The sequence below is a fragment of the Ostrea edulis genome, chromosome 2 (assembly GCF_947568905.1).
Source record: "Ostrea edulis chromosome 2, xbOstEdul1.1, whole genome shotgun sequence".
NCBI classification, from domain to species: Eukaryota; Metazoa; Mollusca; class Bivalvia; order Ostreida; family Ostreidae; genus Ostrea; species Ostrea edulis.
Window position 1 is genome coordinate 13,672,580 of NC_079165.1, and position 144,179 is coordinate 13,816,758.

The 144,179-nt window shown below is 34.3% G+C and overlaps 1 protein-coding gene, 2 long non-coding RNA genes and 2 pseudogenes across 3 annotated transcripts; 1 reads left to right on the top strand and 4 right to left on the bottom strand.

Annotated features, from left to right (window-relative positions):
• Window positions 1–38,284: 38,284 nt before the first annotated feature.
• On the bottom strand, window positions 38,285–43,716 carry LOC125678821 (low-density lipoprotein receptor-related protein 4-like; annotated as a pseudogene).
• A 344-nt stretch (window positions 43,717–44,060) lies between these two features.
• LOC130052106 (uncharacterized) lies at window positions 44,061–57,999 on the bottom strand. Its single transcript, XR_008800468.1, has 3 exons — window positions 57,933–57,999; window positions 49,951–50,061; window positions 44,061–44,378 (listed from the first exon to the last, which is right to left on the bottom strand). It is a non-coding gene; the product is annotated as an uncharacterized LOC130052106 (long non-coding RNA).
• Window positions 58,000–60,705: 2,706 nt separating this feature from the next.
• Window positions 60,706–89,334, bottom strand: LOC130052392 (low-density lipoprotein receptor-related protein 6-like). The gene is made up of 3 exons (XM_056157236.1): window positions 89,237–89,334; window positions 60,982–61,237; window positions 60,706–60,771 (listed from the first exon to the last, which is right to left on the bottom strand). Exons 1-3 carry the CDS (start codon window positions 89,332–89,334, stop codon window positions 60,706–60,708), a joined length of 420 nt encoding a protein of 139 aa, XP_056013211.1.
• LOC130052097 (uncharacterized) lies at window positions 84,738–85,778 on the top strand (annotated as a pseudogene).
• A 40,681-nt stretch (window positions 89,335–130,015) lies between the features above and the next one.
• Window positions 130,016–131,298, bottom strand: LOC130052104 (uncharacterized). The gene is made up of 2 exons (XR_008800466.1): window positions 130,851–131,298; window positions 130,016–130,660 (listed from the first exon to the last, which is right to left on the bottom strand). It is a non-coding gene; the product is annotated as an uncharacterized LOC130052104 (long non-coding RNA).
• Window positions 131,299–144,179: the final 12,881 nt, after the last annotated feature.

Here is a 144,179-nt window from a genome sequence, read left to right on the forward strand (position 1 = left end):
CTTTGGAGAAGTCTGGTATATTTTAAAATGTTTACCAGTGGCAGATCTAAGCTTTGTCAAAAGGGTACCCAATAGGCTAGAGATTCTAGAGTTTTGAAACATTTTGTTAATTTCATGGGTTATTCTTGTTGGAGGCTGTCAAAATACGTCATCAATACTCTTAAGGTGCAAATTAAAACTTGTATATATATACCTTTTCTCAATACATTTTAATGAGATTTATTTCATCTCTAGTGGACTCTCTTTAGGACTGGCTCATTTTGCTGGGAATATGGACATCTAAATCCTGGTGCCATGCTCTTTTTAATGAATATTGTAATTGCTGGGTTATGTCAAAGCCACTTGTTCTCTTTGATGTAAAATTATGTTTGACTGAAATTACAGTGAAAGTTATTTAACAAGAAATCTAGTAGACACATTCAAGCAATACCTGTTCCCCACCACTACTAACTATATATTTATTCAAATTCAATGGAACATGTACCACTGCACTTCATATACTATTTTGTCAAAATGCACAGTATTAATGAAGAGGGTGAACATTACAACTTAGATTTACCAGATAAGACGTATCATCAATATTCTACCTGTGAATATCTGCTCTAGAACCTGATTTTCATGCACCCTTGTTATATGATCGACTGTATTATGATATTTAACAAGCTCTTTCATCTGTCTGTTAGCTTTTTCAAAAATTCAAAATCTTAGTTTATTAATCCTTATATACCCACTCAGGTGATCTAATCAGTAATTAAACAAGAGGCCCATGGGCCACATCGCTCACCTGAGAAAAGAGTGTTTATGTTTCAAACCCAACATGGCAGGTGTGACCAGAAAATCAATAGGGGGTCATACACGCTGTAAATATGTGCATTAAGTGTGTAATTATAACAATTGAATGCCCTTCACTCAAAGATTTTTGGTGCCAAGATTAATGATATTCACCAAGTTGTTCAAAAGGAATCGACGGCGAGTTTTTTTTTTTCTTCTTAATTTATAAATGAAGACAAAAATGAAATTATATCACTAGATTTATTTGGATGCAAAATTAAGAAGAGCAGAAAAATTTGAAAATTTATCTACATTTACAAACATGTAGGTCAAAATTGTTTTTGTAAAGTGATCTGATGTAACAGCTGAGCCTTTGAGTTTACAAGTGTATATAAATAGTGGTGATCAGTCCACAGGCTTACAACTGAAAAAAATATTTGTTTTTTAATTTTTTGGAAGTTTACCCAGTATATTTGAATGAAAAATGGAGATCAACAAAATTCAGTACATAGATGCTTTGAATAGAAATGATAATCATAAACAAGAAATTGTTTTGAAAATAAAAAAAATGAGCATAAATGGATTTAAGTGTATTATCCTTAAGTTTGTATCTTAACATAGAGGGTACCTTGGACATTAATATTTTTAATCAAGTGGTTGTGCATGAGCTTACAAGTATTCCAGTAAAAATTACGTGGGTGGGGTATATTGCTGGGTTTTTTTTTTCTGTGGGTGGGGTTTTGTTTATATTTTTGTTGTAGAGGGTGGGGTTAGATGATTTAATGTTTTACTGTTAGTGGAAGGTTCCAGTGTGAAGCCCAAATGAAATTATAATGAAGTTTAATAAAATATGTATCTTCATGAAATAAAGAGTCTGATTTTTAATACTTTGTTGTTTTTCTTCAAAAAACATTAGGAGTTGATGTTATCATGGAAGTGAGAGAGTTATCTTCCAAGAAGCTGTTTAAGTGAGATATGGTATGATAGGTGAAAAAAGAAGTTTGTTAATGTTGTGGACTTTAAAGAAACTTCGGATCCTTATAAGATTTCTTGTTTGTATTGTTGATAAATAGTTCAAATAAATATGATGGCTATCATTATTGCTTCTTATTTTTATTGGAACCAGAGGGAATTTGAGCAGAACGAGTGGTTTAATGTATCAATAATGTTAAACCAGACATATAACAATGTGTCTTGTCTCTGGTATAATTATATAATTAATATTCATGAAATAACATCCCCATCAACCAATGGAATTTGTGTTGCCCACAAACATTGACCCAGACAAATTAAATTGAGTTCACAGTATATGACTTCTTACGCGGAGATAGCATTCCCTTGAACAAATATGAATCTACACTATGTTATGAAACTTTCACATAAGTTTCAGCTTATCTGGCCCACTGGTTCTTGAGAAGAAGATTTTTAAAAGATGCCAACAAATTTTCACTAATTCTTGATTATCCCCCCTTGGAAAAGAGTGTGGCCCTTCATTTGAACAAACTTGAATCCCCTACACCTAAGGATGCTTTTTGGCGAGTTTGGTTGAAATTGGCCCAGTGGTTCATGAGAAGAAGATGAAAATGTGAAAAGTTTACAGACAGACGGACAGACAGACAGACAGACAGACGGACGCCGGACAAAATGTGAGCAGAAAAGCTCACTTGAGCCTTCGGCTCAGGTGAGCTAAAAAAGATTTTAACTATATATTTGTATGTAAAACTTTGATCCCCCTTGTGGCCCCATCCTACCCCCGGGGACCATGATTTGAACAAACTTGAATCTGCACTATGTCAGAAAGTTTTCATGTAAAAATCAGCTTTTCTGGTTCAGTGGTTCTTGAGAAGAAGATTTTTCCTATATATTTGTATGTAAAACTTTGATCCCCTATTGTGGCCCCATCCAACCCCCGGGGCCCATGATTTGAACAAACTTGAATATACACTATGTCAGAAAGTTTTCATGTAAAAATCAGCTTTTCTGGCTCAGTGGTTCTTGAGAAGAAGATTTTTAAAGATTTTTCCGATATATTTGTATGTAAAACTTTGATCCTCTATTGTGGCCCCATCCAACCCCCGGGGCCCATGATTTGAACAAACTTGAATCTGCATTATGTCTGGAAGCTTTCATGTAAATATCAGCTTTTCTGGCTTAGTGGTTCTTGAGAAGAAGATTTTTAAAGTTTTCCCCTATATATTTGTATGTAAAACTTTGATCCCCCCTTGTGGCCCCATCCTACCACCGGGGGTCATGATTTGAACAAACTTAAATCTGCAATATGTCAGGAAGCTTTCAGGTAAATTTCAGCTCTTCTGGCCCAGTGGTTCTTGAGAAAGAAAATTTTTAAATGAACCCACCCTATTTTTGCATTTTTGTGATTATCTCCCCTTTGAAAGGGACATGGCCCTTCATTTGAACAAACTTGAAAGCCCTTCACCCAAGGATGCTTTTGGCCATGTTTGGTTGAAATTGGCCCAGTGGTTCATGAGAAGAAGATGAAAATGTGAAAAGTTTACAGACAGACGGACAGACAGACAGACGGACGCTGGACAAAATGTGACCAGAAAAGCTCACTTGAACCTTCGGTTCAGGTGAGCTAAAAACTGATTAATCTTTTTGAACATCATATCTAGCAAAGATACTTACATACATATGTAGCCTTAAAATAATACTTATGCCCTGTTCAAACAGCGGTTTTAATGCACATTTTGAATTTAAATTTTCAAACTTTAATGCGCATCAAATATACTTCGTAGAATAGATATAGGTCCCTGCATAATGACAAATTTGGGTCACATGCATCATACCCCTGGTTAGCTATAGATTTATATTTATGTTATTTTTGATTGAAAAACTAATTTTAAAAAAGTTCATTGATCGCTAAAAAAAGCGAACATTAAGTCATTAGAAAATGCCAGATGTAGATCTGTGCTCTGCAGAGACATACTGGGTCATATGCATACAGAAGAAAAAAAACTATAAAACAATTTTCTTTGAAAATATCTCATCCCTGGGTCAGAAGAATGTGAACATCATTAAATGATAATGAAGTATTGTACACAATGGCCTTCATTTTTGCAGTTACTGCCCTTACACTGGAAGTAGGGGGCATGCTTACCGATGGGGTCCTAAGATTCAGATAAAATAGTGGTAACAAATAGCGTATTGTAAAGCTTATTGTATCAAAATCTTTATTATGGGTTGAGTTTTAACAGGTTGTATCATATCTCTTATACTGTATAGGGGAATAATTTCACGGGTTGTAATTTTCGCGTTTTTTTTTTTCATTTTAGACACATTTGCGGATTCATAAATTCGCAGATTCGAATCACTATAAGCCCCCTCCCCTTTTTCTAAACACATTGTGTATTAAAGAATAATACAAATAAAAATATTAACAGTTTCTTAAATTCGCGGATTTGTCTTGACCACGAATATAACGAAAATTTTCACCGTGATTTATTTCCCCCTATACAGTAATAACAAAGCTTATGGTTTATCCAATTCTACGAAGAACACTTTAGAATATATTCATTTCGTTAAATTGAAGGGAAGGGGGGGGGGGGAGAGAGAAGGAGTATATACAAGACCTATATCCAGTAGGTGTATTTAGTGCCTAATTCTGTCCAAGTATGAATACAATTAATACCAAAACTTTCATCAGTAATCTGTAATAAAAAGATAATAGACCCCTGGGAACAAAAGCACCATGAAACAATAATGACATATGATGATATACATTTAATCGTCGGGTATGTAACATTATTTTCAAAAGGGGGAAGGCAAGGTGAAGCTGACTTTGCAATTATTGTCTGAAAATTCTTGAAAAGCAAAAACAAACAAACAAAAATAACAAAACCCAAAGCTCCAAATCCTAAATCGTGAAGGGGGTGGGGGGAGGTAAAGGTTAGTCCTGAAATTCAATTAATTAGTTCCTTAAATTTTATAGTTCCACTATAATTTTATACTATACTATATATTAGAAAACATATTTCAACAAAAAAATTGCATTAGAGATACGGATTCGATATACTTTAACATGTTCCGTTTATTGACACTAGCTGGTGTACATATTTTTGTCCACAGTGTGAAAGGATTACAAGTTAATGATTTCATGTGTTGGTTGCACATGTACTTTCTTGCATATTCATTGTGGATTTTTTTTGGTCATCAATAATATTGATAAAAAGTATTAATGAAAGAATTGCTCATCCTTATCCTGATCTTAGCTGAGATATCGTGGAATGTGAAAAATTCTGAAATTCAATGAATTAGTTCCTTAAATTTTATAGTTCCACTATAATTCTATACTATACTATATATTAAAAAACAGATTTCAACATAAAATTTGCATTAGAGATACGGATTTTTTTTTGGTCATCAATAATATTGATAAAAAGTATTAATCAAAGAATTGTTCATCCTTATTCTGATCTTAGCTGAGATATCGTGGAATGTGAAAAATCCCATACATGACGTATAAATATAATAAATGACTAAAAATTTTGTACAGTCATATCAAACGTCAGTAATTACAATTAATTTCTACAAAAATTCCTTAACTGGCATTTAATTACAATCAGAAATAGTAAATTCTTTATCTATTCCTTATAATGATAAAATCACTTGAGGAGTATACCCCACTGTGTTGTGCGCCCCCTGTATTCAGGGGGAAATAACTTGTGCTGCACTGTGAACAATTGTATCCCATTCCCTGGCTATTCGATAAACCATATACGAGGAGAAGTGTTTACAAGTTATATAACATCCTCCATCCCTCTTCTGAATCAATATATGCACATCTGCAAATGGCAATGAAGCATTGTACAAAGTTTCAAGTCTCTCCAATAAGCCATACGGGAGGAGAAGCGGTCACAAGATCTTGTGACGGACAGATGGACAGACTGACAATATAAACTTCAGTACAAGTTTCAATCAGAAAAGCTCAGCTAAGCTAAAAACAAATTATTTATAATTTGTTGGTGGTCATTTTAAGTTGAAAAAATATGCAAATGATAAGAAAAAAATCAATTAAAATATGTAAATTCATTTTTGGGTTGAATGTTACACAAATTTACTACTTATATGTATCTATTACGGAAGCGTATTAGTGCCACGTTTTTACTTTTTATATTTTATATTTTACACTTTAATCTGTAAAATAGACACTTTAATCTGTAAATTTTACACTTTAATCTGTAAAATTTACACTTTAATCTGTAAAATTTGCACTATAATCTGTACAATTTACACTTTAATCTGTAAAATTTACACTTTAATCTGTAAATTTTGCACTTTAATCTGTAAAATTTACACTTTAATCTGTAAAATTTACACTTTAATCTGTAAAATTTACACTTTAATCTGTAAATTTTACACTTTAATCTGTAAAATTCACACTTTGATCTGTAAAATTTACACTTTAATCTGTAAAATTTACGTTTTTCTATATAACATCATTTGGTTGTCCCGTTCGGAGAAAAATATCCAGTGTGGTCTCTCTCTCTCTCTCTCTCTCTCTCTCTTGGCTCATCTAACTTGTTCAGATTAGTACAAAAGCGATTTTTAATATTAATTCTTGTGCGTGAGGGCTATATACTATAAAACTGTTGATATGGCGAGGAAAGCAAGGTATATCGGTTCCATTTAAAAAAAAAAAAAAGCCAAGAATATCAGTAAAACTAATGGATGCTCCCCGAATTACATCTCACCAATGAAATACTTAATATGGCGCATGACTTGCACAATGATCAACAGCTGTTAGAATGAAGGGTTTTAATATATATAAGTATGTGCTGAGTGACCTTAACCTTAAAAATGACCCCGATGAATGACCTTCGTCTGACAGGCCATTTGCCTATCACTTGTTTGTGTGAGATATGATCAATAGTTATTCAAAAACTGTTAAAATAAGGAACTTTTATTCCTTATATAGGATGTATGCCCTGTTTAAAATACTCCCGAATTAAATTATCCTGGTCCATTACCTAACAGTACACAAGGAATGGCCATGATGTAAAATACGGTATGATTATCGTATAAGTTTTAAAGATGTAAAATTTACAGATTAAAGTATAAAATTTACAGATTAAAGTATAAAATTTATAGATTAAAGTGTAAATTTTACAGATTAAAGTGTATATTTTACAGATTAAAGTGTAAAATTTACAGATTAAAGTATAAAATTTACAGATTAAAGTGTATATTTTACAGATTAAAGTGTATAATATAAAATATAAAAAGTAATAACGTGGCACTAATACGCTTCCGTAATCTATAGTTTACAAATCATTACATTTGGCTAAATGATATAATTATTCTACATATATCAGGCTTAAAATAAAAATTGATTTGTTTGATGTACTCCGACCGACCCGTGAAATTTGCCGCGACCCGATTATTTTTTCCGCACTTGGAATTTTTTTTTTTATTTGCTCTCTGGAAAATAGACAGTCTTCAAATTAGTATTAAACTTGATGCCATTTTTTTTTTTTATCATTTAGACTAGTTGTTATACAGAATTCTTGATATCAAAATGTCGTTATGGCGTCTTTCGGTTCTGCTTTTACGTTAATCCGGGAACTTTTCAAACACTTTTCTATGTGAACGATCAAATATAACGCATCACAGCTCCAAATTACCACATTATCTACCAACAAGATAGAACAAGGAGCTACGAACTACCCCGTTGAGGCCTGGTCGTATTTGTGTACAAAAGTTTGAAAGACATGTTATTTAGATAAAAAAAATCACGTGGGGTAGCGCACCAAAATTATGACGGACCACGAGTCGGCGCTTAAGTTGATGGTCTATATTTCTGAAAAGGCACGCATATTATTTTGATATGGGATTATCTAAATGTTATGACGATTTAATAGGTGAACGGCACTTTTACTTTGCTCTTAAACTGAGACACACGAATTGAACACGATCGTCACAACAATTTGAACGATGCGGGAAAGTCGGCATTAAAATTATATTGGGTAATATTAAAACTTCTTGTTAAGTGATTGCTATTATGAATGTCGGAATCGACCGGTGATCACAAAAAGGGGTGTTAATTTATTTATTAACAACTGTAGAGGTCCTCATCCGTGACGAATGCAAAACGTCCTCAGTAAATTTCAGGAGACATTGGAAGATTTACGTGTATTATATACAATGTGTACAAAATGAATGTTCTAAACTCTATTCTGTCTGGCAGCATTATGTGTTTAATGAAAACATAAGAAACTTTACAAATCTGATTTTCAAAAAAAAAAAATTAAAAAAATACCAACCTACCTACCCGACTTGAAAAATGTGGGTCGGAGTACATCAAACAAAAACAATTTTAATGATGGCCTCATCTAAGACTTTAATTATACAAAATGATATCATATAAAATCTGTAAATAAATTATGAATCAACAAAATTGCTAAATACTGAGATCTGCTTTCATATTTACTGTACTTATAAGGTCACATAGAATTTGATATTTAGATTATCATCCACGCCCACCCCTCTCAAAATTACCCACCCCATTGTTTTTTATTCTACCTGGGTTTTTTTAAAGTTGAGAACAAATATTTGGCTTGTATATCAAACATTTAGAGCATTTCAATGACTGACCCTAACATTTTGGCATGTTGTGTGGTATATTTGACATGCTTCTATTATAAGGGTACTCTAAGATGAGGTAGTTGTGAAGGACTGTTGCAGTATAATATGCATTTGGTCAAGTGACTGCACATGTAGGCCTTGTTAAAATTGATTAATGGAGATGCTATTGAATGTGAAAGTATGGGATACCATGCCATTTCCCAATCCTGTCTTTGGAACTTTATTGAATGTGCATGTCTTAGACTAGAAGATGATGGCAAACTGAATTGAACAATATTAAGCAAAAGAACTACAGTAAAGTGACTGTTGCTTTGTGGTACAATGATGGTAATTATGACTCATTAATTAGCAGATACGGCAATGGTATATCCTGCATATTCAAACAAGAGGCCCATGGGCCACATCGCTTACCTGATTCACCTTGGCCCATATTTAAAGATTTTTTCTACATATTCGCTTCTAAAACTTTGATCCCTATTCAAGTATTGTGGTCCAAACCTACTCATGGGGGCCATGTCTCTCTTACCTAAAATCTAACTCCAAAAGAAAACACAAACATAGCTTGTAAAGGGGATAGGAGGACGTGCCTGGTGTTTAATAATTGTGTACAGGCATTAGAAAAATGTGTACATGCAAAAACATACTTTAAATTGTATACAAAAATGATACCCATATCCAGTCCTATTATAACATTGGAAGGAAACTTTGATCTGGCCACAACTGCTACACGAAATTTTAAGTTATGAAAAATTAAAAATTTACATGTAAATACCTAGGCTGTGTCAAGCTGAATGAGCAAGTTTGTCCAGAACAAACAAAAATTACACCAAACACAGCGACACCTTTTGGAAATTTTATTTTTACAAACTTGAATCTGCACTATAGAGCTGTATGTCAGGAAGCTTTCATGTAAATGTAAACTGCCCTGGCCTAATGGTTCTTGAAAAGAAGATTTTTAAGGATTTTCTCTATACTTATTTGAATGTAAAACTTTGATCCCCTATTGTGGCCTCGGCCACCCTTCCTTGGGAGGCATGCTTATGACAAACTTGAATCTGCACTATTTCAGGAAGCCTTTACGTAAATTTGTACTTTACTGGCCTTGTTATTTTCCTACTTTCCTAGTTCTTATGAAGAAGATTTTCCCTATATATTTGTACATGCAAAACTTTGATCACCTAGTGTGGCCCTATTCTACCCCAGGGGGTCATGATTTTAACAAACTTGAATCTGCACTATGTCAGGAAGTTTTTGTATAAATTTGTACTTTCCTAGCCCAGTGGTTCTTGAGAAGATGATTTTTAAAGATTTTCCCTTTATATTTGTATGTAAATCTAAATATTTGATCCCCTATTGTGGCCCCATCCTACCCACAGAGGTCATGATTTGAACAAACTTCAATCTACACTATATCCGGAAGCTTTCATGTAAATTTCAGTTTATCTTGCCCAGTGGTTCTTTAAAAGAAGATTTTTAAATGACCCCACCCTATTTTTGCAATTTTGTAATTATATCTTCCCTTTGAAAGGGGGTGTGGCCCTTTATTTGAAGAAACTTGAAACCCCTTCACCAAGGATGCTTTCTGTCAAGTTTGGTTGAAATTGGCCCAGTGGTTCTTGAGAAGAAGTCAGAAATGTGAAAGTTTACAGACAGACGGACAACAGGGGATAGGAAAAGCTCACTTGAGCTTTCAGCTCAGGTGAGCTAAAAATCACTATTATCTAGAAAAGTGCAAAAGAATGTTCAACTTCAGTTTTACATGAAAATGTACTTCAAAATCACTCAACAACAATTATAATATTGCTGTATGGAAATTTTCTGTCCGAAGAAAACAATGTAAAAAAAATGAAGTAATCTACACTCTACAGCAACATGCGAGTATAATGAACGTGAAATATACATTCTGAAAAATAAAAAGATAAAGTTAAATCCACCCACCTGCCCATTTTTTTTCCAAACAAGGATGAAAATCTAAAAAATAATTTTATGACTAGGCCAAAATAAAAAATATGTTTGTTGCAGGTCGCCCTTTTTAAATATTCAAAATAATAAAATAAAAAACCTACCTACCGACCTTTTTTTAAAAAAAAATCAGAGGCGACCTAAAAGAAACATATTTTTTTTTTGGCCCTATGTGGCCTTAAATATTTTGTATACTTACTAATTTCAAAACTCGAAAGGAAATGTTATCCATGTGAAGCCATTGTGCTCTGTTCATCCTCTGGGGAAGACAATTAATTCTTTGATTTGCAGTTTTTGTCATGACTACTTGGGGTGAATCAATATATCGATATATCGAAATGTACCGGTATACTCCTGTCCAGCGATATACGATACGGTGTTTCGACGATACGATACGATATAATGTCGGGTTTAAAAACAGCCCTTTTAATAGTCGGGATCGAAGTTCATAATTTAAAAATGGCTTCTAACAGGAACACGATTCCTCAGACTTTAATACCCGCTTTTACATTGTGACATCAGAGATTCCTCAGACTTTAATACCCGCTTTAACATTGTGACACATCAGAGATTCCTCAGACTTTAATACCCGCTTTAACATTGTGACACATCGGAGATTTCTCAGACTTTAATCCCCGCTTTTACATTGTGACATTGGAGTTTCCTCAGACTTTAATTGTCATTGTTTGTTTTGTTATGAAATAAAAGATATTAAAAACCACTACATTTTTTAAAATTTTGCTATTTTACTTCAGAAAATGCTTAACTACATTGTATATCCAATATATCGGATATAGCATCAGAAAATCGTATCGGAAAATATTGAGCAATACACACCCCTAATGACTACACCATGATATCTTCTAATCTCGTCATACTATCAGAAGGTAATTTTGGCAGTTGGCAAGTGGTGTAACTTCCTCATGATCAGATCTTCTATACTGTGTCATATTCAGCACAAAGTAACAATTAAGGGCTATCATCTAGTTCCGAGGTACTGAGGAAGGGCTGTTTTTCTCAACACATAGCCTTTCTTCTGGTATTCTTAGGGATACTTTATTCATCTTTAAATTACATTTCCTTCTTGGAGATTAAAAGTTGAAGACCACTGAAAGACAAAGAAGTGATTTAATATGTTCCATGTAGTTTATCGAATGTGCTGACCAGAATATTATCTAACTGTAGCCCCACCCCCCGATCAAGCATGCAATGTCATACATGTATCTGAAATCAATACTTATAAAAATTAATTAAAATTAAAATGTTCAAATCTACAATCTTGTTACACATCTCCTATATTTTTCACTTACGATAACTTTGAATTTTTAATAAGTGCGTCCTTTTGTCCACAAACTTTTAACACCCCTCATAAACAATTTACAAATATGATATCAGAAATAATAATCTAAAAATATTATCCTGTTGTTCATAGATGCCATCAACACTAAGAGTATAACAAATAACAAAAGCTCTCCTGACATTGTCCCATTCTGAAAGAAATGAGGTGCTTATACCCCCAAAGGCAGGGGGGTTACCCAGAATTGTGTCTAGAGAGAGGAATAATATTTATGGATTTAACCAAAAAAATTAGTTATAGATTTTATAAATTTTTAGCTATGAATTCATGTTAAAAAATAGGCCATTGTAGCTCAGTGGTAACAGGATCAAGAAATCATGGTTTCGAGCCATGCTTGTACTTTATTTAGGGTGAAGATGTAGGTAGTGATGTGAATGCTCCATCGTCATATTTAGTATTCAAAAGAGAAAGCTGCTGGTCTTTCAGATGAGACCTTTAAACACCACATGCATGCGTCTAAATGTGTGGCACTTCATATTACTGAAATATTCTCTACAGGTATTATACTAAAATCAAACATACACATACATGTATAATCATATACATGTTAAAACTCTTAATTATCATTTTAGAATTTTTTTCTTCTGACAAAATGATGCACAAGCACATAAATGGAAGCTATGCCACTATATGTCATGACACTGCACAGCTTGATCAGTTGATACATCACATAAACAGTCACAGATGTAAACAATCGAGAAAAACTCAGTACACAACATCATCCCTTAATTTTGAATTGTAGCTGAAAATCATTCTTCCAAGATCGAAATGCAGCTTGGCAATGATTAGCGAGGGTTGTATTATTCTCAAAAAGTAGATTGAAAGCAAAAGTTAACTGCCAAAGTTACCAGGAGACAATAATCCATACATCGTTCGAATTTCATCCACTGCCACCTAAAGTGCACGTATAAACCACGCGTGTGACACCACAGCCCGACAGGCCACATACATTGTCAACAAGTAAAATGCATTCAGAGTAATAGTTGTACATATCATATTCTGTTTGGTTTATAGTCTTAGTAGTTACATACCTATGCGGTACACCTGTACCATGTACGTACTGCAAGCAGTTCGGCGTAATGTACACATACAGCCTCGGCGATTTCAACCCGGCCCGGACAAAGTGAAACATTCCAATCCGAATACATATACATCTTTCGTTTTTATTTTTGCATTTTATTTATTTATCTATTTATGTCATGGCGTTGGAAAAAACTTCAAAGTAGGGAGACAGATGAAAATGGGGATACGGTCCAATCATAAAAAAAAGTGTCGTGTGGAGGGGTGGGGTGGGGTTGACTCCTAAGGACCTGGCGCATATCTATTTGTTTTTAAATGTGAAATTCTATCCAAAATCAATATGAATTCAATAAAAGATGATGGAAACCTAAAACTCCAAATCACCCAAAGTCAATAAAAGCGTGCAATTGAGGGTTTCAAAATCATGGTTTATCGACCATTCAAAATATATATGGTAACATGCCTTTATTAATGGTAAATATCTGTTGAACAGTCACCTCAAATTGTTTCAAGTTAAGTATGACAAATTTTTTTTTTTACAGTAGGTCAAAGTATGGTATATTTTTCGAGATTTTTCTCACATGTAACCATCGTTACCGAGTCCTTGACATGATAATATGTAAGATAAACATTAATTTTCCATGTATTATTCCATAACTTGTATTGGAATTGATTGAGCATATATTTTTCTAATTTGCGAAAGACAATAAATACAGGTTTTCAAAGAAAATATTTAATCAACACAACAAGAAATTATCTGCTGTAAAAGTCAGCAATAAGATTTTAAGAGCGCAAAATAAACGACTAGATATCACTTTCAATATCTTTGAAATGGCAGAAAATAAAATTGATTAACAAATATTCTCGAACAGTTCAATATGTATGAAACATGAAAACAAAAGACTAGCAATAGATATAGAACGATAGCTTTTATGTATGTAAATGAAGTAGCGCTATAATTATGTAACGTATGTTTCAACACTTACACAACAGTACATCCATGAATATATTATGCCAAAACGATGTCATCATCAGTTATTCTTTACGATTGATGTTGCAAAATCATAACGACATCACTTAATTCAATGGAAATATCAATTTTAATAGAAATATAACGTAGACAAGCAAAACAAAATTACCAAATGTGTCTTTTCTTCTGAATTTGTTAATTTGCAATAAATATGCTATTAAAACAAAAGTAAAAGATTGATGTTTCGCTATTCAAATGCTCATGATTCTTATAGAAATAACAGACACATGTTTTGAAACCTGGATTGCTCTTTGTTATAATAAACAATGAAAGTAACGTATTTTCTTATTTTTCCTTTCATTACTGTAAACACATCATTTCCAATCAAAAATTTTACCCATTTCTAACAATCTGTTTACAATAATAATATAAAGAAAATGTTTAATTTCCCAACATTTTGATTAAATGTATACCGAATCTTATGTTTTTGTTGGTTATTTTGGAATACCTTTCCATAGAAACTGTCAGTATAATCCACCACGCGGTGTTATGAATGAATATTTAACGTGAACCTTAAGACATAGCTGTCCCCTATTGATTTTGAGGTCAAAAGGACAACGGTTAAACTACTCTGGACATACGCTATTGTCCGTTGAGAAGTCTTTCCTTGATAGACATCAAACTTGAAACACTGGTGTCCCCTTATGAATAGATGACCCCCATTGGATTTCAAGTCACAAGGTCAAAGGTCATATAAGATTACTCAAATGACCAGTTGCTTATAAGTATTTTGAGAGACAAAACTTACATGTATCATTATGGTAGCCTTTGACCGGTAGTTAAACCTTTATTTTCACAGTCTATACAGACATTCTACCTTTTCAGTATTGCCACAAGGGGAGCATATAATATTATTTCTAAAACATTTTTTCATGGTTGTTCTTATGTTTTAATGCATTTTTTTTTCATGGTAGTTATTCTGTATTTCTGCTCTCACAAGCGCCATTTCTGAAAAAATAAATCAAAAATTAAGAACAAGTAGAATACTATTACGTAACGGAATTCCTGGTAACATACGTTACACTCAGATAAAATATTTTTTAATGATTTCTCTATAAGATTGCATAGAACAATCATCAGAGATTAATCCCTTCATTTCTAAGGTATATTATGAAGAGATGCTGAATTCTAGCAAATTGATAAATGTAGAGTTGCATAGTTACGTGTATCATAAATAGGACAGTAGCAGAGAAAAACATGGTCTGTATTTCTTGCAGAGGATATCTGTATATGCTGGTGAATACGGGAACAATAGCACATTTGTTTCTTCATAATATAGTTGATATTCAACAAACATATCGTTAATGATGATATTTTGTCAATATGTAGTTCAATATTTGATGTCTAATCAAGCATTTCATTAAGTAGCATACGTTACTTTGAAAAACGTATGTTACCAGCGTTCTACTCAATGTAATTCTTACACCAGAGGAATTTCGAGATATTTGGAATACGATATACATTCTTTGATATCAGAAGAACAAATTCAGACCAAAGCATTCCATCTGCTTAATCAATATTGTATATCAAACATTGCAGTTGTTGTAACAGTACTTACCGTAAGAGAAAATTAATCCTAATTCTCAAAGTTTAACACGTATTGACTTTCAAACTCAAATGTTCATAGTAAACATTCATGTCGTATACCACATCATGCAGACAGAGAGCAAAAATACGCGGGAAATTGTGATATCATTCCTTTTGATTAATTTCTCGGTAACGAATGTTACATCACGAATGTTACATCTTGACACGTTTGTCAAATTTCAGACCAACCAATGACTTCTGCAAAAGAAATGTTTATATTTTCATTCTCTGTACACTACGAGATTTTCATAAAAGGGGTAACATTTGCTCTGCAAATACGTTTTCATAAAAAAAATTATCGTATCGTATGTTACATTTCTAAAATCAGAATGCAAAATTTTGAGAATAATGATGACTTCTTCTCAATGACACATCCAAATATCGCTTGATGAATATTTTCCCAAAGTTTTTGAATATTTTAGCGCCAAAATAGATCAAAAACATAAAGATAATACGAAATCTTTGTTCATACATTGGGTGTTTAATTGACCCTATGATCACATAATATAATCTGGCGACATGGAGTAATATATACACCACTGCTTAAAATCATACGCAAAAGGTGTTAAACTTTTATTGAATGAAAATTTAGGAAATACAAATGATATAAACGCAAAGAAAATTAAAAAACACGCCCTCAGATTTTTATATTTGCTTGTTCAATTTTAAAAATTGAGTCGGCGACAGTCACGTATGTTACAAAATTAGGGTATCTACGCTTCCTACCAAGTTTATAAGTAAAGGAGAAATAAAAAGTATACCATGCCTAGGGAGGCTATGGGTCCATGAATGTATAGCACACAAAATATATGATTTGATATAGCTTATTTTCTAATAAAGTGCCAGCGACATCGATTGCACGCTTTTATTGACTTTGAGTGAAATACATCTCAAAACAAGTCTGGAAATCTCTGACGGAAAAAGGGGTCGGTGTAATGACCTGATAAGTGTAATGACCTGACTGACCTGATGGGGTATAATTCAATCTCCGCTGAAGTATATATCAAAAAGATGATATTTTAAGATTTGTTTTGATTAAATATACACCTTTCTTTCATATAATAATGATTTTAAAAAATTATATGTGTCTTAATGCATTATAATTCATAATTTTCAAACACGATGAGTGTAATGACCTGATATTTAGTGTAATGTCCTGATGGGACATTTCTACAAAAATGATATATTTCTACGATGTTTTATGCACCCAAATTATTTATGTATATGAGTTGGTATATATCTTATGATATTCAATTATTGTTTTTAATAATACCTGGTTATTTTTTATTATTTTAGATTTCAACTAAACCTAGGGTGTAATGTCCTGATATCGGAATGACCTGATGACACGATAGAGGGTTATAGAGTAATGTCCTGATGTGCTGTTTTTATAGTAGACAAAGCTTCTTTCGGCGTTATTTGTTTTTATATTGAATATTTTCACAAACATTAATTTTTTGAAATGATATTGAAAAAAAATTCGAAGATTTATAAATTAACGATGGTTATTTGTTATTTTAAATTTGCAGAGGTGTAATGACCTGATATTGGAATGACCTGATGAAAACTGTTACGAGTATTATTGATAAATTCAAATTAAAGGATAGATTTGTTTAATGTTAATAATTATATGTTGATTGCATAATTTAGATAGTGATAGTACTGAGCGAAATGAAACATTGGACAAAACATTTGTTTCCTGAATTATATATCAAATAAATATGTACATTCATATGTTCATGTAGCTGGAAAAAACATTGACCAAAAACATGTAAGAGGTCAAAAAACTTTTTTTAAAATAATGTTTCAATTTCTGCTTGTGTATAGAATGAAATTAAACAAAAACTATTTTATTATGCATGGATTTCCAAATTGGAACCATACAGAATTGGCATTCAATGATTTTGCATACTTATAATTTGGAGAAGTTGATACAGGAAAATAAAGTATCCAATCCCGATAGTCCAAGTGACGCAAGCTAAATAATTTGGTAATTGTGAGTAACTACCATATACCCGGCTTATTTCGACTTCAAGGCTGAAATACCGCGATGTAAAAACAAATTAATTTCAATTTAGCAATTAATTTTCAGAATATCAAAGGCACATCTTTAATCGCTGAAGTTAAAGTATGAATGGTAGTAAAGAATTCGGTAACATCAAAAATAAATTAAACTATCACGTCAAATACAGATAACAAATTGCAGTTAATATTGCAGTTTTATACATATCTTGATTTATATTCGATAATCTTGTTATTTATATTTGAAAAATTGAACAAAATTGTCAAATATAAATCAAAATTTCCGCATATAAATATCAAGATTATCGAATTCAAATATCAAGATTATCGAATATGGAGCAAGATTTGTATAACATTACAACGTTTTACTTGGTAATTTTTCATTAATATTTTCAAAAGAAGAACTTGAATAATAATAAACACTGTTCATACGATAAAAACATGTATAACTCTGGTATAATTCGTAAATTATAGATATATCTTATATTGTCATGCATCGTACAGGTGTATGTCATAACATATATTGTTGTGATTGTGTATTTATCTTGATTTGTTTCTTTTTGAATTTTGTATGCCCAAAATTGGATGAATGAATAAATAATTAAAATAAACGTTAGAAATAATAAATGAAAAGTATGACCTAAAATATTGCATGCGACGCACAAACAAATAATCTCAAGATACCAATTTTTGGAATAGCAAGTATACTCCTTTCAAAATGCCGAAATTAAAATAATCTTTATGAAAACTTTAGAAATAATCAATATATAAATACTACTTCTTTCATATAACTTTCAAATCAACTTGTTAAAGTAATAAAGCTATACGACACGTCTTATCAGGTCAATCTTCATCAGGACATTACACCGCAGAAAATCTCATCAGGTCATTCTTCATCAGGACATTACACCACCGCGGAAGAAAACTCGTTATAATACTCGTTTAAACAACATTTAATAATTATGTTTTACAAAATATTAAATATAACTATTCATACAAAATAATGACTACAAAAAATAAATATATACACTTAACATTACAGCTCAGATTGGTAAAATACTTCATCAGGACATTACATCCTTCGCTTTTGCTAAATGCAATAAAAAGGGTATTAAAATAAATTCTTGTAATTTCTTCTTTTCTAATATCATAAAGAATGATAAAACAAGATATAAGAAACAAAAATTATTTCAATACAACGTTTATTTCCTTAATAATATTACTTTATACCCCATCAGGTCAATCAGGTCATTACACTTATCAGGACATTACACCCACCCCAGAAAAAGTAAGATTGGGTATCTAGGTGGCTGGTGCTTGCCTTCTTGACGACATGAGTTAATGAAGAGAATTATATAATTTCAAGAAAAGCACACTGGTGAACGCATTAACATTGAAGAAAGTTCTACTAGACCCTTTTATTGTTGTCTCAAAGACAAGTATCCTAGAGAGTTCTGGTTTTGTAGAAACATTTCATGAAACAGTTAGGAAACAAAATGCTCGTAAAGGAGTAAAGCACATCACAAATGATACATTCAACCTTTTCTTGTTTTTAGAATAGGAATTGCAGAAACTACAAGCTGAGAGAAATATTGCTATTCAAGGCAGAAATGAACATTCCTCTCACAAAAATTGATCCTATCGCCTACATGGTAAGTCATCTTCACACACAGAGAAAAAAAAATTGTTCACGGTACGTGACATACCATATTTTGCACTGCTAACCCAGAAGTGTTTTAATTGTCAAACTTGATCTGATCAAACAACCATTAACAAACCGTTTTATGACATTTAGATTAAAATAACTTAATAGTACACATCTCACATGTGGAAACAAAGACAGACTTGCCTTTGGCCGTAAGGTAGTAACAGTGTAGGGAATTACTCAAATTATCGACACCTTTATTATGAGACCTAATGGGATTTTCTCCTATAATAAAGAACTTTTTAATATTTTCGTAGTTTTGCCCTAGTGTTTTCAATCTTTTCAATATATGTGAAAGTCTTTGACATATTTGACAATATACTGAAATAAAATCGACATGTCACCCTTTAGAAACACCAAGGGTCCATCTCAAAGTTTCCTACCTGTGAAATTCCATATGATCAGGAAGACCGGTCGACAGGGGATAATTACTCCTCCTAGGCACCCGATCTTACCTCTGGTGTGTCCAGGGGTCCGTGTTTGCCCAACTATCTATTTTGTATTGCTTATAGGAGTTCACCTTTCATAAAACACTATTAGGCAAAAGTTTGAAAACAAAACCCTGCAATTTTGTTTGAAACTTCCTAAACTCATGGGAACTTACCAAATTTACCATGGGCAAAAATGAAACCATGAAGATTGATTAGGGAATGTTTCAAAGTTTTTATTTGAGAATCTATTTATAGTTGTAACTACTGCATGTATCAGCAATGATATACATATATCAATGATTATGTCAATAGTTTCTTTGATTTTATTATTTCATATCTAAAGACCTTTAATTTTGTAATGAGGAATACGGTTCCAAGGGACTATTTCAACGTTTCCTTTTTAGTCAATATTTTCTTTACTATTATTCATCAATATTAGGCCAAATTTGTCAGATGATAGTGCGTATGATGTTGGTTGCAATGTACTCAATTCATAGGAATTTACTCATGCTCTTTAAAAATACATTATTTATGGATCATGATGGAAAATGAATTTGCAGAACTCTTCTGATAGTCTGAGATAGTTGTACCTGTTATATTTTATGCGTGATTTAGATGTTTCTTTAAATCTGGGATACTTGATAATTGTATCACATTACTAACTTCCATATGATCAGAAAGATAAAATAGCTATATGCATATTTGATATAGAATAAAGAAATATCAGGAAATATTTATAAATTTCAGAAAAGTTAAAAGAATCACAAGATTATATTCTCAAAACTTTATTTTTCAAACTCATGTCTAAATAAATACACTGTACAATGCTACTTTATAAATAATACTATCAAAAGTTCAATCATATGTAACTACCAATGGCTCTATGCATACCTCATCTATGGAAAAATATACATAGCAAGGTCATAGAACATAACTAAAATCAACAGGTCGTTAAGGTTTCTATGGTTACTAGGGGGGCTGCCATTAAACATGTATGTTGGAATAAGTAGGCCCCAAGTATTTATATATCCAAATATCTGAAGTGTATTACATAGATGTGATTTGAAATATATAAATTACAGAATTTGTAATTGGAAAACGTGTGTGCTACACCCATAGTCTGGTTATATAGGAATGGGATATTTATTATAGGATCTACCAACGAAATATAGGCCTATAGTGCACAATTTATTACGTAGCAATGTTAAGGTGACCAATGAAAATTTAGTCGGGTCAATAAGTAACCAGCCTACCTTATTTTCAGTTGAGATCAAGACAGGCCACTGGCAAGTTTTTGAATAAATTCTGCTTCATAGGGATATAAAAAGATGTCAGCTAACAAAGGAGCACAATCCTATAATCTTCAAAGGACTGTTGGAAGACCAAAGACCACATAGACCATGGGCTAATAACACATTACCTCCCCACTCTAGGGATTTTTCTACACTATGATGTTTTGAAAGTGTGTATAAAGGATATAGCCATTTGAATTTATAAAAATTTTGCAAATTCAACATCCGTGTTCCATACCGCATTAAATACGACACCTTATAAACAAACAATGGGTTAGGGGCTTCCCAGAGAGAACATGGTGAGAAATACATATAACGTATAAAAATAGAAGCTAGCGTAATGTGGAATGTGGTACATATAAAATAGAAGACAGCGCAATGTGGAATGTGGTACATATAAAATAGAAGACAGCGCAATGTGGAATGTGGTACATATAAAATAGAAGACAGCGTAATGTGGAATGTGGTACATATTTTTGAATATCTGCAAAATACAATTTTCATAGATACATTTCATTGATATCTTTTGAAATTATACAGGTATTCCAAAAACAACATGTACTTATTAACATGTTCAATATAAATAAACAATATGATAAACGGTTCATTTCTAGATACTATAACCCACAGACCCGATCTGTATATAATATACACAATATTAAGTCAGTAAATATAAATTTCAACATGCAAATCGCTCTCCATATTTCCATGTCTTCTCACGATATATTTCATATTTGGAAGCCCATTAATGTATATAATCAATAAAAAGAAAGCACATGGGTTACTTTTGAATATATATGCAAAAATGGGGAAACCCTGATAAATAATGGTTCGACTTTTGAGAATCGGACATATTACAAACAATGAATTAATTTATAAATTATTTAGATGAATGAATTATATTCTACAATGGTAAAAATTGAACAACTTTTCAATTTTCAGATAACTTTTAAAGATGTCATATAGAAAGAAAAAAAACACACCTTTAAATCTTATACCTGGAAAGTTAACTCGTTTAAAGCCCCTATCAACATCAAGAATAAAGATGTATCATACATTACGAATAGAATGTATAGGATAAAAACGAAATCTTTCACGGAGCACAGTTCTCACAATATTAGATTGATTGATTGTTTTTACATCCCGTAGAGAATTTTTCACTCCTATTGAGGCATCAACAGCTGTAGGTAAATTTATACCTATACTTAGCGCCCAGGGTCGTTGGTTCTTTATCGGACCAAAGTCTGCAACGACACGGGGCCTCCGTTTTTAATATCACATCCGAAAGACCCGTGGTTCTCATTTCTAAATGCCGAGGGTTTGGCGAAGTAGCAATCACTACTTATTTTAAAGTCATAGGGTTGATGTGGCCATGGCACTAGCGGGGCTCGAACTCATGACCTCCCGGTTACAAAGCGAACCCTCTACCACTGAGCTACTGTGACCGTTCAAAAGATTAGAGGACATGCAGAGTCCCAAGAATAATAAATTGTAAATACATAGATTGTTTATCAGCTAGAAGCTTCAAATGGTGCCTTACATGACCTCTGTCACTGACGTCATCAATAATTTACCAATATTAGTTACTAGAAGTAAAACTTAGGCATTGAGGAAGTTGCCCCTAGTCTAGAGAACAATAAGAGAAGTTGCTCACTAAAGACACTTTTCCCCGCCCACAAGTGTCTGTTCTGTAATAAAGAAACTCAAGTACAGGGAAAAACATAAACTGTTAAAGTGTGACAAAACTGTAGAAGAAGCCATAAAAATTTTGCAAGGAATAAAAGTGACAATGACTAAATAAAAAGTTGGTTGCTTGATTGTATATTGTTTAACATCCTTCTCGAGAATTTTCCACTCATATGGAGACGTTACCATTGCTGGTTAAGGGCTGCAAAATCTAGGCCTATGCTCAGCGCTTACAACCTTTGTACAGGGGGGTGGGGGTGGGGGGAGGGGTGGCATCGTTATCATGTCATACCTGGTGTGACACGCGACATCGGTTTTTACGGTCTAATCTGAAGGAGCGCCCCATTTCTACCATGGATCCCCACGAGACAATAATAAGTAAAGTTCGATATATTCATTTGATCGCTGACGGGGCGATGATTTATACAACCTGTAGAAAAACCTGCACTAAGCCAATCACCGAAACAAGTCAGACACTAAAGAGGATATAACTCTTGAGCATCAGGGAAAGGAATTTGACTTTAGCCATATATATGGGGGTGAATATCGTGTAGAATTACGTGGATGAGAGAATGGTAATGCTGAGAGAGAGATACTTGTCATTTACCCTGGCTCACATAATAGTGATTACAAAGCTTGAAACCTTTGGGATAACTCCAAAAGGCGAACTTATATATTCTGCAAATGTTGATACTGAACAAGCTAATGATTCTGCATTTGCGTTAGCTCTTTCAGCCAAAGGACAAGTCAAAGAATCTGCTATGATAATCAAAAGGCAGATTTTTGACTGCCACAAGATTGCCAATAACCTACCACGGCCACCTCTCCATCATTTCTGAATACACGTGTATAGAATGGGTTTTTTTTTGCATCAGATAACCAATCTTTTTTTCAAGATCGAAAGAGGCAAAAATTGGAAAAAGTCTCCATACAAACAATCTGATTTATAGTTAATGGGTTACATACTTCCAGAATATAATTGTTTTCAAAGGTCTATGTTATCTATATAGGATTTGAAGAAGTTTTTCATATTTCAGCGATTTTTAAAGAAAATAATAATGTTTTAGCCCAAAATCAATATAGATTTTGATATGCTTAAGATATTGCGTTGCACCACTATGCTTACTAGACGTTTGAATTAATTCAAATCATTTTCATTATATTAACTCTCAAAATCTCGTCAGACTTGATATCAATGTAAATAAGGAAACTGCACAGAATGTTGCAATTCTGAATTCATCAACATGTTATAACAAGTGTTAATGGTAATACATTATGAACAAACTATATTCATACACAATGTGGGGACGAATAACGCAAGTCCAGAAGTGTCAGCACATCAACTCCGTAGGACCTACAGATATGTCATATAGGCCCCAAGATATTGCTGCATAACTTACGGACACATCGCACTGACGAACACTATGCACATTGAAAAGGCGATGAAGCTCTCAACGGGGAAGCGAAGCACTCCGACATATAACACTTTCTAATCGAATTCAAAATAAAAATATGGCTATTTACAGTTTTTAAAAAAAACAAACAGTCGGTTGTCTTACAAAGGTATCAAGGATTCGTTGTAAAACCCCACAATTTTTCTTAAAAGTTGATGGTGGGTGAGGTGACAGCTTATCTGTAACTGTATACGGTCCTTTGAAAATCATTAGGTGAATGGAAATCTAATTGTTCATTTATTATACAGGTGGAGGAATATAGAAGGTAAAAAAAAAAGCATTCATGATCACTATTTGTAACAGAGGGGAGTTGTCCCGATATCTTTTCAGACAGTTGTGCTGTTATTTAAAAGTAGGTTATAAGTGTGTGTCTATGACTCCTTCGTCGTATTGTGTGAAGTGCGAATCAGCTATACTGTTGTACATGCAAGAAGTCAGCGTCTCCTGGGATGTACTATCCACTCCAGTTAAATACCCTACGTTTATGAATGTTGAATGAGGATTTTCTACACGTGGTTCTTCGCATTCATTTCTAAGAAAGAAAGCCAACAATTTAGCAGTTCATCATGTTAATCATGGGTTCATTGTGTGAAAAACAAATAATATACTCACAATGGAAGTTTTAACTATTTACACTTCATATTGAAAATTATTATTTCAGTATTTTGAACAACTATTTCGAAAATAAAGTGTACTGTAGAACTGTCTTTCAATTTTCTTAACCAAGCAAAAATTACCCAGGTATTTTCCTTCATCTGACGATACAAACAATAGCTACAATCGTAATGGCAATAACAACCACTGAAGTTGATAACTCAATTCCAATATTTGTAAGGTTCTTCTCTTCTAAATAAAAAAATTCATAAGGAATGTATTACCCTGCTACTTAAGATTTGTTAAGGTTTCGATTAGTGATACCGAGGTTTGATATAGATATTAAATGGCTTTTGACTGCCTACATAACATAAACGTAAATAACAGGCAAAGTCGCATTTTTGTGATAAGTCCATGCTCACGAAATCAACCCAAACTTAGCATACTAAGTAACCGTAATAAGTTTAGCACATGTAAAAGTAGGTTTGATTTATTTCACCTATTCCAAAATTATGAACAGATATTTATGACCATGGAGAAGTCACGCTTAATGTAAATCTATACAAAACACTACTTGTAATTTCTTTGAAATCTAAACATAACAAAACGGGTATGAAAATATATCATCATATAACATTTAACAAATCAAAAAGGCATGCACTGAAATAAAAAAAAAATGATTTTTTAAAAAAAACCCTGAATGTTTCGATTTTCATGCAATATCGGTTATCGTTCTTGAATTTAACCTCGATGATCGCTAGGAGCGCTGCGTTGTCAACCACGCTAAGTGTGCAGGGTTAGGTTAGGGTTAGGGTGCGGAATATGGCGGATCCAAAAATGTATGCAGTGTAGGACAATATTCCGACAGAGTGTGATATACCGTCAATCCTTTTCTAAAGGCAACGAACCTTTTTACCTTCGGAGAGTGTCAGAAATACATTGATGCACCTGGCGTCACTGAAGATAGACGTAGGCATACAGACTGTGTGTGGAGCCGACAACCAAGACCGAGCAACATATCTTTGCGATGTCACCGAGTCGGCGCATTTTGGTAATTTCAAATGCACTTATTTACATATTTGATAAGCCAAAATTCGCAATATTCATAATTACTGTACAGCATGAAAATTATAACGATATTTGTAGATATATGGCATTGTATGAGACAACTACAGATGACACGCCCTCCCTTGTTTAAAAGAAGTATCATGCTTTCAACAAGTACGCTATGATGAGTTTTAATTGACTGAATCTTTCATTAAATGGTCTGCAATACTAATAGCAGACATCATGAAAGGTGAAGATAACGAACAGTGATCAATCTCATAACTCCTTTAAGAAATACAAAATAGATGGTTGGGCAAACACGGACCCCTGGACACACCAGAGGTCGGATAAGGTGCATAGGAGTAAGCATCCCCTGTCGAAAAAAAACAGCCCCCCCCCAAAAACAGAGTGCCAAACACTGGAGTCAAATTCGTCTAAGGATCAGAGCTATGCATGAGGGAGATAATCCTTAATTTTTAAATGAATTTCTAAATTTTATCACAGCAATTAAATATACATGTACATCCATATTTTCAAGTTAGTAACGAAGTACTTAGCTACGTGGCTGTAGAGATCCTCAGGGACTGACAGTCCACCAGCAGAGGCTTCAACCCAGGGGTCGTAATGCAAAATTTATACGGTACATCCGTAGTCAATATCCATGTGTCAAAATCAATGTGCCAGGAACGACTTATCAATCGGTAGGACACACGTCAGACAGCATTTTACCTAATGATAGGTTGTATCACCGAACTAAATCATTATAACGACCATGTAATTTGCCAAATGCTGACATCAATCGAGACTGTTGAAATCCCTGTACCATCAACATATCTGCCAGTAGCTGTCCTTGATTTTTTAAAACTTACCATATGCAGGACAACCTCCTACGTATCGAATCAGTTGAGAGATATAAACACCATATGCAGGTGATGATGGAATTTTCCTACATAAATATGAGAAGTTGACGATGGAGAAGCTGAAATCATCCCCTTTATAATAAAGTAGAGTTATTAGTTTGCCGTTAATGTCTACTTTCAATAAACTATCTAACTATGAAGCAAAATTGGACAATTCTGTGGTGTCTTTTATTTCGAGCTCACAGGGATATATCGAAACGACATATGAATGAAAGTTATTGTTAATCGACAAAACATCGTTGATATATGTAAAAGCCAAATTGAAGGCCATAACAAAAGTTTTTCTATTCTCACGTAGAAGTTTTTGAATAAATTCTGCTTCATATGAATATAGAAACAGGTCAGCTAACAAAGGCGCACATTTCGTGTCATAGGAATTCCAACAGACTGTTGAAAGACCTGATCACAAAAGACCACGAATACATTGTCAATGACGAACTCTAGCATTTTTGTCATTTCAACTTCAGAGTACTTGTGCGTGGAGTCAGAGTGGTGTTTAACAAAGTAATGTTTTGGATGAATGATCACTAGATATGAATATTTCCCTTTCCCATTAGTGTTGAAGAAGCAAATGTCTATGATGTCCAAAAATCTAGTCTTTAATTTATGGTGAGGAATGGTCGTGTATAGTTTTGAAAAGTCATAGGTTTTGATGTTATTAATTTGGGGAAAAGTTTTGCGATTTCAAGTTTACTAAAAGTTCTTTAGAATGTTTTAGAATGCACATTTGATTTACACCAATTCAGGTATATGTAGTCGCACAGTAAATTTCTCCTTCATAGCTGTTAATATTTTCATGAGGAGCAAAGATAGGGGCTTGGCAGAGCACTTACTGGATCCAGCAATGTATCTTTGTAAGGGTTTTTATGTAGTATAGGTACGGTAACTCATATTTATTCGACCCATTGACTGGGATATTAAATGTGTCTAAAACTGAAGCATGACTTTGAAGAATTTCATCTTTTGAAAGGGCAGTTGGAGTATAAGTACGATTACCAAAAGTGGAATTAATGCCAAGTTCATTTAAAATACAGTTGTAACAATGGGCCTTACAAACAAAGATAATGTTGTTACAAGCTTTGTCAGCTGGAACCAAAACATATTCCTCATGTAATCTATCTAATTCTTTTATTTATTTCTGGTTTACTAAACACAGAAGGATAGCAGGTACGTGCTTTTGTTTTGATATATTTAATGCAGGATTTCAATACTCTTTTTATGCTTTTAACCCATTCTGACAATGTATGACGTTCTTCTGTTACATATTTAGCCCATCGTGTGGCATAATCTTCGACAGAATTCATAATAGAGATAAAGTTCTGTCGCCAATTTAAAGACCGAGGTTCTCTTTATTTAGGACCTTTTAGGATAAGTGATTTGAGGTCATCATTTTCAACTATATCAGCATCACCAGTAATGACATGTCCAGCTGGACTATAGTTGAACTAAGATAAAGATCAAGAACACGTAGGTGGATTACATATAAGATGGTCTATATTTAAGCACTGCAAAGTTTGTTTATAATTAAAACGTTTGGATGCAATAGTAAAAGTATAGCTGTAGGAGATACAGTGTGTAGACTTGAAGTAAGTTGGAATACACGACTGAACACTTTTATGACGAAGAATGTTGGTTATGTTGACGGCATCTATCCCTTTGTTTGTAAATTTGAGCTTAAGGAACTGGCGGAGTGATTTGGAAGGAATATCATCTATGACCCGTGGTGGTGTAAATAGCCTGTGATTGATAACAGCTATAATAATAAAGTTCAGAGTAAATTTTTGTACGAATATGATGTGGACCTAATTGCCTGTTGACATAAGGTAAAAGTGGATCAAACGTAACATCATTAAATCTATACTTGGTCTTTTATATGAACGATGTCCATGATTGCGTTTCCGTCTTTGAGTATTAGGAAAGAGTCCCATCACATTCACATTATTTCGTTGTGGACTAGTCAAATTTCCCGCATCATATACATTATCATTGCATCCATATGGAAATGCATTACATACTGTGAAACTCCATAGAATAGCTCAAATGGTGGATTTCATGCAATTTTGGGCTCTTCATCCACCCCTTTCTGGATGTACAACGTACAAACATGAGTCACAACTCCTCCATTCCCACCCTTAATTTTTTTTTCTGGATCTGCCTACTTTGTAAATATGTTCCTTACAAATATATTCCTTTGCTCATTTGTTCCTTGGTCGTGTTTATGTATTGTCTGGGGTTACATTAAAAAAAGGACGAATTTGAAATAAATTTTCCAGCTTCAAAGAACTCTTTCGTGTACATTTATCAGTATACAGTTTATAGAAAGGTGAATATAACGAACAGTGATCAATCTCATAACTCCTATAAGCAATACAAAATAGATAGTTGGGCAAACACGGACCCCTGGACACACCAGAGGTGGGATCAGGTGCCTAGGAGGAGTAAGCATCCCCTGTCGACCGGTCACACCCACCTTGAGCCCTGTATCCTGATTAGGTAAACGGAGTTATCCGCAGTCAAAATCAGTGTGCCAAGAATGGCCTAACAATCGCTTTGAAACACGTCAGACAGCATTTGACCCAATGATTGGTTGTATTGACGAACTAGATCGTTATAACGACCATATAATTTGCGAAATGATGATTTCAATCGAGACTGTTGAAACCCCTGTACTTTAATTTGTTTGTCAGAAGCTTGCCTCGATTTAAAAACTGACCATACACAGAACAATTTCTTGTGTCTCGAATCAGTTGAGAGATATAAACACCATATGCAGGTGATAATGGAATATTGCTAAATAAATATGGGAAAAGATTGTGCCATAAATATAAAAAATGAGTCATCTTATATTTTCTAAACTACATAATTTAAATATTTACATTTGCAACTGTTTTCTCCTACATAACACTATTACGAGCAATACGTATTTATTTCTGGATAAATCTACTACGGGGTCAACAGAGGTCACGGCTGTGCGTATGAACATTTGTTAAAAGTAGGTAACAGGTACTACTTTTACTAAGGCAATACACATCTAGCAATCGCTCTCACTTACTACAGACATTTTTCAATAGATGAAATCAACATCACAAAATGTATTTACGGTTTTATTTGTATTCCAAGCAGTGGACTTTCATCAATAATTGATAAAAGCATTTCTGTAAATATTGTCTTTAAATAGTTACTAGCCTACTAGGCCTAATGTATGTTTAAAATTTCGTCTGCTACAACTTCACCCTGGTCATCGGTGATGCGGAATTGTACCTACTGCTAGACGATGACATTAGGCTTTAGCAAAAAGGTCATCACAGGATGTATGGCCGATAAGTCGTCAAAGTGCATTAAGACCTACACACCACACTGCTTCCGTGCCACAGCAGCCATAGTGCTTGATGTCGGTTTCCAAGTTTATGTCGGGACATCGAAGCGAGGCGTCGTTAAAAACCTATTACGAAAAATTATCGAGTCAAAAGAAGTGTTCAATGAGCTCATGTTTATCAACAATTACATATCCAAATCCAAACCGTCCCTTACCTTCGTGCAGTTCCACATTCTCTGCGATGTTCAGTTCTTTCCGGAGATTCATCTGAGCTGCGTCCTCTGTCCTGTCTATAAATGATTTGCCTACACCTGACGACTGCCACCCTGTTCTTCATGTTCCTCCACCTCAGTCTTCTGTTAACTCCGTAATATCCACAGAATATCTTTCAAAGTCGGTCTTCAACGTCTTCACTTTTCAAAAGTCAAAGCGCATCACAACTCTAAGTGTAACACTGCGCATCCTCGTTTAAATCATAATTCCCCCACCCCCTAAAATTAGACATATGGAAGAGTTTTGCATTATATACTCCCGAGTTAATGTATAAGTATATGTTGATATACTTGCTTTCTAGCGTCTTAATAATTAAAACAGTTCTTTATTTTATAGAACTTAGTTTTGTGTTGTCGTCATTTTGAACATCTATGACGCTTCGTTGTGGACGTCAACAATTAGAAATGTATGGAAACGTGTTGTTAACACAATTCAGCAATGTTACCGACCAAAAATGTAAATAGAAGTAATAAGGTATCATTTTAAAATATTTATCGGGATATAAATACGGGTTGGTACATGATCAAATTTTCCATAAAGCCCTTCGGGCTTTATGGAATTTGATCACGTGACCAACCCGTATTTATATCCCGATAAATATTTTTAAATGATACCTTATTTCTTAATTAAACCAACCCCATTTCTACATTATTTTCATTAAATTATCTAAAGTCAATATAAACTGTCCGATTTTTACAATATCAGTGACACAAATGTCTGCAGTTATTTTTATTTTTTCCCCCTGAAAAACCATAGATATTATACGACTGTAAAAACGTACAATACACTAAAGATTTTTGTTCCAATCTTACAAAGGATTTATAAGGAAATCAGGTGATAAAATTTATATCACAATTTTGGCCATATCATGTTTCTGCATTTTTTTGGCCAAAGTTTTAAAAATCGTAAATATCCAGATGCTTTGTAATACATCTTTTAATTAAAGCAAAAAGGAGTTCAAAATGATTTTTCAAATAAAAGACATTTGCAATGAAATATGTAGGGTGAAACACAAAAACTGATAAATTCTCTCTACATTGTTTTATCATAAGAATTCCCTGGTATTTACAGTTTTGTTTTTCTGAATATATACGTTTAAAAAGAGCATGGACATTCATTTTCTTTATAATTGGGACTATAATGCCAATCTCTTGTCATTCGAGCAACCTACAATGTACGTCGATGACCAGCTTCACCAGAGTTGTTGATACATGTAGGTGGATTTCAAATTGAAAAATAATTCTCAACCAAGCATTTTTTCTTTAATCTGTTAATTGCCCACCCACTCCAAACTATTCAGCCAAAATATTTGCAAGTTAAACTCGCCATTCAGTGCAAAATATCCTATAAAGCCTGGCCTATTAAGTTGTGTAAAATCACCCGAGGGAATATGAAAGAAATCGATTAATAATAAACGAACGTTCGATACCGACCCAAACTGTTGTGTATAGTTTCTCGCATTTACATCTATAGACATATCATTATGGGATTTAAAGACATAAAGAAGATAATGTTAGATATAAAGATATATGATGATTACTAGAACATGACAGGAAATTGTAGTTTTTGAATAGTTTGCAAGTAAAAGAACACTATATTATTTTCCAGCCATTTTTCACAATCTTCATCTATATTTTTCCGAGCACAATCAAAACTTTCCAAAAAATAAAATAAAAAAGAATTAAAAATTATTCAATAGCATGTCATTTATCAATCTAATTATGAAACTTTTTCTAAAGTGTTTGCTGTTTCGAGATAAATGGTATTAAATTTGAATGTTTTTTCGATTAGAAAATCCTTTCGTTAACTACAGTAACGGTTACCATGGTAACATATAACAAATACTCATTGTGACAAGAGAACTTTGTCGACAGTAGCCTTCTTCTTAATTTTATATAAGCCATTTGAAGCCATTTGAAGCCATTTGAAAATGTATGATCTTGTCAATCGTATAACAAAATCTTCAAGAATGTATAGCATTTTTATGAGACGTTTGTGGTCAAAACATGGGTGTTCTATTTTAAGTAACACGGCTCTGTGAAGGTGCGTCATATGAAAAAATGCATTACCAAATGAGTTTATATACACAATGTTACTATATATAAGTATCGGCTCAATCCCCAACGGTCTGATTTTTATGTGGAACTGTACTTAAGGAGTTTCTTACCAGAACTTTCTGCACAAATATTATCACTATTCCTGTCCCATGCTCCCGATAATGTACAGATTATCTCTGAAAAGCTTTCGGCGAATCCCTTGTGACATGTTACATCGCAGTGTTCTCCAGTACGTCCTTGACACAGAGATGATATATGTCCATTCTTTATTTTCAATGGGCATGATATTTCTGGAGTAGAATACAGAACGTATTGCTTCATATGAATTCATAAGTAGGATTCGATAACATTTATTTGATAAAACAGGATGCTATTCGGTCACAAATATATCATATATTATAATAACATGAGTTTAGTATTTCTTATTTACGTGATCATTATACATGTAATTCGGATTTTCAATTTCATTCGGCGTTTTTATCTAAAACGATAGTGACATAGTCGATTGTAAAATTATCGCTTGTTACCTAAACTACTTTCAAGTGAAAATGTTTGTAATACGACAAGGATAATAATTATCAACAAGCAAAAGTTATATTTAGATCAATAGCATGTAAAAGGTCTTCTAGATAAGTAACTAAGTGAGTAAACAGTCTCAATGACATATACAGTGTTTCGAATGGCAGTTCAATCGATTGCGGCCCAGGCCAGGCTGGGACGAACCGGGTAAAGGACTAAATTAGAACCAATAGAAATCGATCATATTTCAATAGATAATCTTAAAATTAAGTTTGATAAATTAATATGAACAACATTGTTTTGGTGTATTCCCATACTAATGTTTACATTCTCCACTAATCTCGGTTGAGATTCGGCTCGGCTAAATATTTGGACTGACACCTTCACTGAATCTCGGAGCAGTCCTTCATAATTTATGTCTGGAAATTTAGTTTCAGCTTCGGCCAGTTCTGGCAATGTAATGTGCACTTACAAGAGGATAACTGGTCCGGTTAACCCATCAGATAGGAAATTAGAAATAATAATTCATAAATGATTAAGAGAAAAAAGTGTTTTAACCATCTGAAACCTTCATCTTAAAGCTTTTAAGGTAGGGAGAAATATTTTTACATATCATACCACTTGTCCGGAATTCCCCGACTTTAAGCTTACCTTTTATTTCGCTGAACATGGCGAATTTCAGTGTTATTAACCATAACAAAACTGTATTTTAGACTCGAAAAATTCTTTCAAAATTCTCATTGTAGGAACAAATGATTAAAACAGAAATGAGTTTTGTCGGATTTACCAGAACGTACTCTATTGTGCTTTGAAGATGAATATCTTTTCCATTCTTTTTAAAATTTCTTATTCAAAAACAATATACACCGTAGGTATTTGCGATTAAGAAAAAAGCTTTAAATGGTCTAATATTTAAATGATTTACCAAAATGTATCCATATGTTTTCAAATAAATACACATGTATATAGAACATGTATTTAGATATAACGACAGCTAATTATACATGATTCCATATTTCTTCTAAAAAACAGTGAGAGACGGTGATAATTCAATACCTAATGGTACCTCATTCGATACATGTACACCTAAGTATTGAAGAACGTTGTTGAAACAAAATTGTTCGATGTTTTCGTAAAGTCCTATATCTCGATTGGGTACACGGATTAATCTGCAGTCAAAAACAGGCATATGATGTTTATATCTCTCAATTGATTCGATACACAAGAGCTTGTTCTGATTTTAAATCGAGACAGGCTACTGACAAACAAGTTGATTGTACAGGGGTATCAACAGCCTCGCTTAAAGTCAATATTTCGCAAACTCTATGGTCGTTATTATGACCTAGGTTTCCAATATAACCTACAAATATCATTGGGTTAAATACTTTTTGACATGTTCCATACCGCTTCATTGGCTGTTCTTTGCACACCGATTTTGATTACGAATGATTTACGAGGGTTGTCCGTAAAGTTCGTGGACAAGCCTAAATTTAGATAAAAGTAGCGTTATAGATATTTATTATTAACATATTTATAATTATTTTACTATATGTGAATTATAAAATGTAAAACTTTATCCAATTTTAAATGCATAATCACAAGTATGACTTCGTTAAAAGACTTGGAGTGGTGACCCGAAACACGGTGAAGTTTTAATAAAAACGTTGTTTATCATTTTATACATTTCATTTGTATTTTGTAAAATGCCGCGGATATTGAGAGGAGTTTTACATTATGACGTATCAATGTCACACCTGTAAAATTCGAACCTTCAAAGTTTCGAAATGGCAGAGAAATCAAGGTTCGAATCTATAAAGACAGGATTGTCATTGTTTAAAAAAGACGTGTTTGGAAAAGGTGGAGCAGAGAGCAGTGATAACATTTTGTGTAGACATCGGAAAAACATTCAAAGTGACCTATAAATTCCTTTAAAAACATTGTAATGTGAGCCATTCATTAGTGTTTAAGTGGCACGGAATATTTTCGGACGGAAAGAACAGTTTACTGGATGACATGTGTGAAGGAAAACCATCTTTCCGATACTGCAGTGCTGTAAAAATCAAGTTCGTTACGTGATTGATAGTGATCGGTGACTTAACAGTTCGTGAAATTGCAAGAAAATGTGGAATGTCAAAGACTATGGTACATGAAAATGGTAAATGTTATTTTACGTATGAAACCAGAACAGTTTGTGCACATTTTTTATGACTGGTGAAAGCGACATCAGAAATGTGTTGAGTTAAACGGTGACTACGTTGAGAAAAGTTAACTGTATTTAGCGTTTGACGTCGGATAACGTCAAGGATTTTCATTTTAATGTTCCGGGTAAGAGTTTGTGTCTTTTTTGTACGTGATAGAATTATAGCTATTTGTGCTTTGTTTGAGATGAAAATTTGCATATTAATAAAATGAAACATGAATTTAACGAAAATAATAGTTTCATATACTTTATCAATGTTTGTCAGTTTTTATCAGGGCTGTACACGAATTTTACGGACAACCCTCGTAGTTTACCTGATCATGACATAGGACTCAGGACGGATGTGACCAGTCGACAGGGGATGCTTAAATCTCTTGGGCACCTGATCCCACCTCTGGTATGTCCAGGGTTCCGTGTTTGCCCAAATCTTTATTTTGTATTGCCTTTAATAGTTACGAGATTGAACACTGTTCCTTATCTTCGCCTTTCATACGTTCATACTGATCATTTTAAGTTATTCGATTTATAGTACTCACGATTTTACGTTCTGGCGGATTGATGTTGAACAACGATTTGCTAAATTACAGGTAAGTACTCGCCTAATATAAGAAGTCATAGAAGTGATATATTAGAGAAACATTTTACTTTTGCATAATAAATCGATGTTTTCGCTCCAAGTACTGTCTGAGGTACAAACAATGTTTGGAGAAGTAGAGGGTCTGTGACTACCGCTACAGGTAAATGTGCAGCTGTTTCCAACTCTTCTCTGACAACTTTGTGCAAGCTCTCCGTTTGGGATTGTTGATGGACATAATAACACTGCAAAATTATACAAAATAGCATTGTCTACAAAAGCTACATTCTAAAGAGTATCTTAATTTTAATCGAAGGAAGGTGGTCATTTCCTTTTCAAGTTTTCTTGTAATCAGTGTGTCTCAAACAATAAAGCATACTCACCACATAAATCCTTTGTATCGTTACTCCAATCACCATTTGTGCCGCAAGTGATATTTGGAATAGAGGGATTGGTTTCCAGAGGACTGTTGCATTCATATCTACATGTATCGCCAGCTTTTGACTCACAATCAATAAGATACCCGTTTTGTAAGATCTTGGAACAACCCGTATCTGAATAAATAATATTGTGATATTCATTGAATTTCATATTTCCCAATATCTTGTTTATCATTCTTGGAAAATTAAATTGAATTGATTTCGTAAAAATGATTCTCTTATGTTCCCCTATATCTTGTACATTTATGAAAAAAAATGATATGCAGTTAATTTGATAAGATTTTTTCTCTCGTTCTCTCCAATATCTTGCAGATTACGCTTAAAATGACACAGCGAAGTCACGTGGGAATTAATGGAGTCTGAATGTATATATCCTGTTTAAAGAGTATACAAGGAAACCTAATACATATAATTATTTACATTTTCAGTTACGAAACACTAGTAAGTAAAAATGTCTTATCTAGAGTGCTTGATGATTTATGTGCGTACATGAATAAAACTAACGGATGTAATTTTTTGTTGAAATAATGGATTAACTGAAGCGTTTTAAGGAAATATCACTTTCTATGTAGAACTTTCATGTTCTGTTGTTTGTTTAATTTTGTTTATTTTTGATTTCTTTGTTTTGATGAAAATCATCTAAGATTTCATTCTAGCACATCATTGAATTTTATAATTGTATGTACTAATAGACGTTAAAAGCAATAAATGTTTCTCTAAAGTGAAATATATGAAAACATCCTTTAACGTTTAATTCTGTCTTACGTGTACATAGATCGCTTATATTCTGGTTCCATGTGCCGTCACCGTTACAAACCAGGTTCTGTGACGTAGTGGAGGTATGACCTTCTGTACAGGAGAACTTACAGGCTTCACCCGCCTTTCTTCCACAACTTGAGGATAACATGACGTTATCAACGTATGGAGGGCAGAATATTTCTGGAAAAGACGCAACTCTCATCCATGTATACATGTAGCACATTCCAAAGTCTTGTTTAGATTTTTTTTAAATTAGTATTGCACAGCATTCTTTCACGATTATGTATATACATTATATATTCTATGTATGCGAGTGTGTGCGCGCTCAAGGGCGTGCGCTTGTGTGTATTTGTGTTTGTATTATAAAGGAGAACATCGACGTTTAGTAAAACTTTACTAGACGTCTTCGTGTTTCTTACTGTGTCATCTCTGGTGTGTCTAGGAGTCTGTGTTTGCCCTACTCGTAAATTTGTATTCTTTATAGGAATCACGACACTGATCACTGTTGCTTATCTTCATTTTTTCTTATATTTGCTTTACCTATACACACACACTCTCTCTCTCTCTCTCTCTCTCTCTCTTTCTCTTTCTCTCTCTCTCTCTCTCTCTCTCTCTCTCTCTCTCTCTCTCTCTCTCTCAAATTATGCTAAAATTCCCCCAAATACTGCTATTTTTTATTTGCGTAAATCTTTGTTGTAAATTTTATCCGAGTTTTATTGTTTGCAATTCAAAAATACTCGCAAAGAAAGCTAAAATTGGATTATCGTGAAAAAACACACCTTTATACTGTTTGTATGTATGTATGTACGTATGTATGTTTGTATGTATCTATGTATCCATGTATCTATATATCTATGTATCTATCTAATTATCTATCATTTCCAGCTGTAGGTGTCCTAACGTTAGACGTATCTAGCAACCCATGACCATTTTTATACGCCCGTCAGAGACGGGACGTATTATGTTATGGCGCTGTCCGTGCGTCGGTCCGTTCGTCCGTCCCGGGTCATGCTTTTCGGATTTTTTTCCGTAACGGATGCATGCAAAACTTTGAAATTTTGTCATAATATCTACCTCAAGAATTGTAAGAGTGGGTTTGCATTTCAGCTTGATTGGTCCATCCTTGACCTTCTTTTTGGAAAAAAATAGGTCAGACAGTTTTCCGCACTTTTTTTCATCATGGATACATTTATTGCCTGAAATTTAGTCAGAGGTTTTCTCTTGGAGGAATACAAGTTCAGTTTGCATTTCAGCTGGATTGGTCTATCCATAACCTACTTTTAAACTATAAATAGGTCAAACAGTTTCTGGGCTTTTTTGCATTACGGATACAGATATTGCACTGATATTTAGTCATAGGCTTCCTCTTGGAGGAATACAAGTTCAGTTTGCATTTCAGCTGGATTGGTCCATCCTTGACCTACTTTTGAACTTAGGTCAGACACAGTTGTTCAGGCTTTTTTCATTACGGATACAGATATTGCCCTGATATTTAGTCAAAAGCTCACTGTCCGACGGGCGTATATTGTACCGTTTGTGGTACTCTTGTTTATAGACGTGAGTGTTGATTTATACCAAGTTGCATATACACTAACACTACGTAAATATTACCATTTCTGAACCACTGCTTCTACGAGAGTCCATTTTTTATCACCCAATCACATCTTCACTCCCTTTCAACCTTTTTGGTGTTAAAAAGCCCAAACATGAGTACTTTACCTGTGCACAAAGCAGCGGTAGGAGGTGACCACTGACCAGACGTTCCACAGGTAATGGACGTATTGACAGCAAGTTTGTATCCAGCCTTACACTCAATTTCACACGTCTGTCCAGAATACGCGAGGCAATCGAGTACATTCAGATTCTGCAGGGACGTACTGCAGGTGGTTACTGACCGAAAACAAACAAAATTGTTTTAAAATGGAAAAGAATGTAACCCAATATTAGCAGATATTTGATTTTCATGATCATTTCTAATAGAAATTGGCAAAGCGAATAATGATATAAACCTCGTTCACAAGTGGTTTTGTCGGACTTGAGATATACGTTGTCCTGACATCCACACGTTCTTCCTGATGGCGTAGGAAAGCAGAACGTGCTGCAGTTGCCGTTCAACGTGGAACAATACGTGCTCACTAAACAGGACATAAGTTAACAGTCTGGAACTTCATTTAATATTACGATATACTGCGGTAAATGAAAGTCACACATTGAAATATACTAACTCACCGTCAACTTCATCATCTGCATATATCGTTAGACTGTCTAGTTTGCCTAATTCTGGATGGTCCAACATAAAGGCAACTTTTGAACCTGTTGATTTGTCCATCTTGTTAATGCGTCTGAGCATCAATAAAAACAAAATTGAACAAATATTAATGAATTAATAATTCTAAAACTAGATACAATTATATTTCCTCTTAGTGGTAAACACATTGAGAAAACTGAACTGACTGTCGATTCCATGAGGTGTAATACATGTATTGTCCATTAATCACTATGTTCATTAAATCTGCGCCATTATCAGTCGTCCAGATCAGAGAACTCGATGCGATGTGTTAGCTTATCAGTCCAGTAAAGTATATTAGCTAGAAGGAAATAATTAAAAGAATTACAAAACTTCAAATTATCGTAATGCTTTTAGAACAAACATTTACGCTCTCAAAATTCGTGATGGAAAACGAGAATCAGTATGTTTATGATTACATGTAAAATCAATAGTGAGGCCAATTGGCCATCCAATATCAGTTGTTACAAGGTAGGTTTTCAACGTTCCGTCCATACATGTTCTACATATTTGAGGTGTAGTTCCAGACTCTGTCCAGTACAGGAAACTAAACATAAAAAAAGAAAGCAATACATGACACTAAATAGCGTTAATAAAATCCATATACTCATAATTTAACGACGCTTTTCTATTCATTATGCGATACTGAGCAATCCTTACTATGTCTATTCATGAACATACCCTTTTGACGGATACACAGCAATTTCCCCCGGACTGTCCAAATTGGACAACAAAAGTTTATGGAGTGAATGCATTCTATGTTCCACTCCAATATAACTCTGACTCAGTGTTGAACCCACTGCCGTGTAGTAAATATTTCCCGTCGAATAGTCAATCGCCATACGACTAGCATAAGTAAAACCTGTGTAATGTAAATAGCTTGCGATGTAAATAAAAAAAAATTACACGATATGCATTCCAAACGAAATTGCAAATGCCATTGTATGCAAACCTGTTGCGTATACTAAAGTTGTATTTTTTCCATGGAGTGTGGTAGACATGATGGCTTTGGTAGAAGTTTCGGAATAAAGGAGTTGCATTTTTGATTGATCGAAAATTATTCCAGCAGGGTTTGTTGTACTGATTGGCAATTTGACAATATTTCCTGTTTCAATGTCAACCTGGAGTATTCTTTTGTGTGTGGAATCCACAAAAACAATGAAATTCATGGAAAAAACACCTGTAAATTGAAACATCTTAAAATAAGATATTCCTTTTGAAAGTTTTTCAAGGTACAGTTGGACTCCTTCAAGGTATTGAACACTATACATGTACTTACTACTGCCGCACGTTGTGTTGTCTGATTGAATCTCCAGCCCGAAATCGCATTCACATCTTCGGCCGCTCTGTGTCGGTATACATATATCTTCACAGCCACCGTTCACTATGTTACAGGTACCTATGGTATATACAGGAATAAGGATTGCAATGTCAGACTGCACATACTCTCTTTGATTGATATATCTGTCAAAATTCACAGAAGAAACGTTAGCCCCCTAGGACAAGCATCCAATCTTATACAAAACGAACATCGCCTCTTCATTACAAATATAAAATATTACAAATACTAATGTTTTTACTGACAATGTATTCATATTCATATTCACAAGTACATGATACAATTAACCTCCTCTATCTTGTTGTAATGACGGATCAAAAACAGCGACTCCTTCTGCGTTTTCTAATATATCCACATCACCATCTGCAACCGAATCACTTGTTCTTGCAACGTACATTTTGTTTCCATATATCCAAACGAAGAAAGCCTAAAAAAACTGAAATAACTAACTATCCATATTTTTCATCACCATGTCTTAAGTTTAATGTTCAGATGTTTTTAAACTAATATGAAAAGAAATAGATATCAAAGTGGGTGACTCTCGATGGCTTGAACTTTGACCTTTTGAATCCAAAATTGCGGTCCTGATATGTTTCTGTATAAAATTTAGCCAGTGTACTCTCACACTTTTGAATTCCCCATCTCTCAAAGCAACATCGGGGTCCGATGAGACATATTTTATTGTTTTCATCCATAATATCTCGAAGTGGAGGTAGCATATACAGATCATCAATCAAGCGTACATGTATAAAAACCTGGACAACTGAAGATCTGGGGCTAGAGTGATCTTATCATAAGGTAGGTGACAATGTGTGCTTCTTATAGGGGTAAATGTTTGATAATTGTTTGGTTGACCAACTTTGACCTCATACCTGATCGTTGAATCGGTAGGTAGATAATCACGTGTTTGTTTACGTGTTTAACGACGAGCTGATAGCTGTCCAATTTTGAAAACTTAGTTTTAACTTGATAATGAAACGGTACTCCTTCAATTTAATCAAAAATAGACTTGTAACTCCGCTTCTCTACGAAACGGTTCAATTCAAAATCTAACAACTCCTCGTACGAGGTCATCTCGGCATAACCCAGGATGTTTACAAATCAGAGCGTTGCCTAAAAAATTTTCGGTACGTTCTCGTTCTATTGGAACTACGTAACTTTTCTGAATCGTCCCGATAACTCCGAGTAAAAAAATAATCATGGTGGCTGTCATGGTTTCCTCGCAGTTGATAGGATAATGATTTACCAAATCCATTCGGTAACACTGCCATTTTTAATATCATGTAGTAAAATTTCCAGCTGTTGAGGCTTCATTTGTATGTTTAGCGAATCTTTAACCTTCGCAATGGGCACGGCCGACGAAAAATCATATAATATATAGTTTCTCAGTGGTCGATCCGTGATGGCATTGGTTCATTATCATCGGTTAATATATTTCGAACAAAGTTCATGCTGCGATGACCTCTTGAGGGGAGTTGTTAGGACATATATTGAAACGTATCGTAGAGGAACGGATTCACAAGCCTAATTTTGATGAGATTAAGTACTCCTCATCTCTGTTTTTTTCAAAGTTCCTTGAACTTCGAGTTTACGAGAGTCACCTGCACATTGCGTACAATAACGTAAAGATATGGGATTATTCAGGAATATCAAGTGGTCATCTTAAGCTATCCATTCAGAAATATCACGTGGTAACATTAAGCTCGGAAAGAAAAATGTTTTATGATAACGAAAGGTGAAGATAACGAACAATGATCAATCTCATAACTCTTATAAGCAATACTAATTAGAGAGTTGGGTCAACACAGACCCCTGGAAACACCAGAAGTGGGATCAGGTGCCTAGGAGGAGTAAGCATCCCCTGTCGACCGGTCACACACGCCGTGAGCGATATATCTTGATCAGGTAAACGGAGTTACCCGTAGTCAAAATCAGTGTGCCAAGAATGGCTTAACAATCGGTATGGAACACGTCAGACAGCATTTGACCCAATGATAGGTTGTATTGGCAAACTAGATCGTTATAACGACGATAGAATTTGCAAAATGCTGACTTTAAACTAGGGTATTGAAACCCCTGCACCATCAGTTTCTTTGTCAGTTGCGTGTCTCGATTTAAAAACTGACAATAAGTAAAGCAAGATTTTGCGTATCGAATCAGTTGAGAGAGATATAAACACCATTATATATATATATATATATATATATATATATATATATATATATATATCGTATGCAGGTGATAATGGAATATTACTGCAAAAATATGGGAAGTTCACGAAGGGGAAGATGAAATCATTCCGCTTGTCATAAAGTTGGTTTCATACCTTATATCTCAATGCCTGTGTTGCGCTAAGTGTGATGGTATAGCTCATAATATAAGATCCATTGGTCGTTGATCTTTTAATCAATCCGTTTTCAAGCCAGTATATCCTGAAGAAAATAGGCCATTGGTCTTAAGGAGTAGTGTTAGTAGAGTTTTCAAACAATATCAGACAAGTATAAGATATGATACTTCACTTCCATATCTATGTATTCATCCTTCTTAGATGACATGATTTGTGTGTATAGCTATAGCATTGTCTCTTAAATGTATAAATGAAACACTTGCATTGTGATACAGAGAAAAACAACGATACTATATACCACAAAAATGTACCCGTTCGTTGTGATGTCATAATACAGAGAGCTGGGATTTTCCACATTTGCAGATGACAAAATAACTTGGGGAGTATCCTTGCTCCATGTCCCTCGCATTATTGATTTCTCTGATGATCCAGAAATCCAGAAGAGATAGCTAAATAGTACATAAATGTAAGCTTAGAGGTCTACAAATACTTTTTTATATGCACTGTGCTCGAATGAAAATCATTTTCAAGATAAATCTTATGGAGTGTTGAATAAAAAGACAGCTGTTTTTTGTGTTCCATTTTCATTATATTAGTGGTCAACTTATCTTATGTTTGTTTCACGTTACGGTTTAAAATCAAGAAATAACTCCCAATACCTTTATTCAGTTTAATTCAAGAGGGAATTTTACCATAAACTCATTCTGATGATATAAAGGTAACTACATCAAACCCATTCTGATAAGAAGATAAACCCGCAAAATCCGAGGCCCTGGGTCACAGCAATTGTGGTACGATCAAAATTCCTCACACTGCAAAGGCCGTAAGCGCCGAACGCATGCCTAATTTTTGCAATTTTTCACCGGCAACGGCGCCGTCTCGATATAATTGAAAAATATCTTTATCGTGACATTACACAATATACAACCAAACTATAAAACCATCTTGATAAGAACATGGTATCCAATTCTTCAATGATAACTCTACAATAAACATATTCTGAAAATAAAATGGTAACTATAATAAACACATTCGCATACTAAAATGAAACTGTACAACAAACCTGTTGTGGGCGTCCACGGTTACATATGTTGGTTCTTGAAGGCCGGAATAGATTGTTGACATTGTGCCGGAATTAATAGAAAACGCACGTATACTGGACTGCAAAGGTTCGACCAAGCCAAGAAGATTAGCAATCCAGTCAAATACAAGGGCTTCAAAATGAACATACAAAGTTCTAATGTTCTCAACTGAGATTTCTTGATCAAGCAATTTTGCCTCTCAGCAACACATGGTAGCTAAAACATCATATCATCTACAATTCTCCATAGATCTAACAGAATATAGCAAATGAAGTGAAATACAATCATTAAAACGAGCTGTAAAATACACACCGAACTGGTGTACCTATTTTATAGCGTTTCACCTTTTTTCCTTTCTTCTTTTATCATAGCTTTTGCTACTTTTGTCATCTTGCCTTTGATATACTTCTCATATTTTGATATAACTTCTTACATTTTTTTAAAGCTTCTTACCTTTGGCATATGAAATATCTGCTAGCTTTCTATGTTGTTTAGTGATAATGCTTAATTCCTTTAAAGTGTTATCACGTCCATCCACAAAGTAGATAAGATCTAAGTTGGCGTCCACGGTAAATGTTTCAATAATAGACGGGACCGGTAGAAAGGGTTGCACTCCTCCTCCCCCACCAAGAGAACTCATTTCCAACATGGAAAACGATGTTTCATTGTTCACGATAAAACCTTTCCCATGGAACCAGGATCGGTCTATAAATGAATAACAATTAAAATCGTATGCAGTCAAATAAGCAGCAAGTGAACTCAATTTCAATTACGAATTGCACGATAAACCGAAAACAGGTACCGGAAAAGTGTTTAAAGAGACACAGATACTGCATAATGCAGTATATTATTGATGATATTTTAATTGCTTTAATCTAATTAAGTGTATATATCAGATAAAACCATGCAAAATAGTCCAGAAGCACATGTTACCAATCCGTGTGATATTTTACATGGATAATCACCTATGGGTTCTCTCTATATTTAAAAAATATTACAATGAAATACCCATGCATGTTCTTTTTATACAGCACCACCTATTCAAGGCATATTGGTCTCAATTATCAAGCCAAAATACAGCTTTTTCAGCTATTTTCGATACACGAAATAAAGATAACTGAGATAGGCAGTTCAATTCTGGACAGACTTAAAAAGTACCCTTTCTATGCTTTAAACCAAACTAAAAATGAGGTGAAGATATTTTATTATGAGTACCCCCCCCCCTTAAAAGCTGATTTAGCATTTCCCCCTATGTTCAGAGCCATCAGTCGTGCAAGGTAGACCAAGTTTAAGGGTTTTGTGTTCATTTAGTAAAAGCTCTGTCATATATGGCCAGCTCATAAAAATATTGAGCTCGGCAAATAATATTGTCCATTTCGACAAGGGATGCGAAGAGACTACCTTTAGGAAATATGACAAAATCGATAAAATCCACCACACAATGAATTTCACGTACCATACCACTAATTATACCAATACCAAAGGAAAAAATTCTCATTTTAAAAAAAGTTTGATAAATACTAATTTTGAAATTGGTAATTCAAAGTATCTTATACAAATCATAGTAATTATACACCATAACTGTACTAATATGCACAATTTCAAAATAATCTACATATTTGACCACATGAATCTGATCCCCTGAACTTTAAATCATTTAGCAGATAAAAATGTATATCTAACAAATTATTATACAATCCATAATTAATGATTTGGGGGATTGACAATTGGGAAGTTACAATTGCATATATGCATTTACTAAGAAACAATTAGTACTTATTATCACAAGTTTCTGACTATAGGTCTCTCATAAGAAAACAAAAAAGTTTGTAAAAGATATTTATGTTACTCCAACTCCTTTAACCAAGTGAACTAAAATTGAATAGGGGTTATGTACCAAGATACACCAGCCTGCCTTAGGAAACCTATACAGAAAAGTCTTTTCTAATATCATGTCTGTCCATAAACCATCTGAGAGATAGATCAATATGTGCAAAGCAATACACCAATCTTCTTTCAAGGAGAGTTAAGGTGGTTCACTACAACTTGAAAGAGTGTTTCAAATCAGCACAAAAATGATGTCATCATGAAGAATATGATACATCATAAGTATATATATCAAAAAGACAGACAATATGCAATTTTGGATAAAGATAACATGATTTTAAAAATTAATTTCATTAAATATGAAAAACAGCCTATGACGGATTTGAACTCAGGATCTAAGGTTCACCGGCCCAATGCTTTATTCACTGAGCAATGATAATAGACAACCAAATCAATCGATGAAAACAATTTCACAAAACATTCAAATTGCTAACTTGTGACATGAGCCTTGGTGTAGTGAGCTACCTTAAATATCTTGTAGATGAAACAATCTACAAAGATTCCTTTAACAATGTACATAAGATTTAAAACTCCATAACAATCAAAGCTGTCTAAATGTTTGAGGGATCGTGTAGAATTACTGAAGTTGAAATAGATACAGTATAGTAATATATAAATTTAACTTCATCCCTGAACATGGACAGAATGATTATTTCATGAGATTGACTTTTGTGCAAGATTTAACATGTGTAACATAATAAAAACATCATTTGCATGAAATGTATTTGACCTCACATGTAAATGCGACCTTAAACATGACTTTCATTCACTGGGTTTCTTTCGATCTATTTGTAAAAAAGAAGCAACCTTGAATATGGCCTTTACTTTCATTAAATTTTATTTATCTTGATTAAGTTTCAGTCCTTCACTACAAGTTTTATGTTTTGAATGTAAAAACTAAAACTATGATATCAAATAAAAAAAAACGAATTTTCATCCACTAAGTATTAATAACCTTCAACCTATCTATATGGAGCATTTTGAGAGAAAAATTCAGTTCTTTACAAAATCCTTGCATTACGTTTAATGACAATGGGGCCTAAAATGAAAATTGCTGTGTGTTCCACTAACTGTTTTTAAATTATACCTCATACCCTAGAATTTAAAATATATATATATATATATATATATTTTCATCACACACACACACACACACACACACACACACACACACACACACACACACACACACACATATATATATATATATATATATATATATGTTAAAGAGATTTTTCAATAAACATTGTTTTGAAGTTCGCACTTGTACTCATTTCAAACTAATTAATATCAAGCATATTTAAAAGTACCATTAACAGTGAAAACCGATCCCCTCAAATCAAATATGTTAATGTACCTGTAACTTTAAAAATATACATTGTGATTAGATTGTCTCTTTGTGTTCTTTTGAAAATAAAAGTTTGAGAAAATATTATAATGTATATTCCACCACCCTACCTCAGTTTTGACTTAGATGTTAGCAGAAATACAAAATTTACATATCTAGTCGGATTCATAAAATTAAATATCTGCAATGTGTATATAATAGACAAATATAATGTAACCCCATCATGTATTATACCATAATCTATAACAATTGTAGAATTAAGAAATATTGATGTACACAGCATTATACATGTACATTGTTGACAAGGTCTCTTCTAATACTGAACATTGCTATCAGATCCATGACTATTTGTACTTCAGATAATGTTCATTTATGTGCAGATTTTCCATTGCTTCCAATATGACACCTTGGACACTCATTCACGGTTTCTTTGTTGTGTTTGGTTCATTCTCTTTTCTCTGTTTCAGCACCAGATGCAACACTATAAGTAAAAATCATACATTTAATGAAAACTTTCTCCGAAAAGATAAAATTGAGGGGGGGGGGGGCTATGATATATATTATATATACAAAACACTTTGTAAGACTTTGATTGTCAGAATAAGGACAATAAGACAGTCGGACATGCTAAAAACAAATTCTTGGATAATTAGGATTCATAATTAGAATTAACATGTAATTCACTTTTACAACATTCTGAATGTAAAAATATATTTAAATTATCAAACACAAGAAGTATTTGAAAATAGGTTCATTAATAAGCAACAGACAAATGCAAAATAACTTATCATTTTCAGACCATTTTCAGACCATACATGTATATGCTAGTTCGGGTTTATTTGATCAGTTGGGCGTCAAATTTAAAATAAATTTTATAAATGTAGAATTAGTACAGGATATGCATTTAGATTTATTTTAACTACTTGTATATCATCCTCAATACTGATAAGTACATTCAAACATTCCAAAGCATTCCTCAATTTGCAATAAAGTAACAAATTCCCTTAAAATTGTTCTTACAAAAAGGGATACAGTTCTGTGATAAATGGTAGGTTGTAGCAAATTTGATATATGACTTAGCTACATATGTATTTAGGTTTATGTTATTATAATTTATGCCTTTAAATTAGACTGCATACACTTGAATGATTCCATACCTCAGACAGTAGTGTGATGGAGCAATATGAATTTGATATCAGGTGTTCAGATCAGATGATATACTGGTACTGTTCCTTGTTCCTGACATATTTTCAGGTAGGGAATTTACTTACTTTGCGTATCATGTTTCATGGCGGGTTAATTGTTCAAACAAAAGCAAAAACAAAAGCTGAGCGTTAAAAAATGTTTACACTACACTTTTCCTTGAATGAATGTATTATTCAATGACCGAAAGCGAATTACTCATATCTCCTGTTCAGATTTTTTTTTCACCTTCTGTGGGAGTTGGAATTTTTTCCTCTATTCTTTCTCAACCACCCTCACCCCACCCCCAATCACTATTGAAATAATGGACTGTGACTGGCTTTTAAAATTTGGAATAGATTACAGATCTTAATTTAATCTCCTTTTCTTACTGTCTGAGTGTTAGACAAAAACCTCCCTGGCTCTGAAGATTTTATAGTTCCTATGGAAGGTCTCTGTAATACTGTATAACACTACATGAACATTTCCTCGGTGTAGACATAAATATCCATTTTCCACCACCTAATTACTGCTACCAAACCTACATATTTGGCATCACACTTCATAAAAATCATTTAAAAAACCCAGCTAATATTTTTGGCGAAGCCGGAGCCGGATGTGGGACATTACACAAATTTATCTAGGTAAAGTTTCCTTACCAGCTTCAACCTGAATAGCCTCCCTTGACCGATACCAAAACATAGGTGATGCACCTCAATCTGCCTTCGCCCTTTTGGAAGAGGAATTGTCTAAAACACTGCATTTGTCCGTGTCCTTTTCCAATATATGCCATAATGGTATCGTGTTTTTGACATATTTAACTGTCCGGTAAGTTCGGTAACGCATAAAACTCTGGTCCGGTACAGAATCAATAAGGATATTTCGAACCGTTTGATGAACATAGGTGTGCAGAAGTATCTTTATTACAATCAATCAACGATAAAGTGTCAGAATCTTCGAAATTATGACCAAAATTTCCACAAATAAAGCTACGATCTCCAAAACTATTGCAAAAATTACAAGTCAGACGATGCCAGCATTTATCGTATACTTTTTGAGACTCCCTTTTTGAAGAGTTACACGAGGAATCCCCATTTTGATTTCAATACGGAAGAAGTGTATTTATTGTGTTTTTTTTTTCACCCTTTTTACTATTTCCGGGCTTAGAAGTGATAATAAATGTTTTTTCATGAGTATTATAAAAAATTGTCCAGAAATCATACAAAAACCCGATTTTACAACCAAATTTATTTTCGTCAAATAAGTCGGAATATAGCTACTATTTATGACAATTTTTAGCTACTCTTCATTATTTGCCAAGCTCATAATAAAATTCTTAATATATCTTAAGTATCTAAAAATATGGAAATACAACCAATTAAAATAGTTGTCTACCTTACACGATACAGGTGCTCAAAGTTTACTAAAAATGAACATCTCAAATAGTAAGCCGTGTTTGTCACAACCCCCCCCCCCCCTTTAAATGCGTCAAACATGATATATGATATGATATATCATTCAACAGTCGCAAATGATACATTAGACTGTATATTTCACCATAGCAATAAGTTTTAATTCATAAAACTGATATTAACTAATTCAATTTATCGCAAAAATGAGTAATTTTAGACCATTTTCTATGTAGGGAAGCTAGGGATTGACTGAAATGCAGTTTGCTCGTGTTACTATAAATATAATGAACTTGACCTATATTTTGGTCTGACGATTGACTCACTTTAGACCATGCATCAAAAAAATATTATCATTGTTCGAAAGTTTTGACCCCACTTCTGGAATATTTTTCTGATTTTGCCTGTTTTTCTCTGAGACAAGCACTTAAGAGGAAAAACATTCAGGTACCTGCGCATGTCACGTTGTCTGTGGAGAGTCGGAAACCTTCAGCACAGAGACACCTGGGACCCGCAGGAGTCTTAACACACATATGTTGACAGCCTTTCGAGGAACATGGATCTGTTTTGTTTGCAAATGTATGGATGATACAGGTATATATATTATGCGTATTGGAGTTTACGAAGAGGCTTACTTTTACAATCGACGGCTGACTTTTACAATATAAAGGGATCAACTCCAACTACAGAAATTGGACCTAAATATATACAGACTGCTTCAGTAAAAACACCAATCCGATAATTATGTTTATTAATAGAGTATTGTAAACTTTTTGGCAACTCTTATCCCTTCTACATTTGTTCAACACTTTCGCAATGCGCTACTAGTTTTCATTTTTTATTAAGATAAATTTATCGATATTCAAATGTAATCAATTAACTGTGAATGACGAGCTGTGAAATGCCTAAAAGGACCCAGAAAATTGCCATAAAAAAGAAAGAGTGGTGTTAAGTTTTACTGTACATCATAAGTGTACCATAGCGCGCTCAATGTAAGCAGGCGAACTAAAGTTATCCTGACATTTCTAAATACCCACAAAGCTTCAAAGTTCTCTATATATCACATCCTCGGATTCTGGCTCCCCCTGGAACAAAGTAACCCCCATCCACATACACACACACCTTTGAATGGCAGTTCTATACTAGACTAAAAAGGTGTGGGGTAGGCTTGTTGAGATATACATTTTTATAGCCCCTCCCTCTCATTTTCCAAATAATGCTATGTCCTTGTTTCTTTCGTGTCGAATCTCTAGGTCTAAATGTGAAGACAACCAAATACGTGATGTGTAATTGTATGTACACGTATATGTATACATGTATATCATTATTCAGAGTAGAATCAACAATGTTTGTGATAAATCAATGACTCATGAATATTGGCCCCCATGAAAATCGATTATTCCCTAATACACGTGTATATTCTATACATTATCGATATAAGCATTTGACATGTGCCTGTGTTTTAGAAATGCCGTACCCCGTGGATAACCGGATTAGAATAGGTCCTCAATACCCCCTGCTTGTGGTAAGAGGCGACTAAATGGGGCGATCCTTCTGATAAGACTGGAAAAACCGAGGTCCCGTGTGACAAAATGTGTGGCACGATAAAGATCCATCGCTGCTCAAAGGCCGTAAGCGTCGAGCAAGGGCCTACATATTGCAGCTCTTCACCGGCAATAGTGACGTCTCCATTTGATTGATTGGTTGCCTTTACGTCCCTTCCTGGATTTTTCACTCATATTGAGAGGTCAACATCTATAGGTGAACTGCCACAAATGTAGACCCGGCCTATATTTCGCGCTCAGTGCCTTAGTAGTGAGGGTTTTTTATCGTGCCAACGCATGCTGCGACACGGGAGCTCTGTTTTTAAGGTCATACCTGAACGACCCGTGATTCACACTTCTAAATGCCGAGCGTTTGGCGAAGTAGCAATCACTACCTATTTTGATGTCTTAGGTTTGTCATCATCTTCACTAGCCAAGGGTTTACGATCCCCCCGCGTCTATAAAACCCTTGGCTACGTTAGCACGATTTTCGTGACAACAATTTCCTTCGTATGATTTGATGCAGGACAAATCCACTGCAGAGAGCGTGTTACGTTAGAACACGTGCAAGAAGGGATGTGTAAACAATTAGTTATTGTCTGCAGAACGCTTCCATTTAATCAGATTTTAGTAGTCTCCATACAGCATGGAGGTGCGTAGACTGTGCAATAAGTCTTTGCCTACGAAAAAAACGTTTATTGATTTACATATTTAAAACAGTGTAACTCACTGGTTGCAGCTATATTTATTTTAATAACACACAAAGTGTAGCTGAAAAACGCATTTTCATTGGTTGAACATGATGTAAACCAAACAGTTTGTTTTCTCCATCCGCTAGAGGGCGCCACTCAAAGCTACAAAAATCGTTCTAACGCAGCCAAGGCTTGTAGAGAAGCGGAGTGGATTGTAAACTGGTTTGTTATATGATTGAAAAATTCTCGAGAGGGACGTTAAACAATATCTAATCAATCAATATTAGTTTGACGCGGCCATGACACGAGCAGGGCTTGGATTCACGATCTCCCGGTTACGCAGCGAATACTCTACTATTGAGCTACCACGATCCCATATGAGTGAAAAATTATCGAGTGGGATGTTAAACAATATATACAACAAATGAATGTGGGAAAGTCTGTGAATTTTGCAAATACCACTCCCATTGTTTTCATATTTGGAGTTGGCCCCTTTAAATGGTACGAGTCAGCCGTCGATTGCAAAAGTAAGTATATCCGTAAAACTCCACAAGAAAGATTTAAAAACAATGTAATCATGGAAAAATAAAGTAATCGGCGATTGCATAATCTGGTGATATTATTTTACAATAGACCTATTTGCAGCATACTGCACGCAATTTATCAATTTCATTCAGCTGGGTGCGTTTCTGTAAAACAAATGCAAAATACTACATGTCAGCCAACAGGAACCACAAACTACAAACCACTTGCAAAATGCATTAAAATTGACGGCTGGGTGATGCGAATTTCCCAAAAGAATTGATGATGTATCCAACTTTAATCAGTATTTTGTAATACACAATTTCTTCGTTTTTATGATTTCCATTCCCCCCATCTATATTCTTTAAATTGAACTGACATATTGATAGTAGAAGTTGATTCGGCACAGTTGTAAATAAATATTAAAAATCAGAATGACACATGCCATAAAAAACTATCATTTACTGATAGCGCTTTCTCCATGAACAGCATTCTCATCGGGTAACTCAAGTTTCTGCACTACCTATCTCATTATTTGAAAATTTAACCATGACTTCATGCTTAACATTGTGAGGATCAAAAATTCTTGGTTGAGTTGTCATCATAGAACAAGGTTGTCGCCCCTTCAAAGATGAAGATGTAGAAGTAAAGGGAAAACAGATGACACAGCATCCTCTTTAAGGTGCATGGAACTGTAGCCTAATGTAAGCCATTCCTATTTTTATCCTACCAGAAAAAGACAGACTGTTTTTCCGTTAGGGTAAACATTCTGGCAATTTTGCTTACAGAATATTGTATGAGGCATCTATCATACGTTTAAAAAAAATGCCATATAAATATCCAAAAGTTACCAGTAAGAGTGACATAATAACAGGAATCATTTCACTCTATGACTTGTGTTTTTAGATTACTGTCTGATTTTGATATCACTGCAGTCAGATGATATATCATTGCAGTGGTAATTATTATTATCGGACTGCTACAGGTAAACTTTCACACACACACACACACACACACACACACACACACACACACACACACACACACACACACACACACACACACACACACACACACACACACACACAAGTATGACCTCACATCAATGTTTTTTAAAGGTACTAAATAATCAGTGTAATTACTCTGCTTCTGCAATATACCATTAGAAAAATACTTATGATCCTTAGCTCAACAGCACTAGCAAAGTGGACTGCACTCGTTTTTTTGCTCAAAGCAGGCAAATCAAAACAAGTTTGAGAATAAAAAAGGCCATTTATTTAGTAAATCACGAAAAGTATATACAGTACAGGGGTTATCAAAACCAATTAAAAATTATGATCATATGCTGCAAATAACTAGATGACCCCCTGTTACATACATCTTTAAAATTAACATTGAGAAAATATTAAAGTATGGAATCTCAGGGAAATGTTTCAAAGTTGTTTTTAACATGTACAATGAAAGTAAATCTCGGATCAAATCCAATAATGCATCTTCAAACCTGTTTGCATGTAATGTTGGCGTGAGACAAGGTGAAAACCTCTCACCATTTCTTTTTGCTCTATTTTTAAATGATTTAGACGAATTCCTTTCTTCAAATGACGCCAACGGGCTTCCTACATTACAATTGAAATGGAAAACGAATTGAACTTATATATCAAAATACTTGTAATATTGTATGCAGACAATATGGTACTTGTTGCTGAATCAAAAAAATGAATTACAAATATATCTTGATACTTTTTTACTATATTGTATTACTTGGAAACTTCAGGTAAACATTGATAAAACTAAAATCATGATTTTTTTAAGCGGTCGCTCTGTTAATGAAAACTTTTATTTTGAAGGAATTAGTATTACATGTCAAGTCATCCACACCAAATTATATGATTTATGATGAGCTAGGTCGACCACCATTACATTTACATGAAAGGTGAAAATAAGGAACAGTGATCAATCACATAACTTCTATAAGCAATATAAAGTAGATAATTGGGCTAACACAGAGCCCTGGACACACCAGAGGTGGATATTGCATATAAAAATTAAATATAAAATCAAGAATTGTTAGTTTTTGGTGTCGGGTGATGTATGGGAAAAAGGAAAAATATTGTTATTTGTTATATGCAAGGTGAAAATAACGAACAGTGATCAATTTCATAACTCCTATAAGCAATACAAATTAGCTAGTTGAGCAAACACGGACCCCTGGACATACCAGGAGTGGGATAATTTGCCTAGGAGGAGTAAGCATCCCCTATTGACCGGTCAGACCTGCCGTGAGCCCTTTATCCTGATCAGGTAAACGGACTTATCCGTAGTCAAAATCAGTGTGCGAAGAACGGCTTAACAATCGGTATGAAACACGTCAGACAGCATTTGACCCAATGATAGGTTGTATTGACGAAGAAGATCGTTATAACGACCATAGAATTTGCGAAATGTTGACTTCGATCGAGACTGTTGAAACCCCTGTACCATCAACTTGTTTGGCAGTAGCTTACCTCGATTAAAAAAGTGACTATACGCAGAACAAGCTCTTGCATATCGAATCAGTTGAGATATATAAACGTGATAATGGAATATTGCTACATAAATATGGGAAGTTGACGATGGAGAAGCTGAACTCATCCCGTTTGTCATACAGTTGAGTTTTAAGTTTGCCGTTAATGTCTACTTTCAGTAAAATATCTAAGTATGAAGCAGAAGTGGACGATTCTGGGGTGTCCTTTCATCAATGATAACTTATACCTAGAAGCAAGCAATTATCTGTGATTTATATATATATATATATATATATATATATATATATATATATGCATGATTGTGTTTCTTTATACTGATGATTTTTTGTATATTTGAAATCTGTATGCAACATGTTTTAATAGAATAGAGAGAAAAAACAACAAAAACACCACACTGTGACTAATTAGCACTCGTCCTACAGTCAAAGCCTTGAGATTACGAAATTAAGAAATTTGTGTACATCCTTTTCAGCTTTTCCAAAATATGCATTTAGTTTTTTATACTATAGTTATGAGTTTGATCACTGTTTGTTATCTTCACTTTACATGTCAGGAAACACAAAGAAGTCTTTGAAATAATAAAGATAATAATGGTTATGATAATTTTGGTTTCCCCCTGGAACGAAATCATTACCCATGGGATCATAAAATTTAGAATTTTGGTAAAGGACTAGCTCCTTCGTCTACATATATATCAAGTTTTAAGGGCAGTAGCATTAAAGATATTATCTAATTTTTTTTTTTTTTACACATATACACTATATATATATATCAAGTTCAGTTCCGCCTGGAGTAAGAAACTCTACCCTGGGTATCGGAACTATACAATTTGGTAGATGTCTTCTTCCTCTACATCACTATGCATTTAGTTTTTCTTGCACTTGTGTAGTTGTAGAGAAGAAGATTTGTTGAACATTTGTCAATTTTGGGCAGTTTTTGCCAGACTACCATAAGGCCCCAGGGGTGTGAGAGTCCTGAAATTTACAATTTATGTCACCCTTGTTACAAACATGCTTCATTCCAAATCTGAAAATCCAGTTATTAAGAAGTTATAGGGAAGCCCATGGGCCACATTCCTCACGTTTCTCACCTTAGCCTTGCCATTCTTCAACTGTTGTTGTTTTTAAAAGAGCTTTTTATCAATCTTTATTCCCATGAGGATTTTAACCCTATATTATGTCCCCAACCTAGCTCCAAAGGACAACATCATAACTGAATGGGCGCGGGTTTGAATCTCGCTCGCACCTGTGAGTGAGAAAGTTTCTCAGTTTACTTTCTGAAGGTCGGTGGTCTCTTCCCAGGTACATTGTATCTGGGTTCTCTCTTCCACCAATAAAAAACTGGGCGCCACCAGATCACTGAAAAATTGTTGAGTGTGGCGGAAAACAGCAAAACAATCAATCAATCAATTATAAATGAAAGTTAGTTCACATAACACAGGGATGTATCAACACCAATATGACTAACATGATCTTGCTGTTCTGGATAAGACTATGGTCACAAGGTCATAGGTCCTGGTATGATATGAAATAACTTGTCATAAGATATATATATATATATACAAAATATGAAAGTTATATCTTAAATAAATCATGGTATACTGAATAGGCCAGATCTTTATTGAGAGTAAGTCAAACTTTCAGGGCAATGTCTTAAGATCAAACATCGAATTATATGAAGATACTTCCATAAAGAATTTATATACATGTAAAAAAAAATATGAAAGCGTTACCTTAAATAATTCAGGGGATATTTATTAGCTCAGATGTTTTAGGAAGGTATTACAAGGTCACAAGTCTATCACAACGTCTTATCATAAAGAATCTATTACGAATTGAAAGTCCTACCTTGAATAGTTCTGAAGACATTTACATGTAACATGTTACGTTTTCTGAAAACTAGTTTCAATACCAAGGTTACAAGGTAAAAGGTCATAGTATGAAACAAGCAGTATCAATATACAAAATATAAAACATCTACCTTAAATAGTTCAGGAGATATTGAATACATCCGGGGTTTTTCAAACTCCAGGGTCAAAAGATCAAGCACAAAGAATCTATATAGTCTACAAATATTAAAGTCCCACCTGAAATCGTTCTGGAGATATTTTATATGTTATGTCTTCTTAAAAACATCTTACCATAAGAAATATCTATACAATATATAAAATATCTTCCATAAATAGTCCAGAACATACTTGTCAGAATTTTTTTTATCAAAAGTAGGTCAAACTACAAGGTTAAAGTCACAATATTACACACCATTTCATCGCATGAAAGGTCTTTCTGTCAAGAATGTACATGTATATACAAAATATGAGAGCCCTATTTTTACCACTATTTTGACCCCACTCTACCCCCGTGGAGAATGGATTGCTCAAACGTGGGGCTATACTCTATGTCAGGAAGCTTTCATACAAATTTGAATATTTCTTGCACCGTTGTTCTTGAAAAGATTTTCAGATTATCAAAGATTTTCCCCACTTTGATCCCCAATTGTGCTCCTTTGGAGACCACGGTTTCAATAAACGTAAATCTAGACTACGTTAGGATAATTCGTGTAATGTTGATTTTCTTTTTTGGAAGATTTTCAAATGACCCCACCATATTTTTGCATTTTCGTGATCCGTATAATATCAATAGCATTAGAGGATGTTTTTAAAAATATTTTGCACATGAATACTATACACAAAGTTTGGTCCTGTTCTAGAGTCCGAACCTTTACTCTTGGGATCATGAAGTTTACAATTTTGGTAAAGGTATTCCTGCTCTATATCACCATCAGATTAGCTTTTCTTATACATGTGTGGTTGTAGAGAAGAGATTTTGGAAAATTGGTCAATTTTTGGACAGTTTTTGCCCCGCCCTTAAGCCACCAGAGTTACGGGAGTCCTGACATTTTCACTTTACGACCTCCTTCTTCCAAAGAAGCTTTCCAAATTTAAAAAGAATTGGAATGACGATTATCAAGAGTAAAAAAAAATGTTCAATTGTTAACGGATGACGGACGCAGTTCTATTGTAATAATAAAAGAAAAGAAGAAAACAGAATATATGAAAAGGAAATGACAATCCCAAAATAATACGCCCGATGTTCGATCGAAGAGGCATGGAATATTTTGAATAAATGTGATGATTTGAATAATGTTTACCATTGTATGATATGGACGTTTCTGCATCGTAAACATGAACGGCATATGGCTCCCCTTTATTAATCCGAGTATAGTAAACCAGTGTCCTGGATGTTGCATCGATTCCCATCATCATTCTAGTGATGTGGCTTACAATGTGCAACACATTCTGGAAAACAATGAAAACATAATAAAATGAAGATAAAGCAGCAAAACGTTCACGAGAAATACATTACCCTTTCTCATTCTGCAAGAAAACAATTATTCGAAATAAGAATGAATACAAAATATAGATATAGACCATGGCCGGGTTTCACAAAACTATCTTAAGATTGTCATAAGATAGATCGTAAGAGTGTCTTAAGATCTGACTTATGACAATCATAAGATACGGCAGTACCGTTTCACAAAACCATCTTAACTTTAGAAATCTTAAGATAGATCTTAGGATGTTGTTATACTCGTTACATTGTAAAATACCGTGTTTCTTTTATCAACTTTTAACTGCAAAGATGAATTTAAATGTTACATGTATATGTAAGATTAAAGTATATTGAATATAAACAAGAAGTTGAAATATTACAATTTAAGTTATTTGTAATGATTTGATTTATTTATAAAATTTAATACTTTCTACTTCTATTTTACATTATGTGACCTTACACTTCTTTTTTTTTTTTTAAAGTTACAATCGGTTTGTGTACTATTTCATTTAAGAAATTGTGATACAAAAATGAAAACATTGAATGATATTTTCATAGAAACGCTATATCAAAAGTCTTATATATATATATATATATATATATATATATTTTATTTCCTCCCTCATTTTATATATCATATTTGCTTAACTGATTTGAAATATAAAGAAAAAAGACAATAAGATTGATACGTTTGCTACAAGTTAACAAGGCCGCACTTGTTTTTAAATATATATATATATATATATATATATATATATATATATATATATATATATACTAAGTACAAAAAGGTATTCCTTAAACGAGGGTGTGGGTGGGTAGCGAAAACCAAAGACACGGGTAATACTTAAGCATATTTATAACGAACTTTGCATTAATTGAACTAAATGCGTACGCGTGTTGAACTATACATGTATACTGGGCACAGAAGCTTTCTTGTGTGAAAAAAGTCAATAACTAAATGAAATAGTAGGAAAACTATCCAAACAATAAGAACGTGTAGAAATAGATTTACCCAACACTGCTTTTTTGTCTACAAACAATAAATGAATGGTATTCTAATGCGTTTACTTGTGACCAGATAGCAGTTACAAAGTCCGTGTGCATGCTCACGTACAAATCGGTGTCAAAAGATTAAAGGTGTTTATGAAACGATATGTAAACTTTACAGCTGCTGAAATATGAGCATTGTTTGATGGGGTGGAGAAAAGAAAAGACGTTTGTTTTCAAAACAAAACTTCAGTTCCAATGCTATGAAGGAACTTGGGGAGATGTCACTTCTAACATCAATGCTGTAAATTCAACAGATTATGTCCGGTCCGGTCGGGGGAAGAAACGAAGAAAAAGTGGACATGCCTTAACAGTGAGAGTAGGAAAAGGTTCGCTGTGGGATATTCTAAACGAATATTGAGTTCATCATAAAGATCACATGTCGTGGTATAAGCTGATCAATCTTCCTTATAGTCTAATAGATTGTTTCTGTCCTTGAAACCACGTTCCTTCCGGATAAGCTACCTATCTCTTTCCAAAACATAGTCCATCACCATGTGCAGTATAGACTTAAGACAAGTATCTGGATGTCTTAAGATTTCTAACAATCTTAAACTTATGACAGTTTTGTGAAACAGGTATGATGGATCTTATGACATTTTGTCTTAAGACAGATCTTAGTCGTAAGATAGTTTTGTGAAACTTGGCCCTGGATTCAGAAATTTGTTTTGGGAAGAACCCTACAAATGTACAATTCCATGCAGTAATTCACATGTTAGTAGTACCTAGAAACAAAATTATTAGTTTTACTATAGAATTAAACATTCGTTTTAAAGAATTCATGAATGTGTAAACTCCGGACATTTTCTCACACTTTCGAGATCGCGAAGCACTTTAATATTATGCTTGTGAGTAAAACGTCCGGAATTTACACATCAATGAATTCTTAAAAAAGAATTTTTGATTCTTATAATTACAATTCATTTACTGTATTCACAATTTGAATAGTTTCCCCGCACTAAGGTGTTTGTTTTCAGGCGCGTATGAATGAATTGCGTTTTCGGATTTATTGATGTGTAAACTCTTGTTCAGCTTTAGTTTTGTCCAATCAAAACAACTGTAATAAATAACATTGGAATTATTCAATTTTAAGTTTGTATAAGTTATATATCTAATGTACCGGATCCACATTCGGACATCTATACAGGTATACCCAATTTGACAATGAAACTGCCAGGTCAAAAGGAAGTAAGATGAGTTATTGGCTGGCTGGCTGGCACACCTTGTTTGTTTTTTTTATTTAATGTTAAATACTAGTATAATCTAACGTACAGCTTATCTTACTTCGTTTCGGCCTTGGATATCGACCTTGAGCTTTAAAATCGTACCTTTAGTGTATATTTCCATATTCTACCACGCAATTTTGTTATCTATAACAGTAACCCTACGTAAATCTCATCTTACTTCGAAAATAGCGCAACCAACTAACTCTTAATTTATGTCCAATTAAGAAGCAGCGTAACAGATATTCGAAGAGGTCATCACAATGAATACATAGGCTATATGAAGTATTAATTCCAAATTCTTGATTGCCGTGGATTTTACTTTTTTGGTAAACCACCCCGCGCCAAAGCCACCTCTAGGCGAATTGCCGGGCTGCGAAATGTCTGGGAAAGAGGAAGCAATAGAGTGAAAGCTAGTATGATCTCTGTCTTACAAATTAACCGGAACGAAACACAATATAAAGTTTCCAAAGGAGAACTTCTGTACACTTTAATTTAAGGACTGTAACTCTGCTGATGTAAGATATGTAACTCATAAATATCGAATGCTTTACAAAACAGCAATGATAGAAAGACAAACCCTATATACAGTACCTGATAATAATGCATTCCAGTCACATCAGTATCGTTGATTCTTTTTACAACCCGCCTACTTGATCCATCGTAGTTACAGGCTTCTAGTGTGTGTCTACCATAATCTGACCAATAGAGAATGTTATTGACAGTGTCGACAGAGAGAGCCAACGCTCGTATCAAACCCGTGTGCACTATCACGACCCTGTCGCTCCCATCTAACGAGGCTCGCTCAATGCGGGGATGACGACCACCATAGTCGGAAAAGAACATCAATCTGTTAGAACATAAAAAAATGACAAATAACGAACAAGATGTGTTTGTGAAATATTGATGACAAGTAAGGCGAAAATCCAATAATTTTGGTATGAAAAAAAAAGGTCTTGTCAAATGGAATGCACATGAAATATGAAAGTTTTCTATCATTAAATCCTCACACGTTATGACAAAGTTTAATTTATTTTTAAAAGAAGGTCAAACCCCAAGGTAAAGGTCACAAGGTCAAACATTTTTATCAAAATAATAGTTGAACATTGGGTATGTTATATTTCATAAATAGTAACTGAACATGTTTAGTAAAGTGAAAAAGTAAATACCTGATATATAGAATTAAATGCAAACAATTTTTAAATAAAACTTGCAATTTAAGAATATAGAAACCCCCTCCCACCGATTAAAAAACAACGATTTGTGAATTTTATACTTAAATTGGGACACACGAGGAAACATTAGCTGATTATGAAGAACCGTGCGCCAGTACATGAAATAACCTCCATGATACATTTGCCACATTTAGGGCAATCTACACCTACAAATAATATTTTATAGCAATTTCATTTGTGGTTATTCGTATAAAAAGGAAATATGATTACCATTATCTTTTAGATATTTTTTCTATTACGATAAATATGATAAATCATGAATGAAATGTTCAAAAGTTCATACGACATTGAATCCTTTGAAAATAATATCTATTATCAAATTTAAGTAGGCCTATCTGGTGACACGTGGTCTTGTAATCCACAGGCATCTGATGTATTGTCACTGCCCCCCCCCCTATTTTTTTGCAGTGATAATTTTTCCGAAATATGTGGATTCCCTGTCTAACTCATCCCAATTTCGATTTACGCAAGCGTTTCCAACTTTTTGTAAGATTTAAAGATTGACCTTCTATCGGCATTATAATTACCGGTTGGTCTAGAAGCTCACAAAAGTGTGAAACACTTACATAAATCGAAATTGGCATGGGATAGACAACGAATCACACATTTTGGAGGAGAAATTATCCCCGCAAAAAAGTCAGAAAAGGGGGAGGGGTAGCAATGTCCATACTTTCAGGTGCCTGCTTAGACTTCTTCATAACTATGTAAAAGTGCGTTATATTCGATTGCCGTACATCATTCCTGACTGGTTTGAAGTGAACCACAAAATCGGACAATTCGTCAGAAAACAGAAATTCGCCAATATCCGTTAAATTAGTAAAAGATTTTGTTGAACAAAACAGTAGGCCTACAGTATTTCGCACATTGTTGACATCGATGGTCCGTTGTGACGTCACAGTCAAACACATATAATCAAAAATGATATGCGGGTAACAAATTCATTCTATTTACAAGTTTACAGCTCTATTTCTTATCAACCCAAAGACATGTTTTATTAAAGGCAATTTGATGTTCATTCATACTTACATGTATCTTTGTGTTTATAAAACAACAATTATTAAAATAATTGTATTTATGGTTTAAATGTGTATTTTTATGTTTTCAAGGTAATTTTTGTATCATACATTTAAGATTTGTTTCTATTCTCCCAAACTCAATACTTTATAATATTATCCAATCAGCATTCAATAATTAATCACGTGACTCCAACTTAGCGTCACTCTACATTTTTGACTAGCTTGTAGGCAGACTTGGCTGCAAATAAAGCATGATCTGTATTTTATAATACTTGGGAATTAATGTGATTTTCGATGATCATATCAACGTTTTCTTAATCTGGTGCAGTTTTTTAAACAGTAAGTGAGGAAATTGGTTTCCTTTGTTAATTTATGTGCATGTGCTGTGGGAAGTCGGTCAGTGCAGGGAACGCTATGTAATTACAAGGGATAATGGATATCAACAAACCACTTAACGTATGTATTATTGGAGACTCTTACATCCGCCGGCTGAAGGAATTCTGTATGACGAAGGACATGTTAAATCTAAGGTTACAAAAAACAGTTTTGTTCGATAAACTTCCGTGGAAAAGGGGGTTGGGGGTTGGGGGGGGGGGGGGGGGGGGTTCGCGCACTTCATGTCCGACACTTAGCGGGCGGAATATTTGGTTCTAGGTGTCGGAGTTCGCTTAGTTTATATTGGCCAATTAATTCGTAGACCCCCGTTCGCCACCTGTCCGGGATACAACAAAATGGTGATACGGATCAACATTCAGCTGGATATGATGACAAAAAAGTTATCGGCAGTGGTATTTTGGTGTCACCGTGGTTTCTGGGCTTCCCACCTTGAATGACACGGGATGTGATATGTTGATCTCAACTGGTGGCCAATTTTTTGATGTGCCATCTTTTTGCTGCATCTTTGTAAGGTTGTTTTTTTTATTGTAGTTGATGTAGACTTTTATAGATAAATTTGGGGGATCAGACATATTGAATTATTTTGTCATTGTTTATTTTCTTTCTCCATTTCAGTGACATTTTCAGTGGATTGTTTGTGAGTCTGATCCCCTTGTTAGTAGTTTGTTATCTAGTTCGTCATTTGAATAAATGACATTTTTCATACTCAATTTACCTTATGTTTATATCTAATATGATACAGCAAAAACTAGCTTCGGTGACTTTTCTCAGCATTTTAAGACATAAATAAAACACCACTGTTAGAAATCGTTTCATATGACCTTTAAGACGTTATCTCCAATAGAATTCTTACTAGGAAGAAAAAAGGAAGTTTCAAGGACGGTCAGACAACTTGATCAGAAACCTATACATGTATGACCTTAATACAGAACAGAACAAGTTCTTGATTTGGGTACATGTCATGTTCAAATTCCTTAGTTTAACAAGAACTACGTATAAGTATTGTTTCATCAATCTTCATTTTAACTGTTAAATAAACATTTGAGGGGGTGGGTTGGTGATGTTTTCTTAACAATAATATGCACACTGGTTATCTCTTGTCCCAGCCTATGCTTATAACACCTGTCAACACTGCTTCCTGTGCTCAGGTGATGTCCATCTACCTTTTATTCTTAATCTGTCCAGGTTCGTGTATTAACAGGTTTGTCTCCAATTGTCAAGCTATGCTATAGAACTGTGACCCTCTGGTAGGTACTGAAGATATTTAGGTCAGTTTCAGCAAACCAAATATATATATTAAACTTGATTATCTAATTACAAATGTCAATCAACAATTGATCCATATAATATATAGACTTAATTTATCTTTGCAAGAAATGTACAAAAATAGGAAAATGGACAGTTAAAATCACAATTGACCGGTATTGACCAATTTGGGAGTATTGACCGGGACGGTTAAAACCACTGGTTAAAACCGGGGGCGGTTTTAACCGCCCAACACTGGTCATGGCTCTAACGAATCAATTAAACATACAACAGATGGGCCGAGCTTTCCATAAGCTTTTCGACTGCATATCAAAAGTGAGTAGAAAAGCACACCACCAAAGGACCTGGGAATGACAGTATCCAACAGTGAATGGCTCTCTAGGTAGCAAAATTCCGCCACTTGGATTTCAAATATTTAATATACATTAGTAATATCCAATATACATTAAGTTTGATTTTAATTTGAGAATGTAACAAACACGTCATAACAGCAATATTATTCATGTATTTGAAATCCAACCGCCACAAAAGCGGGCGAATTTTGCCAACTCAATAAAACAAAATTATGTCACAAAGGCAGTTGTTACCACCATAGCAACACAATATAACTGCTACCAAATCAGTTTTTGTTTGCCGCCATAGCAAACCAATTTTTTGTAACAGCCACCATAACAGTTGTTGCCATCAAAGCAACACAATACAAACTGCCACCAAAGCAGTGTTTGGCAACATAGCAAACCAATTTGAACACAAACAGAACATAAATCAGAACCATCACATTACCCCAATTAATACATTATCATATCAGCTGCTTTAATTGAGCTTGCAATGTTCCAATAAATTGACTATTACTTTCAACAGAAAGGTGTACACAATCTTTAAGAACATGTAGCAAGTTTCTCCTCGCCATGCTCCTTGTATGGGTTGTTAGTTTTGGAATCATTCGGATGCAGCGCTGAACAATGTTCTGTACTACCACACAGATGACACTTCAAACTCACTTTACAGTTTCTAGCCATGCGCTTTGAATTGCAGCAGCGAAAACAGATTCCTTCGTCCTTCAATATTTTCTTGCGGTCTGCTACTTTCTTGGATCTAAATACACGGCAGTCCTTCAATGAATGAGGTGTCTGAGTGCTTGGATGAATCACGCACATCTGTGAAATATACTTACCACGTTTTGTCACAAATTCAGTCTTGTTTGTTCGCACTGACTCTCGGTCTTTGGCACTGCTGCCACTCAACGGAGCAGTTGTGGATTGTTTACTTTTTGGTTTAAATTGCCCCTCATATTGGAATCCTGGGTCATTGCGTACACGACTCAGATCTTGTAGAAACTGCACTAAGAGAGGGAAAGGTGGATACGAGACATCATGTTTCTTCTTGTAACTAGAAGCTTGAGTTGTCCATTTTTTCTGCAAGTTATAGGGCAGTTTGTTAATAATTGGCAGAATACCTGATGACGAGTCGAAATAAGAAAGCAGGGTTGGGTATTTGGGATTCTCTTTGGCTGCCTCAATTTCTGCTAAAATATCTGCTAGTTCATATAACTGCTTGTTGTCCTTTGGCGTTAAACTTGGAAAATAGTCTAGTTTGGCCTTAAGCGCTGATACTACAAGCTCTGGTGACCCATAGCGTTCATCTAGTCGCTCCCAGATGCGCTTTAAGCCTCTCTGTGGGTATGCAGCATTTGCAGCATGAATGCTTGATGCAAACTTGCTAGACTCCGGTCCCAGGTACTTTAATAATAGGTCGATTTCCTCAAGGGGCGTAACTCCTAATTCTCGAGTAATACTTAGAAAAATTGCTTTCCAAGTTACAAAGACTTCAGGTCGATCTGTGAATTTGTAAAATCTGGACAACAAAAGGTCTTTCTTCAACAAGAACTTGGTAAGATCTCCAACAACACTGTCATTACGAGTATGGGCTGTTTCAAAGGGAGCATCATTAGGATTCAGGGAACTATTTTGCATATTTAGATCAAAATGTCTTGTAGGGTATTCAGTCTCTGAATTTTCACGCACTTCAGCATTCGTCACACTATTCTCAGGACAGATTTCGTAAACCTACTTTGTTGTAAGTTGTCTCCTATCAACAGGTGTTCCCAGCAGTGACGGTTCCGGGGAAACATGTCTGCTATACATTCCAGTATTTTCAAGCGCTTTGACTTTGGACTCGGCAACTGCGAACTTGCGTTCCTGTTCCAGTAATAGAAATTCAGCATCCAACTCCTCCTTTTGTCGAGCCTGTTCTGCTTCATGTTTGGCCTCTCTTTCTTCCAACGAGGCCTTTTCCTTGCGTAATTTCACCTCCCTGGCTTCATAAAAAAGTCTTGCACGATTGGTCTCGACCTCCATCCGGTTTTGGGCTAGGATACTACCTATTTCAGAAGTCTCTCCTTCCTCGGATCTGGTACATACATGTATACTGAGAGATCCTCTCTGCGATAGTCGATCAGTAGCTTCAATTCTTGCATCCATGATTTTTCTGCGCAACTCCCTCATAATGTTTTGACATTTGCATGTAAAATTTCTTGAATTCCTAACTCTGACAGACTCTCTGTAGTGTTTGTTCTACTTAGAAACCCTACGAATTCCTCAGATTCCTGTCTATTTTTCACTTGTAAAGCTTGTAATTGTTTGTCTAAGTTTCTTAAAGCTTTGAAATCAGATTGAGACCTGTAATCATTCACTTTCACTGTTATATCTTCAACATCAAACCAAATACTATCAAATTGTAGAAGATCTTTCTGAATAGTGTCATCATAAAGGGCTTGACCTTTTTCAGTTTTTCTTTTTAATTTACTTTTACGTTCAAGGTTTTCAAATTCATCAAATTCAACATTCTCTTTGGAGATTTTGACATTTTTAACAGTGTCTGTTTCTACACCAGCCATTCTGTATCAGAGTCAAACACACTTTGGACAGTTATGTGCGAAAAATAAGTTTGTATGCTAAGTGACAGAAAATGCATGGGTCAAAAAATTCAAACTATTCTACTATACGTGTGCAGTAACAATAAAAATATTTATATACACTGCCATGTCTACATTGCACACATAAATTGTCAAAAAATAGAAGGCTGACAGCAGAGGCAAATGCAGTAAATACCCAAAAATATAGCAAAATTGCACATGCCTTCTCTAGAAATATACAGTGCACGTTGTCATATATAAATACCAAAAAAAGCTGTGTATCATTTATATATTTTTCAGCTATATCACCCACAAAGGGATTCAAGCAAATGGTCAGATTGTAAAAATACCCATTCTAAATATCATACCTGACAGACTGAGTATCATACTAGTATACACAAAACAGTATCTTATGCAAATAAGGATGTATATTGTCAGCATACACAATTGTTTGTTTGTGCAATTAGACTGTCACTAGAACATGATCACGTAACACAGTCGCAAAGAGTAAGTCAACATCAATGTTTACAATTTAACCACAAGAGTTACGGTCCGCGCACGACGGAATCAGCAGTGTCCAACACCAACAGCACATCCCCATGTACGTCTGGTTCATGCGTCTGGATGAAAGGGAAGATAGGCCCAGCCTCAAAGGGAAGGATTCAAATCCTAGAGTAGTATACCGATTCTTTTACTATGCAGCTTCAGCCCTAGACTGGTGTACTGCAGGGTGGGAAGATAACCTCGAAGCCAAGTATTAATTCAATACTTTATTATGGTTATGGCTTCACAAGAGGTAAAAGACTGAAATTAAATACAAACCACAAATAAATTCCTACACAAAAAATTCCTGATTTAGAAAAACACTTATTACTCATAAATTTGATAAATTCACCTAACTGACTTTGGCAACAATATGATATGACAAATCTAAACAGTATAAAATATTCCTAGGTAAATTTAACAATGTTTATTTTCAAAGTACTTAACCCGAATTTTCTCACCTATGTTTCAAGAATTATCGAACACGTGCTTGGTATTTCTAAATCATAGAAAAACATATATAAATGCATTTAGATCAGTGTTCTAATGAAAACTTACATCGGTGTGGCACCTCAAAAGATTGAAAAAGAACAAATTTTCAGTAAAGGTAGTAGCCCCGCTGTATTGACGAAGTCCCGGACATAAAGTGCTAGTCCCGTATGGACGGAATTGAGTTCTCCGGAAAACGCGACAGTACAGAATCAGTTGCCCGAGTCTGTCAGAAGCTGTGGTTCTATTACATCTTTTAAATCAGCATATTTGCAGCATTATTACTCAAATAAGTGATATATAGATATGGTGTATATGTTTATGTTTCCCCCTCTGATATCGTGTGTATATTTTATGTATATATTTTATATTATGTTATCTATTTTTCTATTCTCTCATGTATCTGTCTGTGAATATATTTTATACCGGACCACAATGTAAACTAGTCATTTGTACTAATTGTGCTATCCTGTCTAAATAAAGAATTTATCATTATTTACGTTTCGTGCAAGAATCGTTCCGTGCATGATCAAGCCACGTCCACAGAAACGTGCAGATCGTTCAAACCACGCCCTTAGACATGTACAGACCGTGCAAGTCATTTCGGCATGGGATGTAGGACAGGTAAACATTGTTGAAAATTTGACCAATTATTTCAAAATGTCTCTAAGACGGACTTTCAACAATGAAAATCTGCAAATAATCGAGAGAACAGTTTATCACAAAACCGGTACTGATTAAAACCCGATCTCGGTCCCGGTCTTCGGTCTCCGTCCCATGACTAAAGCCCGGTCTTCGGTGGGTACCTGTAAAGTGCGAAACGAAATCGAAACGAAACGAAACGAAATCTACCGAAACGAAACGCAACCCAACGACACGAAACGAAACCTACCGAAACGAAACGAAACAGATTGTATTATCGAACTCTTTTAATTATAATAATTGAAAATGGTATCTTAGGCCCCTGTTAAAGTTTACACATATAAATAAAATTCGCCTCTCCTTTGATGTAGGCTTTCGGCTTGACTGATACAAAGTTTCAAGAGTTGGAAAGGGGGGGGGGGTTAAGCACAAAGTACATAAATACCATGTACAATTAGCTTCGGATCCATAAATTTCAGAACGGAAGGTTACAGTCTCACAGGTCAGAGGTCTGGGGAAACACACTAAACGAGGGATGGGGTCGTCGGCGTTGAATCCGATTTTGGGCATAAATACATGTTTCAGTATTTTTTGCTCTAAAGACAAATATATGTATACATGTGGATATTGTGAATTTATATGTAGTATATCAAACGGTGGGTTCTGAATATGTCCTCCCGTTCTCTTTGTGATTTCTGCTTAAAATCCCCTTGTTCATAAGCCTTTTTCAGTTTACAAAATGCCGACCTCCTCCTAATATTATTGCATTAAAAAAAATCTGTTTTCCGTCCCGTTTTCAATTCCCCGTCTTAGCAACATCCCAAATGTATAGAGTTTTTCCATTATTGAAAGTACTTGCACCTCAGCGATAAGATAAGAGGTTAAGAGCTCTTCCTGCTTTCAATTTTCTCAGACACCAGCTTCTTCAAACAATGTATCTATACCCAAAGGCGGATCCAACGTCGGCGACCCCACCCCTCGTATAGTGTGTTTCTCCAGATCTCTGAGACTGTAACCCTCGGTTCTGAAATGTATGGATCCGAAACTAATTGTACATGGCATTTAATCAACTACGGATACGTACTTTGTGCTTACTCCCCCCTTTCCAACTTTTAAAACTTTGTAACAGTCAAGCCGAAAGCCTACATCAAAGGGGAGGCGAATTTTATTTATATGTGGTAACTTTCGCAGGGGCCTAAGATACCATTTTTAATTATTATAATTAAAAAAGTTCGGTTATACAATCTGTTTCGTTTCGTTTCGGTAGGTTTCGTTTCGTTTCAGTGGGTTTCGTTTCGTTTAGGTAGATTTCGTTTCGTTTCGGTAGATTTCGTTTCGTTTCGGTAGATTTCGTTTCGTTTCGTTTCGATTTCTTTTTTTTTTTTGGAATTTTCATCATTTATTAAAAAGTATACATACTATTTCGGATACTCCCTCTTAATTCTCACCAATGGTGCCAGGGGCCCATTGGATTGAATGTATTTTATTATAATATTTTATATAAGGCATATATATAATTTATATGAAAATACATAAATCAAATATTTTTCGAAATCATAAAAATATCATATACAACGTTGATGTAGATATATCAACAGTAGAATAACATAGAAGTTACTTAAGGAATAATATATGAACAATGTAGTCCTAAGTTGACCGTATAGTTATAATGGTAAATATTTAAGGATAGTTTATACTGGTCTCTTCACAGCAGTCACGTTACATTAATTTACAAAGATGTTCAAAAAATTTATGCTCTTTTGCATTTATATACTTCAATACTGATGTATAGAAACATAATGATTTTTTAACATGATTATACATATTAAAAGTCGTTTCATTTAAAGAATCTAATCTACATAACATTTTATGTTTGTATATTCTGTAGGCTATATAAGTAATAAGTAAATTTAAGGATTTGGTTTTATCCTTTTGTTCTAGAAAAAACCCAACAACAATGTGTTTCCATTGAACTTTGAAGGATAGATAACTGCTAACAGTGTTCCATATATTTAAAACATTATCACACTCGTAAATCAGATGTTTTGTAGTCTCAACTTGTTTACAATGTGTACATTCATTCTCTACATCTTTTTTCCATTTGCTAATATATGCATTATTACATAATATGTTATTCAATAACTTATAACTGAATTCCGCTATTTGTTTGTCTTTCAAATCTTTAATTTTACATTTATAAATGTTTATCCAATTAGAATCACCGAATATTCTGAATTCTTCAGACAGTAATGCCTGAAAATTGGGTTTGCAAAACTTTTTTTCAACTAAATTTTTATAAAAAAGATTACTTGATGTTTTAAGTATATTGGTAAATCCAAGAAGGAAGTTAAAATTAGTGACATTTTGTTTATTTACACAGCTTGAATTTGAAAAATCGTTTAGTCCTCGAATTTTTCTCGTGATTGTCATAATAATTTTGTATTCACATAGCCAGTTAGATTTGTCATTAATGTTTGAATAATGTTCTAGCGGTTTAAAAATTCCATCATCAAATAAATCACTAACATATAAGATACCAGATCTCGCCCAGTTATCGAAGAAAATGGGTTTTCCTTTATATTTCAGATTTATGTTATTCCATAATGGTTGTTGTAAAATATCATCAGGTAATCTTTTATCAAAGTTAAGTTCGCTTTTACATTCATTAAAGCAACACAGCATTTCTTTATCAAATAGTGGTAATTTAGTTTTGTTTGAATTCCCCACATCAGTAGTTGAACATTTTAACATATAGTATATATCAAAGTTAAGTTTTCTACAATAATTATTTAAAATTTCAAGTAAGACTCCCTCTGAATTTAATAATCTCGGTATCCATGCTGCTTTTAATGCTTTTAATTTGCATTCTACATCTACTATTGAAAGACCACCCCTTGTTACATCTCCAACCAAAGTGTTTCTTTTGATTCTTTCTTTTTTATCCCAAATGAAATTAAAGATTAATCGTTGTACTTTTTTCATAAAATCTTTATCAGGAAGACATAGAATTGACGATACATATGCTAATTTTGAAATGGCAAGTGTATTTATAATGCATGCTTTGCCAAAAAGTGTTAATTTTCTTCTTTTCCAGGATTCAAACAATTTTTCCATTTCATTATATATTCTCATCCAATTTTTATTGTAACATTCAGTTTTGTTGATATTAATTTTAAAGCCAGCACTTTCACAGAATTTATTTATGTCATCTAGGGCCATCCATTATTTTTTATTTTAAAGATTGGTTCTGTATATAGAATTTTAGTCCATTTGATAAAATTATTTCCTATATTGATTTATTCAACACTTTAAAAAGAAAATTCCATTCCACAGAATCGAATGCTTTTTCAAAATCTAATAATAGTAATATTCCTTCCAAATTTTCAGTTTCACAATATTCAAAAATGTCTAGTAGGAGTCTTGCATTCTCCCCAATATAAAGTCCTTTAATATAAGCAGTTTGGTTTTCATTAATTATACCTGATAAAACCTTTTGCAGTCTTTTAGCAAAAATAATGGCAATTATTTGTCAAACTTATCGGTCTATAATTTTTAAATTGATTCTTTGCTCCCTTTTTAAAAACCAATGATATTACTGATAATCTTTGAATATGTGTCATTGTTTCATTGTTAAAAATCTCTTTTAGGGCATCATAAAAATATGGTCCAATTTCATTCCAGAAAATTTGGTAAAATTCATTAGGCAAACCATCGAGACCAGGTGATTTATCACTTTTCATATTATAAACCGCCTCCGTACACTCTTCGAAAGTTGGGAAAAGTTCTAACATGTCTTTATTTTCATCACTTAATAGTGGTATATTTACTTCCGACAAATAACTGTCAATGATTTCATCATCTAAGTTTTTACTAGCATATAAATTTTGATAAAAATCAACCATTTCCCCTAATATTTTATTAGGTTTGTTTATCTTTTTATTGTTCGAGTTTAGAATTTCTGTAATGACATTTGAGGATTGATGCTGTTTTTCTAAGTTTAAGAAATAAGAAATACTTTTCTCTCCATTTTCTATCCATTTAGCTTTTGATCTTATTTGTTCGCCTTTAGATTTTTTATCATAAATACAATCTAGCTCTGCTTCTAGAGTTTTAAGTTTTTTGTAATTTAAGTCTTCGGGTCTCCCAGTTTCTAATTTTTCAATTTCTTCCTCAATTGTTTTAATCCTCTTTTTAACCGATCTTTGTTTAAATATTGAAAAAAAATATCGAAAATTCTTTTACTGCGCGTTTAATTTGTTCCCATTTATCAATTGGGTTTAATGAATTGTCAATGTTGTTTATGACGTTTTTAATTCCGTTTTTATATTTCTCATCTTGTAAGTGTGATACGTTTAATTTCCAGTACCCTGGTCCTCTCTTATCGTTTGAAATTATAAAGTGAGATTTTAAAAATCTGTGATCAGACATTTCGTTTCGATTTCGTTTCGCACTTTACAGGTACCCGTCTTCGGTCCCGGTCCCAGATTTTTTATTCGATAAAACCAGAATATATCAGAATATTTTAGCCCCCATTTCTCGTTAATTTAGATATGACATCTCATGCCTGCATTCTGATAGTTGATTGATCATATTATTGTCGTCTTTCGTAAAATAATATGTGAAAACTCCGGGACCGGTGGGACCGAGAAATAAAAACAATGCTAAAGCCGGTTCTGGTCTCGACAATTTTCCCTAAATAGCCGCTTTAATCTGCTTTTTCATTAAAAAAGATAAGGGTGTGATAGTCCATAACATTCCTTTGTATGCACATGTATGTTTCTGATTTATTGTATGTTTGTGTTTTATTCCAATTTTTCTTTTTATGTCAAAATCAAACTCAACTACGTGATTTTTTCTCCCAAATGAACGCGTTACATTACATTTTCATATAAAGATAACGATGTAGAAGAGAAATTATATATATATACATATATACTTATCCTGGTGTATTTGTTTGTAATTTACTGTTGCATATAGTTTTTACAAAATTAATTCATTTTGTCATTCAGGTCAAACACCTGACCACACGATTGATTAAATTTTCAAATTCAATTTTAATGTTGGTGTATTCCGAACCTGTCTCAGTACATGTGTATAAGACTGACTGGTTTCCTCTCTCTCTCTCTCTCTCTCTCTCTCTCTCTCTCTCTCTCTCTCTCTCTCTTTATCTCTTTATCTCTCTTCTCTCTCTCGTATAACTCATTATTTTTCTCTATCACAAATTATGCGAAAATTCCTCCCCCCAAAAAAGCCTCTATGTAAATATTAGAACAAAACAAAGTAACGTGCACGTGCAAAATATGAGAGTCCAAAATGTACGATGTATGAAGTACTTAAAAAAATTATGTTCATTAGTGAAATGGAAAAAACAACAACAAATATTGTCCTTAATTTTATTATGATTATTGAAACGTGAATAATTATTGTTGATGGCGTAACAAAATTAATGCCCACTCTCGTCAACACCCCCCCCCCCTTTCCAGAAATATTCTGAAAATCAATACAAGAATAATGCTTTTGAAAAGAAAATGTTCAATTCCATTTGTATGCCGCCGTAATCATATATATATATATATATATATATATATATATATATATATTGGTAACTATATACATATATAAATAAATATATATATATATATATATATATATATATATATATATATATATATATTGGTCCGTGTGTCAGCAAAAACTTGAACCTTCGCCATAACTTTTGAATGCATGTTGATAGGATTTTCATATTTCAAATGTGTACCTTTCTTTACATGCAATTATTTACCTTTCAAAGTTGACGTACTTTTGAAAATATTTAACCTTATCCATAACTTTTGAATGGTTAGTAAAAATACATGAGGGTATGAAATGCTTCACGTAGGCATACTTTTCATTAAGCGGTAACAGTAGGCCTACTTACATATTTTCAAAACTGAAATTTATTTCTTAAATGAATTTACATGTATGTCTTGCATATCTATAAATGTAGATTTCATTGTATGTAAATTTTTCAGTTTTTGTCAAATTTATGCATTTTGAAATATAAGATATTTTGAAAATAGGAAACAAACAGTTTTTGTGCAGCATAATTAATATGTTTGTACATATCGTATATAACTATTCACAATAGATATAGTTACCACATAATATTACAGTAAAAATATACCATAGATTATTTGAAGATCATCTAAAGTCGGAGGGTATCTTCTGTATAAGTATACAGATTCTGACATTTTGGTGAGCATGTGCTAGAAGTATGTATGGCACACTTTTATAAATACTATAAATATATTAGATGGATTTTTTTAAAGCATTGTATCTAAAGGAAGCACAACTGAAAAAAGAAAACTAAATATCAATAAGAAAGGAAGAAATACTTTATAGTTATTATTAATTGGTTATATACAAATACATATAAAATGTATACCCATATAAAGAGATCGGGTTCGGAATACAAAACATAAATCTTGACCTGAATAGAACAACAAATAAGCAAACTGTAAATTACAAACAAATACACCAGGATGAGTACATACATGTATATATTATTTATCTTCTACATTCTTATCTTCTTATGAAATGGTGGTGTAACGCGATCATTTCGGAGAAAATGTCACGCACATGTAGTTGAGTTCGATTCTGACAAAAATATAAAGAAAATTGGAATAAAAAACCCACACACACAATAAAATTAGAAATATATGTATACAAAGGGATGCCATTGAGTATCATGTCCATATTATTTTTTATGAGAAGGTAGTTAAAACGGCTATTGAGGGAAAATGCTGAGACCGGGACCGGCTTTTAGCATTGTTTTTATTTCTCGGTCCCACCGGTCCCGGAGTTTTCACATATTATTTTACGAAAGAAGAAAATAATATGATAAATCAACTATCAGAATGCAGGCAGGAGAAGTCATACCTAAGTTAACGAGAAATGGGGCTCCAATATCCTGATATATTCTGTTTTTACCGAATAAAACAAATTGGGACCGGGACCGAAGACCGGGTTTAGTCAGTACCCATAAAACCATCAACCAGAGCCAAATCCTATACCATTTTCTCACCCTTGGTAGTTTTTAGCAGGTGCAGAGACACTTATATCTCTACCCTCGTTATCTTTTTACTTATTTATTTTTTATTTGTATATAGGAATAATTTATTTGTATTGTTACATTTGTATGATCAAGTTTCTCTTTTTTTAAAACAAAAAATATTTTCATCAAAATCGTTTAACGGAACTGTCTGCATAATGCAAAGACCGACCTGTGTATAACTTGAATATTTTATGCAAATTCCAAGGTCCTTCTTTTCTTTTCTTTTTTTACAACAATAGAGGTAAGCTAATCCGGGTATTTGAAATTAACACTCGTTCAGAAGGTGTGAAAATCGGTAGGGGCAATTGAAATATGACAAAAGAGGTGTTCATGTCTTTTGTCTCTCAAAAATGAATGCAGTTTTCTATAGGTTTAAAATTAAGGCGAAAGCAACAATCTAATTAAAATTGGATGTTAGATTCGCTCGCATATCTGTTGATGATTACTGTAGTTAGTAATTATTTGTTTTATCTATTGATTTAAATGATTTATTTCTCAATCTATTTCAATTATATTTTGAATCCTTCTTTTTGTTTTGTATCCCCCCTTCTTATCCAAGGTGACGGATTCTTATCGACTGGCTAATTATATGTCTAGATGCACCCCCTTCCCGACCGAGAATATGTTCTAGTCTTACGATAATTCTTTAAATCATTTTATCTGTTGTCATACCCGTACATGTATGTAAAAATGTATAGGTTTATTCAAGATATGTCTTTGAGAAGAGGCTTGGAATATACAAATGGCACACGTGTTTTAACGGCACTCAGAATGAATGTACAAAAATAGTGATACAGACGCGACTTTCTCAATGAATTTAATAGAGCAATGAATAAATAAAGTTGAATAATAAATATTCCATGACAATACAATTTATGCATCTCTTCCCTTTATTTCCGAAGTTAAAAAACATTCATTTCCTTTTATTCCAACGTGTTCGTAAGTCATTAAACTATCCTTTGTTTAAACTAACACCAGGATGAAACAAATAATGCCGAAAAAAATCAAAGTGTGCAGGTCATGCTTAGCGTTTCGTGCAGACCGTTCACAACCCTCTCTCCGCCCAAAATTATTTCAATCTTTCCTGACGAGAAATTTCTTTAAATCATTTTATCTGTTTTCATACAGGTACACATGCATATAAAATGTATAGATTTATTCAAAATCTGTCTTTGGGAAGAGGCCTGGAACATACAAATTGCAAATGTATTTTAACGACACTCAGAATGAATGTACACAAACAGCGACACAGACGTCGCCATTTCATATTCAGTTTCAATGAATTTGATAGAGCAACGAATCAATAAAATTTGATTAATCAATAATCCGTGACAATATGATTTTTGCATATTTTTCTTTTATATCCGAAATTAAAAAAAAATCTTGTTTTCACTCCAAAATGAAAATTACCGCGTCGTACGTGAGCAATCACTTTAAAATGAATCTTTATCATTTCTTTCTCAAACCTTTTTTAATATCTAGAATACTGCAATAATATTGAAACTATTTGAACCAAATAATATCGAAAAAATCAAAGCATACAGGCCACGCCTACCGTATCGTGCAGACCGTTTACAAAGCGTGCAAGCCACCATAAAAGTGGTCAGCGTTTCGTGCAAACCGTTCACCGTTCTGTGCAGATTGTTCAGCGTTTCGTGCAAACCGTTCACCGTTCCGTACAAGAATCGTATCGTACCGTTCCGTGCAAGTGGTGTAGTAGTACGCTTCAGGGTCTGTATTTCACATACATATTACTAAGCATTGGAGAGGGAGATAACAGGGATTACACCCTTTCATTTTGAGACATAGAGAAAGAGAGAGAGGAGTTGAATAAATGGCGACCGCCATATAAATCATTCAAATTGTGGGGCGGCCGCTTTATTTATAAATTAACTGGCGGCCGCCATATAAATTAACTGGCGACCAACAAATTAATTAACTGGCGGCCGCCATATACTAAGTGGCGGCCGCCACATAAATTAAGTGGTGGTCGCCAGTTGATTTATATGGCGGCCCCCAGATAATGAGTGGCGGCGGCCAGTTAAATGAATATTAATTCTATGCCCTAGCACCCATCGGCTTCCGTGATCTTGTCACAACGACCATTTAGGTTTTCAGTGAACCAAAGTGTGTTTTGTTATCCCAAGTTTTGCTTCTGCCATTTTAAGTAATCATATCTTTAATATTTATTAATATGAAATGTACTCGATTATCAAGATTTTTGGGAATGTACGAGGGCTGTTCGATATGTAATGTGTATTGTACCACAGCGCTATAACACTTTGTACGATTTCGTGGATGATGGTACTCTTGAATAGCTCTATTCAATACATTTCCAACGGTATAAATACGAACTTTCAGCTTCACAAAGTTTTAAACTTATAATGATTTCAATAGAGCCGGTCGTTGACCACTGTTGTAAAAATGGTTGGGAAAAGGGTTAAGAATATTTAAAAAAATTAGAGCTTATATAAAAATTTGCACAAAACTCGGTCATTCGGTAATGCAGATTTTTACTGAATTGGGGGGAAGTCTGTGGGTCTGATAAGGTATCTTATGAGACAGTTCGTAGGTGGAGAAAAAAAATTCTGACTGGCACAGAGTCCGTCAAAAATGCAGCAAAATCTGGCCGACCTGTGACTATAACAGGCAAGGCAAATGGATACAGCATATATTGATAGATGACCAAAACCGTTTACGAGTACAAACCGCTGAGCAATTGCTCAAAATGTTTCCCAAATTCAATCGAAGACAATTTGCAAACACTGTTACTGGTGACGAAACATGGGTTCACTATTTCGAAGCAGTAAGAAAAATTGGAAACAAAATATGGCTAACTAAACACGGTAGAAGGGCTGTAGTTGCCAAAAGAACAATTAGCACAAAGAAGGTTCTTTATTGCATATCCTTCTCCTGTGATGTTATAGCCGTACAAATGGCAAGTGTTACAGGTTGGTATTACCGAGATGCTATACTAAACAAGCTCAAGAAATATTATCATAAACGACGCCCTGTGTCAGGATTTAGGCATGTTCTTCTACTTCATAATAATGCTCCATCACAAACATCTGAACTTGTGAAGCAATATTTGAAATCGGAAAAGGTTACCGTCTTACATGTACCACACCCACCGTACTCTCCATATCTAGCCGAATGCGACTTTTTCCTTTTTCCAAAACTTAAAAAGTTCTTATCTAATCGTCGTTACAAGTCTCGACAAACCCTTGGCTCAGCCATCAGTCAGTGCCTCAGATGTTTACCTAAATCAGCGTACCGTGACGCATTTCAGAAATGAATTCAGAGATTGAAATTATGTATTTTTAAAACCGCGGAGAATACTTTGAAGGGATGTAATGTTCATTTCACAATTTAAGTCGAATGCTTTTGAGATATCGTACAATACACATTACATATCGAACAGCCCTCATATGTTAATTTACCTATAGAATGGGAGATATTTCGCTACATTGACATATTTCCTTTGGAGTATTGCTGCTAGTTAGCAAGGTTTCCGTGACGTTTGTGGGGATGGGATGTGCATATATCAAATTTTAGAAAATCAATAATTGCTTGCATTGATTTAATTGAAGGAATATATAAAAAATTAATCCTATCTGTAATTCAAAATTATTGCGTTCAAAAATAAATTTTGCTCTTGACAGTTGAATTAATGATATCAACACCTTGATTAATGGGCAAAATAATTGTATTGAACGAAACAGTACATCATTCATTGATAACTCGAAATTTATAACTTGATGGTATCTTTATTTCAAAAATTGATATCATGGCAATTACTTAATCATTGCACACTTTAAGGAATTAAGGATATAATTAATTGTAACGAAGAAAGTATTCATTGAATACTCCCCAATAAAAGATCTAGTGATGTTATTCATTTTATTCTTTAAACCAACAGGTTCATCAGAGTGATGACATGCGTGTACATTTGTACACTATATCACATCAAAATCAGTCAATTAGAGTTTGTTTTATGCTCGGGGTTTGATCGTTATCGAACACTATCTTACTCTGTGTGGCGCCTCGTGTAGAGACGGATTTGAATGCCCTTTAAATACTTCACTTCTCACAGGACTCTGAAATAACCAGTCCGTGTAATTTAGTGTGGTCCTACGAGAAGGACGTTCGTATGCTTCACTTTCGAGCATTGAGATCTTTGAACATTACTTTATACCAAAATGTATACACTAAGGAGATATTCAGCTAGAATACTGGTCCAGCTTCTCTGAGGTTATATAGTGACTACTATCTGTGTGTTGGGTCCAACTGAGCTGATCATAAGCCTTTTGTGTGGACAAGGAGACCAATGGTTCTTGTTTTTGTATGTTTTCGGTAAGGGTTCCAAATCAACTCGAAGCTCTACGTGATATGGACACAGGAGGCAGGACCAACTCTCAGCATTTATATTGACTGGAAACCATTATCATTATTTCAATTACTCTTCTTAGATATTTGGAAACAATTTTTCTCAGTCTCCATTCTGTGTCACTTTCTGACACACCATAGACATTTGATACAAGTTAACAGTAATATCAAATCAATCCAGTCATGTGCGGCGTTATTATGATTATGTAGCAATAACTTCAGCTAAAAGAAATTCTTTCACAAAAAAGAAAAGAAAACTAACACCCCCCCCCCCAAAAAAAAAACCTTTCACTCTTTGTTACCGAGTAAATTTACTAATTTAAACAAACTTAATCTATGATAATAATTTTTAAGAATATATGTACTTTTCTAATTCGTAAAACGGACATTCAAAATAATATGGAATTCATCTATGAGCACGTAGCGTATACTTTCTGTGGACTTTATAATTAGTATTATAAGAATTACAAATGAAGTACACAATAATAAGTTTATCCTACTCTTGAGGAAAGTTATGGTAAAACCCAGGGAAAAATAAATAAGAGTCCTTCCTTACTTTTACACTAAACGCATTAGAAATTGTCTTTCTCTAAATTTGAAGGTACATGCGTACCACTGATTAAAAATTTTTTTTTCAAGCTAACATTGTTAATGTATCTGTAATCATGGAGGCAAAATATAATACCTTGTGCAAAGTAAACTATCTGATTTCATCCCAAAAAGGAATAAATCGAATTGTTTAGTTCGTCGGTTGGCTTTATGCAAAGTGAAGATAACGAACAGTGATCAATCTCATAACTCCTACAAGCAATACAAATTAGATAGTTGGGCAAACACGGACCCCTGGACACACCAGAGGTGGGATCAGGTGCCTAGGAGGAGTAAGCATCCCCTGTTGACCGGTCACACCCGCCGTGAGCCCCATATCCTGATCAGGTAAACGGAGTTATCCGCAGTCAAAATCATAATGTCTGTACACAATGTATTGCGTGCGCCTTCTTTACACGTTATCGGAAAATAAACAATGGTGCTGGAAAGTTTTGATAGTTCATCCACTGCATATATTGAAATATATTGAAGTAAGGGCTGATCAGGCTAAACCCATTATGCTTCATCATATGTAAAACAATAAAGGGTAGTCAAATATTCACACAGTCAAGATTTGCTTGGAAATTAGCGCGTGGAAAGCTAATAACGCAACGCAGTCACGTGGTCAGCACTTATCTGCTTTCGGAAAGAAAGTGTCCAGAAAGACCGACTGTCTTTCAAAACTATTTTCCTCGATATCTCTATGACCGTAAATTTTTGCATGCATACAATTGGTTTGTTTTAATTTTCATTTCATTCATTGAATACCATGGTATGATATCTTTATTAAAATATAACATGGACATTGGAGCATATATAAATTCTTCAAAGGGACTTTCATCCGACATCAGACGATTAATTAAACGGTGCATAAAGAATAACTTTTGTAGAACAAGGTACAATTGTGTACATAAAAAGGCCCACAAATTTCTCTGTTTTAAATGTGCCTTGAATTAAATCTGATCTGTGATTTAAGTAAGTTAAATATATGCCAAGTATACCATCTCAACTCAAATTAAAGTTATTTCTTATTTGATAGCATTATTACGTCAAAAATAACACCTTTTACCCCTTTTTTTCTCTCAAAAAGAGCTTAATCACTGTTTTAATTTCATCCAGGTTATTGCTTAGAAAAAGGTGTGCCCATCTGTCGAGCAAAATGAATATAATGCATAAAATATATCGTTTGTTAATAGAAGATGAAAATCCATTTGAATATGAATTTGCTCGATGCATAGGCTGTATGATTTCTGAAAGGAAAACCCCCTGAATTCATGAATTTTGCATTGATTTTGGCATTTGTGACAATTTTATACCAACGTCACGCTTCTGTCACACACAACAAAGCAATTTGAGGTCAAACTAAACGTAGTTTGGGTTTGCTGATATATTCTCTATTGGAATGGCAGATTTTTGCACTCCTATTGAAATCATCAATTTTGTGGGCGAGATGACTGTAGAAGATGTACCTGCTTCTTTTAAACATAGATCGGAAACAACCCTCTGGATCCTCCATTGTCCCAAATCATTCTAAAGTAATACTAAATGGCCGAACATAAAGCAGATTTTTTGGAGGGGGTACATGTTGAGAGTGGTCTACTCTATGACACCAGGGGCTTCATCCCATGCTCCCACTAGTGATAAGCCATGAACACACTGGACGCATAACACCGGCTACTTCAGACTCATTGCCTCAGAGGATTGGTCGCCCCCACCACTCTTAAGCTGAAACCTTACATTTACTTCTGATTGTGCACCATGATAAAACATCAAATGTCTTTATATACTAACGATCATTTTTTGAAAAAATCGTTATAATGGGATACATCAAGTTGAAATGTTCTTCGGGTATCAAAAGAATGAACATATTCATTGGTAACACAACCTTATGCTCTGGCCGAGAAGCCATGTCGCCTAATATGAAATCGGTATTTTCAAAGGTACCCGATTTCCGGACATTATGTTGTGGTAAATGGAATTAAAACATTGTATCAAGAAACTGTGCTTGCTTTTCAATAAGCACATGTAAAGTTATAGCGAGAAGGACTATTCCTGATAAGCCTCACTATAAAGGGGACGACTGGCTATATAGTGAAGACTTCCCTTGGAGAAGACTCACTATATGACCAGTCTTCCTGGGAAAGTATCGTTATATAACATCGGTACTAGCCAGTCCAACGTATGAAATATATTTTGTTTTTGATCTTTGATTTTATACGGAATGACCGCGGACTGTCTGTAAGTGTTCAGATCTAAAACTTCATAGTTATTTCGGATTTCAAACATTTCGGTTGGGCATCACTGAAGAGATATTATTTGTCGAAATGCGCATCTGGTGCATCAAAATTGGTACCGTATAAGTTTTATATTATGATGATTCAATAAGTTTTTCAATGATTGTTGAAGTTTATTTGTAATAGAAATAATAGTGTTATATTTTGCTGTGCATGTAAAGTATACACTAGCACGTTTGTGACTAATTTATTTGGAAAAATGTTTATAGTCCACGTTCCTGTTGTTTAATATACACTTATTTACTTGCTGCGCTTCGGGAAATAAATGCTGTCTTGGGGGACAATATTCTTGCTATTGTCCGAGTAGTCAGTAAAAAGTTGTTTATTATACCGAAGTAGCCTTTACTTGTGTCAGACATACCAAGGTGAAGTAAACTAACATTCGGCATTAGCCTAGATGAAATCGACGGAGGTGATCTGAGTGGTAAACTAATTAGAGTCATCAGACTTTGACGTCACAGAAAAGAAAACGCGGGGAAATATAGCATCCGATAAATAGTTTCGAGACTATTTCCCTAGGGTGGGATAGTTCAGAAACTATTTCACGACTAGCGCTATCCAGAAGAAATAGCAAATCTATTCACCTAACATTTATATAGCAAAAACATTCTGAGGTATAATAATGATCGCTATCAGCAACTATATTCACTGACAAATATCATTTATATATTTGTCAAATGAATTATGAATATTTCCGATAATTGAAATATTTTAAAAAAGATTCTTCATTAAGTACGATATATAATGCAATAAGCCAATGAATATTTATACCCCCGCCCCCTTCAAAGAAGAGGGGTATATTGCTTTGCACATGTCGGTCGGTATGTTGTCCGCTCAATATCTTGAGGACCATTCTTTTGATTGTAATGATATTTCATAGGTAGGTTGGTTATGAGCAGAAGAGGATCCTTATTGCTTTTAAGCTCAAAAGGTCAAAGGGCATTTCACTCCGGACGTAGGAAAATCCTGTCTGCTTAATATCATGATAACCTTTTTCTTGACAGACATTAAACTTGGTACACTGGTATATTGAGAGGAGTACAAGACTCCTAGGGCGTTTTCACGTCGTACTATTGTTTTACCTCTGGATAATAAACTCATGATGCACACGCAGATTTAGACGCGTATGATTTTCCTTGACTCTAGAAACTCTCCAAAATGGAGAATGTCATCAAAGCACAATTGTATGAAGATTTATTTATTGAAGATAAAACGGACATTTTGTTTTTGCTCGCGATAAAACAGACCTGGATCATTCAAATTCTTTTAAATCTAGAGCGGCGTTATATTCCAAGACTTGGAGGCTTTTCGGAAAACATTGTGACACAATTTGACAGCAAATAATTTCTAAGACATTTCCGAGTGAGCCCGGAAATTTATGAAATAATCCTGAATTCAGTTGTAAATTCTATCACAGATTATAACACATGGCCCGGTGGTTCTGAACCAATACCGGCCAATAAAAAACTGCTGGTATTTCTTTGGTACATGGCGAACCAGGAAACGTTAAGAGAAGTTAGCAATACATTTGCAGTAGGCATTACAACTGTTCACGAAATCGTAATCACGGTATCAAATGCGATCAACGAAAACATGGTTAACGGAAGTTGAAATCGTGGTAGAGATTATTTTTAAGATTTCAATCCAAATATAAAATAGTAAAATAAGTTTGTGTCCATGCATGTGTGTAAATATGTTTTAGGTGATTAACTGGCCAGATCCTTATACACAACAAGCTATATCAAGAGAATTTCAACTCCAGTCTGGTTTGCAAGGCGTTATTGGTTCCTTGGATGGAACGCATATTCGGTTAACAACAGCCCCTGGTTGTGACAGAGATTATTTCAGCCGAAAAAACTTCCCTTCCATTCAACTACAGGTAAATTACACGTGTAAACTCTACGTTAATGTCATTCATTTTTTTCATCATTAAGAGAAAGTATTAATCATATAAAACCATTGTTAATGGTTATCCCTAATGTGATTCTATTGATTTAAACAGGTTGTGGCCGACTGTGACATGCTTATACGTGATGCGTACACGGGCTGGCCTGGGTGCACCCATGGTGCACGTGTCCTCCAAAATTCTTCTTTGTTCGACAAAGCGGAAAATGGACAATGTGTAGTGCATGGGAAATTTATTATCGCGGACAGTGCCTATCTCCTGAGGAATTGGTTGGTAACGCCTTTCCGAGACAATGGAAGACTGAATGCAGAACAACGCCGATTAATCAGATGCTGTCCTCCGCAAGACAAACTGTTGAGCGAGTATATGGGCACTTAAAAGGAAGATTTAGAAGGTTACGAGAAATACCTGTTCGAAAGCTGTCCCGTATAGTCTCACTGATTATTTCAGGATGCATCCTGGATAATCTGTTTGTTTTACATCACGATGACGTTGAAGCCTTTATAGACATGATGACGACGGTCATCCTAATGCTTACCCAAACATTTATGTTGACGGGAAGGATGGAGCATTGTCTTCACCTTGCATTCAGACAGCAGCTAATGGATACAATGCCCTTGTAAAGACTTTTTATTATCACAGTATTTTGTATAATTATGCATGTGCATACAAGTATTAGATTAAACTTCAAACAAATCAAATGTCAATCTTTTATTCACTTTTTGTGAAAAGGCAAATGCAAATTACAGCATAGAAAATACTCTCTTATTATTTTGAAACTAGAATACAACAATAATTTCGTTTTGAAATAATTTGTGGTAGTATTACATATGATAAGACCTTCACTGATTGTATCACAACCATAGGAGAAATAAAATGAATGAATGGTATGGGGTTCCACAAGCACCTGAAGTGTGGATAGCTTGTATAGATCTTACCCCCCCCCCCTTTAGACAAACTGATTTTTTTAATTGATTCTATATTTTAAAAACAATCAGTGGGTCTAAAGGGTGGGGGTGGGTATGTACATAAGATCTATACACGCTATCCACAATTCAGGTGCCTTTGTAGTGCTCAGCAACTGAAATTGCTGAAAATAATGAAGACTTCTTCAAAGAAAACTAAAAACTGGGACTTTGCCAGTCCTGTACACACTTTGTAGATGGGGAAAAATGCATGAGGTGAATTATTTGTCCAAGAACTTCTCCATTAGTTCTAGCATACGATCTATTCGGTGCATTTTCTCCTCATGGTGCTTTCCCATGGAGTTCATAAGCTCTCTGTTTTGCTCTTGAGTATTTTGTATCAATTTTGTGCTGTCGGACATTTTGCGCTTCTTAGATTTCAGCTTTGTGCCTGTAGCTGTTGATTTCGAATCTGTGTCACTAGATGTGGATTGCTTTTCTTTCTCTGGAACAAGTGAAATATCTTCATCTTTGCTATCTGTGTTGATTTTCATTTTATCTCTCCGTCCTGTGTCGAAGGACACGCTAACAATTGTGGATGCCTTGTTGCCGTAAACTTCACTGAACTGATCAAAGTATTTCCAGGAGGGTTTTTAATTTCCAGTTTTATTGTTCTCATCGTTTACTTCCTTATATTTTTTTTTTTCAACGCCTTCCATTTCTTGATAAGTTGTGTTTTGGAAACATGTATACCATTTTTCTTCATTTCTGATGATATTTCTCCCCACAAAAAATCGTGAGATTTGGTGCCTAAAAATCTCTCTTCCCTCTGAAGCCTTAAATATATTAAGAATCTTTCTTCCCTTTCATTCCAAACATGCATGGTCTGCTGTAAGTAAATTTAATTTTTCAGTAAGTAGACCGTGGAACTCGTTATATGTTTAAATGATGTCATCCGATACTCTGACTTGACAATACGAACTATCTGTATCGTTTTCAGGTCCAGAGTAAGAACGTGTAAATAATGAAGAAAATCACTTCGTACTTTATCAGGTAAAAATTTCAGGGAATGATTTTCAATAAAGTTCCAATCTACCTGCGAGTCGGAACTGGAAGCAGAGACGCTGGGTGGTGGTGAAGGACCAGATGACGGGGATTCAGATGAGGATGATCGTATAGGAATGGTCTCCAATGTACTGGGTGAAGTAAAATTTGATTTACGGCATGCTAAAATTGCATCTCTAATTGCCCTTTTTGTCTCTGGATCTGTGAATGAAATTGTTGATTGTTACTGAAACCAATTCGTTAAGAAAAATCCCCAAAACATGCTAGATAATCAACAAACAAATATTTATGAAACAAAACAGGTTCCTTACCAGTGCCTAAACAAATGTCCATGATTTCCTTTTTTACTTATATGTAAATTGTATGCATACCACCATCTAAATAGATTCAAGCAAGGTCTTCGTCAATGAAAACACATTGGCCATCTTCCAATTGCATTTGGACCCTGAAAATGGATAAAAATCCTGTTGAGAAAAACAAACCAAACATCTATGCTACAATATCGTCATTACTCCGATTCCTAATAAACGCAAGGAATTAATATCCCCGTAAAATTGCGAGAAGCTTCCTTCGCAGATTCTAAAAACTTCGCTCTTATTTTTTGACAGTTGTATACTTTATGGAATTATTACAAATGTTCGGCGCTCGAGATTTTATGTTCTCGCGATTTGATAGAAAACGATGGAATTAAGTTCTCGCGTAAAATAAGGAATCTACAGTAATCTGTCATGTATGTTTAATGAATTTCATAAAAACGAAGATTTTTTTTACCTATTTATATACATACTTCTGATTGCTCTGTTTATCATACCCAAAATATCCCAGTACAAGCACATACAATACAATATTGCCGATTGTTTTTTAATACAGTATAATATGGTTATTAATTCAAGAGTTTTGTATTACGATTCCTGACCCTAAAAAACTTGTGATTATTTGAAATGAACAGGAAAACAAATATACTCACATGTTATCGCCATCGCGCGCCGCCATCTTTACTGCGTCAGAACCCTCAGTCGTGTTAGAGTTGAACTCGATTTAATCCCGGGCTCAAACTCTCGTTGTTTACGTTGAACTCTCGTGACCCGTGACGAAACTAGAGTTCGAGGTGAAATCATCCTATTGATTTTGATGTCACATGGTTAAAGGCCAACGGGCCAAACTGGACATAAGAATATATTGAATGCTTAATGTCTTCAGAACTCTTTGCTTGACAGATATCAAACTTGATATATTGGTTCACGTTAATGAGTAGATGACCCCTACTGATTTCGAGGTCACATAGTTAAAGGTGAAAGGTCGAATTGGATGTAGAAAGATGCTCTCCGCTTAAGATCTTGAGACACCATTATTCGATAGAAATCAAACTTGGTACATCGGTAACACGTAAGAAGCAGATGGCCCCTATTGATTTTGAGGTCACATGGTCAATATTCAAGTATCAAACTGGATATAGGAAAACACTGTACGATATTCATCATGATAACCTTTTGCTTGACATATCTCAAGCTTGGTACACTGGTACATCATGAAGAGTAGATGATCTCTTTTGGGTTCACATAGTCAAAGGTTAAGGGTTAAACTGGACATAGTAATATATTTCCTCCTATATACTAAGATTCATTTGCTTGGTTGACACAAAATTTGATATACCGGTCATCCTAAGGAGTAGATGACCCGTATTGATTTTATGTCACATGATAAGTCCACTCTGGACAGTGGGAAATATTGTCTGTTCAATGTCTCGCAATTGCTTTGTACTAACTAATATCAATCAAATGATACATATGTATAACCCTTTTCAATTTTGCATCTTGTTTTAATAGCATTAATATTTGCTCAAATATCGAAAGTGTTCCTTGAGAATAAGTGTTGCAGTTCTAATATCATGCATCATTTATCTGACCCATATATGTGGTACTTGCACCACTGTTTCTTGTTATACATGTATCTAAATATCTCGTAATGCATCAATATTTTCTGGAGACTTTAAACTTAAGTCGGTTTGAGTTGCCTCTGATATTCCTGCCTTTACAGTATTACAACACCTACAATGCATCTGTTAATATTAGATCATAGTTCTTACATCATTAATGTGTAAAACATTTTACCCATCTTCAGGATCTAAGGCTACTCCATCTGGATGCTCCAAGTCTTTGTCAATAACGACTCTATAGATGGTGCTATTGCTAGTGTAAGCTGGTTTCATTAGAATCGATCGATAGGAGAAGTCACACCAATACAAATTCTTTGAAACATAATCAGATGCGATCTGTCCCCAAGAGTAACTCTTTCCTTTGTATATGCGTGAAATCCTTGTTTGATTCTGCCAAATACTGAAGTTTGAGAATGCGTAAATTGAGTTTCCAATGATTGTAAAAAGGGTATTTTCATATGGATCAGATGTAATGCTGGATATCTGGATTTCTGAAGGTAAAGACGTAGAAATGTTGCGATAATGACTCGCCAGAGCGCTGGGTATTTTTGTGAAGGTAAGTAGCTTGGAAGGTCTATGCGTTCCGATAATGAGACCCTTGTCTCTAGGAATACCTTCAATGAAAGATGAAGATAATGAATAGTGATCAATCTCAGAAATTCTACAAGCAATACCAAATAGATAGTTGGGCAAACGCGGACCCCTGGACACACCAGAGGTGGGATCAGGTGCCTAGGAGGGGTAAGCACCCCCTGTTTACCGGTCACACCCACTGTGAGCCCCATATCCTGTTCAGGTAAACAGAGTTAGCTGCAGTCAAAATCAGTGTGCCAAGAATGGCTTAACAATCGGTATGAAACACGTCAGACAGCATTTGACCCAATGATAGGTTGTGTTAACGAACTAAATCATTATAACGACCATAGAATTTGCGAAATGCTGACTTCAATCGAGACTGTTGAAACCCCTGTAATAAAAGAGTCAAAGGAAACGTTTAGTTATTTTCTATATTTGTGTTTTAATAACCCCTCTTGCAAACTATCACTGGGTCAAATGCTGCATGACGTGTTTCATACTAATTGTTACACCATATCTAATTTTTAAATTTCCATAATTGAATGAATTGAATCTATTAAATTTTGTCGCTTGCAGAACAAGCAAGAAAATATTTTGAAAATTGTGGGAAGAAGTAGTGTCTGACATATGTACTGACCAGCAACGCCAAGTTTCTGCATGCATGAATCCTGAGGTCCACGCAGAAAATGTATAGCGAAGTTAAACGGGATGTTATAGCGGGAAAAACTGCGGATAACTCCGTTTACCTGGTCAGGATATAGGGCTCACGGCGGGCGTGACCGGTCGACAGGGGATGCTTACTCCTCCTAGGCACCTGAACCCACCTCTTGCGTGTCCAGGGGTCCGTGTTTGCCCAACTATCTATTGTGTAATGCTTATAGGAGTTATGAGATTGATCACTGTTCGTTGTCTTCACCATGCACAAGTGTACGTTCATCGGAGTCCAAATCAGGAGTAACCTACTGCTACGAGAAAAACGTTGGCTTGATGATGTGACCTTTATATATAGATTTGAACCAATATTTAAAAATGATACGGTACCAATTTTGATGCACCGGATGCGCATTTTGACTAATAATGTTTCTTCAGCGATGCTCAAGCAAACATTTTGGAAATCCGAAATAAAAGTAAACTTATAGGAACTAAAAGGAAAAACAGTGCCAAAGATTGTAGTCAAATCCGTCTAAGCATCAGACCTATGCATGAGGAAGATAATCCTTAATTTTGAAATGAACTTCTAAATGTTATCAAAGCAATTAGATATACATTTGTATGTGTGGCACGTGGGCGAAGTCACATTGCGCATGCTAGATCAATCCATGGGGTCGTCTGAAGACACAGTTTTGGTTATGAATTTAAATAAGTACAGGTAGATATAATGACAAAAATAATTTACTTACTGAATTAAAAATTAGATACTGAATTGATTTATATGATTTATAAATGAAAGGTGAAGATCAAACTCATTACTCCTATAAGCAATACAAAATAGAGAGTTGGGCAAATAAGGATCCCTGGATATACCAGAGGTTGGATCAGGTGCCTAGGAGGAGTAAGCATCCCCTATTGACCGCCCAAATCCTCCATGAGACCTATATCTTAATCAGTGTGTCAAGAATGGCCTAACAATCGGTATGAAACACTTTAGAAAGCATTTGACCCAATTATATGCATGTGGTTCCTGCGATAACCCTGGAAATCACAGATATTCAAAATTATGCATGAATCTTCAGGGGGTTGTAATTTCGTTGAAGATCAATGACATTTCCAATTATTTACTAAAAGCAACAAGAGGTTCATGAGTTACAAACTCATCAAATTTGAATATACACCTTCCTCATATAAAATAAGAAATTTTTAAACATTAATTTAATTCCCATTGTGGTCACACTCTCACCTGAGGTAGTGGTTTCAAGAAAATTGGTAGATGTCATCCTTTTGATTCCAAGAGCAGTTTTATAACCCGTGCAATTTAGCTGAGTTACGGATGATACTCGTATAATGTTTATGACCCGAATGTTTGTCCTGTTCTTGTCTGCACACATTATCAAAATCGTAGTTAATAAGGATATCCTGTGTAGATGTGCAGATTTGCAGAACATTCTGATTCGAGTTTCTTCTGGGAGTTTTACCCCTTAAACTTTGAAATTTTGTCAAAATTAAATATGCATGTATTACTGAAACAGTTTATGAGCATAACTACTCTGAAACCGCTGAACGAAATCTCATGTAACATTGTATTTAATATGGGAATAAAACGTAAATGTGCATATACTTAGAAAATTCTGATTTCTTTTATGAGAGTCACGTCCCTTTTGAACATAGAAGTTTGGTCCTCATATTTGCCACATATAAATAGTATAAGCCGCCTACATGGCCGGTTCAACGTAGTGACTTTTGGGGTCAACAGAGTACAGTACACTGAACTCCGGAGCAATGACGTCATATTGGGATAGGATCGCTATGCCGTAGAATTGTTGGACAAGGGATTGTAGCACCGTGACGCAGAGGGCTGGGGAAATCGATATAGCCGGTATGACATATATTCGAAACACCAATTTTTAGATCTTCTCGGAGTAATTATGTATTTTGCTACGTTTGGTAATCAAAACCATTGGGTTTTCATTCAAGACTAAATATTTTGTTATAACGCAATAATGTCAACTCATGCTAGTGCAGTTCTATTACGTCGTGGAAAAAAGAACTTCATTGGGAAATCCTTTGCATCATCTATTCTGGAAAAACTTATTGCATCGTGGAAAATTCGTATTCTAGAACATTCTCTGTACTTGGATGTCCTTTTCCTATAAAAGTATGAATACTCCAATGTCTTCTTGTTTCATTTACTCACTATGGGTGGAACTTCTAACACCAGGTAGCCATCTAGGCTGTGCGTATGTCATACAATGTAATTAGGTTGTAAACCATTCCACTAGGTTTCTAGAAGCTAGTGTGTCCGCTCGGCTTTACATGAGATAGCGAATCTTGGAAGTTTTCAACGGATTTCTTGGTGATTCGAAGAAAACACTAACCCTGGACGGTTATTCATGAAGGGGAGCTCAAGAAAGCCATGTCAGACCAAGCCAGAGAAATCGATTTAATTCGGAATGAATGTTTACAGGTAAGTTACATTGAAGTGATACGTTTTAATTAAAGGACTTGAATTGTTTTTCTTTATTTACAAAACATTGGCTGGAACTGATAACACAACGGAATTGGACAAATAGAAAATACCGCAATTTTAGCGGCTAAAGACTGACATTAAAAAGCATTTCCAATGACCATAGACGGATGTTGGGGGTTAAAATGTGTCAAGGAATGATCCTATTCGAACGAAAATTATCACGAGTTATTTAGGGGAGAGTAATTAGAAAAATGCACTCCGAAAAATGCAGTAAAGATTTAAGCTGCATGTACATGAAGTATAAGGGACTATCATTATTCATTTTCCTTCATTTACGGGTCATGGTTGAAAATGACAACATCACAGAAAAGGCTTGTGCATTTGTAGTCCAGGGCATCAAGGAAACAGAGAATATCCCGGAATTTCGATTTGCCAAAGACTGTATGGATTTTGAATTACTTCCGATCCCCATGACTATGCTAGCATTTGATTGAGAACGGTATTTGGTATAAGATTGATGTCGATTCATTTAATTGGGGATAAAGAACGGTGCCAGACAATGCAGCATATATCGAGACCTTCCGAGTGCAGTGTCTTTAGGATAGTTTACATCAATTACTAGAAAATATGTAACCTTTAATCTGGAAGAAAATGAACTGTTATCTGGTACCTGAAAAAGACCGGCAAAGTATGTGGGTCGACGATCGATATCGATTTCAAGCTAGAATTCGCGGTGTCGAGAAAATATTGGAACCTATGTTAAAAAGATTTTTAAAAATATGGATAACATTTTGAAAATGACATTGTTGAATGTATTCCTGTTTCATATGTGTCATGAATAAAACTATCAAAACGTATTATTCGTGTTGTGTTTAATGAGTCTTTCAGATGAGATGCTAGTTTATTCTGATAAAAAAAAAACCACGAACGTAAGATGAAAATCAGATGAATGTTATTTGCTATTGTGCATGGGCTATTTAGCATCTCTATACCAATACATATCAAAGGAGTTCGAAAAGTGCATTTGACCCCCGACTCGACCGCTTTGACCCTCTCTTATTTGGGTATTCTGGGCGCAAACTGCTCTTTTTGAATTCAGTGTCCCAGAATACATGATTATAAATCCTAAATAAAAATAAAAGTTATGCGTAGAAAAATGAAAAAAGTCAAAACCCTCTTCTCGAGAGCACATGTCAATCGCCATTTTGAGTTCATCTTTTTTGAGAATGTCTGCACTTCCCTGTTTTATTCCAGTGTATCTGTAGATAGACTTATTCCACAACTGCAACACAAGCTTTTAGGAAGAAGATGAAAGAAAATAGAAGAAATAAAAAGTGGATATAAGAGATACACCTGGCTTTCATATCCTGCCTAGATTCAGGTTTCACCTCATGGTGTTAGGGAAACAACGAGTGGGGGAGAATGGGGTACTTAAGTATGTTCCCAGAATTACCTGAATCACTTCTTCGCCATGGACATAATTGGGGTCCGAGAGATGGTTGATCAAGTGCGGCGACAGCTAGAGTATGGAAATCTGGTAATAAATCGTCGCATAGATAGAATATCGACACGAGACGACACCTCGCCGTCCGGCCCCACCACCCTATCACCATTATTGGCCTACTTCCCGGCGACGACAGTACTGTCATCACCCGTGACGCCAACGGCACCATCACTATCACCACCGAACCAGAGCATTTCCCGGTGCCATTTAGCGTCGCGAGTAATGGATTCAATAAGGTAACCGCACCCAGAACCACCAGTGAATCTGGCTGTGAGCACATTATAGAATGTGTCCCGGATACACCACAACCTTCGCCACCGATACCATTGACCCCTGAGGTACCACCATCACCTACAGGACCAGCGATTTTCCTTGCAGGGAGGACTTCACCGCCATCCCAACCTGTGGCACACCGCCTTCTCAGGGTTCACCCAATGCTTGTCTTTTAGTGGACAATTCAGGTGGTTCCGATTTGGTTTAAGTGTCCCATCTCCAGGCAAGATGGTGCACACTCCGCCTTGATGTGGGGTGGGGTGGTGGTGCGTGCAGCTCCCGGTATGCTGCAGGTGTTGATCAGTGACAACCAGATAACACACCAAGACACGGTGTCTTTTGTGCCGATTCAACTGTCAATCTGGATCCAGGCAGTGAAAGTCAAAGATCCAAAGTAGGTCCTCTGGACCACCGGCCCTTTCAGGACCATCAAATTTTTTTATGAAAAGACAGTTTTATTACAATTCAGAAACATTTATTCACAACTCAGATATGAATTATAATTGAGAAGCTATTCACAATGCAAAACATACACATATTTTGTTATTGACAATTCATACCTATTAATTTTACATATAAGCAAAATAATGGATAAAGTGTCTATAATTTCCTTTTACTAAACCCAATCCAATCTTATAAGGAAAAGTGTAAGTCTTGTAAGACAACGTTCCCAATTTTTGTAAACATTGTAGTTCATGGCTGTCTTGATGAAGCCTAATACACTGGGTGTCTTTGTCGTAATCCCATTGTGCTAAAAGAAATCACATCAGGGTGTGTACATGGAGAACTATGCATGATACGTTAGGTGTCAGGAATCCCACGATCAACTTCTATGACTTAATGTATGTACCCTATTAGTCTTTGTGTGATAAAAAGGTTAGCCCAGAGAAATATGACAGCAATGAGAGGTTTCACCGTTAAACAATTGCATTGTTTTACAATATCATCCATCATTGTCTTGGTTAGTAAATGTCCATGCATATAAGCCACATACATCGTGGTCAACAGATCTCACAAGTACAACCCTTATACGCTACTTCTTCTTATAGGGGTTCAATATGTGCACCCCAATTCTGGTCAACAGATATTGCAAGCACAATCCTTATACGCTGCTTCTTCAAATGTGGGAGTACAATTGGTACATGTACCAGTTTCTACTGTATCCACAATACCTATATACTATAGTACAAAGCGGTAGCTCAGCAAATTTCTTTTCCAATTGTTTTTTCCACCATGGTTTGCTTTTTATAATGAAAAAAAACCGGTGGGGTTAGGGTTAGGGTTAGGGTTAGAGTGTTCAGAGTAAATTTACCAATTTTTAGTAAACGTTGAGCACCTGTATCGTATGCAGTATACACCTATTTTAATTGGTTGTATTTCCATATTTTTTAGATACTTAGGATATATTAAGAATTTTATTATGGAGTTTGGCAAATAATGAAAAGTAGCTGAAAATTGCCATAAATAGTAGCTATATTCCGACTTATTTGAAGAAAATTAAGTTGGTTGTAATTCCGTTTTTTAATGATTTCTAAACATTTTTTTATAATACTCATCAGCAAGAAATTAATATTATTTCTAAGCTAGGAATAGTAAAAAAGCAGGAAAAAAACATAATAAATACACTTCTTCCGTATTAAAATCAAAATGGGGATTCCCCGTGTAACCCTTCAAAAAAGGAGTCTCAAAAAGAATACGATAAATGCTGGCACCGTCTGACTTGTAATTTTTGCAAATGTTTTGGAGATCATAGCTTTATTTGTGAAAATTTTGGTCATAATTTCGATGATTCTGACACTTCATCGTTGATTGATTGTAAGAAAGATATTTCTACACACCTACGTTCATCAAAACAGTTCGAAATATCCTTATTGATTCTGTACAGGGCCGGAGTTTTATGCAGTAATGGACAGTTGCATATGTCAAAAACAACGAGATCATTATGGCATTTGTTGGAAAAGGACACAAACAAATGCAATGTTCTAGGCAACTCTTCTTCCAGAAAGGCGATGGTAGATTGGGGTGCATTACCTATGTTTTGGTATCGGTCAAGGGACGCAATTCAGGTTGAAGCTGGTAAGGAAACTTTACATAAATTTGCGTAATGTTCCATTCCCGGCTCCGGCTCGCCCAAAAATATTAGCTGGTTTTTTTTTTTTTTGTTTTTTTTTTTATAAAGTGTGATGCCAAATCTGTGGGTTTTGTAGCAGTAATTAGGTGGTGGAAAAATGGATATTTATGTCTATACTGAAGAAATGTTCATGTAGTGTTATACAGTATTACAGAGACCTTCCATAGGCTTAATTCTAGAACTATACAATCTTCAGAGCCAGAGACGTTTTTTGTCTAACACTCAGACAGTAAGAAAAGGAGATTAAAGATCTGTAATTTATTCCAAATTTTAAAAGCCAGTCACATTCCATTATTCCAATAGTGATTTTGGGTGAAATGGGGTTGGTTGAGAAAGAATAGAGGAAAAAATTCCAACTCCTACAGAAGGTTGAAAAAAATCTGCACAGGAGATATGAGTAATTCGGTTATTGGATAATAAATGATTAAGGGAAATGTCTACTTTTTTGCAGGATATAAAGCAATGCAACATTATGCTCAAGCAAATTGAGGAGTTCTTTGACAAGTTTGAATGTACCTACCAGTATTGAGAATGATATACAAGCAGGTGAAATAAATCTAAATGCACAGATCCTGTACCAATTCTACATTTACAAAATTGATTTTTAATCTGACCCCATCTGATCAAATAAACCCGAACTAGCATATGCATGTATATTTCCGGTAAATATCATTCTTGTACGCTTTTTCAATGCCTATTATGCTATAATCATCTAGTGTTTCTACTAACATCCAAGTCAAACTGGGGTAGATTGGTAGGATATACATTATCAATTTTTTCTCAAACCTTTATTTTCAAAAGAACACAAAGAGACACTCTAATCACAATGTATATTTTTAAAGTTACAGTTACATTAACATATTTGATTTGAGGGGATCGGTTTTCACTGTTAATGGTACTTTTAAATATGCTTGATATTAATTACTTTGAAATGAGTACAAGTGTGAACTTCAAAGCAATGTTTATTGAAAAATCTCTTTAACAATATATTTTTTTTAATTCTAGGGTAGGAGGTATAATTTAAAAACAGTTAGTGGAAACACAGCAATTTTCATTTTAGGTTCCATTGTCATTTAACATATAATGCAAGGATTTTGTGAAGAACTGAATTTTTCTCTCAAAATGCTCCATATAGCAGTTTTAGAACAAATAGTGATAGGTTGAAGGTTTTTAGAATTTAGTGGATGAAAATTTGGGTTCTTTTATTTGACGTCATTGTTTTATTTTTTACTTTCAAAACAAAAAAATTGTATTGAAGGACAGAAGCGTAATCAAGATAAATACAACTTAATGAAAGCAAAGGCCATACTCAAGGTCACTTCTTTTTTACAAATAGTTAGAGGCCCAGTGAATTAAAGTCGTGTTTAAGGTCGCATGTACATGTAAGGTCAAATACATTTCATACAAATGATGTTTTTATTGTTACACATGTTAAATCTTGCACAAAAGTCAATTTCATGAAATAATCACTCTGTCCATGTTCAGGGATGAGGTCAAATCTATATATTACTATACTGTATCTATTTCAACTTCAGTAATTCTACAAGATCCCTCAAACATTTAGACAGCTTTGATTATTATGGAGTTTTAAATCTTATGTACATTATTAAAAAAAATTGTAGATTGTTTCATCTACAAGATATTTAAGGTAGCTCACTACACCAAGGTTCATGTCACATGTTTTGTGAAATGTTGTGAAATTGTTTTTATCGATCGATTTGGTTGTCTATCATCATGGCTCAGTGAATAAAGCATTGGGCTGGTGAACCATACATCCTGAGTTCAAATCCGCCATGATGAAATCATTTTTGGGCTGATTTGAAAAACTCGTTCAAGTTGTAGTGAACCACCTTAACTCTCCTGGAAAGAAGATTGGCATATTGCTTTGCTCATATTGGTCTATCTGTCAGTTGGTTCATTGACAGGCATGCTATTAGAAAAGACTTTTCTGTATAGGTTTATAGTCAGAAACTTGTGGTAATGAGTACTTATTGTTTCTTAGTAAATGCATATATACAATTGTAACTTCCCAATTGTCAATCCCCAAAATCATTAATTATTGTCTGTATAATAATTTTTTAGAGATACAATTTTTATCTACTACATGATTTAACGATCAGGGAATCAGATTCATGTGGTCAAATATGTGGATTATTTTGATTTTGTGCATTGTAGTACAGGTTTGGTGTATAATTACCATGATTTGTATCAGATACTTTGAATTACCAATTTCAAAATTAGTATTTATCAAAATTTTCTTAAAATGAAAATTGTTTTCCTTGGGTATTGATATAATTGTTGGTATGGTATGTGAAATTCATTGTGTTTTGGATTTTTTCGACTTTGTTAGATATCCTAATGGTAGTCTCTTCACTTCCTTTTTTGAAATGGAAAATATTCCCATGGGCACAAATTGTGCTCCTTTGTTAGCTGACCTGTTTCTATATTCATATGAAGCTGAATTTATTCAAAATCTTCTACGTGAGACGAAAAGAAAGAATATCTTGCTGTGGCCTTCAATTTGACATTTAGATATATCGACGACCTTTTTTTCTATTAACAAAAATAACTTTCATTCATATGTCGATTCGATATATCCAAGTGAACTTGAAATAAAAGACACCACAGAGTCATCCACTTCTGCTTCATACTTAGATATTTTCTTGAAAGTAGACATTAACGGCAAAGTGACAACTCAACTACATGACAAACGGGATGATTTCAGCTTCTCCATCGTCAACTTTCCATATTTATGTAGCAATGTTCCATTATAACCTGCATAAGATGTTTATATCTCTCAACTGATTCGATACGCAATATCTTGTTCTGCGTATAGTCAGTTTTTAAATGGAGGCAAGCTACTGACAAACAATTTGATGATACAAGGATTTCAACAGTTTCGATTGAACTTAGCATTTCGCAAATTATATGGTCGTTATAACGATCTAGTTTTTTAATACAACCTATCATAGGGTCAAATGCTGTCTGACGTGTTTCATACCGATTGTTAGGCCGTGCTTGGCACATTGATTTTGACTACGGATAACTCCGTTTACCTGATCAGGATATAGGGCTCACGGCGGGTGTGACCGGTCGACAGGGAATGCTTTCTCCTCCTAGGCACCTGATCCCATCTGGTGTGTCCAGGGGTTCGTGTTTTCCCAACTATCTATATTGTGTTGCTTATGGGAGTTATGAGCTTGATCACTGTTCGTTATCTTCACCTTTCATGGTAAGACTGCTTAAATAAAAGCACACCAAATGGGCTCCGGGGACAATGATGGGCGTCGCGTTTTGATGCGTTAATAATCCGGCAATACATCTATAGGATAGACACTTGCAAACGAAGATCATAAATCTCGCGATAATGCGTTTATCAATTGATACCAGTTCATATCAATAATCGATGGTGATTTGTTGGTGTTCGTTGGCTTGTAACAAGTTGTCGAATATGGCGTACACTACACAGTTTAAGGTAATATCTATGTTGGCGGTAAATTGTACTTTTACTTTCAAGTTGCCTGGTAGTATAAAATGAAATTTATCCGCCTATACTCTTCCAGAATAATCTTCGGGGCTCAATCTTGTCCCAATTTCCTCAATTCGTTATGCAGAGTTATATCAGATACTGATCGTCCAAGAAATTAGATTCTAAAGGACGAGTTTCCATCATTTCTTCATTGATATTGACTTCTATTTGATTTTCTGATTTAGGAAATGTAAAGGATTTTACATTTTATCTCTGTTAAATGCTGCGTTTTCCACAAAGCCCAAGACGATCCGTTTGGCATTTGGCCTTGAAAAGTTGATTGGTGCTTTTCGATTGAGTACGAGTTAGAATCGTGACGTTTTCACATCCACCCGTCTCAAAGGATAATTAGCTGTTTGAGTACTCAGTTGTTGATTGATGAGATTGATGGTAGTCGGAGTCGGTTTGAATTTCCTCACCCACAAGATCACACTTTGAATAACTAATTTGTCACTACTGCCAGGATCGGTCATGTTGAATTGGGATCTGGCTCGATTAAATCGGAGATTTACATCTATCTAATTAGGTAGAACTTTCTCTTCCTGAAACAAATCCAAATGTAATCCATCCACCAAAATGATTTCCTAACTGTTGTTTATTTTCTTGATACGGTTTCTCAACCTCACATCCATGAATTCATTGGGATACTTCGGGGTAGGTTGGACCTCATTGATATTGATTTTATTACACACTACGTTGAATTCATCAGGTGTTTGATCTAGAGTTTCTAAAATGGACTTTGCCCATATGCCCAGTGGTATCTTCCCCACAAGCTACAGGCTCTCATATGAGGTTTAAGGGTATCGGGGGCATCAAACAGTAATTTCTCCAAGTAGGCTTTGAACGGATAAGTATCAGTTCCCGGGATAGTGATTTTTCCATTAAGATTCACATCGATTTCACTGAATAAGGAATGCAAGATGTTATTAGCGGGAGTTGAGGTAGATCTCCCTCCTGTGAGATCTCCGCCGTTCGCTTTTGTAAATTTACAGATACATGTAATCAGAAGATACGATTGCGATAAATCCAGATAAAAAGGGCATGGCGGTCTCCAAGGAGGTCATGATGTAAATGGCAATGATATTGGACTGTTTTACTAAACTTAAAGTATTCGGCTTTGATAGGTTCACATTTACCTTGTTAACTATCGTCACGAATAATTACTCTTAATAATTTTAAGGCATTGGAAACTAAATCCCGAGGATCCGCGATATCGCAATATAATACATGGATTTGAGAGTCTCATGTAAACCAATGATATTCTTTGTTAAGTACGTAACGTTAAGCATTTGATCATGATTTCATTCAGAATTAGTTTTCCCTATACATTCCGAGCGTGTAAGCTAAGGATATGGGAAAACGAACGCATACTTGAGTTTTTCAATGTCCATGAAACTGGTGCACGGGTCGATCATATTGGGGAAAATACACTAATTTCATGGAATTCTACTACATCTGTATCATTCCCTAATCCGGTCTAAACTAAACTATGTATGTACAGTACCCGATATACATGTACATGTATGGATAGGTAATAATGTCTTATATCAAAGTCATCTATAGAAGTCGATACAATTCACCATCAAGGACGTTAACTGTACACAGGAAATTTTCGAACATCTCCTGTAGAAAGTTTGTATGTTGAGGCCAACGAACCACCTTTCGATCTACGTAGAATAAGACATATTGCAGTACTTTATTGAATTAAAAGCTAATACTGGGAACCCTGCATTTAACTGCATTTTCCATCAGTTTCAAGATTTACATGCTTAAAACAAGATGTGTTTAAAATCAATTGGTTTGCGAGTTAAAAACATATACATTATTCTAACGTACCTTTGGACAGTGTTTAACCCACATCACCTTCTGAAATATCGCCATGATAATTTCTGAAACCCAAAGTAGACACATCACTTTCTGAATATGAAACGCCTTAAACAAAATACGTTGTTTTCAAGCCAAAATCATCCGAAATAAAACAATCTAAACATTCCACAATTGATATTTATACAGATCGTTCAAAACACCAACACGAAGTCGCCGCTGGCGCAGCAATCAGAAACAACGTTTTCTCTGCACGACTTCCGAATGAGGCAAGAATTTATACCGCTGAAGCAAAGACTATTCAGCTTGCGTTTGAGTACAATAAAGTTCTAATGAAAAACATTTGGCTATTTCTCAGACTCCCTATGTTGTCTACCGTCCATAAACAACATACTTATTGATCATCCATACATTGTACATATTTCAAACCAATACCTGTAGCTAAAAAAAATAAAATAGTTGCGTTCTGCTGGATTCCAAGTCATATTGGTATACATGGCAACACCAAAGTAGAGAAAGCGGCAAAAATGCACTTTAAAATTTCCTACACTGATTTAAAATATTTTGGAAAGCTATATGTAAATTTCCTTTGGCAGTTTTATCGGGATTTCTGTGACGCAGGCAAACTTTATTCTATTCCAAACAACGAAACCGTGTAACACAGTAATAAAACGCCAGATTCTGACATGAATAGACATAGGGTATTCAAAATTGACTCATTCTCTCCTACTAAACAGGGAACTCCAGCTTAATGTATATTTTGTCAATTTACCATGCATCACATTCTTTTATAATGAAAGGTGAAGATAACGAACAGTGATCAATCTCATAACTCATAAACATTGTTAGCAATGTCAAATAGATATTTGGGCAAACACGGAACCCTGGACACACCAGAGGTGGGATCAGGTGCCTAGGAGGAGTAAACATGCCCTGTCGACCGGTCACACCCGCCGTGAGCCTTATATTCTGATCAGGTAAACGAAGTTATTCGTAGTCAAAACTAGTGTGTCAACATCGGCCCAACCATCGGTATGAAACACGTCAGACAACATTTGACCCACTGATGGGTTGTATTGATGAACTAGATCTTCATAAATACCATAGAATTTGCGAAATGGTGTTGAAATATATGTACCATCTACGTGTTTGTCAGTAGCTTACCTCGATTTGAAAACTGACCATACACAGAACAAGCTCTTGCGTATCGAATCAGTTGAGATATATAAACACCAACATATTGATTTTTCGCCCATACGAAATATACGCTTTGATAGTGTGCAATCAATGCAAGAACTTTTTACAAATATTAACAATCTTATCATAATACATTATTTACAGGAATGCGATTTTTATAGACAAAATGAATGCATTTATGACCCAACTACTTATGTATACAGAATCATCTCTATTTTCACCTATTTACGTATTTTCAACATTTATTTTCGTCGGTTAGGACGTTAAAGGGCATCCTGTGTCAAAGATCACAACACTTTTGTCACGCAGAAATAGTTTCCCTAACTTTCGAAAAAGAGTAAGCTCACTGGGGACATCAGGTAAACTCCAACACTCACACTCAAACATATTTTAGTTACTGAACCGCCGTAAAATGACTCAAATATCGCCAAATCAGCATAAACCGTAATCAATCAATCAATCATGAAAAACTATTCCGTGAGGATCCGGGTTAAAATATGTCTTTTTCAGCACTTCACCAGCAATGGTGAAGTTTTAATGAGATGACTTCAACGCCTTTGGATACATTCTACTACTACTGAACACTTTTTGAAAGGGGCATGAGCTATTTTGTCCAGTTTGGATGGACCCCATTTGAAATTACTCAGGTTTTCAACATGGGCAGCGTAATCTTGAGGCGAAACAATGTCAAAATAAGTATCTCCCTTTGTGATGTTTTTTCAAGACATTGGTATGCATAATTACTGTTACATGAACTTCCCAGTCTCTTTCCGTCAAATCCAGGGTTTGTGGTAATAAGGTTTTAAATTGAGCTCCCGTATTGTTTTCAAAATGATTCCAAAGATCCATCAGTGAGAAGAGGTGTTGGTTTAGAGGGATGCTGTTGTTAAGCTTGCTGTAAATATTGTCGATACCGATGAAGCTGATGGTCGTGCTAATTCACTTTTTATTCTGCGGTTAAATCATCTCGATGTTCAATGTCGTTTAATTCACTTCGTAACCCTATGATTGATTGGATCTAAGGTGGTTTGGGTAATTGTCCCTCCAATTCATTCAGCATGGCATCGGGTACTAATACCATGTTACGTCTCATGATTTTTACTGGGGTATTTGGTGTTGCAAATTCTCACTGCTACGGCCATGAGAGATAAACATCGGTCTAAATTTGTGGCATTTCACACACGGCTGACGACGTCTCGATATTAGTGAAAATTCTCGACTGGACTTAAAAATAACCTAGCCAACTAACGATTTGGAAATTCAGTGCCCAGAGCCCTGATCCAGTGATCTGGTGGTCTAGGTAAATGTGTACGTACAGCTGGGTTGCTATATAATGATGGTAAACTTTGTTCAACTCGGATATACGAATACGTAGTTTCTTCGAATCGATCTACACCTTCCGAGTTTAAATTTGTATAAAAATATTTCCTTTTTATAACGATCCTATAATGTTCATTTTCGTATGAATTTAATGCATTATGAAGAAATAATTCGTATATTAAAAGTGTTGACAGATCGACAACATGAAATAATGTATCACAACAAAGGTCGACAGGCTGATACCAGCAATCGTTAAAAAGGATCAAGTCCGATAGAAAACAACAAATTGAATAACTTCAGAGATTGATATCAAATTTTATAATGCAATGAAATAAATGTATGAAAGGTGAAGATAACAAACAGTGATCAATCTCATAACCCCAACAAGAACTATAAAACAGGAGGTTGGGCAAAACGGACCCCTAGATATACCAGAGGTGGGATCAGGTACCTAGGAGGAGTAAGTATTCCCTGTCGACTGGTCACACTCGCCGTGAACGCTACATCTTCATCAGATAAATGTATATGTATTTCAGAAGTCGAAAGGCTGATACCTAAATAAAAAGGAATTTTGCTTGTCATAAGAGGCGATTAAATGGGATGGTCCTTTGGATGGGACCGCAAAAACCGAGGCCCTGTGTCACAGCACTTGTGACACGATGATGATTCCTTCCTGCTCAAAGCCGTAAGCACCGAGTGTGGGTCTGAATTCGGCAGCCCTTCATCGACAATGGTAACGTCTCCGTATGAGTGAAAAATTATCAAATGGGACATTACGTGATATACAATCAATCAAATCTTACAAATCAATGTATAACCTTTATAGCATATTGATAAATCAGATACCACATGCGGCAAATTAATCATTTTTCATCATGTATTTCTACAATCATGTTTCGTATGCCTCAGTACAATATAGGTATGCCTCGTCATCAACCAAATCTATTAACACATCAACTGGACTACCCCTCAAACTGAAAACATTTACATTCATACTAGTGGTTATTCATTTTACATCCTATCAACCTGTCGAACTGTCACCCGAACGACCTGTTAACCGGTGACTTGTAAACCTGTCGATCTGTTAAACAGTCGATGTCTGTTGTCTCGTCAAACTGTCTATCAGGTCTACTCCCCAACATTGTGCAGTCCTTACTTTAATTTTACTAGTAAAAAGTATAATATTTTTTCTTCATTGCGCATTAATCATCGCGCTTGACAATAATAATAATAATCAACACTTTACACGATCAATTCTCGCGATAAATCAAACATCAGACGTATTGAGATCATTAGACAGTTGTTCCTTCAACAAAAATGGAAAAAGGAAATATGATCATGATACAAGATTGTCGTGTTCAATTGCATTTTTTTAAAAATGCAATTAAACAAACATATCGAAAAGTTTTGATCTAACATGTGTTGCACGTTTGTCTAAGGTAAGAAAGACAAAATGACGTGCATTTTACAGACACATAAATGGGTTGATATCAGACACATCATAGCTTTAATGTATACATTGTTAGCTCCTTTTGGACCAAACAGGGTTAGAGCTGATGGCGACGGATTTAAACTTATTTTATGGAACTTTAAATGATCGATTAGGATAAGAAACATTTCTAAACCCATCCTTCAAACATATATCTATGACCAAAAATGATATAAAAGTACAAATATGAAAATGGTCATTGTTACACAAAATGGAACACTAGATTTAAATAGCAAATATTACTGACTTGAACAATGTATTTAGTGACATTGTTATTCATTTGTGTTGTTAGACATTTCATGAATCTCATTCAATGGATCTCATTTAAATCCTTATGCTTTTAAATGTATGAATAAACTGTATTGGATAGATACTTATTCTCAGTATATATATACTTATTATATATATATACTTATTCTCAGTATATATATATATATATATATATATATAAATTGACGATCAGATGGAGTTCAATCACATAACATTTATTTCTCTACAGGCTGTTTCGTGAGGGGATGGTTTCCCCTCACTCGTCGGGAGAAAAATGACATCTAACGAAAAACATCCGCGTGGCTGAGAATATGTTACACAGAAACATACTGGATGGTTGCTAAGCATGATTACACACAGGATTGAGTAAATAGAAATTTATGGGAATGACGGCAAGTGCTGACAAGTTCTGAACGCTTATTCAATGAAGATTTTTCGGGATGACATATTATAAAGAATTTCTCTAGAATACAGAGGTTGCACTTTTTTGAAATGTTTGAGTATGATGATGTTTTTCCTAAAATTTCCCACTTGATTTTGTAGTCAATATTTTTGTCTTTCAATGTCCATATGAATTTGCTGAGCTCGGTGGTATTCTTTTTCCATTGAAAGACAAAAATATTGACTACAAAATCAAGTGGGAAATTTTAGGAAAAACATCATCATACTCAAACATTTCAAAAAAGTGCAACCTCTGTATTCTAGAGAAATTCTTTATAATATGTCATCCCGAAAAATCTTCATTGAATAAGCGTTCAGAACTTGTCAGCACTTGCCGTCATTCCCATAAATTTCTATTTACTCAATCCTGTGTGTAATCATGCTTAGCAACCATCCAGTATGTTTCTGTGTAACATATTCTCAGCCACGCGGATGTTTTTCGTTAGATGTCATTTTTCTCCCGACGAGTGAGGGGAAACCATCCCCTCACGAAACAGCCTGTAGAGAAATAAATGTTATGTGATTGAACTCCATCTGATCGTCAATTTATGTAGCTCCGTGAGGCCACGTCGAGCACTCTAGAAGATTATATCGGAGATTTATCCCAATATATATATATATATATATATATATATATATATATATATATGGTGGTGTGTGTTATTCGTTTATGTAATATATGTCTCTTGATAAAGACGCGGGTTGCGTCGAAAATTTGAGTTTTAAATAACCAACAGTGTCGTGGCCTTTTCAGTGATTTTATAAATTTCTTTACTGGCCTTGTATCTTCTCAGATCCGATACTTTAAGAAAGTAACAATGTATCAGTGCATTGATGATTTACACTGGCAAATTTTTGTTCCGTATTATTTTTCACCATGCTCATTGGAAAATGCTTTTCGACAGATATAAAATTGTCCAAAGTTGGCCTTTTTGCTGCTTCAGAGAAATATAGCGATTCCTATTCGCCCATTTAAGATAAACACAAAATTAGATTGAGGTCTGAAAATGATCAATTGTTTTAACTTGGTTCCAATGTTAAATATTCACTGTCCCTTGTCCGATCATATCTTTATAGGGAAGGTAACTTTAAAGAAACAATAGGAAATTCTCATTATGGTCAAGTGTTTTTTAATCTAAATAAACTGCTCAAGAAATGCAAATATATTAGTCATTCCATAAAAGAAGACATTAATCTAAACTTACCAAAACAGACGTTTCCATTCATTGTCATAATTGTTAAACACAGAGTGATCCACCTCATTGTTAATGCTCAGGTAAAACAATATATTTGACTAATTTTTTAAAATCGTTCATTTTCATACCACATAACCATCTTGTTTATATGTTTTTTCCTGTGTAGTAAATTTCTATATCCATACCTAAATTATATTTTTCAGTCATACATCAAGCTGTAAATTATCATAGAAATGGAAACTGCTAAACACGTCAATGCATATAATAGTTATTGTTTCATTAACTATATATGTATGGCCTTGACCAAGTATATGTATGGAAAGGGCTTATAAAGGCAACGCCTGCTGTTCAATCCGTATATGAGTTATACATAATACAATATTGTTTAAATACTTACACACCCGTTATATTTGTAACTGATCATAACGTGTTACATACAATGTCTACTTCTTTACAACTTGAAACCAGAAATCAAAGTCTAATGTCTAAGGCTTGTTGTACATTTTTTCTACAGTGAGAGAAATACGCCCCGTTATAGATGTTGGAATAATGGCCTGTTTATGTGATATTGGGAAAATGCATCACAGAGTCAAATATCATATGTTTAATATTCTAATATAATTTCATAATATTATTCATCATTCATTATTTCATTGGAAAACATATACGGTACCAATTATGAAGCACCAGATGCACATTTCGACAAATAATGTCTCTTCAGTGATGCTCAAGCCGAATTTTTGAAAATTCGAAACAACAATAAACTTGTAAGAGATAAAAAGAAACCAAGAGTGCCAAAAACTGGAGCCAAATTCATCCAAGGATAAGAGCTATGCATGAGGGAGATAATCCCTAATATAACACTAATAGCATCGTAAACCGTTCCATCCCATTCATATTCATCGGGATGATTGCTCATTGGCCCAGAGATAAGTATGAAAGGTAAAATGATTTTGCGTATGAGTGTGAGTTTGCAGGTATACGGTTGGATGAAGTTCGTGAGTTATCTTGTGAGATTTTGTTTACTTGTTTGTGTGCTATATAAGAACGATTCGTGTCATATCCAGACTAAACCCGATACCACTCTTACTAGGGATAGATAACCGAGATTGTTTTTCCGATAACACTCTTACCCAGACCAAGTGATTATATATTTACGTACAAAATAATTTTCAAAAAACTTTGTTTCACTCCGATTTCCCCCTCTTTTTTTAGGATATTAGAATTGAGATAAAAAAGAAACTATAAAAAGCCAATCACCACTTTGTGTTTTCTAAATACATTGAGACGGTTACAATGTCGTTGAGATGGATGTATGAGTTCCTGACCAATATAGGATAAATCGTAATTCTACGTTGGAGTTTGTGTTCGGTTCTCTTCCCTGTGATGAGTACATTTGCATGTTGCAACTATGTTCTTGTATGATATCTCTATTCAAACAAATAGGTCTACATGTATATGTACTATAGATCTTGTTTCATTTTTGTCCGTTCTGAGCAGATTTGAACCATACTTATTCAGCCTGGTGGGTGTAAACAGTTTATAAACATTAATCGGTACACGCTGTCTTTCGGTCACGTGACTACGGCTGAGTTTTCTGTGTATCCAATATTAAAGACTGCCGCCGACTCAAAGGGAACAGTCATCAATTTAATTTGGTCCAGAATAGTAAAATGTAATCAAAGAAAATGTCAGAAAATGTCAATAAACCGGCCCAGGATGGTGAAATGCAATCAAAGATTGGAAATGTAATGAAGTGAACATCTCGTATCTCAATTGCAATAAAAGAGAACGACCAACGAAAATCAATTCTAATAAAACAAATTGATTTAAGATCAGCAAATGTAAATATAGAACGGTTGCGGATCGTCAAATGTTCATACGGTGAACGATTTAAGATGTTGAATGCAATTTAAGAGATCAACTTATGGTCGTCAAATGTAATAATAAACCGATTCAGATGCATAAAAAATAACGGCGTGAGTACATCTGCACAAAACTGAGCTTTTTCACATGCATATTCGTGAACGGCCTGGGTTTGATAAACATAAAAAAGGAAATAAATAGGGAAGTCATGTGTAGTCACTGACAACTGTCTATGATCCTAAATGTAATCAAAATAGTGCTCTAGGATCTCAAATGTATCAATGTTACCGATCTAGGATCGTCGAATGTAATCAAAGAGAACAATCTCTGTTCTTTATCTCTAGTAAGAAAAGAACGGGCTAAGATCAAAAGACTGGTCTAGAATCTCAAATACAATCAGTGTGCGCAATCTAGAATCATAAAATGTAATGAAAGAGAATGGTGTAGAATCGCAAACGTGATAAAAGAGGACAATCTAAAATCATAAAATGCAATAAAAGAAAACTGTTTAGGATCATGAAATGTAATAAAAGAGAATAGTCTAGGATCTTGCAAGTCGTTGCTTATGAATGTTTTTTGTATATAGGTGAATGCGACTGATGGTATAACTTTAACAATCTACGTGAACGGGTTTTAACTTTAAAGCTATTTGCGTCTATATTACAGCCATGCTAAACCTATATTCTTGGCTTAGAAGTTCAGAAATATATTACCAGGAGCTTACTTTATCTGAGTAATACGGAACAGGGAAGGACAAAACGCAGAAAATGTGCAGCTTTTTAATGACAAAAATGTTTTTACGTGCAAACACCGATTTATTTCACAAATGCACAGCGAAGATAGCCAAATCACAAATTATAAACACAGTCTTAGGAAAACATAGCATTACTAAAATGTGCATTTCATCTTATGTACAGGATTTCCCTCCAGAACATAGATCATGTTTACGATAAAAGATAGGTAACTATAACTGTTCTAATGGAACCCCGGGAGGCGCATTTGATGGTGAAAAATAGTGAAAGAGCCAAATAGACATTAGAATGTACATGGGTTTGAGAAAGGCAGATGGCGGTCACAGCAAAGGTATATCTTTTGAGTTGTAAGTAGTATTACCGACATATGGGGGAGGTAAAAAATGGGGCTGTGGTGTGAGAGAACAATAGAGAGGATAAGAGAAGGATTACCCGGATTATCACCTCCCATATGCACAATAGAAGAGTATTATGGGTCAGAACAAACCCGTGATATAGCGCAGCAGAATTTACTAACAAAATACAATTAAACAATCGAACAAGATTTATTTACAAATAATAATTGAAAGATAATTGTAACACTATGTTGCGCCTGTGAGATACACTATTATTAGGATGATTACGATAGAGTTTAAGACTGATATCACTTAAAAGTCTTAGAAATTCTCTTTTGTTTATTACTTGGATGTCATTAGATGTACAGACAGGAAATGCTTTTCGCACGATAATTACAGAATATGTATGATAGAGACGGATATTTAACGGATTTAGGAATGACACGTCGACACGTCAATAGTTTTAGAAATAAAACTTTATAAATAAAATGCTTAGATTACCTTAAATATCATAGATAAATTAACAAGTTATATATGAATTATACTAGTCAGTCAGAAAATCTCACTTTATTGAGAAAAGCATGTTTTAGAAGTTTTATGTACAGTACATGACGTAATGAGCTGCACCATTACGTCAAGATATAAAAGCCGCGAATCATAGTCCGCGGCGACAGAATTCTGCATTATGTATTCCATTAGAAGTTTGGCACCGACTGCTGCACCGAAGTTGAGGTATTTCCTTTATTTTAGCAAATGCATTAAGTATTAAATTACATAGCAGATTAAAATTATCTAGATAGTACAAGAAAGGGAATTTTAGAGAATTAAAGTATAGTAAATTTATTGAGTACTTAGAAATTCAATATTAATTCTTGACGTGAATTTTGATAGTCGGTGCACTCGGGTTTCTGTCCCTGGGAGACACGCAAGGTCTCCCCAAGTTAGTTAATATCTAACATTTTATAGTTTATGGTTATTATTAAAGTTATTGTTATTTCAACGGATCTAGTTGGATCTAATATAAATTAGGAAACTTAGATAATTTTATAGTTCGGTGCAATGTTGCACCGTCACCGCACATTTCAGGTGCGTTAAATGTAGAATTAATTAATTATATCTTCTGTATGAATGTATACTTGGTAGCGGTAGATTTGCATGGTATGCACATGATCTATCCCTGTTCATTGAATATATAGTCTATGACGGTGTTATAGATTTAGGGTGGTGGACTTTAGTATATTACGCACGGAGTAGTTTTAGAGTCGGTGCACAAGCACCTTGCACCGAGTTACTTAGATATCGTACTTAACTTAATAACGTTCTATATGCATGATATGCTATAGATGTTGGGGGTTGGATTTTACGTATAATTAAATTAGTTCAGGTTGTAATCCTGATGCCATTATAATATGGTAGTATACCAGACTAGTTGCTAGTTGTAGTGTTCGAGAACGACTACACCTGTAGCACCTAACACCGGACACAAAGTTACACAGGACACCTAGTAGCACCGGACACCTAGTAGCACCGGGCACCGATCAACACCGAATTCCGATCAGTGTTTTATTACTAAGACATTTTAGCCGAGCAACTGAACTGTGCCTATACTTGTGTTTTTGATACTATCAAATAAATTATTGTATTAACTATTGTACATTTTCTTCATTGATATAGATAGGTACCTTCGAACCCTATTTTTGTAACGAGCCTCATAGGTACCGGGTAGATACCTTCTTGGTGTCATACCATAGATTATATAATATACAACAAACAGTCGTTACAATTGTAAAACTTACACGTTACCAATTTTGATGCACCAGATGCCCATTTCAACAAATAATGTCACTTCAGTGCTGCTCAACCGAAATTTTTGAAATCCGAAATAACAATAAACTTGTAAGAGCTATTTTTGGGGAAACAGAGTGCCAAAATGTGGAGTCAAATTCGTCTAAGGATAAGAGCAATGCATGAGGGAGATAATCGTTAATTTTGAAATGAATTTCTAAATTTTATCACAGCAATTAAATATACATCCGTATTTTCATGCTAATAACGAAGTACTATAGCAAAATATTAACATTTGGTATTTTGATAAATCCAAACAGAATTTACACACACAAAAATACTAATCCAAAATCGTAGTTCCCAGTGAAAAAATCCAAGTGAATAGAAAAGTGTCTGACCAGAGCTTTTTCATCCTAAGAATTTCAGTGTATATTTAATGGGAATTAAATGGCTACAAGTTGTAGTACAATCTTGAAAGACCCTGATGCAGCCATTACGTAATCTTACAACTAAAAATAGCATGCTCTAGAACAATCCAGGTCACAGGTGTCAATGAAATATAAACATCACTTTCTAGAACTATCTAGCAGCTATACACAACAAGGGGAATGAGTGACCTCCTCCTGACCTTGAGAGGAGGGCATACCCGTCGCCCTGCCCTACTTAAAACAGCATTACCTCTGTTATAGTGGAAGATGCAATGGGGGTTTCAATGATTTCAATATTTGGGTTGCAAACAATGGGGGGATTGAAATTTCAATACGAAAGATCGTTTTTATCTGGGATTTTCCCGTCCCCTTGGGCATTCCATTGATGTATATGTATGGATTATACTGCGAGGAATAACAAAAAGACCGTTTCGGATACTTAACGGTAATCTCTGTTTTTCTGTTCCCCGCGCGGGGTTTTCAGAGATAAATAACACACAATACAACAGACATGGGTTCCTATCTGGGAATTTCATAAAACGTTTACACGGCAGTGATCCCTACATTGTCTATATATATCGTAGTAAAATTCTTTACTCATGTGTGAAAATCTAATGAACGGGATTATGGGGAACGACGTATAGATTTAAATATCACCTGTAATATAAAGATAGGTTTACACATCGACATACAAAGAGGGAATGAAAATCTGTACTAGATTCAATTTTACACTAGTATGTTTATGGATCCCTTAGTATTAGCCAAAACAGTGAAATGGCCTTCATTCTACCGTGTGTAGATGTGTGAGGGAGACCATCTCCTTCAGACATCTACACACGGTAGAATTCATGTGTACATTCCATCAAATGGGAATTTAGAATTCGCTATTGCATGAATGTTTTTACTTATACATGGTTTTAAGTTTTGGTTTTCTCTTCGGTGCAAACGTTTACTGTTATGTTAGCTAGTAAAATACAAGCAATGTTTTGGCGTAGCAAATACAAAGGCGAATGCGTCCTTCCCGCGGTGTTTCCCCGTTTCTACTGAGAGAACGGACTGACGGTTTAAGGTAGCTCATTACACTAATTTGTTATTTAATGGTTCGTTAAAACACCTCTTATGAAGTATGATTTAACCATTGAAAAAGTAAAACAAGCTCTCAAGAATTTTATATGATTTTTTGTGTGATTTATCCCGGAATGATAAAAAGGGTACTTTCTTTGCAAATAAGATACTTTAGGGTCCAAATTTTGCTGTGATTTGATGCATAATATGAATATCTAAGAAAACATGCCTAAACGACTCAGATAGACATTCTGACTCTTTAAATAAAAAACATTTATGAAAATTGAAAACGTTATTTGCTAATATTTTTTCAATATACGGATAAAATCTTCAAACAGCATGTCAATTAAAAAAAGATATATCAGAGAAATTTACTTTAAAACAAAATTCAAATGAAATGGTCAAAATTCAGAAATATTACGAATTTTTAAATTTGAACCAAACCCGATCAGAATTATAAATATGTAGCCAAAGAGAACATTATAATCAGAAAACTACATTTCCTTGATGTATAATGGTTTACAAAGAACCAGAGCCACAAAGTACTAAAATTGGCCCTTTCGCCAAAATAAATGAGACTTTCACAGTTGATGCTCTAGGATGTATAGGTTATAGAACAATTTATTTTACAACTATATCTTTTCTAGTTTTCGTTTTACAGTCGTTTAAACTTTGTGTTGTTTTTCAACAGAAAAACTATATAACGTCATGATGTTGACGTTATGAGAATCACAGTGTATATACACAAAAAATGGACGCATAGGTTAATATATATTTTTGGGGCTTATTCTGGTTGTAAATCACAACGGTTAAAATACTAGGAACTTGTATATTTTCTATTACGATGTTTAAATTTGTGATATTTCCCCCCTCCCCACTACATAACACTTTACAATTTTTCCCCGCTGTATTGGACATAATTGAAAAATCGCGATTAAAAATTAAAGTTCCTTGCAGTGAAAGGATCACAGCAAATAGTATTGTTTTATCGACTATCTCAAAGACGAGTTTATATTTTCAAGTTGTATATATCTATTTGCATCAATTTCCATTAAAATTGATATCAATTGACGATAAAAAAGAGAGACAACTGTATACTTTTGGTTAAACTTGAGTAATATTTGTAACTAATTAGAAAAATGGATTTTTTAAACATCCGCCTCGTAAACAAAAATTTTCAAAATAAAACACGATGGACCTTTTGAATTGTCGGCACCTCTGAAGTCTTAATTTTCTGAGCGAGGTAGACCTTTAAGTCCACGGAGGATCTAAGTGGATATCTGACATATGTGCCTCCTCTGTGCCAACGTGCACCTTTGTGTGATAAAAAAAATACTAAGCGAAATATTAGTGGGTGAAAATTAAAACGTAGAAAACGGCGACTTGTATATATTCATATCATTTAATGATATATATTATTGCAAATTTAAAAGAAAAATCAAGATGGCGTCTGTGAGGTAGTAGGCAGAGATATCGTGAGCGCAAAAGGTTGGTGATACTTAGCTATATAATGATTGTTTGATTGCAAACTACTAGCAGAGTTCTTATTACACCATAGAACAGCAACTGAAGACTGAAGATATTCCATCAGAGTTTTTGGAACATTTTTAAAAAGGAAAACATTGTTCGTTCGTTCTCAAAAGAACCGTGAGTACTGTTTAACGCTTATCCGTGTGTGTTATTTTGTGAACAATTTTATGTAAATATGGCAAATACTAGGAAAGCGTCTGAGAAAACGTCAGAGAAAAATAAACTTGGAAACGACAAATGTGAAAATAATACTCCAACAAGTGAGATGACTTTGGCGTCAATCAAATCAGACTTAAATGAAATAAAAGAAAGCCTACAGAAATCAGTGAAAACGGGAGATCTTGAAGGTATAGTTACAAATATAGTGAAAGGTCTGCTGAAACACGCTGAAGAACAATCAGAAAAACGAGAGACAGTATTGAAACAAAAGATTGACAGACTATCAACGGACGTCGATCGACTGACTATGGAGAATGAAACTCTGCGCGAAAAGCTTTGTGATGCGAATAAGAACACCAGAGACTTGCAGAATGAAATAACAGAAGTTAAGGATTTAGCCACTTTTGCAACCGTCAAAGCCAACTACAACGAACAGTACAGTAGAAAAAAACAACATCAAGATTTACGGCGTACGGGAAGCAAAAGGAGAGAAAATCATTGAAGTCGTGAAGACAACGTTAAAAGAGAAGGGAGGTGTTAATGTAGACGAACGAGACATTGTAGCCGTCCATCGCATCCCAGGTTCAAAACAGAATACCCTGAGGCCCATCATAATGAAGATGAAAAACAATGACAGAAAAGCCCACATTATGCGACATAGATCGTCGGTTAAAAACGCCCCAGGAAAGATCAGAATAGGGGACGATGTAACAAAGGAAAATAGTGAACTCATAAAACGACTAATTGATACAGAAGGTGTGACATCGGCATGGTTTTTCAATGGGTCGGTATATGGAACAGTGAAGGGAAAGCGCGTAAAGTTTGACATTCTGGACGACATTGAATACAAAGTTAGTAAAATCCGGGATTAGAAAATTCGATCATGTGTTCAGACATTAGTTATCCAAATCACATTTCCGGTCATAACATGTTGACGACGTTCCAAACAAAGTGACTCACGTGTCAGTATTTAACTTGATTTTTTCATTTGAACTCTATTTACAGATGATAATCATCAAATTTAGCTCTATGTGTACATATATGTGCCTTTTCTTCTCTCTATTCTTTGTCTTTATCTTTACATGCATGCTTTCAACAACGTTGAGGATTCTGAAGTTATGTTGGGTATCATTTTTTCATAACTCAATGTCTATTCATTATAAATTTCAATGGTTAAAATCATTTCTGTAAACTGTCAAGGTTTGGGTGATATTGCAAAGCGCAAAGACGTTTTTAATTATTTAAGAGCCTTAAATCATAATATCTACTGTTTACAAGATACACATTTCTCATGTGATACTGAAAATGAAGTTAAGAATTTGTGGGGTTACCAATGCTTTTTTAGTTCATATTCTACAAATTCAAGAGGAGTTGCAATTCTAGTAAATAATAATTTTGATTTTAAACCTCTTACTGAAAAGGGTGATGTGGATGGAAACTATTTACTACTTAAAGCATGTATTGAAGGTCATGAAGTGTTGATATGTAATGTTTATGGTCCAAATAATGACAAACCGCCTTTTTTTTGATAATGTACAAAAATGCATTGATGATATGCAGTGTTCTAATATTATTTGGTGTGGTGATTTTAATCTTGTCTTGTCTTAAACCCAGATTTAGATTATTACAATTATAAAAGTACTAATAACCCAAAGGCAAGGGACAAGGTCTTGGAGTTAATGGAAAGTAATGGTTATATTGATCCTTTTAGGCAGCTACACGAAAATACTCGTAGATACTCGTGGAGGAAAAAAACACATTAAAACAAAGTCGTTTAGATTTCTTAATATCTGAGACACTTTTGTCTGGTTTAGAAAAATGTAATATAGAGTCTAGTTATAGATCAGACCATTCTATGATATCCTTGTCCATTGCTTTCAATAACTTCAAGAAAGGTAGAGGATTATGGAAGTTCAACAATTCTTTATTATATGATGAAAATTATTTAGATTGTATTAGAGGTGTTATTTAGAAGTTAAGAAGCAATATGCAGCTCCTGTATATAATTTTGGTAACATACACAATATCCCTGATGCAGACATTTCCTTCACTATTAATGATCAACTGTTTTTAGAAACCTTATTATTAGAAATAAGGGGTAAAACAATTTCTTATGCTTCATATATTAAAAAAAAAAGAAAGAAAGGAGGAAAAGGAATTAATTGAAAATATCAAAACATTGGAAGAAAATGTTTGTGACAGTAATATTGATGAACTGTCTAGTAAAAAACAAGATCTAGAAAACACAAGTTACAAGTTACAATTATGTAAGAAGTAGAGCCAAATGGGTTGAAGAAGGCGAAAAACCATCAAAATATTTTTGTGCTTTGGAACCCAGAAATTTTACGAGCAAAATAATCCCTAGATTGGAGAATAATGAAGGGAGGGTAATATATGAACAATCTGAAATCTTAAGGGAAACAAAAACTTTTTATGAACAATTATACAAGAAAACTGAAGTAAATAATAGTTTTGATTTTAACAATGAGCCAAGCTTTAGAGATATACCGAAACTTTCTAATAAAGAATCAGAATCAATAGAAGGGGAAATTACTATTGAAGAAGCCTCCAATACTCTTTACAAAATGAAATCTAATAAATCCCCAGGATCTGATGGTTTTTCTGCCGAATTCTTCAAAATGTTTTGGAAATATATTGGTATTTTTGTTGTAAGGTCTATCTATTATGGATATAGAAGTAGTATTTTGTCAGTTACACAAAGACATGGTATCATTACATCGCTACCGAAAGGTGACAAGCCAAGACAATATTTGAAGAACTGGAGGCCTATCACCCTGTTGAATACTGTTTATAAAATTGCATCAGGTACAGTGGTTAGTAGAGTAAAACGGTATCTAGATAAAATAATCAACCCTGATCAAACAGGTTTTATTCCCAACAGGTATATTGGAGAAAATACAAGGCTTATCTATGATATTATGCATTACACTGAGGAAGAAAATATACCTGGTTTATTATTACTTATCGATTTTGAAAAAGCTTTTGATACAGTGTCTTGGGAATTTATTCAAAAAGCACTAACTTTCTTTAACTTTGGCAACTCTATTCGGAACTGGGTATCATTATTTTGTACCGATATTACATCTGCAGTAAATCAAGGTGGTAATCTCTCTGAAAAAATCAATATTCAGAGAGGGTGTAGACAAGGTGACCCTTTGTCACCGTGTATTTTTTTAATTTGTGCAGAAATATTAGCTATTCAGATTAGATTAAACAAAAGTATTACAGGTATTACTGTAAACAATGTAGAAAAGAAGATTTCTCAGTTGGCTGATGACACTTCACTTATTCTTGATGGCAGTAAAGAATCTCTCTTAGAAACATTGGAGACACTGCAACAATTTTCAGAAATGTCTGGACTTTATATTACTTTTGACAAAACCCATATAGTATGGATTGGATCCAAAAGATTTAGTAATGAAATTTTACTGCCTAACTGCAAGCTTAAGTGGGGTACTACAAGATTTAAACTACTAGGAATACATTTTGATGTGGATCTAAAGAAAATGATGCAATTAAACTATGAACCAAAATGTGTACAGATTAAATCTTTGCTTAAACATTGGGAACAAAGATTTTTGACTCCCATTGGAAAAATCACAGTTATTAAAACATTGGCTTTGCCCTTATTAAACCATATATTGATGTCAATCCCAATTCCCTCTAAGTTATATTGTAAAAATTTAGAAAAAATATTTTTTCTTTCATATGGAATAATTCAACTCACAGAGTAAAAAAAGAAGCAATAGTTAAAAAATATGAAGATGGAGGATTGAAAATGGGTAAATCTAATGTCTTTTATAGCTTCTATGAAATTATTTTGGGTAAGACATCTTATTTTTTCCAGCAGAGGTATGGGAATGTTTATTCCCAATTTTGAGTTGAACAAATTCATTAACTGTGGGGTTGAATACATCGCCATTCTTTTAAAAACACTGAAAAATAAATTTTGGATTGATGTATTCAAGTCGTACATTACATTACATAGTCTTATTGATGAGTCCACTGTTGCTGCTGATTCACCTTTATTTTATAACCCACAGATTCATATTGGTGGAAAACCATTTTTAATAAATAAATGTTTGACAGCAACATCAGACTGATTACTGATATTATTAATGAAGATGGTTCACTTTTTAGTTTTAAACATTTTTGTGATATTTATACAAACATTGGGATAATTTTTTTAGAATACAACAGCATTATCCATGCAGTAAGAGCAAGGATAAAAAACTCAGACCCTGGAAAAAACATCATGAAGCTCACAAGTCCATTAATTATGACAAATACTTACACAATTTTGAAATGTTACAAATCAATTTTTTTATGAAATTCTTAATAAAAATAACTCGGTCTCAGCTGGCAAAAAGAAATGGAGTGAGCTTTTACACTCAAAGTCAATAAAAGCGTGCAATCGATGTCGCCGGCACTTTATTAGAAAATAAGCTATACCAAATCATATATTTTGTGTGCTATACATTCATGGACCCATAGCCTCCCTAGGTATGGTATACTTTTTATTTCCCCTTTACTTATAAACTTGGTAGGAAGCGTAGATACCCTAATTTTGTAACGTACGTGACTGTCGCCGACTCAATTTTTAAAATTGAACAAGCAAATATAAAAATCTGAGAGCGTGTTTTTAAATTTTCTTTGCGTTAATATCATTTGTATTTCCTAAATTTTCATTCAATAAAAGTTAAACAACTTTTGCGTATGATTTTAAGCAGAGGTGTATATATTACTCCATGTCGCCAGATTATATTTTGTGATAATAGGGTCAATTAAACACCCAATGTATGGAGAAAGATTTCGCATTATCTTTATGTTTTTGATCTATTTTGGCGCTAAAATATTCAAAAACTGTGGCAAAATATTCATCAAGCGATATTTGAATGTGGCATTGAGAAGAAGTCATCATATTCTCAAAATTTTGCATTCTGATTTTAGAAATGTAACATACGATACAATAAACTTTTTAAGAAAACGTATTTGCAGAGCAAATGTTACCCCTTTTATGAAAATCTCGTAGTGTACAGAGAATGAAAATATAAACATTTCTTTTGCAGAAGTCATTGGTTGGTCTGAAATTTGACAAACGTGTCAAGATGTAACATTTGTGATGTAACATTCGTTACCGAGAAATTAATTAAAGGGAATGATAGAACAATTTCCGGCGTATTTTTGCTCTTTCTATGCATGGTGTTGTATACGACATGAACGTCTACTATGAACATTTGAGTTTGAAAGTCAATACGTGTTAAACTTTGAGAATTAGGATTAATTTTCTCTTACGGTAAGTACTGTTACAACAACTGCAATGTTTGATATACAATATTGATTAAGCAGATGGAATGTTTTGGTCTGAATTTGTTCTTCTGATATCAAAGAATGTATATCGTATTCCAAATTTCTCGAAATTCTTCTGGTGTAAGAATTACATTGAGTAGAATGCTGGTAACATACGTTACTCAAAGTAACGTATGCTACTTAATGAAATGCTTGATTAGACATCAAATATTGAACTACATATTGACAAAATATAATCATTAATGATATGTTTGTTGAATATCAACTATGTTATGAAGAAACAAATGTGTTATTGTTCCCGTATTCACTAGCATATACAGATATCCTCTGCAAGAAATACAGGCCATGTTTTCCTCTGCTACTGTCCTATTTATGATACATGTAACTATGCAACTCTACATTTATCAATTTGCTAGAATTCAGCATCTTTTCATAATATATCTTAGAAATGAAGGGACTAATCTCTGATGATTGTTCTATGCAATCTTATAGAGAAATCATTCAAAAATATTTTATCTGAGTGTAACATATGTTACCAGAAATTCCGTTACGTAATATTATTCTACTTGTTTTTAATTTTTTATTTATTTATTTCAGAAATGGCGCTTGCGAGAGTAGAAGTACAGAATAACTACCATGAAAAAAATGTATTAAAACATAACCATGAAAAAAATGTTTTAGAAATAATATTATATCCTCCCCTTGTGGCAATACTGAAAAGGTAGAATGTCTGTATAGACGGTGAAAATAAAGGTTTAATTACCGGTCAAAGGCTACCATAATGATACATGTAAGTTTTGTCTCTCAAAATACTTATAAGCAACTGGTCATTTGAGTAATTTTGTATGACCTTTGACCTTGTGACTTGGAATCCAATGGGGGTCATCTATTCATAAGGGGCACCAGTGTTTCAAGTTTGATGTCTATCAAGGAAAGATTTCTCAACGGACAATAGCGTATGTCCAGAGTAGTTTAACCGTTGTCCTTTTGACCTCAAAATTAATAGGGGACATCTATGTCTTAAGGTTCACGTTAAATATTCATTCATAACGCCGCGTGGTGGATTATACTGACAGTTTCTATGGAAAAGTATTCCAAAATAAGCAACAAAAACATAAGATTCGGTATACATTTAATCAAAATGTTGGGAAATTAAACATTTTCTTTATATTATTATTGTAAACAGATTGTTAGAAATGGGTACATATGATTCTTTCCATTTTTTGAATAGAAATGATGTGTTTATAGTAATGAAAGGAAAAATAAGAAACATACGTTACTTTCATTGTTTATTATAACAAAGAGCAATCCAGGTTTCAAAATATGTGTCTGTTATTTCTATAAGAATCATTGGCATTTATATAGCGAAACATCAATCTATCACTTTTGTTTTAATCGCACATTTATTGCAAATTAATAAATTCAGAAGAAAAGACACATTTGGTAAAAATTTTTGCTTGTCTACGTTATATTTCTATTAAAATTGGTATTTCCATTGAATTAAGTGATGTCGTTATGATTTTGCAACATCAATCGTAAAGAATAACTGATGGTGACATCGTTTTGGCATAATATTTTCATGGATGTACTGTTATGTAAGTGTTGAAACATACGTTACATAATTATAGCGCTACTTCATTTACATACAAAAAAGCTATCGTTCTATATCTATTGCTAGTCTTTTGTTTTCATGTTTCATACATATTGAACTGTTCGAGAATATTTGTTAATCAATTTTATTTTTTGCCATTTCAAAGATATTGAAAGTGATATCTAGTCGCTTATTTTGCGCTCTTAAAATCTTATTGCTGACTTTTACAGCAGATAATTTCTTGTTGTGTTGATTAAATATTTTCTTTGAAAACCTGTATTTATTGTCTTTCGCAAATTAGAAAAATATATGCTCAGTCAATTCCAATACAAGTTATGGAATAATACATGGAAAATTAATGTTTATCTTACATATTATCATGTCAAGGACTCAGTAACGAAGGTTACATGTGAGAAAAATCTCGAAAAATATACCATACTTTGACCGACTGTAAAAAAAAATCTGTCATACTTAACTTGAAACAATTTGAGGTGAGTGTTCAACAGATATTTACCATTAATAAACGCATGTTACCATATATATTTTGAATGGTCGATAAACTATGATTTTGAAACCCTCAATTGCACGCTTTTATTGACTTTGGGTGTTTAGATGTAGACGACAGGGAATGGAAAATAATCCACAAAATACCCGAAGAGTGACAAAAGACTGTAAGCTCCACTGGTTTCAGTACAGAATTATAAACAAAATTTTAGCAACAAATTCATTATTGTTCAAAATAAAAAGAATAGATTCTAAATATTGCAATTTATGTCACTCTGAAGAGGAAACAATAGAACATATTTTATGGGAATGTAATTGTTTACAATTATTTCTTGTAGAATTCAAACAATTTTTAGAAGACAAGACTGAGCGACAGATTACAATTACAAAGAAATCCTTTATTTTAGCTTGTATTGAAAATAATAGTGATATACAAAACATTATTATTTTATTTCTGAAGTATTATGTCTATACTGCAAGATGCACTAAGAAACCTTTAAACTTGCCCGATACAATATCACAAATGAAATTATTTTATGAAACACACAAATATATAGCATATAAGAACGGTGAAAAGAAAAAATTTGATACTCAATGGAACAGATGGAACTTAATATTTACTAAAAACATGCATCTCTCTTTTTCTCTCTTTCTCACTATCTCTCTCCATGCACATAATGATAATTATATATGACTTGTTGTATTCATGTACTTTATTATGTGTACAAAAACCAATAAAAAAAATTAAAATAGTAATTTAATTTTTGAAAAAATGTACCTTCATTGTCTATCTTTAAAGAATTATCATACTGATTTGATAACTTACTTAAATTGTTTACATGTTGGAGTTTGCTATTCGAAACAATTCATCTTTTAAAATTAGCTTGTGTATAGCTTCCTGAATACACGGGGTGTTACCTGTGTTACCTGTACGTTTTCGTAAGATAAATCATAAGTTCAATTATTTTTCTTGTGCATGTTATTCAAAATATTGATAAAAAAAATTAATGAATCAAACATGTTAAAGCACGATAAAATTTTGTAATTGAGGACGTCAGCCATTGAAAAATTAGGCAGAAAATTCTTAATTGTAATCATGATGAAATAAAGTAAACTATCTACAGATAGTCTGTTCTTTACTGCCACAAATGTCCCACGTAAGGCTGTCTTTCAAGGTTTGGATACCATGCTCGGACTTTACGAATAACACAGTCAGGTATGATGTCTCTCTTGTATCCGTGCGTCTGTCAAACATACAGATTCCTACGAGAATCCCTTCGTACTGCGGCGGATTTTCTGGCGATATAACGATCATCGTCCCACACCCCACGATGACTCAACATAGTCCAGAATTTCTTATAAAGTTTTTTTCTGTTAGATTTATTTTTTCTGGACGGCACATCGGGATTTTCTGGCCACCAAAGTTGTCTGTGCGACTCGTTCATAACGCACGGCCTACACCAACAGTCGGGACATTCAGCTCTTCCGGCATTTCCCTCAATAGCTGGTCCAGGCGAAGAGGGTACTTCCTCAGATATAACTTCTTCCTCAGCATCCCAATCCCAACCATTGTATGCCAAAAGGGCCCTTACAGCGGATAATTTCTCTTCTGATAGAGTTGCGGTTACCTTTGTTGCCATGTTTCGTCGTAAAACGACGCTGATAAAATTTCAACTGAATATAAACGGAATTTTAATGACGTATTTACTCATAATTAAAATTTTGATAATAATATATAAACACGATATTTCCAATGAGAGTCGGTACAGTCTCTCGAGCATAAAATCCATGTCCATGTAAATTATGTTCTAACCATCCATAATTTTCTATCGCACCTCTTCCTAAACGCAACCCATCATAATTTATTATAATTGATGTAATTATATGTAAGATTTTCTACTCAATACATTATATTTTTTTACTATAGCTGTAATACAAAGCCATAATTTTCTTATCAAAACGTTCTCTATTGAGCTGGCATACTACGCGGTAAACATCAAAAGATTTCACGGACACCTCGATCGAGAGACGAGGTGGACAATGTATACACACGGATTAGTAACTAAATGTCCATCAATTTCTAGCATCCAATCTGAAGCTACATTTCTCCTGATTGACAGGGGTTTACAGACCAGGTAAAATTGAAGGCGGTGCTTATTTCCTCGGTCCTTAACTTATGACGTTCGTTACATGTATTAATTTTTCACGTTTATATGTTTGAAGCAGATAAATTGTTTTTAAAACCCCCAGAAATAGAGTGGACAGTGTCGCTAAATGGATTTTAATTATCTCTATGTAGAAACCTCAACATGTTTGTAAATCGGGATTATTTCTTGCATATAGATATATCAAGATATTGATATATATCCGTGTGCAGTCTTCCCTGCAGACGTTCACACCTTTATGAAACGCCCAAATTCTCGACATCTCATACAAAAACACCTGTACGTGTTAGTCGGCACATAGTTTCACAGCACGAGCAGCACAAGTTCACCAAATAATAGAAGGATCATTTGACTTTGAAAATGAACAAACGATTATCACATGTTATAAATTGGCAATTATTTCAATTTGATAAATAGCATGAATTATACCAGCTCAAAGAAATGTGGACCATAAAATGACAAATAAAAGCATTGGGTTTTGGGTCTATTCTGCTCTTCATGGACTGAATACATTTTGCTACATGTATCGAAGATGGAAAAATGATTTTAAAAATGCCTAGATTGTCCGCTTGCATAAACATATACACTGCATTACGGTGGTAAAAAAAAAATCTAGTAAATCCAATGAAGTTGTAGTAATATAGATTATATATTTATTTTATTTTTGACTGAGAGGGCGTTAGATAGCTAGGCACGTAACATCGGTTTAAAAAGAGAGGGGGCAGTCCTAACTCGAGCCAGCCGAATAATTTAACACGGAAAAAAGGGAAATTAAATATATCAGAATGAAGTGGAATGGGTAATTAATAAGAAGAATATTAAACTTCCCGTACCTGTATACAATTACTGATGTTCTCTCTCTCTTTCTCTCTCTCTCTCTCTCTCTCTCTCTCTCTCTCACGATCACGAAGTTATAGATTCAGTACTGTTGTATAGCGTGTATGAATAGAAGCAACTAAAATGCAAATCGTCAAATCATTTTGTCTATATATTTTTTTGTGTAAACTACAGTTGTATTTGACACCGAGATTTCAAAACATCCTTACAGTAGACTTGGATGGGTCGATGTGGTGATCTATCAACTGCACACTTAAAGAAATTAAATTCGGGAGGGGGATTGGGACAGTTTGAGTGGATGAAGACCACCACCCATCACCGCCATCACACACATGTACACAATTTAAGGTTTTAAAGATTGGGCAATTTAAGCACAATTTCCTGTTGCTATTGTAGGCTGGATTATTAAATTAAGATATATTTATTGGCACAACACATGTCCAGTTTATTGATTGGCAAAACATATATAATATAGCATTCAGTCCGTCTGTCATAATTTAATTTTACTTCTATCACGTAATTTGATTTGTTGAGCACACTGAAAAAAAATACTTGTTTATATTGTATAAATGTAACTTGGTATGGGGACACACCTCCTTGACAACCAAGACGACACTACTTTTCCTTTTCTAATTTTACATTGGACAATGGAACACTGATACGTTGATAGGCCTTCGAACTAGGCCTATGAAATAGAAAATCAACGAAATTAAACATGCACAATAAATACTGTATTGTCTTAACCCAACCCCCCCCCCCCCCCCAAACAAAAAACAAAACAAACCCACAAAAAACACAGTCTTAACATGAAAATAAAAAATAAAAAATTCTTGACACGTACAACGATATCATATGTGAAATAACCCCCCCCCCCCCCCCCCAAAAATCAAACCCCGGTATATCGAGTATTTCCATGTGGGGGTTACTTGATCCGCCTATCGAAGCATAAAATGCGTCATGAATGTCTTACAACAGATGACGTCATGTCTCATCGATAACATGTGGATCGCTTATCTATATGAAATAGGGTCTGTAAGTCTCGTCATGTGATTGCTGAGATATAGCGAGATTATTAACTTCCGGGTACATCAACATCTCAGATTGCACAGTGTAGAGAGTGGTATACATAGATATAGCGTTATCAATCGATTGTGTGGAGGTTTTAACGAGATAAACATGGGAATTGAAGCAATAGTGGAGTCGTCGAGGATTCTTTGCTTCGTGTTTGACGAATTACGTGTAATAACCGCCAGTGTACAAGCATCGACGAGTGTACGTCTTGCAAATAAAGAGCAGGTTGGTAAAAGCGTAATCTATCAGCTAGAGAGATGTACGATACGTTTTTATATTCTCAAATCATTCCAATTGAAAATATATTAATACTTGGAAATAAAAACGGATTATGCATAAAACTTGCTTTGTGTTTATACGAATGTACTGGGGAGATCGGAAGGGGGGGGGACGATATTACATGTACGTACCTGCAGTGTACAGTTGTATACATATTCAATAAACAAAGCGCATTAAATGTGCCTATCTATATCAGTTACATCACAGATGGGTTAAGATTGTTTAATATTTGAAAATTATTTTATATATATACCTTGAATCTGAGGATAAAGGTGTTGTGCATTGTGCAGTCATCATTAATGTGGATGTCTGATGCCAGTATGCCCATAGTGGGGCAGTATAAGTGTCGATATTCATATGGCAGCAAATTTTCAAAGGCAGGTCCACAATTTAAAGATAAAAATAATGTCAATACATGTTTGGATCTATATCTATTATGATTATAATAATTATAAGTTTATATGTTGTAAACTTTCTTTCTTTTTAGAAATTTCTTTCTTTATAAACTGTCTTGCTGTTATGTCCCCTGGGCCCAAATTGGAATAAACTTATCTTATCTATACCCAAAGCAGGGTTCCAACTTCGACTAAATACCTTAGGGGCCAAGTGGGCCCCTGAATAAGAAATCCTGTTAGCCCACATGAAATTTTAGTAGCCCAAACATATCATGAAATTGAATAACATGGGGATTTTTTTACAAGAAAAAAGAAACATCAGGTCACATTGCAATTTATTTAAAAAAATAAAATATCTATTCAATATTTAAATTCTGTTTCCTTCGCTGTAATTCTTTTCCACTCTCATTTCGTCAGCCTAGCAAAAATATTTGAGTTAATGGACTTTATGATCTTCGCGGCGTCTGACTTTAACACATGTTTCTTCAGACTTTTTATGTGATTTCAAAATTCCTCAGCTTTACGATGCTGTCAAGTTCATAACTTGGGAAAGCTGTCACAACGATTGGACCTTTCGTGTCATCTTTTGTACACACAGCACGTCATCCCCTTTTCGCCGTCATCGAACCATATTCTCCCCTTCTTTCCACTTTGGTAAAAGCAGACGTTTTCTTTTCGTTTGAAGTGACCCTTGCGTTGTTCAACTTCTGGTTTAAATACATTTTGGAAGATTTGATACCCTAGGAATGTCTCGCCAAGTGGCAAAACCTCAACCGGAAATTGAACTTCAATTATAATACGACTCGGATCGGTCGGAAAGAAAAATGTTGATCGGACAATTACGGTCGCCAAGTGGGCGACGAGAACGGAAATTTTGGGTGCCCACAAGCAAAGTTTAGTCGCCAATGCGAGTGGGCGAGCGGTAATTTGGAACTCTGCGGCCAAAGTAAGTAATCAATGGGTTCGAACTGTGAAGATAAAAATTTTACATGTAGAATATTGGAAATTTTCAGATATAAGAAGGCAAATAAAACTGTTCAATGTAAAATATGCCAGTAGTTGGATAAAACATCCAAAGTCGGCACAGTCAAAGGTCACAACAACAATGGAGGAATTAACTTAGGCTTCATTGTGATATTGAACTGCTAATGTTCTTTATAAACTTTACTTGCATCAAGTTTTGAATACTGCAGTACATCTATGTCAAAAGAAATATGCATATTACAGTATAATACTTTCACCACTAATCAGAGCACTTGTAAATCATGTATATTTTATCAATACATGTAATGACATTTGCCATTTAAAATGTGATGCAAGGGATGGTTCGCTGCACATCAAAACAAAATATGAATATTGGCATCAGATTCAAGGACAACAACACCTGAAAGACACCCAGTGCTGTGATTTGTTAGTGTGGATTCCTAGTGACACTCAAATACATTGACAAAGATGTATTATGGTCAACTTTTTAAGTGTGATAGAGTTTAATCATAATAATAAAGTATTTTTGCAGTCTAAAACACACACACATAACCACATGTACATATACTTTATTATGATATCAGTGGTGTATCTATCAAAGTTATGTAATTACATGTATATTTATTGAATAAACATTATAGACAGAGATTTCTTATTTTAGATAAACCAAAATATGTATAAACACAGTGTCCAGCTTTACAAAAATCATTAAATTACATGCATTTACTAAAAACAATGGATTTTACTTCTTTTTTTAATAATGCAGATTTGAAAACCTTCAGAAGGAGAACAAAAAGCTTTATGTTTGATTGTATATTGTTTAACGTCCCTCTCGAGAATATTTCATTCTGATGGAGACGTTCCAAAAGGCTTCATATGAATATAAAAGGCTTTATATTTATATAAATATGTAGAAAAGTTATATTGCATATATATGGTATTCATTACTTTTAACTTCAAAAATTCAATGTGGCAGGTATGTGCAGATTTAAGGTATATATATATATATATATATATATATATATATATATATATATATATATATACATGCAATTAATTTAATAAGTTTGTAGGATTTATCTGCAATCTCCTTCAAAAGGGGAACCTACAAAATCACATGGGCCACACAAAGCTGAAATATTTTGTCAGATCAATATCTATACTATGATCGAATATGGCTAAGGAATTTTTAAAAAAAAATTATTCTCTCATTTTCCCATTCAACATGGATTCTGCATCTGGAAATTTTATAGCAAAGTTGTGCATCCTCTTTTGAGAAGTGGGATTTATTTGTAAGAAAGAATGGGATATTAAGTGTCATGTCATTTGGAAGTTTGTCAAATATACAAAATCCTTTGTCCGCCAGGAATATATCACCAACTTGCAAGTTTTCTCAAATGCCACAAAGGTTCACAATTGCCAAATCAGATTTGTATCCAGCATACAGATTGGAAATGAGCTGCATTAGGTGTAATACACATAAAAGTCTTTCCTTTGTGGCGACTCTTGTAATTACTGTAAGCGAAAGACTGGCTATTCATATCAATTTGGTCATATTAGGTCACTTCTGTTGCATCCATTGCAATCTTCAATTCTTCTGACTTTGATATTTCAGTTGAATGGACACTCCCAACAGTGTTCATGATCCCTTCAAACAAAATTTCATGAATATATGAAAAATATCCACAGAAAATGGTGTATACAGCAATATTTATACCCCCCAAAAATGACTAGGTGATTGAATATTGTGAAATCTGCGTTGACCTGTGAAATTGATAACTAGTCAGTGTATAGAAAGTGCATTGTTAATTTTTCCTTAACGAACCGCTAAAACATACATTTTCAGGGTCTTTAAATTATGATGTTTCCAATTGTTATGGATGGTTTCCTTTAATTAAGCAGGTATATTTCTCACTGCAAGTTTTCAACATCCTAGTCTTCAAGGGAAGATGTAAGAACAAAAACAATACCATTATAGAATTTGGTGTGCATATAAATTTAGATAACACTGAAATGAGAATGAAGAAAATACAGAAAACCACCTGACACTAAACTTAACAACCGCTGTAACTTCCTGGTTTGATGTACTAATATCTGGTATTGACAATACTTGTATCGTACACTGTACATTTTTAAATGTTGAGGGTTTGATGCTGTATACTCGTGGTCATGTAGATGCACTCCATTGTTGTCTGGTACAGATATATTGGTAGCAGTATCAACTTCGGTTCCTACATGTACGTTTGAAGCAGATGCTTCTGCTTCAGCAGGTTTCGTAACTTTGTGTCTATGAAAAAAGTAATATACCATAAGTTGCTGTTTTTATTGACTAAACGTGGCTCACTACACAACAAATTTTCAAAAAAATTATCAATAGTGTAAAAACTATTAGATGTGTACTGTACCTTTGACAAGTTTCGAAAAATTTCTCTCCCTAATGCAACCTTGTTTTTTCGAAACATGCATAGCTGCCATTATTTTGTTGGTCATGCATCTACAAACAAATACTAAACAAAATCAGTATGGAGTGAATTGAAACATGATCAAGAACACTGAAAATGAAACAATGTGAAGGTCATTTTAATTCTATAAAACACGCCAAACAATACAACGCTGAAGAAACAATTTGAATAACTGTACTGCACAACTCTGCTTAGTACCGTAAATTTGAAAAAAAAATTCCGTAGATTTATTTTTTGCAAAACTGGGGCAGGTATATTTTTTTAGGTACCGTTTGCAATTTAGTTTTGTAATTAAAGAAAAATACAGATCTTAATTTTACGACATATATTTTTGTAAATTCCATACACCCACAAAATTATCAAACATTTATCTACTGCACAACATAGGATCATTCTCCATTGTCCACCATTGCCTTGAATAAAACCGCTAAATCACGAATTGTCTAGAGTAAGTATTCTGGAAATTGTTCATACTCAATGATATATGATCGATTGCAAATTATTTGTGAATGCAATGTAAACTTGAACCTATATATATATATATATATATATATATATATATATATATATATTGTAATTTTTGTGTGGATTTTTCCTAAATGAGAAAATGAACAACCGCAGAAAATACCTGTTATACGGCGCGCGCGCACACACACACCCTCACACACACACACACACACACACACACACACACACACACACACACACACACACACACACACACACACACACACACACACACACACACACACACATACGTGCATAATGCCGAAACTCACTACACAAGACTTTACACCTGAAACTCACTACACTATGTTCTAGTTATGCTAACCAGAATATAAATTCATTTTCACGTAATGTGGGACATCTGTATATTGTTTTGATACTTGAAATATAGAAAAGCCCTCTCTAAAAATATTGAATTTACACCGGATACCTACGACACGGTGTCACATGACTCATGTGAACACACACGGGAAACTCACTACAGAGTGTTTAAATGTGATATATTACCCGAAAGTCACTACATTTAGTCTGGCGATTGATTGAGAGCACAGGAAACTCAAGCATTTCAACCATTTTCAAAAAAACCAACAACAAAAAACAACAATTTTTATTTTACAGTCTCCCCCTTTACAGCAAACAGGACTATTCCGGATACTAAAGTAAGGGGGGGGTGGCTTTACTTTAGTATACGGAATAGTCCTGTTCGTTATAATTTACATGTGTTTATTGAAATAAAATCCCAGTCTTTTATGCATTGTTTTACTTCAGTTTATCACAAAATATTATCCGGAAAGTTGGTACCTTTAAAAGAACTAGTTGTTATATCAGACGATATGGCTTCTCAGCCAGTGCATGCGGTTGTGTTTAGCAATGAATAGTTTCATATTTCAATGACTTCATATCCGAAGGAGAGCCTCGGTTTGAAGTGTCACCTTGTAACCTATATATTTGATCATAAGTTAATTAAAGGTATTTGGTGTTCTACCAAGGAGTGGATGCAAGGGTTGGAGGACGTGTACCAATCCTCAGAGGCAATGGGTCTGAATAGTCCGACGTTATGCCTTCAGTGGGTCCATGGTTAAGCCCTGGTGGGGCATGGGATGAGACACCTGGTGTTGTAGCGTATACCCCCTTCAGTAGGTTCATCCTCCGGAAAACCTGCTTTATGCCTAGCCATTTAGTAATTACTTTCAGAGAATTTAGGATAATGGAGGATCCAGATGGATATTTACGTCCTAGGTTTAAAATTTAAAACGTTTCTATTTACCATTTTATTAATCGTCTATCATTGTATGAAAGTCCTTTTAAATAATGAGATTAAACTAATTTTTTTTTATGTGTTTGGTATAAAAGAAAAAAACTCCTATTTTTTCCCCGACATAAATTTTGAAAAAAGTTCATTTATCATTCGACAATATAGAGCCTTTCATCGAATCACGAATACTGGTTCAATATCCGTTTTTAACAATTTCTATGTCACAGTATAAGTTGGATTTCATAATATGTCATGTGTTACACAATAATATCAAATAAAAATAAGGTCTGATGAAAAGACGAAGAGTGGGTATTGAAAATGTACATATACAGTAAATGTATTCGTCTGCTCATGTATTGTGTCCTTGTACAGAGTACAAGAATAGCTTTTCCCCCAAGCTATTTAACCCCCCCTCCCCCCCGAAATTCTGGCTATAAAGCAGCCCTACCAAATCCACCGGAAACCTGGCTAACTATCAGTATTACCCCTAAATAAATTTGGCTATATAGCAAAATGCATCTTATTAAAAAATGATCCTTCATAAACGCAATGAGCATTCAATTCAGTAGTTGAACAACTGCCAAAAGAATTTACCCCTTTAATCAATATATCAAAGATATTAATGAAATTGCAACCAACCACGTATGTGTATTGTAGGGAAGTTTCACTACTAGGGTTAGGGGATATGGCCACCCCTCAAAGGGGGTGACTCACTAAATGCCATAGCCAGTCTTCCGATGGAAATCCAGACCAAACACGAAGGAGGGGGGCTCACTATTGATAAGTGTGGGGGGTGGGGGGTCTAACTATATTGCCAGACTCCTCCGGGGGGGGGGGGGCTTACTATATATAGCCAATTTTCCGGGGGGAGTCTCATTATATAATACCGGTAATTAACATTAAGCAGATCTAAACAAGGTGTTCAGTCTATGAATCACCAAATCAATGTAAACTCAAATAATTCAAGACATCTTTAAGCATTTGAAAATATCAATTCATTTGATGCGCGCAACAATTCAATTGAAGATCTCTTCAAATAATTAATAATATCTACTATTCTAATTTCTAGCGCGCATTGATTAAATTGTTTATATTGCTCTGATACTTAAAATATAGAAAATCCGTCTTTAACAAATTTGAATTTTTACCTGATACCTACGACACGATGTCACATGTGAACACACACCGGAAACTCACTACAGAGTGTATAAACTTGATATATTACATGAAAGTCACTACATTTAGTCTGGCGGTTATTAAAAGGGAATTAAAAGGGAACTCAAGTGTTTCAACTATTTCTCAAAAAAAATACTTTTGGGGGAATTTATATAAATATCAGAGAGAGAGAGAGAGAGAGAGAGAGAGAGAGAGAGGCTGTCTAGTGTTTTGTCAGTTGAACTAAAATATACTCTTCTGTAACAGAAATTAATGTTAAAAAGATTTGAAAAAAGTTTTCATTCTAAGAAGCAGTTTAATTATTTGAAGATATCATCAATTCATTTGATGCTTGCAACAATTCAATGAAACATGTTCAGATAATTACTAAAATCTACAATTCTGAATTATTGCGCGCATTGATTGAATTCTTTATAGCATTGAATACGTTGATGAGTTGATTAGGCTATAGTTGAATTGTTGTTCTCTTCAAATGAATTACTGATATCAACAACTGAATTGATGCCCTCCACAATTTCATTAAAAAGAGCTTTAATTCAATTACTGCGCGCTTCAATTCAATTACTGTGTATAATAATTTAATTATTGCTCTCTTCAATTGAATTGATATTTATTCAATTGATGCATGCAATACTTCTTCTAGATACAACAACTATCTAATTAGATCTGTCTTGAATTCATTATATTAATTGAAGTGTTTCTCTCTATATAGGAGTTGATGTGCTCACTAATTTCTTGTACAAAAATCGTTGTAAATAATTAAGATATTTTCAATTGAATTAAAGAGATTATGAAATCAATTATACCGAGTTCAAAATCACATGTCGCGCATCAACTGAAGTATTGCAGTCATCAGTTAAATAAATGCGCGCAGCAAACCCATTATTTAATATATGGGCGCAATAATTGATGTAAACACCTAATCAATTGATGAGAACAATGATTGATTTGATGCGCACGTCAATTGATTATTACGGGTAATGATTGAACTGATCTTTTTATCTGAGTTTTTGTTAATTTGGCGCTCCTTATCAGTCACACTTGTAATATAACCAATGTTGCATTCAAAGGCGTCTGTATCCTGGATGTCCTTTATGTCGAAATACGACCCCAAAGGCCATTTAAAGGTGACCATACAGGAAATATTCCTGGTTATATGACATTGTACTATAGTGCTTTGAAGATCTTTTTTTTAAATATCTGAATACAGACACTTCTCAAGTCACAGGAAGAACTTGTACCAAGGACTTTTAAAAATACTGTATGTCCCTGCATCCATCATGAATCTGATCGTTCAGAGTTCAGGATTTTTCTTTCGTACTACTCTTACAGCAATATATCAAGAGATACTGAATTTGTAAGACTCTATTAAATTGTCTTGATTTTTCATTAGTATTTGAGAAGACACTGAGTAAAAATACTCCTAATCCAATTTGTCACTTGCGAAGTCCAAACCTAATGAAAACTACACCAATTTTAAGACCTCTTTAAAGCAAAGTACAATCAACAGCAAAATATAGGTGTACACATTTATTTCATAAACATGTAAAGCTGATCAATTTAGCTCAAAAAACCTCATATGTAAATAAAGTTACTCTTTAGTCTTAAAACAGCAGACACTTAATGTTCATTCATATTTGAAATTTGAGTTAGCTATCAAACTTGCAATATCTATTGAATATAAATGAAAACAAGTTACAAGTAAGAGTATGGTACTATCAATTACATTATAAGTACATTAGTGTTAAACTGCAGTTAGTTTTAGTTAAATACTGTTATATTATCTTAGTATATTCATTCAGTCTTTCAATCGCACATGAATATAAGGCCTTGGAATACCATTAAACTTTTTGTTCAATTCAAGATATAGATAGAGAATTATTTCATGTGTACTGCTGTTGATTATATATTTATCAATTTTGAATGAACCAATGTATGGTGTACAGTGAATGACAAATGCTGATAATACATCTTGTATATAAAACTAGTATCAAAACCATGTAATAAAGGTTTAAGAAACATATATGCCTCCATATTACAATATTGAAAATGATCATTTAGAATGTCTGTAGCAAAAGTGAAAATTAAGGGTTACAATGTATCTATTAGTCAGAGGCAACCATTATATGTGATCTCTAAAGGTACTGAGCAGACATTTTCAAATAACCAGTTATTTGAGTCCTGACCTTTGACCTTGAGAGTTTAAAACCAATAGGGGCCATCTATTCTTTAGGCGGCATCAGACTACCAAGTTTGATGTTTGTCAAACAAGGGTTCTCAAGATACTGAATGGACAAAATCTGATGTCCAGAGTAGTTTGAACATTGACCTTAAAATGAATACTAGATATCTACACTTATGATGTGTCAGTGTACCAAGTTTGATGTCTGTCAAGAAACGCAAAATCAAGATATTGTGTAGACAATACCTATGTCCGTAGTATTTTGACCATTTACCTTGTGACTTCAAAATCAAATGGAGTCATCTACTCCTTAGGTAGAACCAGTGTACCTGATTTGATATCTGTCAAGCAAAGAGTCCTCAAGATATTGAGCAGACAATATCTTGTCATGTCCAGTTTGACCCTTGACCTTGTGACATCAAAATCAATGGGGTATCTAATTCTTAAGGAAAATTAGTGAACCAAGTTTGATGTCTGTCAAGCGAATGATTCTCAAATATTGAACAGACGGTATCTTACTATGTCCAATTTTACCTTCAACCTTGGAATCTGGAAATCAGTAGGGGTCATCTACTCTCTAGGGGCAACCGCTGTACCAAGTTTAGTAACTGTCAGGTAAAGGGTTGGTTCTTTAAATATTCAGTGGACAATATTTTATTATGTACAGTTTGACTTTTGTCCTTGTGACTTCAAAATGAATAGGGGATATTATGGGACATATACTTCTTAAAAGAAACCATCTACTTCTTAAAAGAAACCAGTATGCCGAGTTTGATGTCTGTCAGGAAAGCGTTCTCAAGATATTGAACAGACAATATCTTACTGTGTCCAGTTTGACCCTTGACCCTGTGACCTGTAAATTAATATGGGTCATTCACTATCTAGGGGCAATCATTGTACCAAATTTGGAAACAGTCAAGCAAAAGAATTCATTAGATATTGAGCAGACAAGATTTGCTCTACAGACCGAATTAGTCATGTAAAACAATATATACGTCCCCTCTCTTTCAAATGGAGGGGGCATAAAAATTGGATTAACTCTTTGTAACACCTCTGTCAGGAAGTAATATTTTTAACAGCAAACTTTCCACGACACCATGCTAAACTGGACAGTGATTTCTCCTTCCAAATGGATTTTAGACAGTCAACCTGAGCCAGAGTTTTTCTTAGTTTGATGAAAGTCTCAAATTGTCTTTACAAAGCTGCCTTTTCTGCAGTGGTCCAAGTGTGGCATTGAACATTGGCTGTAATAAAGAATGGACAGTACATATCACTTGTAACATTTGTACAACAGTTTCTTGAAAGATTGTCCAACTCATTTTCTCTGCCGTTTACCATAACTAAAAGTAAATGATTTCAAATCAGTAATATATTTTTTTCTCAAAAATGTTCTATCCTAAACCTTTAGTAAACTACCAATAGATATTTAATATAAAATAAGAATATTGATAAAACTGATGTATGCTCCCCAAAATACATCTCACCTGAATGAACTATTTCAAATAACAAATGATTCACACAATGCTCAATAAATGTTGATATATTGTTGGAATGAAGGTTTCTTTATCATATATTAGGTATATGTTGAGTGATGTTGACCTTTACAAAATGACCTTGAGTTACCTTTGTCTGAAATCCATTTGCCTATTACCTATTTGCACGATTTATGATCCATACTTGTTTAAAAACTAATGAAATAAGGCACTTTTCCTTACATATAAGGTGTATATTCTGAGTGAGCCTGACCTTCCCAAAATGACATTGGTCCAAAAGTCTGGTCATGAGTAAACTTTGAGTATAGTAACAGAAAAATATGACTGTCCAAAATCCCAGCATTAAATTGATGCAGCCTAAAGAACATTTGACTTTTGAGTCATGTGACCATGACCCTCTACAAATAACCTGGGCATAAGGTTTATGACATACTTCTTGGCTATAAGCAGCCTCTGTGTCAAGTATGACTTCTCCATGCACCTCTAACTTAGAATATTAACATTTCTAAGACTTCATAATCTGAAACTCCTAAACTGTGCCCCTAAACTTGTCTGAATGACTTGTGTTCAGGGTCATGACATTTCTTTGATAATATTTAATCTTGTATAATTTTCTAAAGTTATTTCATAATAAAATTACATTATAGAGAAGAATTTTGCATTGCACACCCAGAAACCTTGACCTTGTCCAAATGATTATCATCTGATGCTGGTTGTTGCACTTTCTTTGAACACAAGCAACCTCTGCACCTAGTATATTATTCTCCTGTTTATCTCATCTTGCAATTTATGGCAAGGACAAACAAGATGTGTTTGTGAAACACAAATGCCCCCGATACTGGCCAATTCTGAAGATGACCAAGGTCACAAGGACAAATATCTTGGTACCAGTAGAAAAATCTTGTCACAAGAAATGCTCATGTACAATATGAAAGCTCTAATATTTACCATTTAGAAGTTATGACCAAAGTCATTTTTTTTTTCAAGAAGTAGGTCAAATATCAAGGTCAAAAGGTTTAGTAACCACGGAAAGGTCTTGTCATAAGGAATACTCATGTGAAATATCAAAGCTCTAGCTCTTACTGTTCAAAGGTTATTAGCAAGGTTAAAGTTTCAGACAGAATGACAGACAGGACAAAAACAATATGCCCCCCCCCCCCCATCTTTGATCTAGGGAGCATAAAAATTACACATTTCTTATATCTGTAATCTTGTCCAAATGACCCTCTGCTAAGGTCAGGACATACGCTTAAGTTAAAGCAAACAAGCCTCAATTTTTTTCTAATTTCAAAGAAACAACAAAATGATCTAAATTAAGTAAACTTTGTCCAATCATTATGAAAACCCTAGGTGCAGATCTTTATATGTCTTTATGATTTGAGAGAGTGTACAAATTTTAAGAAAATTCCATTAGCTAGTCTCCTAAAATGAGTACAGCCAAAATTATGCCTACAGACAAATCGACAGACAGACAGACCAACAGACAGACATGGCGATTCTAATATACTCTCCTAAACTTCATTTGCTTGGGAATAACAAAATATAATACAAATTATGACATACAAATACCTCGCTTTTTTCTTCCCGACTTCCTACATGTAGATGAGCTAGGGTGTCTCAGTATCTGCATTCCCTCTGAATAGTCTACAACATTGAAGGGATAAAGCTTTAAAATTTTTGTACTGCTGTAAGTTACTATTAACAAAATGTAAATGAACTTTAAATATGTAATATACATATCGCGTTTTCCATACACATAAACAAGTTACTGCCACCTTGTGTATGTGGGGACTCAGGCAAGTGTTGATGTCTCTATTTGAGTGAAATCCAATAACAAGAATATTAGTAATTACTTCCCCAAACTGCATCTAACCAATGAAGTTGAACTACTTCATGTAACAAATGACTTGCACAATGATATATAACTTTTGAAATAAAGGTTGACTTTTCTATATAAGGTACATGTTGAGTGACCTTGATCTTTCCAAAATGATCTTTAGTGACCTAATCATTTGAAAATTATTAAGTTGCCTATTTAACTTATCTGTGTAATATATGGTCAATACCTGTTCAAAAACTCTTTCCTTGTTAAATATAGCCTTATTTTATTACCTAACATTTTGTCTTCACGCCGCACAACACAGTACATGTTAACATTATTTCACATTAGGAAATACTGGTCCAATCATTTTAAATATTGAATGTTTTTAAATCTTTTTTTTTTTAAATGCATTCATTATTTCTAAGTTACATTTTAATTTCTGAGGTACAGGGTGGTGAGTAGGAATGTTATTTTTGAAATCATCACAATTAAATCATATCAAGATTGTGAAATTAAATTCAACATGCTTTAAACCAAATTTCAATGTGTTGATTGAGAGACAAAAGATTTTTGAAATCCAAATATAAACTTTGAATATTTTAGAAAGAGATAACAATGTTAAAAAGTTCTTTGATATCAACATGGTTGGTTGCTACAGACTTCTCAAAAGAATTGATCACTTTGTATTGACATTGAAACTCACTACAGTTTAAGTGTGTGAAAAATCTGTATTGACAATGAAACTCACTACATGTGTGATAAATCTGTACTGGCATTGAAACTCACTACATGTGTGTGATAAATCTGTATTGACATTGAAACTCACTACATGTGTGTGATAAATCTGTATTAACATTGAAACTCAATATATGTGTGTGATAAATCTGTATTGACATTGAAACTCAATATATGCGTGTGATAAATCTGTATTGACATTGAAACTCACTACATGTGTGTGGTAAATCTGTACTGGCATGAAACTCACTACATGTGTGTGATGTGTACTGGCATTTAAACTCACTACACGCATGTGATAAATGCGTACTGGCACTGAAACTCATTACATGTGTGCAATGTGTACTGGCACTGAAACTCACTGCATGTGTATGATAAATATATATTGACATAAAACTCACTGCATGTATCAGATGTGTTCTAACACTGAAACTTGCTACATGTGTGATAAATGCATATGTATATTGGCTTGATATCACATGTGTGTGCATTGCATGTGTGTGATAAATGGAATCCTTCATTCGTATGAATGGGAGATAGGGAAATTCCACCAAGGGGACAAGATTTGCAGGCTAGGACGACGCTTTGCTGAGTCTTAAGCAGCGAATCTTGTTCCAGAGGTGGAATTTCCCTATCCCACATGAGCAAATAATAAAGTGTTATTTTTCTCACATTTTATCAGTTCAGTACTTTAATTCAAGAGCTTTAGAGAAAATTCAAAATTATTGAAATCCTACTTTGAATATATGCAAAAATTAATTACACAGTATGAAGATCTCAGCATACCTGAAAATGATTTACAATATAAGTGTACCCTTACCAAAATGTAAAGTTTGTTGCAAATTTGCCGCAAGTTTGCGGCAAACAAATCAGTGTGCCAGAGCTGTTTGCCAGAAGTGTGCAGCTAATGCCGCTAGCGGCATACAGTGTGCCACTAGCAGCACACGGTGTGCCACTAGTGGCACAGTGTGCCAGAAGTGCACCACAACTTTTCCTAAACGAAACAGTGTGCCAGAAGTGCACCACAACTTTTTCTTTGGTATTCAGAATCAAAACTGTGTGCCAGAAGTGCACCACAACTTTTTCTTTGGTATTCAGAATCGTGTGCCAGAAGTTCACAACTTTTTTCTTAAAATTTTAGAACTGAAACAGCAAGGGCACCAAAGTTCACGACTTTTCTTGACTATTTAGAATAAAAGAGCCATTTCAATATATCCATCACATTTTCTATAATAGAACATATATGCAACATTTCTCGCACCCCTTCCATCCATCTTCTTGTCTTAATGGGAATTAGCGGTCATTTTGTCACCAAATATTGAATTCAATGAAAGTTGCCCTATAATAGTTATTATATATTAAAGTAATAATTACACTTGTATTTAATTATTTCAAACACCTTTTAACCTCTTGAAAATGAATATGTGATTTTGGTGATTGAATATTATTGTCTTGCAAGACAGTATAATTATTCTCTAGTTACCTTTGCATGCTGTCAGCAAAATGTTAATGCTGTTTTTGTTTTTATTTGAGAAATGATTTGATTTGGGTGCAGTGAATACTTCTTCCGTATATATTTCTTTAATTAAAAGCGGTTATCTAACGTAGTTTTATTAGGGTTAATTCTCTTGTTTTTGTACATAATAAAAAATGAATGTTCTTATTAGTCATCAATATGTATTTCAATATCATCGAGAGATTTTGAGGGGAAAAAAAAGAAAATGGTTGTCATCACTTTCACAGCTAATATGCCCCTTTAAAATAAGATGTAAGTGCACAGGTATCTGAATTTTAATCTAATTAGGAAAAAAAAGTGAAGAAAAAATATCTATATCTAAATAAATGGAGAGAGAGAGAGAGAGAGAGAGAGAGAGAGAGAGAGAGAGAGAGAGAGAGAGAGAGAGAGGTTTCTTTTCTTTTCTTTATTTACATGTATATCTGTTGATTACAATTCAGATACTGGGTTTGTGAGTTGAAATTAATCAAATGAGAGTGGTAAAAATTCACCTTTATATCGTATAATTTACATATCAGGATTTTATCCAGGTACGTTATTCTGGTTTGTGGAATGCTAATTGATACTAAGTTAGAATAATCTAAGCTATATACCAAAGTAGGTCTTCATGGGGCTTTACGGTTCTATACATCGCAAATAGAGATCGGGTTCAATGCGTCGGGTGTGGGATTCACTCAATATTATATGCTGAGCGCGAAAGTGAGGTATTTATAGTCCCAGTTAACGGGATTTAACTGAACTGAAAAAGTCCCAGTTACTGGTCGTAAGTATGCAATAGGCATGCGCCAGATCAAGACCGCAGAAAACAATATGGCAGCGATGGATTGTAACGTGGTTAATGCGCCTCGAGAGAAATATGTACGTTAAATAAGTAAAGTAATCGATGACAAGTAAATATTTCCAGTTTTATCAAATGTCCACTTATAAACTGGATATGAATTCTCATTTTGAAACGTTTGGTAGCATATGTGATCTATATAAACCAGTTATTAATAGGTTATTGTCTTTAGGAAATTCGGATTAGAAAGTGCCGGTTACTAGTTTATTCTTTGAAAATTTATGCATTATCATAGTTGTATATGGATAAGAATACATGTAACTTGAATATATCATACCTTTGGAAATCACATGTATTTGGTAGCATATGTGATCTATTTAAACCAGTTATTGCTAGGTTTTTATTTTTAGGAAATTCGGATTAGAAAGTGCCGGCTACTAGTTTATTCTTCTGTAAAAATGTATGCATTATCATAGTTGTATTTGGATAAGAATACATGTAACTTGAATAGATCATACCTTTGGAAACCAAGTATATTTAGTAAATGCATAATATAGACTAGGATTACATTTTGGGGATGAATCAGCATGTCCCACAGGAACAATAATATGTTGACGGTGCTACCGTTTGAGCAAGCGTAACATCAAATATGAACATATTTTGTAATGCTCGTGCTTTGATCAGGTTCAATTTAAATAATATCTATTTGCCAAATACTCAGTACACGCGTATGAATGAAATTAGGTAGCTGAAACAGCCCGTTTCATCATCTTAGCCTGCCTTTCATAAACTTTGCATTTCGTTAAACATTATGCCTAATGGTGCACTGAATTTTCGAGGTAGGAGGCCACAGATCAACGCAAGTTCACATTCGTTGGCCATTTTTGACAAGGGACTTCTGGGATTGGCGTGAAAAATATTCTTGTTAAAGGTTTAGATTTAGCTCGGATAATTTCGCGCGCTTTAGTAATTAGAGCTCGGAGTACAAGCTAGTGCTTCGGTAAGACCATGGAACATTGATTGTCAAGATTGGAAATATACAGCATTTATGCTAGTCATCTCTTGTACTCAAAACACTTGATGTCACAAATAAAAAGTTTGGTATGTCAGCTTGAATGAACAGTGGATTGGTCACAGCATGCAGAAGTTCTTTCTAGTAGTCTAAATATGTAGAATACTAAGCTAAGTTATTTAAAATGTTTTACGGTGTGAACGTTTCTTTCAAGCAATAATACAAAAAC

Coding starts and splice junctions, on each gene's coding strand:
- LOC130052392 (XM_056157236.1), bottom strand. CDS start 89,334: ATGAAACCAGCTTACACTAGCAATAGCACCATCTATAGAGTCGTTATT. Junction 61,238..89,236: donor GCCTTAGATCCTGAAGATGG/GTAAAATGTTTT, acceptor ATGTTCTAACAG/ATTGATGTTCTTTTCCGACT. Junction 60,772..60,981: donor CTGGAATGCATTATTATCAG/GTACTGTATATA, acceptor CCTCTTTCCCAG/ACATTTCGCAGCCCGGCAAT.